The sequence below is a fragment of the Pristiophorus japonicus genome, chromosome 2 (genome assembly GCF_044704955.1).
Source record: "Pristiophorus japonicus isolate sPriJap1 chromosome 2, sPriJap1.hap1, whole genome shotgun sequence".
Taxonomy (NCBI): domain Eukaryota; kingdom Metazoa; phylum Chordata; class Chondrichthyes; family Pristiophoridae; genus Pristiophorus; species Pristiophorus japonicus.
Window position 1 is genome coordinate 52,362,993 of NC_091978.1, and position 144,179 is coordinate 52,507,171.

At 46.9% G+C, this 144,179-nt stretch overlaps 2 pseudogenes; one reads left to right on the forward strand and one right to left on the reverse strand.

Moving 5' to 3' along the window:
• Positions 1-25,264: 25,264 nt before the first annotated feature.
• LOC139237927 (zinc finger protein 229-like) lies at positions 25,265-45,507 on the reverse strand (annotated as a pseudogene).
• Positions 45,508-45,621: 114 nt separating this feature from the next.
• LOC139238375 (zinc finger protein 850-like) lies at positions 45,622-91,610 on the forward strand (annotated as a pseudogene).
• Positions 91,611-144,179: the final 52,569 nt, after the last annotated feature.

Sequence of the window (144,179 nt, forward strand, 5' to 3'; positions counted from 1 at the left end):
TCGATAGATTTTTGGATATTAAGAGAATCAAGGGATATGGGGATATGGTGTTGAGGTAGAAGATCAGCCATGATCTTATTGAATGGTGGAGCAGGCTCGAGGGGCCGAATGGCCTACTCTTATTCCTAGTTCTTATCACCCAGAGTGGTGAGAATGTGGAACAGGGGGTGAAGCAAATAGTATAGATGCATTTAAGGGGATGCTAGACAAGCATATGAGGGAGAAGGGAATAGAGGGTTATGCTGATATATTTAGATGAGGAAAGACAGGAGGAAGCTCGAGTGGAGCATAAACACCGGCATGGACTGGTTTAGCCGAATGAACTATTTCTTTGCCCGATATCCCATATAATCTTATGTAATATACAGCACCAGATACTGCCGCGGTTATTACTGCACTAGACAATAAATCTGTTTATATTGCACTAGGCCCTGTCTGTGTTAATATTACTCTAGATCCCGTCTCTGTTTATATTACAAAAGGCCCTGCCTCTATTTGACACGATTCCCTTTCTCATTTTATATTACAACAAAACCCGTCTCCACTAATACTGCACTTGACCTGGTTTCTGTTTATATTATACTTGTCCCTATCTCAGTTATTACTGCATTAGACCGTGCGTCTGTAAGATAGAGAGACAGATGATAAATATTGATAATCATAAAGATATGTATTTGTGCGTGTGTGTGAGAGATTGCAATCATTTTTTTTTACTTATAAGCACGTTTATTCTTGTTAATAGCTATCAACAGTTGCAGGCAATGTCTAATTGATCTGGTATTGTGTCGGTAATATTTGTGTTGAAAGGATGGGGTGAATCTTGTGACAATCTCCCAGAGATGGACTGGGATTGAGGGACAGGACTGAAGGTGAGCAATAGTGCATTGCACTTTGCACTACTTATTGGCACACTCTGTGCTGTTAAAGGTTACTAATTCACACTTGTGTTGTCCTGGGCCAATTGCTCACAGTTCTTTAATGTTAAGGATTGTTTTTCCTGCAGTATTTTCTGTTCAGCTGTCAAGTGACCCAGTCAGACAGAGCCTGGAACCGTGACCTCACAGCACTGCCAGATGGGCGGCCGCAGGGTCCTAATGTCTACCTGGTTCACTAACTCTCATCTGGTTAAGAGGAACAACTAAAAAGAACACATACAAAGTGTTTGCTATATATATGTGTATAAATATATATATTACACACATATATAATATATATATAATATATGTGTGTGTGTGTGTACAAAGTACATCATTCTTAATGTTTGCAAATGCATTCCACAAAAATAAATGATTAACTTCATCAGTTATTTTCACCATTGTATTTCCTTTTATTCAAAATGTAATTGCAGAGTGTTTAATATCTTTAGCATTTATTGATAACCCATTGTCTTGCCTGCTCTTGTTTACAAAGCAACATCACACTGACCATTCCATTACCAAGGTGAGCATGTCTGTCCACAGTATTCAGTGGGAAAGGGGATTAAATCACACCGAGGATAATGAGCAGCTACCCACCAGTCTCTGAGCTTTATTGCCATGTAATCACCTCAGCATCACATAAAATCTCCTGATATACACCTCGAGTGTATGATGATTTGTGCCAGTGGTGGTAAAAATGAAACTGTACCTGTACCTGGCATGAGGTTAATAAATTTGTCATTCTCTGATATATTATTTCCCTCACTTGGAAAAGAATGAAACACTTGCTACTCACCAGAGAATTTGATACTATTTTGGTTTCTTTTGACTGTTATCTCACTGTTTCCTCCCCAACCTCTTGCAACATTTTTTGGAATAGTCTAGTGCAGTAATAATCGAGGCAGGGCCGAGGGTAAAATTAGACAAAACCAGTCTGTGTGTAATAATAATAGAACAATATTTTGCGCAATGATAACTAAAAGAAGTCATTATGTCACATTAATGGAAGCAGGATCCACTTTCACAACACCAGAAACATGCTCCTATTGAATACTGGCAGAGACAACATCTAGAGTAATAATAATAGAGATGTGCACTAGATTTGAAAGAACAGGGGCAGGTTATTTTCTAATAATACCAGAGGCCGGGTCTGGTGTAACAATTACAGAGACAGAGTCTCATACAGTAAGAATGGACACTGTGTCCAGAGTAATAACAAATGCATGGCCCACTGTGAGAGTCACAAACACTGTGCTGGATCCATTAACAACAGAGGCAGATTCTAGTCTTATACTGAACATGATGCTGGACCTAGTGTGTCTCATTTAAGTGTGTGTGTCAGGGCCTATTATAATTGCAAATGCTTTGCCTAATGTCTAATAACAGAGTCAAGGACCACTGCAGCATGAATGGGGTGGGGTTAGTGTAATAATATTTTGTGTAATGAGAACAAAGACTGGATCTTGTCAGCCTTGGTTCAGTAGTAGCACTCTCACCCCTGAGTCAGAAGATCATGGGTTCAATTCCCACTCCAGAGACTCGAGCACATAATCTAGGCCAATACTGTGGTGCAGTACTGGGGAAGCGCTGCACGAGTGCTGCATTTCTGATGAGGTGTTAAACCGAGGCCCCATCTGCCCTTTCAGGTGGATATAAAAGATCTCATGGCCACTATTGGAAGGAGAGCTGAGTAGTTCACCTGAGCCAATATTTGTCCCGAACCCAATTTCACTAAAAACATCTTGTCATTATCACATTGCTGTTTGTGGGATCTTGCTGTGTGAAAAATATCTGTTGTTTTTTCTACTTACAACAGTGACTAGACTTCAATAATTACTTCACTGGCTGTAAAGGAGCTGAGTCAGTGAAAGGTGTTGTACAAACGCAGGTCTTTCTGTTTGTAAAACAGTTATAGATGCGTGGTTGGCTTGTATATTCTGGAACATAGAAGGTTCATGAGGTGATTTGATTGAGATTTTTAGGATGTTGAAAGGAAGTGATAGGGGAGGGGACATAACCTTAAAATCAGAGCCAGGACATTCAGGAGAGAAGTTAGGAAACACTTATTCACACCAAGGGTGGTGAAAGTGTGGAACTCTCGCCCACAAAAAGCAGTAGATGCAAGCACAATTAATAATTTTAAATCTGAGATAGATAGATTTTTGCGACCTAAAGGTATTAAGGGATATGGAGCCAAGGAGGGTAGATGGAGTTATGATACAGATCAGCCATTATCTCATTGATTGGCTGAACAGGCTTGAGGGTCAGAATGTACTCCTCCTGTTCTTATGTTCCTGTGCAATAGATGTGTGATTGGTGTAAAACTAACCAGGAGGGTGTGCAGTGTTACAAGAGCAGAAATGGGATCTGGTTTAAGAATAACAGAGGGAGGTGATAACAACAGAAGTGAGATCTAGTGTAAAAATAAAGGGGTAGAAGAGGACTGAAAGCTAAAGGTTGCCGTGAGCCCTGTTGAGGCCTTAAGTAGGGCCCCAGGCCCTTTACCAGATTACAGGTCATTGATCCTGGGGCAGGATTACTGCCAGAGTGTGACAATGAAAATAACTCCCAGGATTTTTAGTGTAACTGCAACAAAGGGAGGTTCTTGTGTTAAAATAATCGGTTCAGTGCCTTCTCCAACAGGGACAGAAGCTCTACCGGGAGAAAATGCCTGTTTATTTTGCCCACTGTTTTCATACTAAAGCAAAGACGTTATTGCTGAAGCTTTATAAATCATAGGTGAGGCCCCAGCTGGAATTGTCCATTCAATTTTGTGGTCTATGCTTCTATTTATGAAGCCCAGAAAGACCGAATCATATAATCATACAAAATTATGACACAGGAGGTCATTTGGCCTGTCGCATCCGTGCCAGTCAAAAAAGAGTTACCCAGCCAAATCCCACCTTCCAGCACTAGGTCCGTAGCCCTCAAGGTCATGGCTCTTTAAATGTACATCCAAGTACTTTTTAAATGTGATGAAGGTTTCTGCCTCTACCACCCTTTCAGGCAATGAGTTCCAGACCCCCAACACCCTTTGAGTGAAAATGTTTTTCCTCAGTCCTTCCCCCCCCCCAATCCTTCTTTCAACCACTTTAAATCTAAGCTCCTATTTATTGACCCCTTTGCAAAGGGAAATAGGTCCTTCCTATCCAATCTATCTAGGCCCTCATAATTTTATACACCTCAATTAAATCTCCCCTCGGCCTCCTCTGTTCCAAAGAAAACAGACCCAGCCTGTCCAATCCTGGTAACATCCTCGAAGTTTCCTCTGCACCCTCTCTCATATCCTTCCTGTAATGTGGTGACCAGAACTGCACACAGTACTTCAGCTGCGGCCGAACTAGTGTTTTATACAGTTCAAGCGTAACTTTCCTGCTCTTATATTCTATGCCTCGGCTAATAAAGACAAGCATTCCGTATGCATTTTTTACTACCTTATCGACCTGTTCTACTACCTTTAAGGATCTGTGGATATACACTCCAAGGTCCCTCTGTTCCTCCACATCTCTCAGTATCCTTTCATTTATTGTATATTCCCTTACCTTGTTGCACCTCCCCGAATTCATTACCTCACACTTCTCCGGATTGAATTCCATTTTCCACTTTTCTGCCCAACTGACCAATCCATCGCTAACTTCCTGCAGTCTAAAGCTTTTTTTCTCAGTGTCAACCACAGGGCCAATTTTTGAATCACCTGCAAACTTCGTTATCATGCCCCCTGCATTTAAGTCTAAATCATTAATATATTGTAAAAAAGCAAGGCACCGAGCACTGAGCCCTGTGAAACCCCAATGGAAACGTCCTTCCAGTCACAATTTGCCACCGTCCCTTGGATCCCATGGGCTTTTACTTTTTTGATCAGCCTACCATGTGGGACGTGGTCAAAAGCCTTGCTAAAATCCATACAGACTACATCAAATCTCTTTGTTACCTCTTCATAAAATTCAATCAAGTTAGTCAGACATGACCTTCCCTTAACAAACCCGTGCTGACTGTTCCTGATTAATCTGTGTCTTTCTAAATGAAGGTTTATACTGTCCCTCAGAATTGATTCCAATAATTTGCCCACCACTGAGGTTAAACTAACTGGCCTAACCTAACTTGGTTTATCCCTTCCTCCCTTTTTAAACAATGGTACAACGTTAGCAGTTCTCCAATCCTCTGACACCACTTCTGTAGCCAGGACTGAGAAAGAGAGAAATAAAGAGAGAAAGAGACTTAAAAAGAGGGAGACATGAGTTGGTGAGAGATAAAAGCTGAGAAATAGAATCACAGAATGATACTAAACAGAAAGAGGCCATTTATCCCATCATGCCTGTGTCTGTTCTTTGAAAGAGCTCTCCAATTAGTCCCACTCCCCTGCTCTTTCCCCATAGCTCTAATATTTTCCCTTCATGTATCTATCCAATTGCGTTTTACAAGTTATTATTGAATCTGCTTCCACCACACTTTCAGGCAGTGCAATCCAGATCACAACAATGCACTGCATTAATAAAAGAAGTCCCCATATAAAATGAAAGGGAGCAAACTCCCAGCTCCTGGCTCCAGAGAGCAGAGGGAGCTCAGTGACTGATCCACAGACACCACCCGTCCTGTCCGGGAATGGAGACTCTAATCACAAACAGGCTCATTTGCAAATGTCACCGCCATGTGTGGCTCTGCACTGCCTCTGTGGCCAGATATAGGCTGCCTTGTCAGATGTTTCCACCAGACTGTGACCCCAGGATTTATTTTCTGCTCAGAAGTTTGACGTGTGGTTTGGAGACGGCAGCAAAGAAAGAGGAAGTTGTTTTGCCTGAGAATGAAATAGCAGGCGTCAGTTTGATGCTATCACCATGAACAGGCATCCTGTCTGTGAGGGCGGCCTCTCCCTGACAGCACCAAGAACCACACACCGATTGCCCCTCGTCTCAACATTACACTCATCTCCATTCTCATTTTAAAGATTAAAACACATGAACGTATTTGGATTTTAACACCATCACAAAACAGGGAGTTGGACTTGGGGTTTATCACTGGGGGAAACGAGGGGGAGTTAAAATGGAACTTTCCCCAAAGAGAGTTATTAGAAAATAGAAGCTGTTAGGTGACGTTTGAGAGAGAGAGAAAGAATAGAGTGAGATTTAATGAATTAGGGCCTAGTGTAATACAAACAGAGACATGGTTTAGTGTAATATAAACAGAGAAAGGGTCTAGCATAATATAAACAGAGAAAGGATCTAGCATAATATAAACAGAGAAAGGGTCTAGTGTAATATAAACAGAGACAGGGTCAAGTGCAGTAATAACATATACAGGGTTTAGTGTAATATAAACAGAAGCATGCTGTAGCGGAGACAGGTTCTTGCGTATTAGAAACAGAGAGAGAAGCTTTAGTGTAATGTAAACCAAGACAGGGTCTCAGGAAATGTAACTGAGTCAAGGCCTTGCATAATATAAACTGAGACAGGGTCTAGTGCAGTAATAACTATAACAGGGCTAAGTATAATATAAACAGAGACGGGGTCTAATGTAATATAAACAGAGGCATGTTGCAGTGCAGTAATAACTGAGACAGGGTCTCGTGTATTATAAATGGAGAGAGAAGCTTTAGTGTAATGTAAACCAAGACAGGGTCTCAGGAAATGTAACTGAGTCAATGCCTTGCGTAATGTAAATAGAGGCAGGGTCGAGTGCAGTAATCATGAAGACAAGGTCGAGTGCGATATGAACAGGAACAGGTTATAGTATAATAGAAATATAGAAACATAGCAAATAGGTGCAGGAGTAGGCCATTTGGCCCTTCGAGCCTGCACGCCATTCAATATGATCATGGTTGATCATGCACTTCAGTACCCCATTCCTGCTTTCTCTCCATACCCCTTGATCCCTTTAGCCGTAAAGGCCACATCTAACTCCCTATTGAACATATTTACTGAACTGGCCTCAACAACTTTCTGTGGTAGAGAATTCCACGTGCTCACAACTCTGAGTGAAGAAGTTTCTCCTCATCTCGGTCCTAAATGGCTTACCACTTATCCTTAGACTGTGACCCCTGGTTCTGGATTCCCCAACATCGGGAACATTCTTCCTGCATCTAACCTGTCCAATTCCGTCAGAATTTTATATGTTTCTATGAGATCCCCTCTCATTCTTCTAAATTCCATTGAATATAAGCCTAGTCGATTCAGTCTTTCTTCATATGTCAGTCCTGCCATCCCGGAATCAGTCTGGTGAACCCTCGCTGCACTCCCTCAATAGCAAGAATGTCCTTCCTCAGATTAGGAGACCAAAACTGTACACAATATTCAAGGTGAGGCCTCACCAAGGCCCTGTACAACTGTAGTAAGACCTCCCTGCTCCTATACTCAAATCCTCTCGCTATGAAGGCCAACGTGTCATTTGCCTTCTTCACCGTCTGCTGTACCTGTATGCCAACTTTCAATGACTGATGTACCATGACACCCAGGTCTCGTTGCACCTCCCCTTTTCCTAATCTGTCACCATTCAGATAATAATCTGCCTTCCTGTTTTTACCACCAAAGTGGATAACCTCACATTTATCTACATTATACCGCATCTGCCATGTATTTGCCCACTCACCTAATCCAATTCCTTCGTCTAAATCATTAATGTATATTGTAAATAGCCGGGGTCCCAGCACTGAACCTTGCGGTATCCCACTAGTCACTGCCTGCCATTCTGAAAAGGACCCATTTATTCGTACTCTCTGCTTCCTATCTGCCAACCAGTTCTCTATCCACATCAGTACATTATCCCCAATACTATGTACTTTAATTTTGCACACTAATCTCTTATGTGGGACCTTGTCAAAAGCCTTTTGAAAGTCTAAATACACCACATCCACTGGCTCCCCCATGTTCACTCTACTAATTCAGTCTATTTTTTCTGAATATTGAATACCCCTGGATGTTGAGTTCCCAGCCTTGGTCACCCTTGAGCCATGTCTCTGTAATCCCTATTACATCATATCCGTTAACAGCTATCTGCGCAGTTAATTCATCCACCTTATTATGAATGCTCCTCGCATTGAGACACAGAGCATTCAGGCTCGTTTTTTTTTAAACACTCTTTGTCCTTTTAGAATTATGTTGTAATGTGGCCCTTTTTGATTTTTGCCTTTGATTTTTCTGTCCTCCACTTTTACTTTTCTCCTCTATACCTTTTGCTTCTGACCCCATTTTACTTTCCTGTCTCCCTGCATAGGTTCCCATCCCCCTGCCCTATTAGTTTAAATCCTCCCCAACAGCACTAGCAAACACTCCCCCCTCGGACATCGGTTCCCATTCTGCCCAGGTGCAGACCGTCCGGTTTGTACTGGTCCCACCTCCCCCAGAACCAGTTCCAATGTCCCAGGAATTTGAATCCCTCCCTCAAGCCACGTATTCATCCTAACTACCTTGCTATTTCTACTCTGACTAGCACGTGGCACTGATAGCAATCCTGAGATTACTACTTTTGAGGTCCTACTTTTTAATTTAACTCCTAGCTCCCTAAATTCAGCTTGTAGGACCTCATCCCGCTTTTTACCTATATCGTTGGTACCTATATGCACCATGACAACTGGCTGTTTACCCTCCCCCTCCAGAATGCCCTGCAGCCACTCAAAGACATCCTTGACCCTTGCACCAGGGAGGCAACATACTATCCTGGAGTCTCGTATGCAGCTCCAGAAATGCCTATCTATTCCCCTTACAATAGAATCCCCTACCACTAAAGCTCTCCCACTCTTTTTCCTGCCCTACTGCACAGCAAAGCCAATCATGGTGCCATGAACTTGGCTGCTGCTGCCCTCCCCTGATTGGCCATCTCCCCCAACAGTACCCAAGGTGGTATATCTGTTTTGGAGGGAGATGACCGCAGGGGACCCTGCACTACCTTCCTTCCACTGCTCTTCTTGATGGTCACCCATTCCCTATCTGCCTGTGTAATCTTTACCTGCGGTGTGACCAACTCACTATTTCAAATATTTCAGACATGGCCCAGGCAGTAATAACTGATATAGCATCGAGTGTAGCATAAACTGAGACATGGTCTAGCGTAATATAAACAGAGACATGGTCTAGTGTAATCTAAGCAGATACAAGGTCCAGTGTAGTAATAATTGCAGCAGTATCTGGTGCTGTATAAACAGAGACAGGTCCTAGTGTAATATGAACAGAGACATGATGTAGTTATAGAATCACAGAATCGAAGAATGTTACAGCACAGAACGTGTACATTGAGCCCACTGGTGCCTATGCCGGCACGCATTTGAAAAATCTAACCAATTAGTCCCATGCTCTTTCCCAATTAGTCCCATTCCCCCTGCTCTTTCCCAATATCCCAATTAGTCCTACTTCCCCTGCTCTTTCCCAATAAGTCCTATTTCCCCTGCTCTTTCCCAATATCCCAATTAGTCCCACTCCCCCTGCTCTTTCCCAATATCCCAATTAGTCCTACTTCCCCTGCTCTTTCCCAATATCCCAATTAGTCCCACTCCCCCTGCTCTTTCCCAATTAGTCCTACTTCCCCTGTTCTTTCCCAGTATCCCTGCATTTTTTTCTATGTCAAGTATTTACCCAATTCCCTTTTAGAAATTCCACCTGGAATATTGTGTTCAGTTTTGGTCTCCTAATCTGAGGAAGGACGTTCTTGCTATTGAGGGATTGCAGCGAAGATTCACCAGACTGATTCCTGGGATGGCAGGACTGATATATGAGGAGAAACTGGATCGACTGGGCCTGTATTCACTGGAGTTTAGAAGGATGAGAGGGGATCTCATCGAAACATATAAAATTCTGACGGGATTGGACAGGCTAGATGCAGGAAGAATGTTCCCGATGTTAGGGAAGTCCAGAACCAGGGGACACAGTCTCAGGATAAGGGGTAAGCCATTTAGGACTGAGATGAGGAGAAACTTCTTCACTCAGAGAGTTGTTAACCTGTGAAATTCTCTACCGCAGAGAGTTGTTGATGTCAGTTCATTGGATATATTCAAGAGGGAGTTAGATATGGCCCTTACGGCTAAAGGGATCAAGGGGTATGGAGAGAAAGCAGGAACGGGGTACTGAGTGAATGATCAGCCATTATCTTATTGAATGGTGGTGCAGGTTCGAAGGGCTGAATGGCCTACTCCTGCACCTATTTTCTATGTTTCTTATACCTGGCACCTCTCGATACTGCTCCTGATATGTGCACCTCTTGAACCACTGCATCAACATTGGGAACAAATGACTGGGCTGAGACCCGTCTTGGATAAAAACATGAGGACCACTGTGGCTGTAGTGTGCACCATCTACAGCAACAAGTCACCAAGGCTTCTTCGACTGCAACTTCCAAACCCACAACCTCAATCTCATTTGGAAAGCAGTGACAAGATCGGTCCAAGTCAGCATCAATTTATGAAAGGGAAATCATGCTTGACAAATCTTCTGGAATTTTTTGAGGATGTAACTAGTAGAGTGGACAAGGGAGAACCAGTGAATGTGGTGTATTTGGACTTTCAAAAGGCTTTTGACAAGGTCCCACACAAGAGATTGGTGTGCAAAATCAAAACACATGGTATTGGGGGTAATATATTGACGTGGATAGAGAACTGGTTGGCAGACAGGAAGCAGAGAGTCGGGATAAACGGGTCCTTTTCAGAATGGCAGGCAATGACTAGTGGAGTGCCGCAGGGCTCAGTGCTGGGAACCCAGCTCTTTACAATATACATCAATGATTTGGATGAAGGAATTGAGTGTAATATCTCCAAGTTTGCAGATGACACTAAACTGGGTGGTGGTGTGAGCTGTGAGGGGGACGCTAAGAGGCTGTAGGGTGAATTAGACAGGTTAGGTGAGTGGGCAAATGCATGGCAGATGCAGTATAATGTGGATAAACGTGAGGTTATCCACTTAGGGGGCAAAAACACGAAGACAGAATATTATCTGAATGGTGGCAGATTAGGAAAAAGAGAGGTGCAACGAGACCTGGGAGTCATGGTTCATCAGTCATTGAAAGTTGGCATACAGGTACAGCAGGCGGTAAATGGTATGTTGGCCTTCATAGCTAGGGGATTTGAGTATAGGAGCAGGGAGGTCTTACTGCAGTTGTACAGGGTCTTGGTGAGGCCTCACCTGGAATATTGTGTTCAGTTTTGGTCTCCTAATCTGAGGAAGGACGTTCTTGCTATTGAGGGAGTGCAGCGAAAGTTCACCAGACTGATTCCCGGGATGGCTGGACTGACATATGAGGAGAGATTGGATCAACTGGGCCTTTATTCACTGGAGTTTAGAAGGACGAGAGAGGATCTCATAGAAACATTCAAGATTCTGATGGGACGGGACAGGTTAGATGCGGGTAGATTGTTCCCAATGTTGGGGAAGTCCAGAACCAGGGGATACAGTCTTAGGATAAGGGGTAGGCCATTTAGGTCTGAGATGAGGAGAAACTTCTTCACTCAGAGAGTTATTAAGCTGTGGAATTCCCTGCCGCAGAGAGTTGTTGATGTCAATTCATTGGATATATTCAAGAAAGAGTTAGATATGGCCCTTACGGCTAAGGGGATCAAGGGGTATGGAGAGAAAGCAGGAAAGGGGTACTGAGGGAATGATCAGCTATGATCTTATTGAATGGTGGTGCAGGCTCGAAAGGCCGAATGGTCCACTCCTGCACCTTTTTTCTATGTTTCTATGTCGAAGGACAAGGACAGCAGGTGCATGGGAACACCAGCACCTCCAAGTTCCCCTCCAAGTCACGCAGCATCCTGACCTCAGCACTATGGGAGCACCTTTCAACAAGAGCAGGCATCGACGACGAGATCCAACACCGCCACCAGTGCGCCAGTGCAGCCTTCGGTCGCCTGAGGAAAAGAGTGTTTGAAGACCAGGCCCTCAAAACTGCCACCAAGCTCATAGTCTACAGGACTGTAGTAATACCTGCCCTCCTGTATGGCTCAGAGACATGGACCATGTACAGTAGACACCTAAAGTTGCTGGAGAAATATCACCAAAGATGTCTCCGCAAGAGCCTACAAATCCACAGGCACACCAACATCAGCGTCCTCACTCAGGCTAACATTCCCAGCAATGAAGCACTGACCACACTCGATTAGCTCCGCTGGGCAGGCCACATAGTCCGTATGCCAGACACGAGACTCCCAAAGCAAGTGCTCTACTCGGAGCTCCTTCATGGCAAACGAGCCAAAGGTGGGCAGCGGAAACGCTACAAGGACACCCTCAAAGCCTCCCTGATAAAGTGCGACATCCCCACTGACACCTGGGAGTCCCTGGTCCAAGACCGCCCTAAGTGGAGGAAGTGCTTCCGAGAGGGTGCTGAACACCTCGAGTCTCAACGCTGAGAGCATGCAGAAATCAAGCGCAGGCAGCGGAAAGAGCGTGCGGCAATCCAGTCCCACCCACCCCTTCCTTCAATGACTATCTGTCCCACCTGCGACAGAGTCTGTGGCTCTCGTATTGGACTGTTCAGCCATCAAAGAACTCACTTCAGGAGTGGAAGCAAGTCTTCCTCGATTCCGAGGGACTGCCTATGATGATGACTATGACGGGGAGCACCTTCACCACATAGACTACAGCACGGTTCAAGAAACCTTCGAAAGGGACAATTAAGGATGGGCAGTAAATGCTGGCTGGTTCACCCACATCTCGAGAATAAATAAAAAATGAAAACTGACAGTGAGAAATGTCATGTATGTAACCTTCATGCAACCACACTGTACACTGTATATATGTCCTGGGAAATTCACACCTTGACCACAGGGGGTGAACTTGTGGGAGACACTCAGGTGTTTAAAGACAGGTCCCACGCAGGGTCATCACTTCTTGGTCCTGGGAATAAAGAAAGGTCACGCAGTGACCATGTCTGCAGGACATGCCTCGTGTGATTCAGTAGCGAGGTGCAGGGACACCACAAGAAATGAGCTGCAGAACTGCCGACACCGTCAGCTTTAAGGAAAAGTTTCCCTTTGGAGATTGGATTGCCCATTGAGTTTGATTAAACTGATGTTAAAGTAACAATACTGCTTTGCTCCGTGATTCTCAGAATATTTCCCATAGTTTGAAATTGAATGTCAGACTTGGACATTTTGTAGATCCATCTTTTAAACAGTGGGAACTCCATTCTAAGATGGATTCCACTCCGTTCATAACAAGTCCTCAATCAGATCGTCTTATCATTGAGATATCAAGGACTGGGCACCCGGTATTTAAAAGAAAGCTGATTTATTTGACCTTTAACAGAATATAAAAACTAGAGCCCAGTTATAGAGTTACTACTATTGTCAGAAACAAATCTCAACTGCTAGAATAAACATGGTTCAGTGCCAGATGTGATTAGCAGAAGAATCCAAGCCCTGCAGTCAATTGTGAACTTGTTGGTGTTTCAAGAGGCCAGATGACAAAGTGAATCCCTTCCCACACATGGATCAAGGGAACAGCCTCTCCTTCATTTGAACTTGCTTGTTGTGTGCCAGCAGGTTGGATGACACAGCAAGAGAATGGCCTCTCCGCGTGTGAACTCGCTCGTGTTTCTGAAGGTCGGATGACCCAAGAAATCCCTTCACACACACGGTGCAGGTGAACGTCCTCTCTGCAGTGTGAATTTGCTGGTGTTTCCGAAGGGTGGATGAATCTGTGAATCCCTTCCCACACATGGAGCAGATGAACGGCTTCTCCCCCGTGTGATTGCTTCGATGAGCTACCAAATGAGACGGTAAATTGAATCCCTTTCCACAGTCCCCACATTTCCATGGTTTCTCTATAGTGCGTGTGTCCTTGTGTCCCTCCAGGTTGGACGATCAGTTGAAGGCTTACCCACACACAGAACACGTGTACGGTTTCTCCCCCCTGTGAATAGTGCAATGTTTTTTCAGGCTATGTAACTGGTTAAAGCTCTTTCCACAGTCAGTGCACTGGAACACTATCACTCGTAAGAACATAAGAAATAGGAACAGGAGTAGGCCATACGGCCCCTCGAGCCTGCTCCGCCATGCAATAAGATCATGGCTGATCTGATCATGGACTCAGCTCCACTTCCCTGCCCACTCCCCATAACCCCTTATCCCTTTATCGTTTAAGAACTCGGGTGTGTGTGTCTCAGTGCTTTTCTAGTCACAATGATGTTTGAAATCTTTTCCCACAGACAAACATTTCTCCTTCCACATTCAAAGGCCGATGACATTCAGGTCCTGATGAATCGAGTGACTCTGTCAGATCTTGATGTGCTGTTAGTTTTGAGTTTCCTGTCTGTAAATCCTCTCCTTCTAATACCCTGTAATAGGAGTTTATAAAAATCATCACTGTAAGTACAGGATAGAAATTCAGAACAGACAGTTTGAGTTTCTATATAACATTCCTTCATATACCCAAGATCATTTAACCTAACACCCAGTCTGTTAATCACTTTCAGCTACTGGACTTGGCTTGTGCCCCACAGCATCTCTCCCATCGTTGATGTGTGAATAGAGCATCACGTCTGAAAACCTGGTTTTAAATTTAAATTCACTCAGCAAATGTATTTAACAGAAGATGAACATGTAAACAGATTCACAGGAAAAAGATCCCAAATGTAAGACTCCATCAAATCCTTTGTTAAAACCTTTCAAATCTTGCCCGGTTCCTTCCTTATTACAGAATTCCCCCTCCCTGTGAGAGTCGATACTGCTAATTGGAAATTTCTAATTGATTTTTTTCGCTTTCAGAGTTTCAAGCTGATCAGTTCCTTCTCTCAGAGAATGTCCAGAGACTATTTGATTTAAACGCAGCTCTCCCCTTATTTATGTCCAGGATTAGAGTTACCGGGAATCTGAATACATGATCACACCAATTTATTCGGATCTGTCGGTGAATTATTCCTCTCTCCAGTCTGTAACCAATGAAACTTGTAACACTGAGGCTGAAATTCCACTTCCCTGCACCGGGTTCTAACCCTGGGACTGTACATAGGGATTCTAACCCTGAGACTGTACATGCGGATTCTAACCCTGGGACTGTACATAGGGATTCTAACCCTGAGACTATACATGGGGATTCTAACCCTGAGACTGTACATGCGGATTCTAACCCTGGGACTGTACATGCGGATTCTAACCCTGGGACTGTACATGCGGATTCTAACCCTGGGACTATACATGCGGATTCTAACCCTGGGACTATACATGGGGATTCTAACCCTGGGACTGTACATGGGGATTCTAACCCTGGGACTGTACATGGGGATGCCAACCCTGGGACTGTACATGCGGATTCTAACCCTGGGACTGTACATGCGGATTCTAACCCTGGGACTATACATGGGGATTCTAACCCTGAGACTGTACATGGGGATGCCAACCCTGGGACTGTACATGCGGATTCTAACCCTGGGACTGTACATGCGGATTCTAACCCTGGGACTGTACATGCGGATTCTAACCCTGGGACTATACATGCGGATTCTAACCCTGGGACTATACATGGGGATTCCAACCCTGGGACTATACATGGGGGCCCAGCTCTAGGGCTCTTCTGTTATAATTATGTGGGCACTTACCAACTCCGTCAGGAGAGATGGAGAGAAATACAATGTGTGTAGAATGAGAATAAAATAAATGAGATAATGATGTCCCTCCCAGATACTCGGACATGGCTGGGAACAGACACTGAAGCCCCGCCCACTGGATGTTCCTGGACCAAGATGATGACCGCGCATGCACGCTGTTACGCGATGAATCAGTGGGCTGCACACTGAACCTTCCCGCCTTCCTGCTCAAAGATGGCAGTTAATCTGGGCCTGTTACTCAGAGAAAAAAACGTTGCTGGGGATTGCAGCCTACACCAATTGTTTATGAAGCCTCCCCGCCCACTTACTGTTTGATTGCTCCCCTGCACCTTGCTGATTCTCACCGGTGTAGAGTCTGGCTCCAGCCTGTGCTCTTCTCAGCATCTGTGCGTCTCCAGTGCATGCTCCAAACACAGCCTGGCACTGCACCTGCGCGATGTGCTCTTATAGTTTGGATGCGGCACAACCCAGCCATTGATCGAACTTATCATTGAATCACAGAAAATGAGGACACAAAAGGCCCATCGTGTCTGTGCCGGTGGACAAAGAGTTACCCAGCCCAATCCCACCTTCCAGCACTAGGTCCGTAGCCTTGTACATTCTGGCTCTTTAAGTGCACATCCAAGTACCTTTTAAATGTGATGAGGGTTTCTGCCTCTACCACCTTTTCAGGCAGTGAGTTCCAGACTCCCACCACTGTCTGGGGGAAGAAATGTTGCTTCATCTTCCCTCTAATCCTTCTACCAAGTACTTTAAATCTATGACCCCTGGTTATTGACCCCTCTGCTAAGGGAAACTGATGCTTCCTATCCACTTTATCTAGGTCCCTCATAATTTTATACACCTCAATTAAATCTCCCCTCAGCCTCCTCTGTTCCAAGGAAAACAACCCCAGCCTATCCAATCTTTCCTCATAGTTAAAGTTTTCCAGTCCTGGCAACATCCTCGTAAACCTCCTCTGCACCCTTTCTAGTGAATAGAACATAATTTTCAGATTGAGACCTGAACCATGTTCATTCTAGCAGTTACAGTTCATTTCTGCTGATCTTAATAACCCATATACCTAGGCTGGAGATTAATATTCTGTATGAATATTGAATAAATCATAAGAACATAAAAATTAGCAGAAGGTGGTCATACAGCGCCTCGAGCCTGCTCCGTCATTCAATAAGATCATGGCTGATCTTAGATCTCAACTCCACTTAGAATCATATAGAATGGCTGCAGCACAGAAGAGCATTTGGCCCTTCGAGCCGGTGCCAGCTCTCTGCAAGAGCCCCTCAGCTAGTCCCACTCTGCCGCCCTTTCTCCCTAGCCCTGCAAAAAAAAATATTATTTCAGGTACTTATCCAACTCCCTTTTGAAAACAGTGATTGAGTCTGCTTCCACCACCCTTTCAGACAGTGCATTCCAGATCCTAACCAGTCGCTGTGTAAAAAAGTTTTTTTTATGCTGTCTTTGGTTCGCTTGCCAATCATTTTAAATCTGTGTCCTCTAGTTCTCGACCCTTCTGCCGATATTTTTTTTCCTGCACTGCTCACTAACAATTCTTCAATCTGATTGGTTAAGGTGACACACAGATGCTTGCCCTGTTCACACAGGTCCCAGATCTCCTGTAGAGGATGCTGCACCAAAATGGCTTTCTAAATCACAGCACGTTCCAGTGCAGAACCCCACAGAAAGTGTGTGGGCAAGCGCAAGTGCTGACTGCAAAATCTGGCCCATTGTCAAATATTTTTCAAAACAAGGAAGCAAATCACAGTGGAATATATGCAAGCAAATATTTTGCTGCCGATTTAGTGCCCTATTTATGCGTTTATGAAACTTTTTTAGCCTCCTTTATGCAACAGTTTAGCTATAATCCATTTGAAAAAACAACAACTAGTATTTATATAGCGCCTTTAACAGAATGAAATGTCCCAAGGCACTTCACAGGAATATTGAGGTAAAAAATGACACTGAGCCGCTAAAGTAGAAATTAGCGCAGGTGACCAAAAGCTTGGTCAAATAAGTATGTTTTAAGGAGCGTCTTGAAGGAGGAAAGAGAGGTAGAGCGGTTTAGGCAGGAAGTTCCAGGGCTTGGGGCCTAGGCAACAGAGGGCACAACCACCAATGGTTGAGCGATTATAATTAGGGATGCTCAAGAGGGCAAAATTAGAGCACAACAGATATCTCGGGGTTTGGGGGGGGGGGTTGTGGGGCTGGAGGAGATTACAGAGATGGGGGTGGGGGTGGGGAGGGAAACTGAGGCCATCGAGGAATTTGTAAATAAGGATGAGAATATTGAAATAGAGGCATTGCTTAACTGGAAACCAATGTTGGTCAACGAGCACAGGGGTGATGGGTGAGCGGGACATGATGCGAGTTAGGACATGGGCAGTCGAGCTTTAGATCACTTCTAGATTACGTAGGGTAGAATGTTGGAGGCCAGTCAGGAGTGCATTGGAATAGTCAAGTCTAGAGGTAACAAAGGCATGATGAAGACTTCAGAAGCGGATGAACTGTTTCAAGGACAGAGACGGGCGATGTTACGGAGGTGGAAATAGGCGGTCTTAGTTATGCTGCGGGTAACTTCAGGGCTACTGACCGAGGGCCGTGCGGCTCTTTGTCGGCCAGCGCGGACACTATGGGCAAAATGGCCTCCTCCTGCGCTGTAAATTTCTATGTTTCTATGTGGTCAAAAGCTCATTTGAGGGTCAAATATGACACCAAGGTTGCGAACAGTTTGGTTCAGCCTCAGATAGGAGTTGGAGAGGGATGGAGTCAGTGGCTTGGGAACGGAGTTTGTGATGAGGTCTGAAAACAATGGCTTCGATCCTTCCACAATATTCAATTGGAGAAAATTTCTGCTCATCCAGAGTTGGATGTCAGACAAGTAGTCAGACAATTTAGAGACGGTGGAGGGATCGAGAGAAGTGGTACAGAGGTAGAGCTGGGTGTCATCAGTGTACATGTGGAAACTGACACTGTGTTTTCGGATGATGTTGCCAAGGGCCAACATGTAGATGAGAAATAAGAGGGGTCCAAGGACAGATCCTTGGGGGACACCAGAGGTAATGATGCGGGGGTGGGAAGAGAAGCCATTGCAGGTGATTCTCGGGCTATGATTAGATAGATAAGAATGGAACCAGGTGAGTGCAGTTCCACCCAGCTGGTCGACGGAGGAGAGATGTTGGAGAAGGATAGAGTGGTCAACCATGTCAAAGGCTGCAGACAAGTTAAGAAGGACAAGGAGGGATAGGTTGCCTTTGTCACAGTCACGAAGGATGTCATTGTACTGAATGTACTGAATGGCTCGGATCCGAAGCGGCAGCCAAAGTGTGCACGTGAATGGACACAGGAAAAGCTCAGGTTACATCAGCTTGATTAAATGTAGTGGTTAATGGGATACAATAGTTGGGAGACCAGGGTCAAAGTCAGAGCTCCCATTGAAGGACAAAGCCGACATGGGTAGGATGGAGCTGGCACAGAGCATCGACGAACCGCTGTCCGAAGCAGGCGAGTGAAATCCAGAAGCTATTTGAAGTGTGGAGAGTTCGAGGATGTGTTGTAGGAAGGTGAGTTGGTAGCAGTGCAGAAAGATGATGGTGACGTTGATGCAAATTTGTAGATCGCGGTAGACCGTCGTAAACCCACAGCCAGCGACCACACGACCAGCAATGCTGTGAGCACGAAGCCAGCAGGGCTGAAAAGCCAGTAGAACCAGTTCAGCAGAGACACAGCCGCTGTTAAAAGGAAAAATAAACTTTAGCAGCAGAGGCGGAGAAGCAGCAGGTAGCCTTACGGTATAATCCAGTGTAGTGCAGAAACGTAGCGGTGTAATTCAAAGCAGAAACGTAGTCGAGCGATGTCCACCAAAGGAGACCAGGAACCAATATGACAAAGAATTCAGAGCAAAGACTTGAAGCGACAGAGCCACAGCTGATGAGTCAAACAGTGCAGTCGGCAGAGCAATGAAATCCTGTGCGCCAGTGAAGGAAATCACGTTTCTTCAGAGATCCAGCAGATGAAAGCTCTGAGACATAACACTGCACGCTGAGGGATGGACTCCACCAGCTTTGAACTTGGGAGCTTGGAGCTTGAAACTTGTAGGTTGAACTTATAGTTTGGGCTGAAATGCCTTCACTATCAGAGGCAGGATAACACAAGGAGTGGGGAAAGGAGAGTTGGGGAAGAACATAAGAAATAGGAGCAGGAGTAGGCCATATGGCCCCTCGAGTCTGCTCCGCCATTTAATACGATCATGGCTGATCCGATCATGGACTCAGGTCCACTTCCCTGCCCGCTCTCCATAACCCCTTTATTCCTTTATCATTTAAGAAACTGTCTATTTCTGTCTTCAATTTATTCAATGTCCCACTTCCACAGCTCTCTGAGGCAGCGAATTCCACAGATTTACAACCGAGAAGAAATTCCTCCTCATCTCAGTTTTAAATGGGCGGCCACTTATTCTAAGATTATGCCCTCTAGTTCTAGTCTCCCCTATCAGTGGAAACATTCTCTCTGCATCCACCTTGACAAGCCCCCTCATAATCTTATACGTTTCAATAAGATCACCTCTCATTCTTATGAATTCCAATGAGTAGAGGCCCAACCTATTCAACCTCTCCTCATGTCAACCCCCTCATCTCCATAATCAACCTAGTGAACCTTCACTGAACTGCCTCCAAAGCAAGTATATCCTTTTGTAAACATGGAAACCAAAACTGCACGCAGTATTCCAGGTGTGGCCTCACCAATACCCTGTTTAACAGAGTGGCAGCTAACATAATATCAATCCAAAGGTCTTGTATAGGCATATTAACTGTAAGAGAGTTGTCAGGAGCGGTGAGGCCGATTAGGAATCAAAATCGAGATCTATTGATGGAGGCAGAAAGCCTGGTTGAGGTACAAAATGAGTATTTTACATCGGTGATAAATAACAGGACTTTGCCCAAACTATGGTCAATGAGAAGGTTGCTGGAGTACTGAATCATAGAATCATTGAATGGTTACAGAAGGGGGCCATTCGGCCAGTCGAGCCCGTGCCAGCTCTCTGCAAGAGCACTTCGGCTAGTCCCACTCCCCTGCCCTTTGTTTTCCTTTATTTAATTCCTTTTTGAAAGCCACAATTGAATCTGCCTCCACCACCCCTTCAGGCAGTGCATTCCAGATCCTAACCACTCACTGCGTAAAAATGTTTTTCCTCATGTTACCTTTGGTTCTTTCGCCAATCACCTTAAATCTGTGTCCTCTGGTTCTCGACCCGTCTGCCAATGGGAACAGTTTCTCTCTAGCTGCTCTGTCTAGACCCCTCATGATTTTGAACACCTCTATCAAATCTCCTCTCAACCTTCTCTGCTCTAAAGAGACCAACCCCTGCTTCTGCAGTCTATCCACATAACTGAAATCCCTCATCCCTGGAATCATTCTTGTAAATCTTTTCGGCACACTCTCTAAGGCCTTCACATCCGTCGTAAAGTGGGGAGCCCAGAATTGGACACAATACTCCAGTTGAGGCCGAACCAGTGTTTGATAAAAGTTCATCAGAACTTCCTTGCTTTTGTACTCTACACTTCTATTTATGAAGCCCACTATCCCGTTTACTTTTTTAACTGCTTTCTGAACCTGTCTTGCCACCTTCAACGATTTGTGCACATATAGCCCCAGGTTTCTCTGTTCATGCACCCCCTTTATAATTGTACCCTTTAGTTTATATTGTCTTGCCTCATTCTTCCTGTTGTGTAGGCATGCCTGTTCACTGTGTGATGTCTGTAACACTGTCATGCAACATTGAATGTACCCTTGTACTGTACACACCTTACCAGTAAACTAGAGGGTGCTGTTGCTGGAGATCCAGGGGTTGCCTGCACACGGCAGGTAACCCAGTATAAAAAGGAACACACAGCTTGTTGTCAGCATTCAGGAGCTGCTAATAAAGGACTGCAGGTCTGCACAGTTAAAGCACCATACCCTGCCTCGTGGAATCATTACCAAACGTACCTACATACGCCACAACTGGCAACGGGAATACGGGATCACAAACTACACGCTCAACATGTCTAACCTCAGAAACTTTCAGCATTTTACAGAGGGGGGAAGATTGGGAGGCTTTTGTGGAAAGATTGGAATACTTCTTTATAGCCAATGATCTGGACGGGGACACACCAGCCACACTACCGAACAAACACAGGGCCATCCTGCTTAGCAGTTGAGGGCCCACCATCTGCGGTCTAGTCAGGGATTTACTAGCCCCGGAGAAGACAACCGCCAAGAGTTATGAGGAACTTGTAATAATCATACAGAAACAACTAAAACCGAAAGAAAGCATCCTCACAGCCAAGCACCAGTTCTACACTTACCGGCGACCTGAGGGCCAAGAAATTGCCAAGTATGCTGCACACTTAAGAAGACTAGCTGCACCGTGTGAGTTTGCGACCACCTTAATGAAGCACTAAGAGACATATTTGTCATTGGAATCGGCCACGAAGGTCTCCTACACAAATTGCTCTCAGCTGACATCACGGTCACCCTGCAATTCAAGTGAGCCAGGCCTACATGGTTTCGGCCAGCGACTCCAGGCGAATACTGACCCAGGACTCTAAACTGGCGAGAGCAGTGCACCGTATGGACACTTCTAAAGGCAGAAATGCTGCCCCAAGTCCCGCAACCCCGAGTCCGCCACATGGGGCAAACCAGATGGCCCCGTGCTGGCGCTGTGGAGGAAACCACAGGGCCCACCAGTGCTGCTACAAAGACTATGCATGCAAAGAAAAGGCTCTGCAGCCTTTTCTGCAGAGAATGTGCAGAAAAGGCTGTACTCACTGTGTCTCTGATGAGTTGGCTAATCACCGGGACTCCGACAAAGATGAAGATGAAGCTGCTCAAACCCTGGGAGAAGAGTATGGAATCTTTACCTGCTCCAACGGAAGTTCTCCGTGGATAATGGAAGTGGACATCGACGGAGTCCCAGTCTCCATGGAGATCGACACAGGGGCGAGCCAGTCTGTGATGAGCCAAAAGACCTTTGAAAAAATTTGGAGGAATCCTGCCACTCGACCAAAACTGTCTCCTGTCCAGGCAAAGCTGCTCACCTATACCAAAGGTAAAATCCAAATCGTTGGCAGTGTAGATGTCCAGGTCTCCCAGGGCGGCGTGTTGCACAAACTACCCCTGTGGATTGTAGCCGGCGATGGTCCCACGCTGCTGGGCAGGAATTGGATGAGCCGGGTCCACATCAGGTGAAGTGGTGCTGTGGAAGAAAAGAGCACCACAGCCTGCCTGCAGCAAGGCCACAGAATGACTGCAGCACCACAAGCATGTGGAAGAAAAGAGCACCACAGCCTGCCTGCAACAAGACCACAAGAATGTGGGAGAAAAGACCACCACAAAATGACTGCAGCAGACCTGCATTCAAAATGCGAGTCAACATGGAGGAGCATCATGTGACATCGAGCGGCCAATCGGATTTGAAAGCTCCCTTAAAGGAGACCAGTAACCAAAAAAATTTAAAGGGGAAGTTCCAACTATTTGAGTAACATAGAAACATAGAAAATAGGTGGAGTAGGCCATTTGGCCCTTCGAGCCTGCACCGCCATTCAATGAGTTCATGGCTGAACATGCAACTTCAGGTACCCCATTCCTGCTTGCTCGCCATACCCCTTGATCCCCCTAGTAGTAAGGACTACATCTAACTCCTTTTTGAATATATTTAGTGAATTGGCCTCAACAACTTTCTGTGGTAGAGAATTCCACAGGTTCACCACTCTCTGGTTGAAGAAGTTTCTCCTCATCTCCGTCCTAAATGGCTTACCCTTTATCTTTAGACTGTGACCCGTGGTTCTGGACTTCCCCAACATGGGGTACATTCTTCCTGCATCTAACCTGTCTAAACCCGTCAGAATTTTAAACGTTTCTATGAGATCCCCTCTCAGTCTTCTGAACTCCAGAGAATACAAGCCCAGTTGATCCAGTCTTTCTTGATATGTCAGTCCCGCCATCCCGGGAATCAGTCTGGTGAACCTTCGCTGCACTCCCTCAATAGCAAGAATGTCCTTCCTCAAGTTAGGAGGCCAAAACTGTACACAATACTCCAGGTGTGGCCTCACCAAGGCCCTGTACAACTGTAGTAACACCTCCCTGCCCCTGTACTCAAATCCCCTCGCTATGAAGGCCAACATGCCATTTGCCTTCTTAACCGCCTGCTGTACCTGCATGCCAACCTTCAATGACTGATGTACCATGACACCCAGGTCTCGTTACACCTCCCCTTTTCCTAATCTGTCACCATTCAGATAATAGTCTGTCTCTGTTTTTACAAAGTGGATAACCTCACATTTATCCACATTATACTTCATCTGCCATGCATTTGCCCACTCACCTAATGTATCCAAGTCACTCAGCAGCCTCATAGCATCCTCCTCGCAGCTCACACTGCCACCCAACTTAGTGTCATCCGCAAATTTGGAGATACTACATTTAATCCCGTCGTCTAAATCATTAATGTACAGTGTAAACAGCTGGGGCTCCAGCACAGAACCTTGCGGTACCCCACTAGTCACTGCCTGCCATTCTGAAAAGTCCCCATTTACTCCTACTCTTTGCTTCCTGTCTGACAAACAGTTCTCAATCCATGTCAGCACACTACCCCCAATCCCATGTGCTTTAACTTTGCACATTAATCTCTTGTGTGGGACCTTGTCGAAAGCCTTCTGAAAGTCCAAATACACCACATCAACTGGTTCTCCCTTGTCCACTCTACTGGAAACATCCTCAAAAAATTCCAGAAGATTTGTCAAGCATGATTTTCCTTTCACAAATCCATGCTGACTTGGACCTATCATGTCACCTCTTTCCAAATGCGCTGCTATGACATCCTTAATAATTGATTCCATCCATTCTGCTACCTGGCCCTTCACTCCACACGGCCTGACCTTGGTCATCTTGTAGATATAGCAAGCTGGTTACAAAACAGAGAGTAGGGGTTTAGAGTAGCTATTCATACTGGCAAAAAATGGGAATTGGTGTTCCACAGGGATGGGTGCTGGGACCACTGTTGTTCACCATTTAGATAAACGATTTGGACTCAGGAATAGGGAGTACAATTTTAAAAATTGTAGATTATATCAAATTGCGACAAAATGCAAGAAGACATTAATAAATTTGCAAAATCAGTAATTGACAAATGAATTTCACTATAGATCAGTGTGAAGTAGTGCATTTTGGTAGGAAGAATGAGGAGGTCTACTCTGAAAATAAGAGTCTAAATGGGATAGAGGGGCAAAGGGATCTGGCGGTACAGATACACAAATCACTAAAAGTAGCGACATGGGTTAATACGGCCATGAAAAAAGCAAACAAAGCACTGGGGTTCATTTATAAAGGAGCCTTCCGTTCCATGGCTAGAAGCTCAGAACCATGGAAGAGAGCGGCTGGGGACACATTTCTTACAGGCCTCAAGATTAACCCGCACGGTGACTTTGCTGTCAGTGAAGAGAGACGAGAAAGACCAAAGTGCCGTTTGCCCCTCTCAGTGTGGCCTGAAGGACTGTGTCCAGGCTATAGTTCTGTTCCCGCCGTACGATCCTCCCCCAGATTGTCCTTTCTGAGCTCCAGCCAGGTGATGCTAAACACTCAGGTGGGAAAGACTAAAATCTACAACAATGTGTTTAAAACAAAGCTGATTTATTTAACATATATCCAGAATATTAAAACAAAAGCAAAATACTGCGGATGCTGGAATCTGGAATAAAAACAGAAAATGTTGGACATCTCAGCAGGTCAGGCAGCATCTGTGGAGAGAAAGCATAGTTAACAAAGGTCATCGACCCGAAACATTAACGCTGCTTTCTCTCCACAGATGCTGCCTGACCTGCTGAGATTTCCAGCATTTTCTCTTTTTATTCCATAATATTAAACTCCAGACCCATTTTAGTGGTTATTATCAGCAGAAACAAACCCCAACTGTCAGAATGAACATGGTTCAGTCCTGGATCCATCCCCTTCAATCACATGTGAACTCGCTGGTGTGTCAGCAGGTGGGATGAACGAGTGAATCCCTTCCCACACACGGAGCAGGTGAATGGCCTCTCCCCAGTGTGAACTCGCTGGTGTGTCAGAAGGTCGGATGACTGAGTGAATCCCTTCCCACACACAGAGCAGGTGAATGGCCTCTCCCCAGTGTGAACTCGCTGGTGTGTCAGCAGATTGGATGACTGAGTGAATCTCTTTCCACATTCAGAGCATGTGAACGGCCTCTCCCCGGTGTGAACTCGCTGGTGTCTGTGCAGCGTGGATGACCGAGTGAAACGCTCCCCACACTCTGAGCAGGTGAACGGCCTCTCCCCAGTGTGAACGCGCTGGTGTATCAGAAGGTCGGATGACAGAACGAATCTCTTCCCACACTCATAGCATGTGAACGGCCTCTCCCCAATGTGAACTCGCTGGTGGCTGAGCAGCGTGGTTGACCGAGTGAAGCCCTCCCCACACTCGGAGCAGGTGAATGGCCTCTCCCCAGTGTGAACTCGCTGGTGTATCCGAAGATCGAATGACTGAGCGAATCCCTTTCCACATTCAGAGCAGATGAACGGCCTCTCCCCAGTGTGAGTGCGCTGGTGTACAGTGAGTTCAGATGTTCGCCTGAACCCTTTCCCGCAGTGAGAGCACCTGAATGGTCTCTCGTCAGTGTGAACACGTTGATGGCTTGTCAGTTCCCCAGAACTTTTAAAGCACTTCCCACAGTCCGGGCATTTAAAAGGTCTCTCGTCAGTGTGAACTCGCTGGTGATTCAGCAGGGTGGATGACTGAGTGAATCCCTTCCCACACACGGAGCAAATGAACGGCCTCTCCCCAGTGTGAACTCGCTGGTGTCTCAGCAGATGCCTTTTGCTTTTAAATCTCTTCTCACAGTCAGAACATTTAAAAGGTCGCTCATCAGTGTGAACATGCTGGTGTCTCAGTAAGTGTGAGGACTGAGTGAATCCCTCCCCACACACAGGACAGGTGTACAGACTCTCTCCAGTGTGAACGTGCTGGTGTCTCAGTAGATGGGATGAATTAGTGAAACCCTTCCCACACTCAGAACAGATGAACGGCCTCTCCCGAGCGTGAGTGCGCTTGTGTCTCTCCAGGTTGGATGATTGGCTGAAGCCTTGTCCACACACAAAACATCTGTAAACGGTTTCTACCCGCTGTAAACGGTGCTTTCTGCTTTCATGTTCAAAGGCCGATGATATTCAGGTCCGTGAATCGAGTGACTCTCTGATCTTATTTTGATGTTTGATTTGAGCTTCCCGTCTGCAAATCCTCCCCTTCTAATACCCTGTAAAATGAATTTAAAACAGGAAAAAAGGACTATGAGAGAGAACCCATATAAAAGGGTTATTACAAGAGGATTTGAGTCATCCATCATCATCATAGGCAGTACCTCAAAATCGAAAAAGACTTGAGAGCATAAGAGTAAAGACGTCTTACTGCAATTATATCGGGCCCTGGTGAGTTCACACTTGGAGTATTGTGTACAGTTTTGGTCTTCTTACCCAAGGAAGGATATACTTGTCACAGAGGGAGTGCAACGAAGGTTCACCAGACTGATTCCTGGGATGGGTGATTGTCCTATGAGGAGAGATTGAGTAGACTAGGCCTGTATTCTCTAGAGTTTAGAAGAATGAGAGGTGATCTCATTGAAACATACAACATTCTTACAGGACCTGACAGGATAGATGCAGGGAAGAGTCTAGAACTAGGGATCCGAGTCTCAGAATAAGGGGTCAGCCATTTAGGACTGAGGTGAGGAGAAATTTCTTCATTCAGAGAGTAGTGAATCTTTGGAATTCTTTACCCCAGAGGGCTGTAGATGCTTAGTCTTAGAGTATATTCAAGACAGAGATCGATAGATTTTTGGATATTAAGGGAATCCAGGGATATGGGATAGTACAGGAAAGTGGAGGTGAGGTAAAAGATCAGCCATGATCTTAGTGAAGAGCGGAGCAGGCTCGAGGGGCTGAATGGCCGACTCCTTTTTCTTATCCTAGAATCATAGAAATTTATGACATGGAAAGAGGCCATTTCGGCCAATTGTGTCGTGTTTAAATGGGATGGAGGGATCTTTGTAGGTGGCAGGACAAATTAATTGTTAAAATAGCATGCGGGATCATTGGCTTTACCAACAGAAACACAGAGTACAAGAGCAAGGATGTTATGCTAAACTTTTATAAATCACTAGTTAGAGTATTGTGTCCAATTCTGGGCACACACTTTAGAAAAGACCTCAAGACCTTTGAGGGGGAGCAGAGGAGATTTACTAGAATGGTGCCAGTGATGTGGGGTTTCAGCTATCTGGAGAGACTGGAGAAGCTGGGATTATTCTTCTTTGTGCTGTGAAGGTTAAAGGGAGATTTAATATTGGTTTTCAAAGTGATGAATGGTTTTCGCAGTGTCAATAGGATAGCAGATGTTTCCACTGGCAGGAGGGTTGGTAACCAGAGGCTTACCAACCAGAGGGGGCAAAATTAAAACAATTGGGCAACTAGCCAGGGGGGGGAGGTGAGGTGAGATTTTTTAAATCAGTGACTTGTTATGATCTGGAATGCATTGCCTGAAAGGCTGGTGGAAACAGATTCAATAGTAACTTTGTAAAGGGAATTGGATAAATACTTCCAAAGGAAGTCTATGGGGAGAGAGCAGGGAGTTGGACTAATTTAATGGATGGATCAAATGGCCTCCTTCTGTGCTGTATGATTCTATGAAACAGTGACGGTCAGCGAGTGTCTGTATAAGGTGAAAGACAGAGTGGTCAGGGAGAGCCCATCACGAAAACAGGGAGATGTTATAGATAGACAGGGAGGGCCAGAGTGCTGGAAAGAACGGGAGAGCGCACCCATCAGAGTCAGCATCTTCAGTGGAGGGAGGGGAACCAGTGAGTGCAGAACTGAACCCAGCCAGAGACAGCACCTTAAGGGGAGGAGAGGGAGGGGAACCAGTGAGTGCAGAACTGAACCCAGCCAGAGTCAGCACCTTCAGGGGAGGGGAGGGAGGGGAACCAGTGAGTGCAGAACTGAACCCAGCCAGAGACAGCACCTTCAGGGTAGGATAGGGAGAGGAGCCAGTGAATGTCGAACTGAACCCAACCAGAATCTGGGCTGAAAACTGGGAGAGGAGCAAAATCTGTTGGGAGATGTGTGATGGATTTTGATTTCAGTACAGGGAGGAAGGAGTGTATGTGGGACAGGGAGGAGGGAGAGTATGTGGGATGGGGATTACAACTTTCAGAGAACTATAGGATATAACAGTCCATAACAAGTACTGTTCAGAAGTCTGTTCTGAATTTCTATCCTGTACACAGTGATGATGTTTTGTAAACTCCTTTTACTGGGTGTTAGAAGCATACGTGTTAATGACGGGGAACACAAAGCAAACATCATCAAGATCTGTCAGCATTACTCGATTCATCAGGACCTGAATATCATTGGCTTTTGAATATGAAAGGAGAAATGTTTGCCTGTTCTGTCTGTGGGAAAAGATTTCAAACATCAGTGTGACTGGAAAAGCACTAAGACACACACACCTGAGTGAGAGTGTTCCAGTGCACTGACTATGGAAAGAGCTTTAACAAGTTACATAGCCTGAAAAAAAAGATCGCATCATTCACAGCGGGGAGAAACCGTACACGTGTTGAGTGTGTGGACGAGGCTTCAATTGATCATCCAACCTGGAGTTTTTCTTGATATATATTAATGACTTGGATGTGGGTGTACAGGGCACAATTTCAAAATTTGCAGATGATACAAAACTTCGAAGTATAGTGAACAGTGAGGAAGATAGTGAAAGACGTCAAGATGACATAGCAACATAGAAACATAGAAAATAGTTGCAGGAATAGGCCCTTCGAACCTGCACCACCATTCAATAAGATATGGCTGATCATTCCCTCAGTACCCCTTTCCTGCTTTCTCTCCATACCCCTTGATCCCTTTAGCCGTAAGGGACATATCTAACTCTCTCTTGAATATATCCAATGAACTGGCATCAACAACTCTCTGCGACAGGGAATTCCTCAGGTTAACAACTCTCTGAGTGAAGAAGTTTCTCCTCATCTCAGTCCTAAATGGCTTACCCCTTATCCTAAGACTGTGTACCCTGGTTGTGGACTTCCCCAACATCGGGAACATTCTACCCCGCATCTAACCTGTCCCGTCCTGTCAGAATCTTTTATGTTTCTGTGAGGTCCCCTCTTATCCTTCTAAACTCCAATGTATAAAGGCCCAGTTGATCCAGTCTCTCCTCATATGTCAGTCCAGCCATTCCAGGAATTAGTCTGGTGAACATTCGCTGCACTCTCTCAATAGTAAGAACGTCCTTCCTCAGATTAGGAGACTAAAACTGAACACAATATTCCAGGTGAGGCCTCACCAAGGCCCTGTACAACTGCAGTAAGACCTCCCTGCTCCTATATTCAAATCCCCTAGCTATGAAGGCCAACATACCATTTGCCTTCTTCACCACCTGCTGTACCTGTATGCCAACTTTCAATGACTGATGAACCATGACACCCAGGTCTCGTTGCACCTCCCCTTTTCCTAATCTGCCGCCATTCAGATAATATTCTGTCTTCACGTTTTTGACCCCAAATTGGATAACCTCACATTTATCCACATTATACTGCATCTGCCTTGCATTTGCCCACTCACCTAACCTGTCCAAGTCACCCTGCAGCCTCTTAGCGACCCCCCTCATAGCTCATACCACCATCCAGTTTAGTGTCATCTGCAAACTTGGAGATATTACACTCAATTCCTTCATCTAAATCATTGATGTATATAGTAAAGAGCTGGGGTCCCAGCACTGAGCCCTGCGGCACTCCACTAGTGACTGCCTGCCTTTCTGAAAAGGACCCATTTATCCCGACTCTCTGCTTCCTGTCTGCCAACCAGTTCCCTATCCACGTCAGTATATTACCCCCAATATCATGCATTTTGATTTTGCACACCAATCTCTTGTGTGGGACCTTGTCAAAAGCCTTTTGAAAGTCCACTGGTTCTCCCTTGTCCACTCTACTAGTTACATCCTCAAAAAATTCAAGATTTGTCAAGCATGATTTCCCTTTCACAAATTCATGCTGACTTGGACCGATCCTATCACTGCTTTCCAAATGCGCTGCTATTCAATCCTTAATAATTGATTCCAACATTTTCCCCACTACTGATGTCAGGCTAACCGGTTTATAATTACCTGCTTTCTCTCTCCCTCCCTTTTTAAAAAGTGGTGTTACATTATATAGAAACATAGAAGCACAGAAAATAGGTGCAGGAGTAGGCCATTCGGCCCTTTGAGCCTACACCGCCATTCAATGAGTTCATGGCTGAACATGCAACTTCAGTACCCCATTCCTGCTTTCTCGCCATGCCCCTTGATCCCCCGAGTAGTAAGGACTACATCTAACTTATTTTTGAATATATGAGATCCCCTCTCATTCTTCTGAACTCCAGTGAATACAAGCCCAGTTGATCCAGTCTTTCTTGATAGGTCAGTCCCACCATCCCGGGAATCAGTCTGGTGAACCTTCGCTGCACTCCCTCAATAGCAAGAATGTCCTTCCTCAAGTTAGGAGACCAAAACTGTACACAATACTCCAGGTGTGGCCTCACCAAGGCCCTGTACAACTGTAGTAACACCTCCCTGCTCCCTCTGGCTATCCTCCAGTCCATAGGAACTGATCCCGAGTCGATAGACTGTTGCAAAATGATCACCAATGCATCCACTATTTCTAGGGCCACTTCCTTAAGTACTCTGGGATGCAGACTATCGGACCCCGAGGATTGGCCTTCAATCCCATCAATTTCCCCAACACAATTTCCCACCTAATAAGGATATCCTTCAGTTTCGCCTTCTCACTAGACCCTTGGTCCCCCAGTACTTCCGGAAGGTTATTTGTGTCTTCCTTCGTGAAGACAGAACCAAAGTATTTGTTCAACTGGTCTGTCATTTCTTTATTCCCCATTATAAATTCACCTGAATCTGACTGCAAGGGGTCTGCATTTGTCTTCACTAATCTTTTTCTCTTCACATATCTACAGAAGCTTTTGCAGTCAGTTTTTATGTTCCCGGCAAGCTTCTTCTCGTACTCTATTTTCCCCCTCTTAATTAAACCCTTTGTCCTCCTCTGCTGAATCCTAAATTTCTCCCAGTCCTCAGGTTTTCTGCTTTTTCTGGCCAATTTATATGCCTCTTCCTTGGATTTAACACTATCCTTAATTTCCCTTGTTAGCCACGGTTGAGCCACCTTCCCCGTTTTATTTTTACTCCAGATAGGGATGTACAATTGCTGAAGTTCATCCATGTGATCTTTAAATATTTGCCATTGCCTATCCACCGTCAACTCTTTGAGTATCATTTGCTAGTCTATTCTAGCCAATTCACGCCTCAAACCACCGAAGTTACCTTTCCTTAAGTTCAGGACCCTAGTTTCTGAATTAACTGTGTCACTCTCCATCTTAATAAAGAATTCTACCATATTATGGTCACTCTTCCCCAAGGGGCCTCGCACAACATGATTGCTAATTAGTCCTTTCTCATTACACATCACCCAGTCTAGGATGGCCAGCTCCCTAGTTGGTTCCTCGACATATTGGTCCAGAAAACCATCCCTAATATACTCCAGGAAATCTTCCTCCACCGCATCGCTACCAGTTTGGTTAGCCCAATCAATAAGTAGATTAAAGTCACCCATGATAACTACTGTACTTTTATTGCATGTATCCCTAATTTCTTGTTTGATGCTGTCCCCAACCTTACTACTACTGCTTGGTGGTCTGTACACAACTCCCACCAGCGTTTTCTGCCCCTTGGTATTCTGTAGCTCCACCCATACCGATTCCACATCATCAAAGCTAATATCCTTTCTTACTATTGCATTCATTTCCTCTTTAACCAGCAATGCCACCTGCCTCCTTTTCCTTTCTGTCTATCCTTCCTAAATGTTGAATACCCCTGGCTGTTGAGTTTCCAGCCTTGGTCACTCTGGAGCCATGTCTCCGTGATGCCAATTACATCATACCCGTTAACTGCTATCTGCGCAGTTAATTCGTCCACCTTATTGCGAAAACTCCTCCCATTGAGGCAGAGCCTTCAGGCTTGTCTTTTTAAACACACTTTGCCCCTTTAGAATTTTGCTGTAATGTGGCCCTTTTTGCTTTTTGCCTTAGGTTTCTCTGCCCTCCACTTTTACTTGTCTTCTTTCTATCTTTTGCTTCTGCCCCCATTCTACTTCCCTCTGTCTCTCTGCATAGGTTCCCATCCCCCTGCCATATTAGTTTAACTCCCCAACAGCACTGGCAAATACTTCCCCTAGGACATTGGTTCCAGTCCTGCCCAGGTGCAGACCGTCCGGCTTGTACTGGTCCCACCTCCCCCAGAACCGGTTCCAATGTCCCAGGAATTTGAATCCCTCCCTTCTGCACCACTCCTCAAGCCACGTATTCATCTGAGCTATCCTGCGATTCCTACTCTGACTAGCACGTGGCACTGGGAGCAATCTAGAGATTACTACATTTGAGGTGCTACTTTTTCATTTCGCTCATAGCTCCCTAAATGCGTCTTGTAGGACCTCATCCAATTTTTTTACCTATATCATTGGTACCTATATGCACCATAACAACTGGCTGTTCACCCTCCCTTTTCAGATTGTCCTGCACCCGCTCCGAGACATCCTTGACCCTTGCACCAGGGAGGCAACATACCATCCTGGAGTCTCGGTTGCGGCCACAGAAATGCCTATCTATTCCCCTTACAATTGAATCCCCTATCACTATAGCTCTCCCACTCTTTTTCCTGTCCACCTGTGCAGCAGAGCCACCCACGGTGACATGAACTTGGCTGCTGCTGCCCTCCCCTGATGAGTTATCCCCCCCAACAGTACACAAAGCGGTGTATCTGTTTTGCAGGGGGATGACTGCAGGGGACACCTGCATTACCTTCCTTGCACTGCTCTTCCTGTTGGTCACCCATTCCCTATCTGGCTGTGTACCCTTTACCTGCGGTAAGACCAACTCACTAAATGTGCTATTCACGTCATTCTCAGCATCGTGGATGCTCCAGAGTAAATCCACCCACAGCTCCAGTGCCGAAATGCGGTCCGTCAGGAACTGCAGGCAGAGGCACTTCCCGCACGCGTAGTCATCAGGGACACTGGAAGCGTCCCTGACTTCCCACATAGTACAGGAGGAGCATAACAAGTGTCCGAGCTCTCCTGCCATGACTTAACCCTTAGATAAACTTAATTTGGCAACAACAATGCTAAAGGTTACTTACTGATAAAGAAAAAGAAAAACTGGACAGGCTGGTGGATGGACGGACACGAGGCAGATGAAATTTAAAGCAGAAAAGTGAGAAGTGATACATTTTGATAAAAAGAATTTAGGAGAGGAAATTTCAATTAAAGGGTACAATCATAGGGCCCAAGTTTCCACATGATTTGCGCCTGATTTTTAGGAGCAACTGGTGGAGAACGGACTATCTTCGAAATCGCAATTCTCCACATTTTTTTTTCTGCAGTTCTAGTCAGGTAGAACAGTTCCACTTTGGAACAGAATTTTTTCTTCAAAAGGGGGCGTGTCCGGCCACTGACGTCTGATTTGAAAGTTTCCACAGTGAAAACGTACTCCAAACTAACTTAGAATGGAGCAAGTGAGGATTTTTGTAGAACTGAAAAAACCTGTTCTACACATTAAAAAATCAGGCGCAGGTTACAAATTAGGCGTCCAGAACGAGGTGGGGGGGAGGGGGAAGGGAAGTCATTAAATTCTACAATAAATCCTTATTTATACTTATACAAATATTATACAAATAAATCCAACCTGAATAAAAATTTATAAGCAAAAAGATTAAATAAACCATGTTCCTACCTGTGTGAAAGTGCTTCAGGCAGGGAGAATGCTGCAGCAAGCCTCACAAAACGAGGCAGCCGTTCCCAAACGCGGGGGGGTGGAAGGAAGCCGTTCCAGACGGCCGGCCGACCGAACGCGGGGGGGAAAGGAGGGGACCGACCGACCGCGGGGGGGGGGAAGGAAGCCGTTCCAGACGGCCGGCCGGCGGGCGGGGGGGAAGGGAGGGGACCGACCGACCGACCGAACGCGGGGGGGGGGGGGGGGGGGAAAGAGAGGAAGCCGTTCCAGACGGCGGGAGGGAGGGAACCAACCGACCGAATGCAGGGGAGGAAGCTGTTCCAGACGGCGGGGAGGGACCGAACGCAGGGCAGGTTGGGGGGGGGGGGAGAGCCATTCCGAGCTGGGGGGGGGGGGGGGGGGAGTGCGGGCCCGACCGACCGAACGCAGCGGGGAAGGAAGCCGTTCCAGACGGCGGGAGGGAGGGAGGGAAGGAGACAGAAGGCTGCAGGAAGCCTCAAATTGAGGAGCCATTTCCCGACGGCAAAAGGAGGAGGTCGTCGGGAAACGGCTGCCTCAACTTTGAGGCTTCCTGCAGCCTTCTCAGTGCTGATGGCAATGTGCTTTTATTAAAAAATGTTCAAAAACTAAACAGCTACAAAGAACTACAAAAATGGCCGAGTGCCAATGTTTCCTTCACACTGCGTGTGCGCGAACGCTCCAACGCGCACACACAGCGTTGCCGGCAGGAAAAAAACTAATTTAAATAGTACCCGCCCCCTCCCACTTACAAAATCGGCGCGAGTGTAGGCTCCGCCCCCCTGGGCGCCGCTCCAAACAGACAAGGAGCTGCAGGGCGCTCCAGAATCGCGAGTTTTTTTTCCGGCGCCGTTTTAGGCGCGAAAAACGGGCGCCCAGCTCGGAGGGGCGCCCGTTTTTTATCGTGTGGAAACTTGTGCCCTATATGTCCACGAAGTACTGGGTGAGCAAAAATTTTGCCAATTAAATATTGGGAAGACTGAAGCTATTGTCTTTGGTCCCTGTCACAAACTCCATTCCCTAGCCACCGACTTCATCCTGCTACCTAGAATCTGTCCGAGGGTGAACCAGACTGTTCGCAAACTTGGTGTCATATTTGACCCTGTAATGAGCTTCCGACCACATATCAACTAAAACTGCCCAGTTCCACCCCCGTAACATTTCCTTTCCCTTCTCTGCCCCGGCCTCACTCATCTGCTGCAGAAACCCTCATCCATGCCTTTGTTACCTCTAGACTTGATATTCCAACGCACTCCTGACTGGGCTCCCTCATTCAACACTACGTAAACTTGAGGTTATCCAAAACTCGGCAGCCCGTGTCCTAACTTGCACCAAATCCCATTCAGCCATCACCCTTGTGCTCGCTGACCTACATTGGCTCTCTATTATGCAATTTCAAAATTCTCATCCTGGTTTACAAATCCTTCCACGGTCTCGCCCATCCCCATCTCCATCTCCTTCAGCCTCACAAGCTCACCGCCGGCCCCAGATATCTGTGCTCCTCAAATTTTGCCCTCTAGAGGATCCCCTTAAATATAATTGCTTAACCATTGGTGGTCCTGCCTTCCGTTGCCTCGGTCCTAAATTCTGGAGCTCCCTCCCTCCGCCGATGAGAGGATTTGAGGGGAAATTTCTTCACCCAGAGGGTGGTGGGGTCTGGAACTCACTGCCTGAAAGGGTGGCAGAGGCAGAAACATTCACCACATTTAAAAAGTACTTGGATCTGCACTTGAAGTGCCGTAACCTGCAGGGCGACAGACGAAGGGCTGGAAAGTGGGATTTGGCTGGATAGCTCTTTGTCGGCCGGCATGGACACCATGGACTAAAATGGCCTCGTTTTATGCTGTAAATTTCTGTGATTCTATGATTCAAATCTCTCCGTCTCGGTGTTAAATTATTCTCTTACAACGCTCCCGTGATCTTATTGAATGGTGGACCAGGCTCGAGAAGCCGTATGCCTACTCCTATTTCTTATGTTCTTATGTGAAGCACCTTTGAACATTTTACTACATTAAAGGCGCTATATAAATACAAGTTGCTGTTGTGAGGTGATGAAGAACCGGTTGCCCAGGTTGCTCCATCTCCCGGGCACTGGGACTCTGAAGCCCCGCCCACTCATTGTTCATGGCCAAGATGGCAACGCATGCGCCATGACCCCACCCTGTGCAAGATGGCGGCCAGTGATCCTGCTCAAGTTTTTACTCTAGCCTCGAAAAATCCCTGTCCCACGTCCCTACAGATGACAAACTGATCCTCCTTGGCAAGGATACAGCCCTCTGGGGAGGTGCGATCGGCAGAGAGGGGTTCGGGAAAACCAATTCCAGGGGTACCCTGCTCCTGACAAAATGCTTAGAGCACGACCTTGTCATCACCAACACCTTGTTCCGCCAGAGGGACAAGTACAAGACATTGTGGCAACACCTTCGCTCCAAACACTGACAACTGCTGGACGGACCACCGCCTAATTCGTTCCATCATCAACATCAACATAGTCCCAAAGCAGAGGGGACAGCAGAAGCAGGCCGCAAAAAAGTCAATACCGGGGCACTCAAAGACCCAGCTAAGAGAGCTAACTTGGCATCCCTTGGTGACCCCGAGACGCAGAATGCCCACAGCGCTTGCTCTGCCCTACAGACCTCCATAACCTCCAATGCCTACGAAAAGACGTTCGGTCACTCAACCAGGAAACACCAGGACTGGTTTGATGAGAATGGCCAGGAGATCAGAGAGCTAATAAATCGTAAGCGCAGGGCACTTCTGAGCCTGAAACAACAACCCAACTCGGGAGCAGCAAAACAGCATTACAGACAGCTTAAGGCCGAGGTCCAACAAAAAACCCGCGACCTAAAGAATAGATGGTGGGTGGAGAAAGTACAGGAGATTGAGCATCTGGCCGACAGCTATGATGTGCGAGGATTCTTTACTGCAGTCAAGGCCACCTACGGCCCAAACACCCATCCCACTGCTGGCCAGAATGGGGAGACGCTCATCAAGGACACCGAGGCAGTTAGGACCCGCTGGAAGGAGCACTTCGAAGATCTCCTTAACTTGAGTGTCCTCAGCAAAACACCAACTCTGCACAAGTTAGAAAAGGCCATCCACCAGCTTAAGAACAAGATAACGGGAGCGGACGGTGTCATGTATTTAACTGTCATTGTAACCCATGTATAAACTGACCTAAGTTGTACACCGTGAGAACATTGACCACTAGGTGGTGAACTTGTGGGAGACACTCCTAATCTGGACTTTCAGGTATAAAAGGGGAAGCTCCACCCACCTTCTTCACTTCAGTGCTGGTGAATAAAGGTTACTGGTCACAGAGTGACCTCCTCTCAAGTATGGGCCTCGTGTGCATTTATACTGTATGGTAAGGACATATTATTGGCGACGAGAAACTGGGATTTAAACCACGCGAGCATGGCCACTAGCAGCACAGACGAGAGGTACTGTGTTGGTGATGATTGGGACGATTTTATTGAGAGACTACAGCAAAGTTTCGTCACTAAGGAATGGCTGGGACAGGATTCGGCCGACAAACGCAGGGCTCATCTCCTGACGGTTTGTGAATCCAGGACGTACTCCCTGATGAAGGACCTTCTAGCGCCAGAGAAGCCGGCGGACAAGACTTTTGAAGAGCTCAGTGAGTTGATCGGGGAGCACTTTAAACCAGCGAGCAGCATGCGCATGGCGAGACACCAGTTTTACACGCACCGGTGGCGAGAAGGGCAAAGCATTCCAGACTTTGTGGCAGGCCACTGGCGACTGGCAAGCCTATGTAAGTTCCCAGATGCATGCAGAGCGGAGATGCTGAGAGACTTTTTTTATTGAGGGCATCGGGCACGCTGGGGTTTTCAGGAGACTGATTGAGACCAAAGACTTGACCCTGGAAACGGTGGCTTTGATGGCCCAGACATTTATCTCAGGGGAGGAAGAGACCAGAATGATGTTTGACAAAAATCTTGGTTTAAATGCAGCAAATGGACAGGGAGTCAACATTGTTAACGCGGCACACAGTTCTCCAGGCAGACAGGGGCAATCGGACATGCCCGAGCATGTAGTCGAACCCAAAGGGGGAATTAAACAGAGACAATGGCTAGCTGAACAGCGATTCATGCCATCGCAAGGGACAATGCAGCCAGTAATGGGGCCATCAACAATGGTGCGCTTAAGGACAGTTACAGAGACAGTCAGAGACGATCGACTGGTAATGAACCTTTTGTTTCCAACAACGGCTCATGTTGGAGGTGTGGAGGCAAACACAGCCCCAGAGTTTGCAGGTATCAGCAATATACCTGCAGAAACTGCAATGTCAACGGTCACTTGGCGCGTATGTGCAGGAAACCTGCAGCCAGGTTGATGTACAAGGAGGACGGGCCCGATGTAAGCCCTACGAGGCCAAATGATACTGGGGGAAATCGCTGGAAGCTGAAGTTCAGCGAGTTCATATGGAGCACATATACAGTTCCTTTCCCAGGACGCCACCGATAATGATGAAAGTGCTCCTCAATGGCATCCCAGTATCAAATGGAGCTAGACACAGGGGCCAGCCAGTCCCTGATGAGTATCAAACAGTTCAACAAGTTGTGGGCGTCCAAGGCCAGGAGGCCAAAATTATTGCCAATTGACGCACAGCTACAGACATATACAAAGGAGATCATTCCAGTGCTAGGCAGCGCCACGGTAGTCGTGACCCACAAAGATTTGGAGAACAGGTTGCCACTCTGGATTGTCCCGGGTGACGGTCCCGCACTGTTGGGGAGGAGTTGGCTGGCTGTCATGAACTGGAAATGGGGCGATGTCAATGCAATTTCTTCTGTGGAGCGAATATCATGCTCACAGGTCCTGGACAAATTTGACTCACTATTTCAGCCCGGCATTGGCACTTTCATGGGGACCAAGTAGTGATTCACATAAACCCGGACGCCAGGCCTGTACATCACAAGGCCAGAGCGGTGCCGTACGTGATGCGGGAAAAGATAGAAGGCGAATTGGACCACCTGCTGAGGGAAGGCATCATCTCGCCAGTCGAATTCAGTGACTGGGCGAGCCCGATTGTGCCGGTGCTCAAGGCGGATGGGTCAGTCAGGATGTGTGGTGATTACAAGGCCACCATCAATCAGGTGTCACTCCAAGACCAGTATCCGCTACCGAGAGCCGAGGACCTCTTTGCGGCGCTATCTGCTGGCAAACTTTTTTCAAAATTGGACCCGACCTCAGCTTACATAACCCAGGAGCTGGCGAATAAGTCGAAGAAGCTGACCACCATCACAGCACACAAGGGGTTGTTTGAGTACAACAGATGTCCGTTCGGGATTCACTCGGTCGAAATATGGAAAGCCTCCTCAAGTTGATTCCAAGGACACTGGTTTTTCAGGACGACATCCTCATCACGGTTGTGATACTGAATAACACCTCCGCAACCTGGAGGAGGTGCTACGCAGACTTGACCGGGTAGGTCTGAGACTGAAAAAGGCGAAGTGCGTCTTCCTAGCTCCAGAGGTAGAATTCCTGGGGATGGAGGTAGCAGCAGACGGGATCAGACCTACTGCGTCCAAAACAGAAGTGAGCCAGAGAGCACCCAGACCCCGTAACACGACGGAGCTGCGTTCGTTCCTGGGGGTCCTGAACTATTTTGGTAACTTTCTTCCCAAATTGAGCACGCTGTTAGAGCCGCTACACGTGCTCCTACGCAAAGGTCGCGAATGGGTCTGGGGGGACAGCCTGGAAAGGGCTTTTGATGGAGCATAACAAATTTCGTGCTCTAACAATCTGTTAACGCCATGTAAGAAACTAATTTTAACGTGCGACGCGTCGTCCTATGGGGTCGGGTGTGTGTTGCAGCATATTAATGCCAAGGGTCAGTTACAGCTGGTAGCTTATGCCTCCAGAAGTCTGTCCCAGGCAGAACAGGGCTACGGGGTGGTAGAAAAGGAAGCGCTTGCATGTGTATATGCTGTAAAAAGAAATGCATCAGTACCTGTTTGGCAGGAAATTTGAGCTGGAGACAGATCACAAACCCCTAACATCCCTTTTGGCCGACAAGGCGGCCATAAATGCAAATGCATCGGCCCGCATACAGAGGTGGGCACTCACGTTAGCCGCCTATGACGATACTATTTGGCAGAGACCGGGCACTGAAAACTGCGCCGATGCACTCAGCAGGTTCCCACTAGCCACCACCGGAGGGGGCAACCGAGCATGCTACTGAGATGGTCATGGCTGTTGAAGCTTTCGAAAGCGAAGACTCACCAGTGACAGCCCGTCAGATTAAAGTCTGGACAAATAGAGACCCGCTACTGTCTTTAGTCAAGGAATGTGTCCTGAATGGGGACTGGGCAGCCACGTACGGGGCATGCCCTTAGGAATTGAAACCATTTCACAGGCGCAAGGATGAACTCTCGATTCAGGCCGATTGCCTACTATGGGGAAACCGAGTAGTCATGCCTCAGATGGGCAGAGAGATGTTCATCAGAGAACTCCACAATGAGCACCCGGGCATTGTCATAATGAAGGCAATTGCCAAGTCACACGTTTGGTGGCCAGGGATAGATGCAGACCTGGAACTTGGTGTTCGCAGGTGCAACACGTGTGCCCAGCTGGGCAATGCGCCCAGGGAAGCCCCCCTGAGCCTCTGGTCCTGGCCTGCCAAGTCATGGTCACGCATCCATGTGGGCTACGCAGGTCTTTTCATGGGAAAAATGTTTTTGGTTGTAGTAGACGCCTACTCCAAATGATCGAGTGTGACATTCTCAATTCAAGCACATCCTCTGCCACGGTAGAAAGTCTACGGGAAATGTTCGCCGCCCACGGTCTACCGGACGTCTTGGTCAGCGACAATGGCCCATGCTTCACAAGCATTGAATTCCAGGACTTCATGGCAGGAAATGGTATCAACCATGTCAGAATGGCACCGTTCAAGCCGGCCTAAAACGGACAGGCGGAACGAGCAGTGCAGATAATCAAAGAGGGGATGCTCAGAATCCAAGGGGGTTCCCTACAAAGCCGCTTATCACACCTCCTGTTGGCCAATAGATCCCGACCACACTCACTCACAGGGGTCCCACCCGCAGAGCTGCTAATGAAAAGGACGCTCAAAACCAGGTTATCCCTTATACATCCCACCATTAAAGAAATTGTTGAGAGCAGGCGCCAGTCACAATGTGACTACCATGATGGGAATGCGAGGGCGTGACGTATTGATATCAATGACCCTGTCTTTGTCCTCAACTATGCTGCAGGGCTTAAATGGCTCGCAGGCACTGTGATTGCTAAAGAGGGGTATAGGATTCTGGTAGTCAAACTTACCAATGGACAAATCTGCCACGAACACGTGGATCAAACAAAAAGGAGGTTCAGCAACCCCATAGAAGAAGCAGAGGAAGAACACGATGTAGAGTTCACTCCTCCACAGGTGACCGAACACCGGGACCAAGCGGATGAGAGCCCAGTCACTGTGGGCAGTCCGGACAGGCCTGAGGCACCGCAAACAGCAGACACTCAGGCCAGCGCCCAACAACCGGAGCCCCAACTCAGGCGCTCTACAACCACCACAGAGACTTAACCTGTGATCCCAATAAGACTTTGGCAGGGGGGAGGTGATAGTTAAATACATGACAATCATTGTAACCCATGTATAAACTGACCTAAGTTGTACACCATGAGAACATTGACCACTGGGTGGTGAACTTGTGGGAGACACTCCTAACCTGGACTTTCAGGTATAAAAGGGGAAGCTCCAACCACCTTCATCACTTCAGTGCTGGTGAATAAAGGTTACTGGTCACAGAGTGACATTCTCTCAAATATGGGCCTCATGTGCATTTATACTGTATGGTAAGGACATATTAAGACGGAATCCCCGCTGAGGCACTAAAGTATGGCGGAGAGGCACTGCTGGCACGAATACATGACCTCATCTCTCTCATCTGGAAGGAGGAGAGCATGCCGGGATATCTCAGAGATGCAGTAATCATGGCCATCTTTAAAAAAGGGGACAAGTCCAACTGCGGCAACTACAGAGGGATCTCCCTGTTATCAACCACTGGGAAAGTCATCGCTAGAATCCTCCTCAACTGTCTTCTCCCTGTGGCTGAGGAGCTCCTCCCGGAGACACAGTGCGGATTTCATCCTCTTCGGGGTACAACGGACATGACTTTTACAGTGCGACAGCTGCAAGAAAAATGAAGGGAACAGCAGCATAGAATCATAGAAAATAGGTGCAGGAGTAGGCCATCGGCCCTTCGAGTCTGCATCGTCATTCAATAAGATCATGGCTGATCATTCCCTCAGTACCCCTTTCCTGCTTTCTCTCCATACCCCTTGATCCCTTTAGCCGTAAGGGCCATATCTAACTCCCTCTTGAATATATCCAATGAACTGGCATCAACAACTCTCTGCGGCAGGGAATTCCACAGGTTAACAACTCTGAGTGAAGAAGTTTCTCCTCATCTCAGTCCTAAATGGCCTACCCCTTATCCTAAGACTATGTCCCCTGGTTCTGGACTTCCCCAACATCGGGAACATTCTTCCCGCATCTAACCTGTCCAGTCTCGTCAGAATCTTATACGTTTCTATGAGATCCCCTCTCATCCTTCTAAACTCCAGTGAATAAAGGCCCAGTTGATTCAGTTTCTCCTCATATGTCAGTCCAGCCATCCCTGGAATCAGTCTGGTGAACCTTCACTGCACTTCCTCAATAGGAAGAACGTCCTTCCTCAGGTTAGGAGACCAAAACTGAACATAATATTCCAGGTGAGGCCTCACTAAGGCCCTGTACAACTGCAGTAAAACCTCCTTGCTCCAAAACTCAAATCCCCTAGGTATAAAGACCAACATACCATTTGCCTTCTTCACCACCTGCTGTACCTGCATGCCCACTTTCAGTGACTGATGAACCATGACACCCAGGTCTCGTTGGACCTCCCCTTTTCCTAATCTGCCGCCATTCAGATAATATTCTGCCTTCGTGTTTTTGCCCCAAAATGGATAACCTCACATTTATCCACATTATACTGCATCTGCCATGCATTTGCCCACTCATCTAACCTGTCCAAGTCACCCTGCAGCCTCTTAGCGTCCTCCTCACAGCTCACACCGCCACCCAGTTTAGTGTCATCCGCAATATTGGAGATATTACACCCAATTCCATCATCTAAATCATTGATGTATATTGTAAAGAACTGGGGTCCAAGCACCGAGCCCTGCGGCACTCCACTAGTCACTGCCTGCTATTCTGAAAAGGACCCATTTATCCCGATTCTCTGCTTCCTGTCTGCCAACCAGTTCTCTATCCACGTCAGTACATTACCCCCAATACCATGTGCTTTGATTTTGCACAAGCATCTCTTGTGCGGGACCTTGTCAAAAGCCTTTTGAAAGTCCAAATACACCACATCCACTGGTTCTCCCTTGTCCACTCTACTAGTTACATCCTCAAAAAATTCCAGAAGATTTGTCAAGCATGATTTCCCTTTCATAAATCCATGCTGACTTGGACCGATCCTGTCACTGCTTTCCAAATGCGCTGCTATTTCATCCTTAATGATTGATTCCAACATTTTCCCCATTACTGATGTCAGGCTAACCGGTCTATAATTACCCGTTTTCTCTCTCCCTCCTTTTTTAAGCAACCCTTGTACATGGCCTTCTTCGACCTTACAAAGTCCTTTGACACTGTCAATCGTGAGGGGCTATGGAGCATCCTCCTCCATTTCGGCTACCCCCAAAAGTTCATCACTATCCTCCGCCTGCTTCACGCCAACATGCAAGCTATGATCCTGACCAATGGATCAATTACAGACCCAATCCATGCCCGGACAGGGGTCAAGCAGGGCTGCTTCATCGTGCCAACCCTCTTCTCAATTTTCCTCGCTGCAATGCTCCACCTCACATTCAACAAGCTCCCCGCTAGAGTGGAACTAAACTGCAGAACCAGTGGGAACCTGTACAACCTTCGTTGTCTCCAGGCCAAATCCAAGACCATCCCATCCTCTGTCATCGAGCTATAGTACACAGACGATGCATGCGTCTGTGCACATACAGAGACTGACCTCCAAGTCATAGTCAACATCATCACTGAGGCATATGAAAGCATAAGCCTTACACTAAACATCCATAAGACAAAGGTCCTCCACCAGCCTGTCCCCACCACACAACACTGCCCCCCAGTCATCAAGATCCACGGCGCGGTCCTGGACGTGGACCACTTTTCATACCTCGGGAGCCTATTATTGGCAAAGACAGACATCGACGATGAGATTCAACACCGCCTGCAGTGCGCCAGCACAGCCTTTAGCCGTCTGAGGAAAAGCGTGTTCAAAGATCAGGACCTCAAATCTGCCACCAACTCATGGTGTACACAGCTGTAGTGATACCCGCCCTCCTGTATGGCTCAGAGACGTGGACCATATACTGCAGACACCACAAATCGCTGGAGAAATACCACCAACGATGTCTCCGGAAGATCCTGCAAATCCCCTGGGAGGTCAAACGCACCAACGTTGGTGTCCTTGACCAGGCCAACATCCCCAGCATTGACGCACTGACCACACTTGATCAGCTCCGCTGGGCGGGGCCACATTGTTCGCATGCCTGACGCAAGACTCCGACACAGCACACCCCAGGTGGGCAGAGGAAATGTTTCAAGGACACCCTCAAAGCCTCCTTAATAAAGTGCAACATCCCCACCGACACCTGGGAGTCCCTGGCCAAAGTCCGTCCTAAGTGGAGGAAGTGCATCCGGGAGGGCGCTGAGCACCTCGATTCCTGTCGCCGAGAGCATGCAGAAAACAAGCGCAGGCAGCAGAAGGAGCGTGCGGCAAACCTGTCCCACCCACCCTTTCCTTCAAAAACTGTCTGCCCCACCTGTGACAAAGACTGTAATTCCTGTATTGGACTGTTCAGTCACCTGAGAACTCACTTTTAGAGTGGAAGCAAGACTTCCTCGATTCCGAGGGACTGCCCCTGTTGATCATCATCATCATAGGGGCCTGTCGCCGCGAGGCAAACACGGCGACTGGGGCCTTTACAAAGGTGTTTAAAAGATTCCCAGCCCCAACAATCTCCTACCATCTCTCCGACACGTCTGTTCGACTGACGTCCATCTCCACGGCCCGCGCATGCTCAGACAGTGAGGAAGGTCGGGGGGGGGGCTCAGCCCCGCACACTGGGTGCCGCCAAGCTCCGCCCCTACACACGCCTCCGGCCCCGCCCCGCTCTTCCTAGAGGTCGGGAGCTGCCGTCAATCACTCGGACAGTGTGAGCTGACCATGCGCGGACGGCGGGGCGACTGTGGGTGAGGGAGCGGGTTAATAAACCCCGGGGACGCGGGCTTCACACACACCAAGTGCGGGCCCAGGTCCAGGAGAAAACACTCCGCATTATCCGCTTTACACACACCCGGTGTGGGCCTCAGGCCCCGAACAGCAACCTCCGGGTCCGGCGTTTGTCCCGAGCGGGGCTTTCTCCCGGTGACAGGCCCAGGGTAACGGCCGCCATCTTGAGCGGCTCCGGGTGCAGCAGGGCGCAAGCGCGGCCCCCTTGGGCCGGCACCAGGAGGAGAGAATGTTGTGAATTTCTATCCTGGACTCACAGTGATGGCTTTTGTAAACTCCTGTTACAGGCTGTGAGAGGGGCAGCATTTACAGACCGCAAACTCAAACCAAACATCACATCAAGATCTGACACGGTCAGTCCATTCATCAGGACCTGAATATCATCGGCCTTTGTGGAAGGATGAATGTTTGTCTGTTCTGTCTTTGGGAAAATATTTCAAATATCAGTGTCCGCTCCAAGATACACACCTGAGTGAGAGTGTTCCAGTGCACTGACTGTGGAAAGAGCTTTAACCAATTACAGCCTGAAAAAACATCGCACCATTCACATCAGTGAGAAACCGTACACGTTTTCTGTGTGTGGACAAGGCTTCAACTGATCGTCCAACCTGGAGAGACCCAAGGACACCCACTCCATGGAGAATCCATGGAAATGTGGGGACTGTGGGAAGGGTTTCAATTACCTGTCTGTGCTGGAAACTCATTGACTCAGTCACACTGGGGAGAGGCCATTCAGTTGCTCTCATTGTCTGAAGACTTTCAACGACTCATCGAACCTGCTGAAATACCAGCAAATTTATGCTAGTGAGAGGCTGTTCCCCTTCTCAGTGTGTGGGAAGAGATTTTGTCAATCCAACCACTCGCTGGCACACCAGCGAGTTCACACTGACGAGAGATTATTTAGGAACTCTTACTGTGCAAAGACATTTATCCATTCATCCAACCTATTGAAACGCCAGGGAGAGGTCATTCACCTGCTCCGTATGTGGGAAGGGATTCACTCGTTCATCTAACCTGCTGACCCACAAGTGAGTTCACACTGGGAATAGACCATTCTCCTGCTTTGTGTGGGATGAGATTCATTCAGTCATTCAAACTCAGGACACACCAGCTTGTTCACATTGATGATAGACCTTTTAAATGTTCTGACTGAGAAGTGCTTTAAAAGCACAAAGGATCTGCTGACACACCAGCAAATTCACACGGGAGCTGTTGACCTGCCCCAAATGTGCAAAGGGATTCACTAATGTATTCAACCTGCTGAGGCACCAGCGAGTTCACAAGTGAGTACAGGGCTTGGATTCTGCTGTTATTGTTGCTGTTAATCATATCCAGGACTGAACCATGTTCATTCTGGTTGTTGAGGTTTGGTAAAGCTGCTGTTAGTAAATGAGCTTTGTAGAGGCGGGAGTCGGCGAGCGGCAGCGGCCTATAAAGGCTCAGCAGTCGGGCAGTCCGGGGAGCGTCGAGAGAGGCCCAGCTTGTACAGCTCCAGCTGGGAGAGAAAGCAAAAAAGAAGCTGAAAGAAATCAAAAACTGACGTCACAGCCAAGGGGGTAAGTGATTGGCTGGTGATTGGTGAGTAGCTTTTCTTTTTTATATCAGTCAGTAATTTTTAACATTGTTGTTGTCAATTTAAGGGTATCTAAGGGTTAAGTCATGGCAGGAGAGCTCGGTCACGTGATATGTTCCTCCTGTACCATGTGGGAACTCAGGGACGACACCAGTGTCCCTGACGACTACATCTGCGGGAAGTGTATCCGCCTCCAGCTCCTGACGGACCGCGATAACGATACATTAACGATTTAGATGAAGGAATTGAGTGTAATATCTCCAAGTTTGCGGATGACACTAAACTGGGTGGTGGTGTGAGCTGTGAGGAGGATGCTAAGAGGCTGCAGGGTGACTTGGACAGGTTAGGTGAGTGGACAAATACATGGCAGATGCAGTATAATGTGATAAATGTGAGTTTATCCATTTTGGGGGCAAAAACACGAAGGCAGAATATTATCTGAATGGCGGCAGATTAGGAAAAGGGGAGGTGCAACAAGACCTGGGTGTCATGGTTCATTAGTCACTGAAAGTGGGCATGCAGCTACAGCAGGCGGTGAGGAAGGCAAATGGTATGTTGGCCTTCATAGCTAGGGGATTTGAGTATAGGAGCAGGGAGGTCTTACTGCAGTTGTACAGGGCCTTAGTGAGGCCTCACATAAGAACATAAGAATTAGGAACAGGAGTAGGCCATTTAGCCCCTCGATCCTGCTCATGGCTGATCTGGTCGTGGACTCAGCTCCATTTACCCGCCCTCTCCCTGTAACCCTTAATTCCCTTATTGCTTAAAAATCTATCTATCTTTGACTTGAAAACATTCAATGAGCCAGCCTCAACTGCTTCCTTGGGCAGAGAATTCCACAGATTCACAACCCTCTGGGAGAAGAAATTCTTTCTCAACTCGGTTTTAAATTGGCTCCTCGTATTTTGAGGCTGTGCCCCCTAGTTCTAGTCTCTCCCACCAATGGAAACAACCTCTCTGCCTCTATCTTGTCTATCCCTTTCATGATTTTAAATGTTTCTAGAAGATCATCCCTCATCCTTCTGAACTCCAAGGAGTAAAGACCCAGTCTACTCAATCTATCATCATAAGTTAACCCCCTCATTTCTCGAATCAGTCTAGTGAATCGTCTCTGTACCCCTTCCAAAGCTAGTATATCCTTCCTTAAGTAACGTGACCAAAACTGCACGCAGTACTCCAGGTGCGGCCTTACCAATACCTTATACAGTTGCAGCAACACCTCCCTGCTTTTGTACTCCATCCCTTTCGCAATGAAGGCCAACATTCCATTTGCCTTCCTGATTACCTGCTGCACCTGCAAACTAACCTTTTTTGGGATTCATGTACAAGGAGCCATCTTGCTGGGCCCGCATTTTCAGCCGGAGATCTTGGGGGTCGAGGAGCCCGTGCCAGGCCGCTTGCTGCACGTAACGGTTCGCCTGGGGGACGTGCCGCTCCATCTCGTGAACGTGTACGCCCCTCAGCCCGGCCCGCAGCAAACGCGCTTCTTTGAAGAGGTGTCCGCTCTTCTTGGCTCCGTCGACGTCGGCGACTGCATTGTCCTCGGGGGGGGGGGGGGATTTTAACTGCACCCTCGAGGCGAGGGACCCTCCGGTGCCCCGCAGTGCATGACGGCGATGGAGAAGTTGAGGGACCTGGTCGGGTCCTTCGACTTGGTGGACGTCTGGCGAAATCTCCACCCCGACTCCAGCGCCTTTACTTGGGTGAGGCCTGGAGTTGGATGGTCTAGAGTCGACCGCCTTTACGTGTCTCGGGCGTACGTTTCCTGCGTCCCGGCGGCCTCCATGCGGCCGGTGCCGTGTTCGGACCACCACCTGGTGTGGGCGGAGCTCGCTTCGCTCCGCGCGAGGACGGGGTCCGCGTACTGGCACTTTAACAACCGGCTGCTGGAGGACGTGCGGTTCCAGGACTCGTTCCGTCGATTCTGGTGCGACTGGAGAAGGAAGCAGGGGGGCTTCCCCTCCTTGAGGCTATGGTGGGACGTGGGCAAGGCTCACGTCCGCGTCTTCTGTCAAGAGTACGCGAGGGGGTCGACCAAGAGGCGGGCGGCCAGAGTCGGGCGCCTAGAAAAAGAGGTGCTCGACCTGGAAGCCCGTCTCGGTCAAGTCGTCCAGGACCCGGCCCTGCGGACGGTGTACGAAGCGAAGAAGGCCGCGCTGAAGGACCTGCAGCTCGTCGGGTCCCGAGGCGAGTTCGTGAGGTCGCGGATCCGGTTCCTGCGGGATCTGGACCGCGGCTCCCCCTTTTTCTACTCGCTGGAAAAAAGGCAGAGTGTCTGTAAGCAGCTCTTGACGCTGCTGGCCGACGACGGCTCTCTCGTCTCGGATCCGGAGGGCGTCAACAACAGGGCCCGTGAATATTACGGGGCTCTGTTCTCTCCGGATCCGTCCAGCGAGGAAGCGCGTAGAGTTTTGTGGGAGGACCTGCCGCAGGTCAGCCCGGAGGGCGCCGAAAATCTGGAAGCTCCGCTAAGCCTGGCGGAGCTGACCGGTGCCCTCGACCGGCTCTCGAGGGGAAAATCCCCGGGGCTGGACGGGCTGACCGTGGAGTTCCACAGGGCGTTCTGGGACGTCCTGGGGGGCGACTACGCGCGGGTCCTGGGGGAAAGTCTGGCGACCGGGGAGATGCCCCTCTCTTGGCGCAGGGCAGTCATCGTCCTGCTGCCTAAGAAGGGCGATCTCCGCCTCCTTAAGAACTGGCGCCCGGACTCCCTCCTCAGCACGGACTACAAAATCTTCGCCAGGGCGATGTCTGCTCGCCTTGGTGCCGTGCTGGACCACATGATCCAGTCCTACACGGTTCCGGGCCGGACAATGCACGATAACATCCATCTGGTCCGGGACCTCATCCATTGTTCCCAGGAGGCTGGTCTGTCGGTCGCCTTCCTATCCCTTGACCAAGAGAAGGCGTTCGACAGGGTGGATCACGACTATCTGCTCGGAACTCTGCGCGCTTTCGGGTTGGGGACGCATTTCGTCGCCCGGATCCGACTTTTGTACGCCGCCGCGGAGTGTCTGATTAAGGTTAACGGGTCCTTGACGGCGCCCCTTCGCTTTAGGAGAGGGGTGCGCCAGGGATGCCCCATGTCCGGCCAGTTATACGCTGTTTGCGTGGAGCCTTTCCTGCGCCTCTTGCGGACGAGGTTGACGGGACTGGCTCTGCAAGGGCCGGGTGTGGAGGTCGTCCTCTCGGCTTACGCCGATGACGTGCTCCTCGCGGTAGAGGATCCCGCTGACCTGCGGAGGATGCGTGAGTGCCAGGAGATTTACTCGGCCGCGTCCTCCGCCAGGATCAACTGGGAGAAATGTTCTGGACTCCTGGTGGGTCAGTGGCGGGTGGACTCCCTGCCGGAGGAGCTCAGGCCTTTTGCCTGGAGCACGACCCATCTCCTCTATCTGGGAGTCTACCTTAGCCCCGACGAGGGAGCCTGGCCGGCGAACTGGCAGGAGCTGGAGGCCAAGGTCGCCGCTCGCCTAGTGCGCTGGACAGGACTGCTCCGAGTGCTGTCCTACAGGGGTCGAGCGCTAGTCATAAACCAGCTGGTGGCCGCAATGTTGTGGTACCGGCTGGTCACTTTGACCCCTCCCCCTGCGTTTGTCGCCAAGATACAGAAGAAGCTGGTGGACTTCTTCTGGAACAACAGGAAGCACTGGGTCTCTGCTGCGGTCTTGAGTCTCCCGCTTGAGGAGGGCGGTCAGTCGTTGGTGTGCGTCAGCGCCCAGCTCGCGACTTTCCGTCTTCAGACCCTGCAGAGATACCTTTACATCGAGCCCCCTCCTAGGTGGTGTGCTCTGGCGAGGTATTTCTTCCGCCAGCAGCGCGACCTCAATTATGACATGCAGCTCCTGTTTGTGAACTTGGGGGGTGCCAGGACCGCCCTCCGGGAGCTGCCTGTCTTTTACAGGGAACTCATCAGGGTCTGGAACAAAGTCTCCACCAAGCGCAGCTCTCCGCCGGCTGGAGTGGCGGCCGTCCTGCAGGAGCCGCTGCTCGGGAATCCGTACCTCCACGACCGAGGTTTTATATGGCGGTCGGAAGAGAGGGCTGTGGCTGGTGAGGTGACCATATTCAGGGACCTGCTCGATGGCGGAGGAGCGGGCTGGATGGCGCCAGACACGCTGGCGCGGCGCCTAAACTCTGCCAACGTCCGCCACGCGGCCGATGCCATCGAGTCGCTAAAAACAGCTCTGGGCCCTGACTCCGTTAAGTGCATCGAGGAGGCTCAAGCACGTGGGGAGATCCCATCCGAACTGACCCCCGTCCGGACGGAATTCCTCATCGGCGCCAAACCCCGGAACCTCCCTCGGGGGCCGGCGCCTCACAACTTGAGCCGCCTCGGGGAAATCCCCTCTGTGCCTTTCAGTTCCGCGCGGAGGGGTTTCCTGTACGGGCTGCTCCTGCACACCCTCAACTTTGCCATCCTCGCCGGCCGTCCGGACACGCCATGGCGTACCATCTTGCCGTCCGGAGGAGGCGGGGGTCCCCGATGGAGGGCACTCTACGCAGGGGTCCTCCCACTATTCATCGGGGACTTGGCCTGGAGGCTGGTGCACGGAGCAGTGCCGTGCAACAAATTTTTAAGCCGGTTCACGGACTCCCAGGCCGCCTGCAATTTCTGCGGTCTGGAGGAGTCCGTGTTCCATGTTTTTATTGAGTGCACGAGGTTGCAGCCCCTGTTTTATTATTTGAAGGGGCTGCTCCTGAAATTCTGGCTGCACTTCAGTCCCACTCTCCTGATCTTTGGGCACCCTATGCGGAGGGGAGCGGGTAGGTCCGAAGGCCTCCTCGTAGGACTGCTCCTGGGCACGGCCAAGGGTGCCATCAGCCGGTCCAGGCAGCGGGCGGTCGAGGGGGGTCGTTCAACCTGACTGCCTGCCTCTCTTTCGCTCTTACATCCGGTCCAGGGTGTCCTTGGAGATGGAGCACGCGGTGTCCACCGGTACGCTCGCGGCCTTCCGCGAGAGGTGGGCACCGGAGGGACTGGAGTGCATCATCACGCCCGGCAACCAAATTTTAATTTGATTTTACGTTTTAAAGTTTAATTTGTTTTAATTGCCGGTGCTTTTAGTGTCCCCCTCCCCTTTTATAGAGGGCACTGGAAAAAATTTGATTTTAGCGCCCCAAAAAAAAACCAAAAAAAAAGGGAAAAAAAAGGGGCCTTGAAAATGTCTGCTGTGTCACCCAGGCGGGTGGCACTGTTTAATGTTTATGGTTATTTTCAGGTAAACTCAAAAGAGTTTCATGTACAAGGACCCCCAGGTCCCTCTGCACCACAGCATGTTGTAATTCCTCCCCATTCAAATAATATTCCCTTTTACTGTTTTTTTTTCCTAAGGTGGATGACCTCACACTTTCCGACATTGTATTCCATCTGCCAAACCTTAGCCCATTCGCTTAACCTATCCAAATCTCCTTGCAGCCTCTCTGAGTCCTCTACACAACCCGCTTTCCCACTAATCTTTGTGTCATCTGCAAATTTTGTTGCACTACACTCTGTCCCCTCCTCTAGGTCATCTATGTATATTGTAAACAGTTGTGGTCCCAACACTGATCCCTGTGGCACACCACTAACCACTGATTTCCAACCGGAAAAGGACCCATTTATCCCGACTCTCTGCTTTCTGTTCGCCAGCCAATTCTCTATCCATGCTAATACATTTCCTCTGACTCCGCGTACCTTTATCTTCTGCAGTAACCTTTTGTGTGGCACCTTATCGAATGCCTTTTGGAAATCTAAATACACCACATCCATCGGTACACCTCTATCCACCATGCTCGTTATATCCTCAAAGAATTCCAGTAAGTTAGTTAAACATGATTTCCCTTTCATGAATCCATGCTGCGTCTGCTTGATTGCAGTATTCCTATCCAGATGTCCCGCTATTTCTTCCTTAATGATAGTTTCAAGCATTTTCCCCACTACAGATGTTAAACTAACCGGCCTATAGTTACCTGCCTTTTGCCTGCCCCTTTTTTTAAACAGAGGCGTTACATTAGCTGCTCTCCAATCCGCTGGTACCTCCCCAGAGTCCAGAGAATTTTGGTAGATTATAACAAATGCATCTGCTATAACTTCTGCCATCTCTTTTAATACCCTGGGATGCATTTCATCAGGACCAGGGGACTTGTCTACCTTCAATCCCATTAGTCTGTCCAGCACTACCTCCCTAGTGATAGTGATCATCTCAAGGTCCTCCCTTCCCACATTCCTGTGACCAGCAATTTTTGGCATGGTTTTTGTGTCTTCCACTGTGAAGACGGAAGCAAAATAATTGTTTAAGGTCTCAGCCATTTCCACATTTCCCATTATTAAATCCCCCTTTTCATCTTCTAAGGGACCAACATTTACTTTAGTCACTCTTTTCCGTTTTATATATCTGTAAAAGCTTTTACTATCTGTTTTTATGTTTTGCGCAAGTTTACCTTCGTAATCTATCTTCCCTTTATTGCTTTTTTAGTCATTCTTTGCTGTTGCTTAAAATCTTCCCAATCCTCTAGTTTCCCACTAACCTTGGCCACCTTATACGCATTGGTCTTTGATTTGATACTTTCCTTTATTTCCTTGGTTATCCACGGCTGGTTATCTCTTCTCTTGCCGCCCTTCTTTTTCACTGGAATATATTTTTGTTGCGCATTATGAAAGAGATATTCATAATGGAATATTGTGTTCAGTTTTAGTCTACTAATCTGAAGAAGGACGTTCTTGCTATTGAGGGAGTGCAGCGAAGGTTCACCAGACTGATTCCAGGGATGGCCGGACTGTCATATGAGAAGAGACTGGATCAACTGGGCCTTTATTCACTGGAGTTTAGAAGGATGAGAGGGGATCCCTTAGAAACGTATAAGATTCTGACGGGACTGGACAGGTTAGATGCGGGAAGAATGTTCCCGATGTTGGGGAAGTCCAGAACCAGGGGACATAGTCTTCGGATGAGGGGTAGGCCATTTAGGACTGAGATGAAGAGAAACTTCTTCACTCAGAGAGTTGTTAACCTATGAAATTCCCTGCCGCAGAGAGTTGTTGATGCCAGTTCATTGGATATATTCAAGAGGGAGTTAGATATGGCACTTACGGCTAAAGAGATCAAGGGGTATGGAGAGAAAGCAGGAAAGGGGTACTGAGGGAATGATCAGCCATGTTCTCATTGAATGGCGGTGCAGGCTCGAAGGGCCGAATGGCCGACTCCTGCACCTATTTTTCTATATTTCTATGGAGCTGAGGGAGGATTCACTCTGGAGCATCCACGATGCTGAGAATGACGTGAGTAGCACGTGTAGCGAGTTGGTCTTATCGCAGGTGAAGGGTCCACAGCCAGATAGGGAATGGAAGACCAGCAGGAAGAGCAGTGCAAGGAAGGTAGTGCAGGGGTCCCCTGCGATCATCCCCCTGCAAAACAGATACACCGTTTTGAGTACTGTTGAGGGGGATGACTCATCAGGGGAGGGCAGCAGCAGCCAAGTTCATGGCACCGTGGCTGGCTCTGTTGCATAGGAGGGCAGGAAAAAGAGTGGGAGAGCGATAGTGACAGGGGATTCAATTGTGAGGGGAATAGATAGGCGTTTCTGCAGCCGCAACCGAGACTCCAGGATGGTATGTTGCCTCCCTGGTGCAAGGGTCAAGGATATCTCGGAGCGGGTGCAGGACATTCTAAAAAGGGAGGGAGAACAGCCAGTTGTCGTGGTGCACATTGTTACCAACGACATAGGTAAAAAAAAGGGATGAGGTCCTACAAAACGAATTTAAGGAGCTAGGAGCTAAATTAAAAAGTAGGACCTCAAAAGTAGTAATCTCGGGATTGCTACCAGTGCCACGTGCTAGTCAGAGTAGGAATCGCAGGATAGCGCAGATGAATACGTGACTTGAGCAGTGGTGCAGCAGGGAGGGATCCAAATTCCTGGGGCATTGGAACCGATTCTGGGGGAGGTGGGACCAGTACAAACCGGACGGTCTGCACCTGGGCAGGACCGGAACCAATGTCCTAGGGGGAGTGTTTGCTAGTGCTGTTGGGGAGGAGTTAAACTAATATGGCAGGGGGATGGGAACCAATGCAGGGAGACAGAGGGAAACAAAAAGGAGACAAAAGCAAAAGACAGAAAGGAGATGAGGAAAAGTGGAGGGTAGAGAAACCCAAGGCAAAGAACAAAAAGGGCCACTGTACAGCAAAATTCTAAAAGGATGAAGGGTGTTAAAAAAACAAGCCTGAAGGCTTTGTGTCTTAATGCAAGGAGTATCCGTAGTAAGGTGGATGAATTAACTGTGCAAATAGATGTTAACAAATATGATGTGATCGGGATTACGGAGACGTGGCTCCAGGGTGATCAGGGCTGGGAACTCAACATCCAGGGGTATTCAACATTCAGGAAGGATAGAATAAAGGGAAAAGGAGGTGGGGTAGCATTGCTGGTTAAAGAGGAGATTAATGCAATAGTTAGGAAGGACATTAGCTTGGATGATGTGGAATCTATATGGGTAGAGCTGCAGAACACCAAAGGGCAAAAAACGATAGTGGGAGTTGTGTACAGACCTCCAAACAGTAGTAGTGATGTTGGGGAGGGCATCAAACAGGAAATTAGGGGTGCATGCAATAAAGGTGCAGCAGTTATAATGGGTGACTTTAATATGCACATAGATTGGGCTAGCCAAACTGGAAGCAATACGGTACAGGAGGATTTCCTGGAGTGCATAAGGGATGGTTTTCTAGACCAATATGTCGAGGAACCAACTAGGGGGGAGGCCATCTTAGACTGAGTGTTGTGTAATGAGAGAGGATTAATTAGCAATCTCGTTGTGCGAGGCCCCTTGGGGAAGAGTGACCATAATATGGTGGAATTCTGCATTAGGATGGAGAATGAAACAGTTAATTCAGAGACCATGGTCCAGAACTTAAAGAAGGGTAACTTTGAAGGTATGAGGCGTGAATTGGCTAGGATAGATTGGCGAATGATACTTACGGGGTTGACTGTGGATGGGCAATGGCAGACATTTAGAGACCGCATGGATGAACTACAACAATTGTACATTCCTGTCTGGCGTAAAAATAAAAAAGGGAAGGTGGGTCAACCGTGGCTATCAAGGGAAATCAGGGATAGTATTAAAGCCAAGGAAGTGGCATACAAATTGGCCAGAAATAGCAGCGAACCCGGGGACTGGGAGAAATTTAGAACTCAGCAGAGGAGGACAAAGGGTTTGATTAAGGCAGGGAAAATGGAGTACGAGAAGAAGCTTGCAGGGAACATTAAGACGGATTGCAAAAGTTTCTATAGATATGTAAAGAGAAAAAGGTTAGTAAAGACAAACGTAGGTCCCCTGCAGTCAGAATCAGGGGAAGTCATAACGGGGAACAAAGAAATGGCAGACCAATTGAACAAGTACTTTGGTTCGGTATTCACTAAGGAGGACACAAACAACCTTCCGGATATAAAAGGGGTCAGAGGGTCCAGTAAGGAGGAGGAACTGAGGGAAATCCTTATTAGTCGGGAAATTGTGTTGGGGAAATTGATGGGATTGAAGGCCGATAAATCCCCAGGGCCTGATGGACTGCATCCCAGAGTACTTAAGGAGGTGGCCTTGGAAATAGCGGATGCATTGACAGTCATTTTCCAACATTCCATAGACTCTGGATCAGTTCCTATGGAGTGGAGGGTAGTCAGTGTAACCCCACTTTTTAAAAAAGGAGGGAGAGAGAAAACAGGGAATTTAGACTGATCAGCCTAACATCGGTAGTGGGTAAAATGATGGAATCAATTATTAAGGATGTCATAGCAGCGCATTTGGAAAGAAGTGACATGATAGGTCCAAGTCAGCATGGATTTGTGAAAGGGAAATCATGCTTGACAAATCTTCTGGAATTTTTTGAGGATGTTTCCAGTAGACTGGACAAGAGAGAACCAGTTGATGTGGTGTTGGACTTTCAGAAGGCTTTCGACAAGGTCCCACACAAGAGATTAATGTGCAACGTTAAAGCACATGGGATTAGGGGTAGTGTGCTGACGTGGATTGAGAACTGGTTGGCAGACAGGAAGCAAAGAGTAGGAATAAATGGGGACTTTTCAGAATGGCAGGCAGTGACTAGTGGGGTACCGCAAGGTTCTGTGCTGGGGCCCCAGCTGTTTAAATTGTACATTAATGATTTAGACGAGGGGATTAAATGTAGTATCTCAAAATTTGCGGATGACACTAAGTTGGGTGGCAGTGTGAGCTGCAAGGAGGATGCTATGAGGCTGCAGAGTGACTTGGATAGGTTAGGTGAGTGGGCAAATGCATGGCAGATGAAGTATAATGTGGATAAATGTGAGGTTGTCCACGTTGGTGGTAAAAACAGAGTCAGACTATTATCTGAATGGTGACAGATTAGGAAAAGGGGAGGTGCAACGAGACCTGGATGTCATGGTACATCAGTCATTGCAGGCACAGCAGGCAGTTAAGAAAGCAAATGGCATATTGGCCTTCATAGCGAGGGGATTTGAGTACAGGGGCAGGGAGGTGTTACTACAGTTGTATAGGACCTTGGTGAGGCCACACCTGAAGTATTGTATACAGTTTTGATCTCCTAACTTGAGGAAGGACATTCTTGCTATTGAGGGAGTGCAGCGAAGGTTCACCAGACTGATTCCCGGGATGGCGGGACTGACATATCAAGAAAGACTGGATCAATTGGGCTTGTATTCACTGGAGTTCAGAAGAATGAGAGGGGATCTCATAGAAACGTTTAAAATTCTGACGGGTTCAGACAGGTTAGATGCAGGAAGAATGTTCCCAATGTTGGGTGAAATCCAGAGCCAGGGGTCACAGTCTAAGGATAAGGGGTAAGCCATTTAGGACCAAGATGAGGAGAAACTTCTTCACCCAGAGAGTGGTGAACCTGTGGAATTTTCTACCACAGAAAGTTGTTGAGGCCAATTCACTAAATATATTCAAAAAGGAGTTCGATGTAGTCCTTACTACTCGGGGGATCAAAGGGTATGGCGAGAAAGCAGGAATGGGGTACTGAAGTTGCATGTTCAGCCATGAACTCATTGAATGGCGGTGCAGGCTCGAAGGGCCGAATGGCCTACTCCACCTATTTTCTATGTTTCTATGTTTCTACCAGTTACAACCTCGCAAAACACTAGCAGATTTGGCAAATATGATTTCCCTCTCATAAATCCATGTTGACTCTGCCCAATCCTATTATTACTTCCTAAGTGCCCTGTTCGCATGTCCCAGATAAAGTGTGACATCCTGGGAGTCCCCGGCCCAAGACCACCCTAAATAGAGGAATTGCACCTCGAGTCTCAACGGCGCGAGCATGCAGAAATCAAAGAGCATGCAGAAAACCAGTCCCACCCATCCCTTCCCTCAATGACTATCTGTCCCACCTGTGACAGAGTCTGTGGCTCTCGTATTGGACTGTTCAGCCACCAAAGAACTCACTTCAGGAGTGGAAGCAAGTCTTCCTCGCTTCCGAGGGACTGTCTATAATGAATAATCAATTCTAGCATTTTCCCTACTCCTGATGTCAGGCTAACTGGTCTGTAGTTCCCATATTTTCTCTCTTCAATAGTGGGGTTCCATTTGCTACTGATGTCAGGACTACCCCTACATTAGATGCAGACTAAATTTCTCTCTACCCTGTCCCAAACACTCCTAGGGCAAGTGTATCACATTTCCTACATTGCAATAGTAACTACACATTGAAAGTACTTCATTGGTTCTAAAGCGCTTTGAGAGGACCTGAATGTGGTAAAGTCACTGTAAAAATGCAAGCTCCTGCCGCCTTCACAGCATGGATTAGATACAGAATCAGCATGGATTAGATACAGAGTAAAGCTTCCTCTATGCGGTCCCATTTTAAAAACTCCCAGGGCAGGTACAGCATAGGTTGGATACAAAGTAAAGCTCCCTCTACACTGTCCTACAACCATTTGCAGGACAGGTGCAGCATAGGTTATATACTGAGTAAAGCTCCCTCTAGAACATCCCATCAAACACTCACCGGTCAGCTACAGCACGGGTTAGGTACAGAGTAAATCTCTCTCTACCCTGTCCCATGAAACACTCCCAGGGCAAGTATAGCACAGGTTAGATACAGATTAAATCTCCCTCCTGTGTCCCATCAAACAACCATGGGACAAGAACAGCTTGGTTTAGATCCAGAGTAAAGCTCCCATCAACTATTTCCAGGGCAGATATTGCATGGGTTAGATGCAGAGTAAAACTCCCTCTACCCTGTCCTACAACCATTCCCCGGGCAGGTGCAGCATGGGTTAGATACAGAGTAGTACTCCCTCTAGAACATCCCATCAAACACTCCCAGGGCAGGTATAGCACAAGATAGATACAGTGTAATTCTCTCCCTCTTCACTGTCCCATCAAACACTTCCAGTGCAGGTACAGCACGGGTTACATACAGAATAAAGCTCCCTCTACGCTGTCCTGTCAAATACTCCCAGGTGAAGTACAACACGCATTAGATACAGAGTAATACTTCCTCCACCCTGTCCCATGAAACACTCCCGGGGCACGTAAAGCATGGCTTAGATACAGAGTAAAACACCCCTCGACTGTCCCAACAAACACTCCGCGGGCAGGTACAGCATAATTTAGATACAGGGTAAATCTCTCTCAACATCCCAGAGCAGATATAGCACAGGTTAGATAGAGTAAAGCTTCCTCTACAGTGTCCCATCAAACACTCCCAGGACAATGTAGATAGAGTGTTACCTTCATATCTAACTATTCGTACATGCACTGGGAGTATTTGCTGTTAGTGTAGAGAGAGCGTCACTTTGTATGTATACTGTGCTGTACCTGACCCAGTAATCCCAGATGCTGAAAAGCGGGCTCTGACTCATAAAATGTCCCATTATCCGGCACCGACTTCCATCACCTCCATGAGCACAAAGAATCACCTAGAGAAAGTACACAAACCCATCAGCTTCTTCCCTGGGCAAAGATACCGAGGGACAGGGAGTGTCCGGGACAATGACATTTCATACTCAATAAGGTATAAATTGATCCTGTACTCTCCGCATTAATCCTGGGCTCCACACGGGTCAAATCCTACTCCTGTTTCCCTTCCTGCAACAGCACTGAGCTAAACCCAGCCCATAATGAGCAGGGCTCAGGGAGGTTGGTTGCTTGGCACTGCAGTGATGTCATAATGTCATAAAAGGAGAAGGTACTTCTGAGGGAGTATCCGGATTTCGGAGCTAAATTAAAAGGCAGGACCTCAAGGGCGGTGTTCTCAGGATTATGACCCGGGCCACATGCTAACTGGCCTGGGGAGAAACAAACAGGAAGGTGAACACGTGGCTGAAGAAGCTGCGTCAGCAGGACAGGTTCCATTTCATGGAACACTGGCACCAGTACTGGGACAAGAGGGACAACATAACAACAGGAGTAGGCCATCTAGCCCCTCGAGCCTGCTCCGCCATTCAACAAGATCATGGCTGATCTGGCCGTGGACTCAGCTCCACTTACCCGCCTGCTCCCCATAACCCTTAATTCCCTTCTTGGTTAAAAATCTATCTATCTGTGACTTGAATACATTCAATGAGCTAGCCTCAACTGCTTCCCTGGGCAGAGAATTCCACAGATTCACAACCCTCTGGGAGAAGAAATTCCTTCTCAACTCGGTTTTAAATTGGCTCCCCCCCTATTTTGAGGCTAGGCCCCCTAGTTCTAGTCTCCCTGACCAGTGGAAACAACTTCTCTGCCTCTATCTTGTCTATCCCTTTCATTATTTTAAATGTTTCTATAAGATCACCCCTCATCCTTCTGAACTCCAACGAGTAAAGACCCAGTCTACTCAATTTATCATCATAAGGTAATCCCCCTTATCTCCGGAATCAGCCTAGTGAATCGTCTCTGTACCCCCTCCAAAGCTAGTATATCCTTCCTTAAGTGAGGTGACCAAAACTGCACACAGTACTCCAGGTGCGGCCTCACCAATACCCTATACAGTTGCAGCAGGACCTCCCTGCTTTTGGACTCCATCCCTCTCACAATGAAGGCCAACATTCCATTCGCCTTCCTGATTACCTGCTGCACCTGCAAACTAACCTTTTGGGATGCCGGTACGCTCGCGGCCTTCCGCGACAGGTGGGCACCGGAGGGACTGGAGTGCATCATCACGCCCGGCAACCAAATTTTAATTTGATTTTACGTTTTAAAGTTTAATTTGTTTTAAATGCCGGTGCTTTTAGTGTCCCCTTCCCTTTTATAGGGGGCACAGGAAAATTGTGATTTTAGTGCCCAAAAAAAAAGAAAAACACAAAAAAAAAAGGGAAAAAAAGGGCCTTGTAAATGTCTGGTGTGTCACCCAGGTCGGGTGGCACGGTTTAATGTTTTATGTTTTGTAGGTAGACTCTAAAAGAGTTTCATGCACAAGGACCCCCAGGTCCCTCTGCACCGCAGCATGTTGTAATTTCTCCCCATTCAAATAATAATCCCTTTTACTGTTTTTTTTTCTAAGGTGGATGACCTCACATTTTCCAACATTGTATTCCATCTGCCAAACCTTAGAACATTCGCTTAACCTATCTAAATCTCTTTGCAGCCTCTCTGTGTCCTCTACACAACCCGCTTTCCCACTAATCTTTGTGTCATCTGCAAATTTTGTTACACTACACTCCGTCCCCTCTTACAGGTCATCTATGTATATTGTAAACAGTTGTGGTCCCAGCACCAATCCCTGTGGCACACCACTAACCACCGATTTCCAACCCGAAAAGGACCCATTTATCCTGACTCTCTGCTTTCTGTTAGCCAGCCAATTCTCGATCCATGCTAATACATTTCCTCTGACTCCGCGTACCTTTATCTTCTGCAGTAACCTTTTGTGTGGCACCTTATCAAATGCCTTTTGAAAATCGAAATACACCACATCCATCGGTACACCTCTATCCACCATACTCGTTATATCCTCTAGGAATTCCAGTAAATTAGTTAAACATGATTTCCCCTTCATGAATCCATGTTGCGTCTGCTTGATTGCACTATTCCTATCCAGATGTCCCGCTATTTCTTCCTTAATGATAGCTTCAAGCATTTTCCCCACTACAGATGTTAAATTAACCGGCCTATAGTTACCTGCCTTTTGTCTGCCCCCTTTTTTAAACAGAGGCGTTACATTAGCTGCTTTCCAATCCGCTGGTACCTTCCCAGAGTCCAGAGAATTTTGGTAGATTATAACAAATGCATCTGCTATAACTTCCGCCATCTCGTTTAATACCCTGGGATGCATTTCATCAGGACCAGGGGACTTGTCTACCTTGAGTCCCATTAGCCTGTCCAGCACTTCCCCCCCCCCCTAGTGATAGTGATTGTCTCAAGGTCCTCCCTTCCCACATTCCCGTGACCAGCAATTTTTGGCATGGTTTTTGTGTCTTCCACTGTGAAGACGGAAGCAAAATAATTGTTTAAGGTCTCAGCCATTTCCACATTTCCCATTATTAAATCCCCCTTCTCATCTTCTAAGGGACCAACATTTACTTTAGTCACTTTCTTCCGTTTTATATATCGGTAAAAGCTTTTATATCTTTTTATGTTTTGCGCAAGTTTACTTTCGTAATCTATCTTTCCTTTCTTTATTGCTTTCTTCGTCATTCTTTGCTGTATCGTTGGGACAGGCTGGGAGCAAGGTCCTGGGGGATAGGATAAATAGGGTGGTAAAAAGACTTTACATGATTAGAAATTATAGTTTAAAAATAAAAAAAGGGATGAGAGCCGAGTTCACTTACAAACTGTGATATAGATACTCCAGGTGAAGGGAATATTAAAATAACTAAAGCAGCTGCAGTATGGTTGACAAATAAGAAATGTGTTAAGTTAAACGGTGAGAGAAAGACAGTATCAGGGCAGAGGGACAGGTTTAGGGTTTCTTGCCCAAATAAGAGTTGTATATACTAACGACGGAGTACAAGAAATAAATTGTGTGAATTAGAGGTTCAAATACAGCTTAGAGGGTATGACATGGTGGCCATTACTGAGACATGGCTGCAAGCTGGTCACGATTGAGAGTTACATATTCCAGATTATAAGGTCTTTAGAAAGGATAGGGAAACTGGAAGAAGAGGAGGTGTATCTTTATTGATTAAAGGTACTATTGCAACATGAGGAAGAGAGGATATAGGTCAGGGGAAAGCACTCAGCGGAAACTCTATGGTTAGAATTGAGAAATAAGAGGGATTCGAGTGGTGGGAGAGAACACAAGGTATCTCTTTATGCAGAGGGTGTCCTTCTTTCACCTGATTCAGGTTCACGGGCTGAAAATGAACCCAGGGAAGGGAACAAGCATCGGGACAATGGGAAGAAGCCACAACCAGCCTAAAAGTGGGACTAATCTCCCCAAAAGGTCAGTCCGGACAGTTAGAAACTCCTCCTGGTGACTGTGTGCCTGCAGGACTCGGCTTCACTCCAGTGTTTAAAAACACAGAGCACTGGCCTCACACCCAGGGGACAATGTGTGGGAATTCCAGGGGCTGTGGGGACACGCCCGGAAATACCCCGAAGTAGTGGAAGCCCGCACATGCTCATCTCAAAACCCCGGGAAAGGTCAAATTTAAAACCAAGTTTACAGGCATGATGTTCTAATCACACACCAAAGGTGAGAGAGATGCTGTGGGGCACACGCTAAGTCCAGTAGTTGAAAGTTATTAACAGACTGGGTTTTGTGTTTAGTGATCCCTGGCGTGTTACCGATATCTTCCCTGGATACCAAGGCTAGGAGAGGCACTCTGGAGGCAGCGACGAGTGGAGTGCCGCAGGGCTCAGTGTTGGGATGCCAGCTATTTACAATATACATTTATGATTTAGATGAAGGAATTTAGTGTAATATCTCCAAGTTTGCAGATGACACTAAGCTGGGTGGCGGTGTGAGCTGTGAGGAGGATGCTAAGAGGCTGCAGGGTGACTTGGACAGGTTAGGTGAGTGGGCAAATGCATGGCAGATGCAGTATAATGTGGATAAATGTGAGGTTATCCACTTTGGGGGCAAAAACACGAAGGCAGAATATTATCTGAATGGCGTTAGATTAGGAAAAGGGGAGGTGCAACGAGACCTGGGTGTCATGGTACATCAGTCAATGAAAGTTGGCATGCAGGTACAGCAAGCGGTGAGGAAGGCAAATGGTATGTTGGCCTTCATAGCTCGGGGATTTGAGTATAAGAGCAGGGAGATCTTACTGCAGTTGTACAGGGCCTTGGTGAGGCCTCACCTGGAATATTGTGTTCAGTTTTGGTCGTCTAATCTGAGGAAGGACATTGTTGCTATTGAGGGAGTGCAGCGAAGGTTCACCAGACTGATTCCAGGTATGGCAGGGCTGACATATGAGGAGAGACTGGATCGACTGGGTCTATATTCACGAGTTTAGAAGGATGAGAGGGGATCTCATAGAAACATATAAAATTCTGACGGGGCTGGACAGGTTAGATGCAGGAAGAATGTTACCGATGTTGGGGAAGTCCAGAACCAGAGGACACAGTCTAAGAATAATGGGTAAGCCATTTAGAACTGAGATGAGGAGAAACTTCTTCACTGAGAGTTGTTAACCTGTGGAATTCCCTACCGTAGAGAGTTGTTGATGCCAGTTCATTGGATATATTCAAGAGGGAGTTAGATATGGCTTTTACGGCTAAAGGGGTCAAGGGGTATGGAGAGAAAGCAGGAAAGGGGTACTGAGGTGAATGATCAGCCATGATCTTATTGAATGGTGGTGCAGGCTTGAAGGGCCAAACGGCCTACTCCTGCACCTATTTTCTATGTTTCTGGAAGACATGGGGAGCTGGGACTTGTCCATGAGAATAACCGAAGGTATGAGAACTGAAATAATCCAGAGTGAGAAAGGAGTAAAGGCCCAAAAACGGAACAGTCACTTAGAGGACATTAATTAGTCTCCTCTCATCTCGTGTTTGAAGGAAAGCTGATTTATTTGACATTTGCACAGAATATTAAACTAGTCCAGCTATAAAAGTTAGCATCAGCAGAAACAAACCCCAATTGCCAGAATGAACATGGGTCAGTCCTGGATGTGATTAACAGCAGTATCCAACCCCTGCAGTCACATGTGAACTCGCTGATGTGTCAGCTTGGGATGATCGAGTAAATCTCTTCCCACACAGACAACAGGTGAACAGCCTCTCCCCAGTGTGAAATCACTGGTATACAATGAGATTATATGAACATAAGAAATAGGAGCAGGAGTAGGCCATTTGGCCACTCTAGCCTGCTCCGCCATTCAGTAAGATCATGGCTGATCTGATCTTGGCCTCAACTACACTTCCCCATAACCTTTGACTCCCTTATCATTCAAAAAGCTTAAATATATTCAATGAGGGTTGATGACTTCCTGAAGCTCTTCCGACAGTGAGAGCAATTGAATGATCTTTTATCGGAGTGAATAAGCTGGTGTTTACTAAGCTCATCCGAGCATTTAAAAGTTGTCTCCCCAGTGTGAACTCGCTGGTGTTTCCGCAGCGTTGATAACTGAATGAATCTCTTCCCATACACTGAGCAGATAATCAGCCTCACCTCAGTGTGTTGGTGTGCCAGCAGATCATTTCTGCTTTTAAAGCTCTTCTCAAAGTCAGAGCATTTAAAAAGTCTCATCAGTGTGAATTTGTTTGTGTTCAGTGAGATGGAATGACCGAGTGAATCCCTTCCCACACACAGAGCAGTTGAACGGCCTCGCCCCAGTGTGAGTGCGTTGATGAATTTCCAGCTTAGACGGGTAATTGAATCCCTTCCCACAGTCCTCACATTCCCACGGTTTCTCCATGGTGCATGTGTCCTTGTGCCTCTCCAAGTTGGACGATCAGTTGAAGCCTCGTCCACACACAGAACACGTGTACGGTTTCTCCCCGCTATGCATTGACAGTCATTTTCCAATATTCCATTGACTCTGGATCAGTTCCTATCGAGTGGAGGGTAGCCAATGTAACCCCACTTTTTAAAAAAGGAGGGAGAGAGAAAGCAGGGAATTATAGACCGGTCAGCCTGACCTCAGTAGTGGGTAAAATGATGGAATCAATTATTAAGGATGTCATAGCAGTGCATTTGGAAAATGGTGACATGATAGGTCCAAGTCAGCATGGATTTGTGAAAGGGAGATCATGCTTGACAAATCTTCTGGAATTTTTTGAGGATGTTTCCAATAAAGTGGACAAAGGAGTACCAGTTGATGTGGTATATTTGGACTTTCAGAAGGCTTTCGACAAGGTCCCACACAAGAGATTAATGTGCAAAGTTAAAGCACATGGGATTGGGGGTAGTGTGCTGACGTGGATTGAGAACTGGTTGTCAGACAGGAAGCAAAGAGTAGGAGTAAATGGGTACTTTTCGGAATGGCAGGCAGTGACTAGTGGGGTACCGCAGGGTTCTGTGCTGGGGCCCCAGCTGGTTTACATTGTACATTAATGATTTAGACGAGGGGATTAAATGTAGTATCTCCAAATTTGCGGATGACACTAAGTTGGGTGGCAGTGTGAGCTGCGAGGAGGATGCTATGAGGCTGCAGAGTGACTTGGATAGGTTAGGTGAGTGGGCAAATGCGTGGCAGATGAAGTATAATGTGGATAAATGTGAGGTTATCCACTTTGGTGGTAAAAACAGAGAGACAGACTATTATCTGAATGGTGACAGATTAGGAAAAGGGAAGGTGCAACGAGACCTGGGTGTCATGGTACATCAGTCATTGAAGGTTGGCATGCAGGTATAGCAGGCGGTTAAGAAAGCAAATGGCATGTTGGCCTTCATAGCGAGGGGATTTGAGTACAGGGGCAGGGAGGTGTTGCTACAGTTGTACAGCGCCTTGGTGAGACCACACCTGGAGTATTGTGTACAGTTTTGGTCTCCTAACTTGAGGAAGGACATTCTTGCTATTGAGGGAGTGCAGCGAAGATTCACCAGACTGATTCCCGGGATGGTGGGACTGACCTATCAAGAAAGACTGGATCAACTGGGCTTGTATTCACTGGAGTTCAGAAGAGTGAGAGGGGACCTCATAGAAACGTTTAAAATTCTGACGGGTTTGGACAGGTTGGATGCAGGAAGAATGTTCCCAATGTTGGGGAAGTCCAGAACCAGGGGTCACAGTCTAAGGATAAGGGGTAAGCCATTTAGGACCGAGATAAGGAGAAACTTCTTCACCCAGAGAGTGGTGAACCTGTGGAATTCTCTACCACAGAAAGTAGTTGAGGCCAATTCACTAAATATATTCAAAAGGGAGTTAGATGAAGTCCTTACTACTCGGGGGATCAAGGGGTATGGCGTGAAAGCGGGAAGGGGGTACTGAAGTTTCATGTTCAGCCATGAACTCATTGAATGGCGGTGCAGGCTAGAAGGGCTGAATGGCCTGCTCCTGCACCTATTTTCTATGTTTCTATGAATGGTGCAATGTATTTTCAGGTTGTGTAACTGGTTAAAGCTCTTTCCACAGTCAGTGCACTGGAACACTCTCACTCGGGTGTGTGTGTCTCGGTGCTTTTCTAGTCACACTGATGTTTGAAATCTTTTCCCATGGGCAGAACAAGCCAACATTTCTTCTCCCACAGTTGAAGGCCGATGTTATTACCTGTCAAAGCAATTTACAAAAGTCATCACTGTAACTTAGGGATTTAAATTCAGAACAGATAATTCTAGTTTCTATGGCCTCAATTTCCACATGATTTGCTCCTGATTTTTAGGAGCAACTGGTGTAGAACGGAGTATCTTAGAAATCGGAATTCTCGACATTTAGTTTGCTCCAGTTCTAGTCAGTTAGAACAGTTTCACTTTGGAACAGAATTTTTTTTTCAAAAGGGGGCGTGTCCGGCCACTTACGCCTGTTTTCAAAGTTTCGTCAGTGAAAACTTACTCCAAACTAACTTAGAATGGAGTAAGTGAAGATTTTTGTACGCTCGAAAAAACCTTGTCTACACTTTAGAAAATCAGGCGTAGGTTACAAATTAGGCATAGGGAATGAGGTGGGGGAGGGGGGAGGGGGGGGGGAAGGGAAGTCATTAAATTCTACAATCAATCCTTAGTTATACTTATACAAATATTATACAAATAAATCCAACCTGAATAAAAATTTAAAAGCAAAGAAAAGATTAAATAAACCATGTTCCTACCTGTGTGAAATAGCATCAGCCTTCGAGCTGCTGTGCTTCAGGCAGGCCTTTCATGTTGGAGACAGGCAGGGGTGTGGCACCAGTGTCTCGACGGCAGCGGCAGCAAGCTTCGAGCTGAGCTGCAGTGCTTGAGGCAGGCCTTCATTCTCTTGTGGCTGGCCGCAAAGAAGCAACACCGGACGGACCCGAGGCCATTCGACCATGGGATAACAGCGGCGTCAGTGGCTGCCGGTAGCCGAAGAATCAACACCTGACACACGCAGCTCTTTAAGGTGCTTGAGGCCATTCGGCCACGCTTTAGGGGCGGCGTCAGTGGCTCGACGGCAGCCGAAGATACAGCAGCAGCCTTCGAGCTGTGAGGGGGACTGAGGCCATTTGGACAGGGAGAGGCAGCCACATCGACAGTTTTATATTTAAATTTGCAGAATGGGTGCTGCATTGTCCACACCACATATTATGCAATGGTTTGCCATCAATTCACTGCATAGGAGAGAATTGATTAGAGCTCACCACACCAGGAACGTTGTAGCCCGTAGGTTGATGGGCAGGAGACCTTACCCACGTCGACAATATCGAACCAGGCGCTCGTACCTGGACATGAGCGAGGCTGATTGTGTGAAAAGGCTGCATTTTCGCAGAGAAGTTGTCACTGAGATCTGTGATCTGGTGAGAGCAGATTTGCAGCCCAGAAGCAGGACAACTGCCTTGTCTGTTGAAGTGAAGGTAACAGCTGCACTTTCTTTCTATGCCTCAGGATCGTTTCAGGCTACAACTGGAGATGTGTGTGCCATCTCTCAACGTGCAATACGTGCCTGCGTTTACCAGGTCACGGCTGCACTTTATGCGCGAAGGAATGACTTCATCAATTTCCCAATGACCGCACAAGCGATCCATGAGAGGGCTGTGGGCTTCTTCAGGATTGCCGGCTTCCCAAAGGTACAGGGCTGCATTGATTGTACCCACATAGCCTTGCGAGCACCTGTGGAGGAATCTGAGCAGTACCGAAATAGGAAAGGTTTCCACTCTATCAATGTGCAGCTCGTGTGTGACGACAAGCAGCGCATCATGTCAGTCGATGCGAGATACCCTGGCAGCACTCATGATGCATTCATCCTACACGACAGCGTTATATCTGACATGTTTGAGCAGCAGCCAGAAGGGCAGAGCTGGCTACTGGGAGACAAAGGGTACGGCCTGACCACCTGGTTCATGATACCCATACGCGTGACACAGACAGAAGCTGACCGTCAATACAACATGGCGCACACTGCGATGCGTAGCATCATTGAGAGGACCATTGGCATATTGAAACAGCGATTCCGATGCCTGGACCATTCCAGAGGACACTTGCAATACTCTCCTCAGATTGTCACTTCACTGTTGTGTGCTGCATGCTTTATAACTTAGCCATCATGAGGCAGCAGGAGCTGGTAGTGGAACCTGAAGACCAACGTGAGGGTCCAGTGCATGATGATAGTATTACGGAAGACCAGGATGTGGATGATAATGACAATCAGGAAAGCATGCAAGTGCCTGATGCCGAAGCACGAGGTCGGAGGAGGGCCGTCCATCGTGCCCCTTTAACGATTGCTCGAGCCTTGCGCCAGCAGCTCTTCCGTGAACGCTTCAACTACTGATGCCTGAGGGCTCTGCGACCACTTTTGCATATGGACATGTTTATTCTTTGCAGTTGTTCCTACGTTGTGTTGTGTTAATGGAACATGAAACAGTTTTAATGAAAAAATATTTTAGTGAAAAGTTAACGTCACTCTAATAAAATATTTGTTGTATCAAACTATACTTTTTAATATGACTCTTGAAGATCACTTAAAAACTTTAAGATCACTTATAAACTTGTAAAGTTACAAAACACTTTCTATGTGAAAGATGTTACACTCTGAAGAACACTTAAACTTCAGGATCATTTTTTAGATGCAAAATTAAATAAGATACAAAAAAATGTGAGAGCATTTATACTATAAGATCACTTAAAAACCATAAGATCCCTTATAAGTTGTAAAGTTACAAAACTTACAAAACAATTTCAATTTGAAAAATGCTACTACAGCTACATCAAGAACAAGAACAAAAGCAGCAAAGAAAGGCTGCAACCATGTCTCATCCATATCTCAGTGAATGTTCACTTCCTCATGGGGGTGTCATTTGATTGGCTGGGCTGTGTGTCCTTATTGCAGCAGCTACCTCAACCAGGCCCACCCTGACTGCTTGTGCCGACACTTGCATGCCCTCCCTGACGGCCTGTGCCGTCGATTGCATTCCCTCCCTAAGTTCCCGTGTCATTACTGCTATTTCTCCCGTCAGGACCGTCAACTCTTCACCTACTGCACTGACGCCACCGATGAGTGATCGGGTAAGCTCATTGGTCTCCATACCCAATGCCACAACCTGAGTCACATCTGTTGCACGCTGCATCTCAGGAGAGCGTGTCTCCAATCTCCTTCTCCTCTGCCTGGGTCTGCCTTGTGGCACCACTACACTGGGAGGCGCGGGCACGGACGGTGGGATGCTCGGTGTTGCAAGCGGCACCACTACACAGGGAGGCGTGGGCTGGGACTGGGACTGTGGGACGCTCTGTGTTCCAGATGGCAGAACTGGAGGGAGAGGCTCAGGCTGGAACGGTAGGACACTCGGTGTTCCAGACGACAGCACTCGAGTGCGAGCCGTGGGCTGGGATGTTGGACGAATGGGTGTAAACTGCTCCATGATAGCAGCATGCAACACTGGGACCCGAAGCGTCGGAATCAAAACCATAGTAGGTGGAACCAGAACCTATGCGAGAGAGAGGCGCAGGCTCGAACGGTAGTGCACTGACTGTAGAAAGCTGCATTATACCAGCAGCACCACTGGGACCCGCAACATCGGAAACGAAACCATGGAAGGTGGAACCAAGACCTATGCTAGGGGTTGAAACTCTGATGCCCCTTGATGGGGGCTCATAAACATTAAATTGGAAGCTCTCCCCTGCAGACACTTCAGTCATCGCTGCCATCATCCAGTCTGGATCGTCCGCAGCTGGTTGTACTGGTTCTTGTTCTGTACCTTCAGGATCCTCAGGGTTGGCAGCAGCAGCATCGTCATCATCATCATCATCATCATCATCATGTTCTGCAAAATACATCAGAACAGTCAAATGCTTAACAGCAAGGGAAGGGGGCTGGATGGGTGGCATGAATACTCTCACACATAGCAGGCCAGGCAGCAGGTCGATTTAAAGGGCCATGATGCATTTTCAGGACTTGCCCTCTTCCTCGCGTGCGGGCCCAGCTTGTGCTGTACCGATTGCTTTTCTCCATGTACGACTCATCATAGCAGCTACCCTTTGTTCCAAGGGTGTCAGTGGATGCAGATTGGGCACGCCTCCTCCTGTCCGAGTTGCGCCTCTTTTGTTGTGGGCCAATTTCTTCTGCAAAGAGTAAAATATAACTTTTTACAGAGTGTGTCAGTCTGCAAGGTGGGACATACAGATAGCCAGGTTACACTTACGATTAAATTAAAAATGGGAAATATTACTTACACTAACTACTTGACCAAGGTCGTGCCATTTCTTTTTACACTGACTTCCAGATCTCAGGGTATGCACTACGACGCAGTAATCTTCTGCAACTTGGTTCCAGCGTTTCTTCATTTCTTTTGGTGGCACTTTTATGCGACCTCTGTTGCTGGTATCTAGCTCCTGCCATCTCTGCTCAATTACGTTGACTAATATCTCCACTTCCTCATGCAAGAAATTCTTTGTTCTTGGTGGACGTTGATCCATTGCAAAGTTGAATTGGCACTCTTATTTCTCCAAACACACAGTCCTTAATTTGCATGCACCAATGCATCACCGGTTCTGCAAGTTTAGCAGTGAAAAGCTGAACTCACTGATTTCAGCAGGTGATTTATTCAGCAGTGCTGCTAAAAGCACTCCCTCACACACAGAAATATCAAAAAAAAATTAAATTACAAGCCTTTGCAGGGGTCCAAGAAACAAATCTTCACTTTTTCTGCAGTCCTTTTAAAAATGGCCGAGTGCCAATGTTTGTGTGAGACTGCTCATGTGCGCACGCTCCAACGCGCACGCGCAGGGTTGCCGGCACCACGAAGGCTAATTTAAATTGTACCCGCCCCCTGCTACTTAGAAAATCGGCGCGAGTGTTAGGCTCCGCCCCCTGCTGCGAAGAGCGCGCCGCGCCAAGCAGACATCAAGCTCCAAGGAGCTCGAGAATATCGGACTTTTTTTTAGGTGCAGTTTTCGGCGCGAAAAACAGGCGCCCAGTTCGGAGGTGCGCCGCTTTCGCCGCGGGACGAAACTTGGGGCCTATGGAACATTCTTTCCCCTCTTGTCACATAGAATGACTTGGATTGTAAAGGACAGAAACAGGCCATTCCACCCAAATGGTCCATGCCGGTTTATGCTCCACATGAGCCTCCTCCCATCTGTCATCTCATTCTATCAGCAAATCCTCCTATTCATTTCTTCTATCTAGCTTATCCTCCTATTCCCGCTGTGAATGGTGCGATGCTTTTTCAGGCTGTGTAACTGGTTAAAGCTCTTTCCACAGTCAGTGCACTGGAACACTCTCACTCGGGTGTGTGTGTCTCGGTGCTTTTCCAGTCACACTGATGTTTGAAATCTTTTCCTACAGATAGAACGGACAAACATTTCTCCTTCCACATTCAAAGGCTAATGATATTCAGGTCCTGATGAATCAAGTGACTCTGTCAGATCTTGACGGGATGTTTGGTTTGAGTTTCCCATCTGGAAATCCTTTCCTTTTAACACCCTGTAAAAGGAGTTTACAAAAGTCATCCTGTAAGTACAGGATAGAAATTCATAACAGACAATTCTAGTTTCTATGGAACATTATTTCCTCTCTTGTTCCCTCAAAGCTGTACATCCCTATCCCACATACTCTACTGAAATACAAATCCATCACACCATCTCAAACATTTCATTCCTCTGCTCCCAGTTTTCTCCCTCCCTCTGCTCTGATGGGGTTCAGTTCTTCACCCCCTGTGTGCAGAGTGAGAATAAAATCAATGAGTTAAAGATTTTCTCTCCTGGTCACTGGGACCCTGAAGCCCCATCCACTCTTTGTTCCTGCCCCAAGATGGCCATGCATGCGCCCTGCTACACGTGGAACCATTCCGTCTTTCCTCCACCAAGATGGCGGCGCGTAACCTGGGCCTTTCACTGAGAAAAAGCCTCACAGCCGACGTCCGCTGGATCTCATTCGGGTCCTGAGGCCATTCTCCAGCTTTATAAACCGTGCGGCCTACCTGCATTTTATTAATCTCCCAACCCCGCTCCCACTGACCTGCAGCTCCGACCGAGCAGATCCTCTTCCGCGCCTGCACGCTGGGCTCCTGACATCCTCCCCAGAAAACTTTAAAGCAGAATCTGGTTTGTCTCCCAGCAATTCCAGTTCTGAGAAAGGGTCATCGACCTGAAACGTTAACTCTGTTTCTCTCTCCACAAATGCTGCCTGACCCACTGAGATTTCCAGCATTTTCTGTTTTTATTTCAGATTCCAGCATCTGCAGTATTTTGCTTTTGTATTAATGCCGAAGCTGCCTGGTCACATTGCACTTGGTATGCTGCGTATAGTTCTGGTCACCGTGATATAATGGGAGCCATCTTGGTCTTACTGGCAATCCAGAAGAAAGCAACAAGCTCTGATCCATGGTGTTAGAGGGAAGAGTTACAATGTACACAAGAGTGTAATCAGTCAAATACTGACACAAGCCAAAGAAAGAGACATTAGGACAGGTGACCAAAAGCTTGGTCAAAGATCTTGGGGCCTAGTCAACAAGGTACAGCCATGAATGGGGATTGCACAAGAGGTAGGAGTTGGCAGGGGTCCCAGAGGGTTGTAAGGCTAGAGGATGAGAATTTTAAAGGCTGAAGCCACTAAAATAGAAAGCAGTCTTCCCACAGAATGTGACTCACTACTAACAGGAAGAATGTTACTTTAACTACTAAAGGTGCAGAAAGGTGTGACATTATGTTAGTTTGTGGCTTAGCTGGTAACACCCTCGCCTGAGTCAGAAGGGTTGTTGGTTAAGTCCCACTCCAGAGACTTCAGCACTACACTGTCAGAGGTGTCGTCTTTCAGATGAGACGTTAAACTGAGGTCCTGTCTACTCTCTCGGGTGGACATTAAAGATCTGCTTCGTAGAAGAGCAGGAAAGTTATACCCCGTGTCCTGGCCAAAATACATCCAACAATCAACATCACTAAAAAAGATTATCTGGACAGTATCACATTGCTGTTTGTGGGAGCTTGCTGTGCGCAAATTGGCTGCCTCATTTCCTACATTACAACAAAAAGTAATAGCTGTAAAACGTTTTGGGAAGTCCAGGTGGTCGTGAAAGGCGCTCCATAAATGCAAATCTTTTGTTCTCTAAATATCACAAACAGATGCATAATGAGGAGAAATCAATGCCTGTACTTTTAACTAACAGCGACATGGAAAGAGAGAAATTAATGACCTTTAAACACCTAGTTCACTTGGCACTGGACTGTCTGAAACTCAGAATAGGAGCTCCAGGGAAACACAATACTTACAATGGCGGATGCCCTTACCCAGATTGCTCCGTGCGGTGGAATACTCCCTATCTGCATGCGCAGCCGTGGGAAGGGCTGGTCCCCGGAGACCGCCTCCCTGCGTGGAGCATGCACGGTGCGCCCGCCCCCCCCCCCCACCCCGCCGAGCGCGTCCTCAGCAACACCAAGTGCGGGTCTCAGGCCCCGAGTCAGAGCCGCCAGACATGCAGCCAGGGCCCTGGCACCAGGAAACCCAGGGGGCAGCGCCTCCCCCCACACAAGGAAAACAACAGCTTGCATTTATACAGCAGGCCCAGCAATTCTGGGCCGCTCTGTATCGGGATGGGCGCTGGATACAGAAGTCGGTCCCTGGCCTCCTGTGTAGGTTTGCTTGTTGCATCAGTTTGAGCTGCAGTGGGGATGGAGGAGAAGCTGCTAGGTTCTGCTGAGCCCAGTCAACCAACAATTTCCCATGTGGGACTGTCCAGGGAGGTGGATTCTGGGGAAGATTAGTTTGTTAAACAGACACTGTGTGCACAATGTAAAAAAGTTTGTTTCAGGAACAAGTGTGTTGCACCAACGGCAATTTCGCTAGTCATGTGACTAGTAGTTGCCTGCGATGGTTCCTGAGTTAAATATAAAATTACACACTGGACAATGACAGTACCGTTAATGTCCGTTTAATGTAGAAAAGGTACAAGACTCACTACTTTATAATTCCCCGATACAGAAGAAGTACAAGATATACTCTATAGTTCCTGTCGAAATCTCGACTCCTAATTTAACTTAAAAAAAAAATGAAACTCTGACATAAACAGCTCGGTAGATGTTCCTTTAATAGATTTACTTGCTGCAAGGAAAAGTCTCAGAGTCAAAGGCTCAGCGAAGACTTCTATAGTGATACAAAAACACATTATCTTTATACAGAAGAACAAACAAAGAAATGATAGTTCCATCACGTGTATCAGTTCTGCCCTTGTGGTCAGAAAATACAGATAAGGAGTTCTTCAATCACTTAATTAACATTACATCCTTGTTTTAATTCTCTACATATCTATACAGCCTTTATCTAATACTTCTAAGGTTTAGCACAGCGACAGTTATTAGCGGGGAGTATAATTCTAACAGGACATATCCTGACATTCTTTCTGTTAGGGAGGGTAAATTCAAGGTTCCCTCACTTACACAGATGGCTCCTGCTTTACTAAATTAGTTGGCTATCAGTCAAGGTTGGTATGTTTATGCAGAAACAGGCTGTCTGCTGCAGGGGCTTCTGGGAGAACTGAGACTCCATTTTGTTTTATTACAAAAGGGTACATTTTAATTTCCACAGTTCCCCAATACAGAAGAAGTACAAGAGTCACTACTATACTCTATTTAACTTTGCAGAAAGATATTCCAAAGGGGTGTTCCTTTCCACTCAAAATACTAACTCTTTTTAATTCTACAGAAAGGCATTCCAAAGGGGTGTTCCTTTCCATTCAAAATACTAACTCTGTTTAACTCTGCAGAAAAGGTGTTCCTTTCCGCTCAAAATACTCTCATAGTTACCCAATACGGGTGATCAATCTGGTCCTGACACTGTTCCTTCAAGGGTCTCTCCCCTGGTCCCTCCTTCTGTCGAGTGTTGGTCCTAGGTTTTCGCTCCGGACTGTCCGAGCTTGTCTATCTTTATACCTTTTTTCCCCTCAGTTAACCATGTGTATTGCTATTAATTGCCTGCTTGTTTTTACAAGAAATTCAGAGACACTCTGCTGTTATCGCAACCTGTCTCTTGCCTCCAAGAGTTATTACCAACTCGGAGTCTTCCTAACTGTGTGTAAACCTTAATTGATCAAGATAAGTCTCATCTTATCACCCCCTGCTGTTACCACAGCTGGTCCTGTTACGGTAACCCCCTCCTGTCCGTTGGCCTTCAGTCTGTTATTCCTACACCTGACCTTTTGTTAGGTCATTAACAATTGCCGGAACTTTGTTAATTGGCATTCAGTATTTACACACTATCTCTTACCCAGGGTGACTCCTTTGAATTTGGCTTCATTATCCTGCTGCTTTCCCTGCAGTTTTACAACCGTACCTCATCCCTTATCCCATTCACCCTGAGGTTAATGCCTGCTTGTTTTTTGTGCAAGAGAGTTTATTAATTCAGACCTGGAGTCTAAAAAAACTAACTTCTTAATCCTTTCTGATATTTCCACAAGTATTTCTGTGGAGACTTTTAATCCATTTTACATATACAATTTTTCTTAACTTCATTTTTGGAATGTGGGCATCGCGAGCGAGGCCAGCATTTATTGCCACTTCCCAGTTGCCCGTTGAGAAGGTGCTGGTGAGCTGCTGCCTCGAACTGCTGCAGTCCATCTGGTGAAGGTCCTCCCCCAATGCTGTTGGGTAGAGAGTTCCAGGAGACTGTGACTTGGAGGGGAACTTGGGGGAGATGGTGTTCCCTTCCCTTCAGGTCGTGGGTTTGTGAGGTTCTGTCAAAGTTCTAGTCAAGTTGCAGATGTCTAAGGTCCCTCTCCTTTGCTCCCTCTCCCTCCCTCCTCTCTCCTCCCATAGAGGCCAGAGTATTGTGTAGGCGGCTTCCCTTCCCTGAAGGACATTAGTGACCAGTTGGGTTTTTACAATAATCCAGCAGCTTTCATGGTAATTCGTTCTGTTGCCGGCCCCACAAATGACCTGCTCATAGTCCCTTTTCCTGTTTTAAATTCATTTTACAGGGTATTAGAAAGGGAGGATTTGCAGATGGCAAGCTCAAACCAAACATCACATCAAGATCTGACAGTCACTCGATTCACGGACCTGAATATCATCGTTCGCTGAACATGGAAGCAAAAAGCACCATTCACATCGGGGAGAAACCGTACACGTGTTCTGTGTGTGGACGAGGCTTCAGCCAATCATCCAACCTGGAAAGACACAAACATGGTCACACCCGGGAGAGGCTGTTCATCTGTTCTGAGTGTGGGAAGGGATTCACTAATTCATCTCACCTGCTGACACACCAGCGAGTTCACACTGGGGAGAGGCCGTTCACCTGCTGCGTGTGTGGGGAGGGATTCACTCAGTCATCCCACCTACTGAGACACCAACATGTTCACACTGATGATAGACCTTTTAAATGTTCTGACTGTGAGAAGAGCTTTAAAAGCAAAAGGCATCTGCTGAGACACCGGCGAGTTCACACTGGGGAGAGACCATTCACTTGCTCCGAGTGTGGCAAGAGATTCACTCAGTCATCCACCCTGCTGAATCACCAGCGAGTTCACAGTGACGAGAGACCTTTTAAATGCCCAGACTGTGCGAAGTGCTATAAAAGTTCCGGGGAACTGACAAGCCATCAACGTGTTCACACTGACGAGAGGCCGTTCAGGTGCTCTCACTGCGGGACTGGGTTCAGGCGATCATCTGAACTCACTGTACACCAGCGCACTCACACTGGGGAGAGGCCGTTCACATGCTCCATGTGTGGGAAGGGATTCACTCAGTCATTTGATCTTCGGATACACCAGCGGGTTCACACTGGGGAGAGGCCGTTCAACTGCTCTGAGTGTGGGGAGGGATTCACTCAGTCATCCACCCTGTTCAGACACCAGCGAGTTCACACTGGGGAGTGGCCGTTCATCTGCTCTGAGTGTGGGGAGGGATTCGCTCAGTCATCCATGCTGCTCAGACACCAGAGAGTTCACACTGGGGAGAGGCCGTTCACATGCTCTGAGTGTGGGAAGGGATTCACTCAGTCATCCACGCTGCTCAGACACCAGCGAGTTCACATTGGGGAGAGGCCATTCACATGCTCTGGGTGTGGGAAGAGATTCACTCAGTCATCCGACCTTCTAATACACCAGCGAGTTCACACTGGGGAGAGGCCATTCACCTGCTCAGTGTGTGGGAAGGGATTTACTCGTTTATCCTACCTGCTGAAACACCAGCAAGTTCACAAGTGATTGGAGGGGCTGGATTCTGCTGTTATTACTGCTGTTAATCACATCTAGTACTGAACCATGTTCACTCTGACGGGGTTTGTTTCTACTGATGTTAAACTCCAGCCCAGTTCTAGGAGTATTAATATTCTGGATATATGTGAAATAAATCAGCTTTGTTTTAAACACATTGCTGTGTTTAGCATCACCTGGCTGGAGCTCCGAAAGGACAATCTGCGGGGAGGATCGTACGGTGGGAACAGAACTTCAGCCTGGACACAGTCCTTCAGGGCCACACTGAGAGGGGCAAATGGCACTTTGCTGTCAGTGAAGAGAAACGAGAAAGACCAAAGTTGCTGTGTGGGTTAATCTTTTGAGGCGTGCAAGAAAAATGGCCCAACTGCTCTCTTCATGGTTCAGAGCTCTTAGGCACGGAACAGAAGGCTCCTTTTGAAATAAACCCCAGTGCTTTGCTTTTTTAAGTGGCCTGCGTCACTACTTTTAGTGATTTGTGTATCTGTACCTCTAGATCGCATCGCTCCTCTTTCCCATGTAGACTCTCATTTTCAAAGTCTTGTGTGGCCTCCTTATTCTTCCTAACAAGATACAATGCCTCACTGATCTATGGTGAAATTCACTTGCCAATCACATGCCCATTCTGCAAATTTCTTAATTTTGTTGCAATTTGGTGTCATCTACAAATTTCAAAATTATACTTCTGATTCCCGAGTCAAAATTGTTTATGAAAATGGTGAACAACAGTGGTCCCAGCACCGATCCCTGTGGAACACCACTCCCACCTTTTGCCAGTCTGAGTAGCTACTCCTAACCCCTACTCTCTACTTTCTGTTTTGTAACCAGCTTGCTATAAGAAACATAAGAAATAGGAGCAGAAGGAATAGGAGCCATAAACTCATTGAATGGCGGTGCAGGCTAGAAGGGCCGAATGGCCTACTCCTGCACCTATTTTCTATGTTTCTATGCTATCCAAGGAGGTGCAGACCTCAGTTAGGGAACTGAGTAAAAAGCATAGAATAATAATCATGGGGGATTTTAACTACCTTGTTATTAATTGGACAGAAAGTTAGGTAAAAGAAATAAGGGAAAGCAGTTCCTACAATGTTTACAGGACTCCTTTCTAATCCAATATGTAAAAAGCCCAACACGAGAGGATTCGCTTTTGGATCTAGTAATGGGGAATGAACCGGAGCAGATAAGAGAAGTAAAAGTAGGGGAATATCTAGGCAATAGTGACCATAATATAATATGCTTTAAGATAATTATAGAGAAAGACATGAGTATGAAGAAAACCAAGTTAATACATTGGCGAAAAGCTGATTTTGAGGGGCTGAGAATATAACTTGGGAAGATAAAATGGGCAACAATATTGGCAAACAACGATGTAGAACAACAATGGGAAACATTTAAAATGGTGTTCAACAGAGTACAGGAAAAATATATTCTGCTAAAAGGAAAGAACAGACTACTAAACACTAATGAGACTCAATGAATGAATAAAGACATACAGGAACAATTGAGGGTAAGGAAAGAGGCATACATTAAGTACATAGACAATACATAAGTACATAGATGATAAGGGAGACTATGAAAAGATTAGGAGAGAAGTCAAAAAAACAATTAGGAAGGCAAAGAGGAACTATGAAATTAAATTATCAAGGAACATAAACCAAAATAGTAAAATCTTTTACAGGCACATCAATAAAAAAAGTAAGATTGGATGGGAAATAGGACCATTAAAGGATAGATGGGATAATGCCACAGGTAATGATAGAGAGATGGCAGAAATATTAAATAATTATTTCGCTTTGGTATTTACCAGGAGGATCGAACAGGTGGACATGACATTGGATGATGAGATAAGTGTATTTAAAATAAAAAATTGTTATATTAAATAAACTAATCACATTCAAAGAGGATAAAACCCCTAGTCCGGATGGATTGCATCCATGCAATGGACGGAAGAGATAGCAGAGGCATTACTACACATTTAATAATTTGTTAGAAAAAGGTGTAGTGCCAGAGGACTGGTGGATAGCTAACATAATACCTATATTTAAGAAGAGGGATAGAACATGTCCAGGGCATTATAAACCAGTCAGCTTAACATTGGTGGTAGGAAAAAATAAAGGAATTCATACCAAAGGACAGAATAGAAGAACATCTAGAAACAAAAAGTATAATAATGGAGTTTGAAAGGGAAAGTCTTGCTTGACCAACTTTGTTGAATTTTTTGAAGTAACAGAAAGAGTGGACAATGGTAATGCTGTAATTTACCTAGATCTTCAAAAGGCCTTCAATAAGGTACCTCATAATAGACTAATGAATAAGTTTAGAGAATGCAGAATCAGAGGACAAGTAGCAGAATGGATCGCTAGCTGGCTTCAAGACAGAAAGCAGAGAGTGGGAGTAAAGAGTAGCTATTCACAGTGGCAGAAGGTGGGTAGTGGTGTTCCACAAGGATCAGTGCTGGGACCACTGCTTTTCACAATTTACATAAACAATTTAGACTTTAGAATCAAAAGCACAATTTCTAAATTTACGGATGACACCAAATTGGGGGGGGGGATGGTAGTCAATACTGAGGAGGACTGCAACAAATTACAGGAGAACATTAATAAACTTGCAGAATGGACAAATAATTGGCAAATGAAGTTCAACACATAAATGTGAGGTAGTACATTTTGGTAGGAAGAATAGGGAGGTCGCTTATTCCTTAAAGGGTGTGCGTCTAGACCGGGTAGAGGAACAAAAGGGTTTCGCAGTACAAATACACCAATTACTAAAAGTTGCGCCACAGGTTAGCAAGGTCATAAAAAAGAAAAACAAGCACTCGGGTTTATTTCTAGTGGGATAGAATTGAAAAGTAAGGAAGTTATGTATCGAACCTTGGTTCGACCACACTGCGTGCAGTTCTGGTCGCTATATTATAAAAAGGATATAGAGGCACTGGATAGGTTGCAGAGAAGATTTACAAGGATGATACCAGAAATGCAAGGGTATACCTATCAGGAAAGGATGAACAAGCTGGGTCTCTTTTCTCTTGAAAAAAGAAGGCTGAGGGATGACCTAACAGAGGGTTTTGATAGAGTCGATACAGAGAGAATGTTTCCACTTATGGGGAAGAGCATTACTACAGGCCATCAATATCAGATAGTCAACAAGAAATCCAATAGAGAATTTAGAAGAAACTTCTTTACCCAAAGAGTGGTGAGAATGTGGAACTCGCTACCACAGGGAGTGGTTGAAGCAAATTGTATCAATGCATTTAAGGGGAGGCTAGACAAGCATATGAGTAAGAAGGGAGTAGAGGATTATGTTGACAAATTTAGACGAGGAAAGATGGGAGGAGGCTCAAAGGAAGCATAAACACCGGCATGGACTGGTTGGGCCAAATGGCCTGTTTCTGTGATGTATACCCTACATATGTAATAACTATATGTAAGATCTAGAAGATCACCAAATTCAGGCCATGTGGAGTGAAGGACCAGGCAGCAGAATGGAGGGAAAGATCATCATCATAGGCGGACGCTCGAAACGAGGATGACTTGCTTCCACGTCAAAAAAGGATAAGTTCACAGGTGTTCCAATGAAGGACCTAAAATTCCAGGTCCTGGACTACATCCTGAAGGGTGGAAGATGTCTGTTTGTGGATTTTTTTTAACATGTGGTGGCCTTTGCACACCAGTCACCACACAGGCTTGACAGAGCTGGGTCTTGGTCCAGTGGCAAGGGTTACCCAAGACCGTACATACTGCACACACAGTGCACCAGTGGTGGAGGGATGGATATTGAGTCCTGTGGCAGGGGCGCTGATGAAGTGGATTTCTCTGTCCCGTGTCTTTCGAGGCATTGCTGGTGACGTTTTTCACCTCTTTCCAGCTTTTTAAAAAAAAAATCGTATTGCCTGTTTATTAAAGCCATTAATAGCCTGTCAGGTAGGTCACACAATAAAAGAGGGCTTGTAGGTTTCTGTCAGAATAACAGGCCCGAACTCGAGTTAGAAAACATTTAGCAATTAATCCACACTGGGCGGGGCCTGAGGTGCAAGTTAGTAACGTTAGATTGGTGGCCAGCATACTTCACACCAGGGCTGAGAACCCAGGTACTTGGGTTTCTCTGTAATTTATTGACGAATTTTGTTCATTGCCCAGTCTCAATTGGACTGGCGGGTCAACTTGCCATCCGGCGGGGTCCCTAAAGGACGGCTTGCTACACAGGGGTCCTTCCGTCCAGCCGTGGGGATCTGGGGTGGAGAGTGTTGCACGGAGCAGTCGTGTGCAATCGTTTTTAAGCACCTTTCCAGACTCCAAGGCCAGGAGTGATGATTGCAGCCCAGAGGAGTCCACAGGCCATGTATATATGCAGCCCCTGTACTGTTACCAGAAGGGTCTTCTCAACTTTTTCTTATACTTTAGCCCCACGTTCCTAATCTTTGGCTGCCCGGTGAGGGGCGGGGGTGGATAAGTTTTAAGAACATAAGAAATAGGAGTAGGAGTAATCCATTTGTCCCTCAAGCCTGCTTATCCATTCAGTAAGATCATGACTGATCTGATCTTGGCCTCAACTCCGCTTTCCTGCCCACTCCCCATAACCCTTGACTCCCCTATCATTCAAAATCTGTCTATCTCCACCTTAAATATAATCAATGATCGAGCCCCTCAACAAGTCTCTAGGGTAGAGAATTCCAAAGATTCACGAACCTCTGAGAGAAGAAATTATTCCTCATCTCCGTTTTAAATGGGCGACCCCTTATTCTGAAACTATGCCCCCATTCTAGATTCCCCCACGAGGGGAAACATCCTCTCTGCATCTACCCTGTCCAGCCTCCTCTGAATCTTACACGTTTCAATAAGATCACCTCTCATTCATCTCAACTCCAATGAGTATAGGCCCAACCTGGTCAACCTTTCTACATAAGACACCCCTTCATCTCAGGAATCAACCTCGTGAACCTTCTCTGAACTGCTTCCAATGCAAGTATATCCCTCCTTAAATAAGGAGACCAAAACTGTACGCAGTACTCTAGATGTGGTCTCACCAATGCCTTGTACAGTTGTAGCAAGACTTCTGCTTTTATACTCTATCCCCCTTGGGGACCTCATGGAAACGTTTAAAATTCTGACGGGGTTAGACAGGTTAGATGCAGGAAGAATGTTCCCAATGTTGGGGAAGTCCAGAACCAGGGGACACAGTCTAAGGATAAGGGGTAAGCCATTTAGGACCGAGATGAGGAGGAACTTCTTCACCCAGAGAGTGGTGAACCTGTGGAATTCTCTACCACAGAAAGTTGTTGAGGCCAATTCACTAAATATATTCAAAAAGGAGTTAGATGAAGTCCTTACTACTAGGGGGATCAAGGGGTATGGCGAGAAAGCAGGAATGGGGTACTGAAGTTGTATGTTCAGCCATGAACTCATTGAATGGCGGTGCAGGCTAGAAGGGCCGAATGGCCTACTCCTGCACCTATTTTCTATGTTTGCAATAAAGGCCAACATTCCACTTGCCTTCCTGATTACTTGCTGTACCTGCATACTAACTTTTTATGTTTCATGAACAAGGACCCCCATATCCCTCTGAACTACAGAATTTTGTAATCTCTCTCCATTTAAATAATAATGTTTTTTTATTCTTCCTACCAAAATGGATAACCTCACATTTTCCCACATTATACTCCATCTGCCAAATTTTTGCCCAGATTCTTTGTGTCCTCCTCACAATTTGTTTTCCCACCTATCTTTGTATGTTGGAGGATCTTCTCCTCGACCTGCTCTTTGGGCCTGGCTGAAACAGCAATTTGTAGGTCCAGGATGGGCAGTGCCCATGAGGGAGGTCGCTCTGGCTGCCTGCCTCTCTTCCGCAGTGTTATCCGTGCCCGAGTGGCCCTGGAGAGGGAGCAGGCGGTGTCCACCGGTACGCTTGATACATTCTGTGACTGGTGGGTACCTGAGGTTAAAGAGGCGATAATCGAACCTCACATTCACATAATGATTTTTTGAAGATGCATTTGACTTGCTTATTTAATTTTGAAAGACTTCAGAATTTTGCTGTGTGATGACGGTTTAGTTTAAAGGTGGAGTGATATTTCTTTCTAAATATTCTATTCTAGCCCTCCACCACCAGTTTAAAACACTCTGCGCTACTGACTAAGAAGGTCCCAAGTTCAATCCTTGATCTGTGCTGTTAGTTGATCTCTGACAAAGCAGAGTTCAGAGCTATAATTGTCCTCAGTACCAAGAGTAAAAATCAGCCATTGCCCCTGCTTTTGATGGCGATCCATTGTCCTCAAATGGGAAGTGTGTGGATGTAAATTGAGGACAGGTTTGGACTCGGCTGTGATGCCGACCACAGTGGAAATCCTGCTGACTCTCACTGAGTCAGCTGATGGTGAGGCACTGGAGGTTAACTAATGTCCGTGAATTTGCAACCAGCCAAATTTAGCACCTTCTGGAGAACATCCCAATGGTCTAATGGATTTTGATTTTAGACAGTAAGGATGGAGGGAGAGTGTGTAGAATGGCGAATTTACACCTTAGGAGGGATAGGAGAATAAAGAATGCTCCATAGAAACTAGATTTGTCTGTTCAGAATTTCTATCCTGCACTTAAAGTAGCGACTTTTGTAAAGACCATTTTCAGGGTATTAGAAGGGGAGAATCTGCAGATGGGAAACTCAAAGCAAAATCTGACAGAGTCACTCGATTCATCAGTTCCTGAATATCATTGGTCTTTCGATATAGAAGGGAATAGTACCAATCACAGCGGGGAGAAACAGGACACATGTTCTGTGTGTGGAAGCACCTTCAACTAATCGTCTAGCCTATGAGACTCATGCACCAACCTGAATCAACAGTGTGAATGTGGGAACGGATTCAGTTTCCAGTCTGAGGTGGAAACTCATGGATACAGTCACAACGGGCAGAGGCCGTTCATAGAATCAGAGAAATGTACAGCACCAGAAGGAAGCCATTTCGGCCCATTGTGTCTGCGCTGGCTGACAAGGAGCTATTCAGCTAATCCCACTTTCGAGCACTAGGTCCGTAGCCATGTAGATTACGGCACTTCAAGCGCTCCTCCAAGTACTTTTTAAATGTGGTGTGGGTTTCTGCCTCTACCATCCTTTCAGGCAGTGAGTTCCAGACCCCCACCACCCTCTGGGTGAAACAAATTCCACTCAAATCCCCTCTAAACCTCCTACCAATTATTTTAAATCTATTCTCCCTAGTTGTTGACCCCTCTGCTAAGGGAAATAGGTCCTTTCTATCTACATTATCTAGGCCCCTCATAATTTTGTACACCTCAATAAGGTCTCCCCTCAGCCTCCTCGGTTCCAAAAAAGAACAAACCCAGCCTATCTAATCTTGCCTCAAAGCTAAAATTCCCCAGCCCAGGCAATATCATCGTAAATCTTCTCTGTATCCTCTCTAGTGCAATCACATCTTTCCTGTAATGCGGTGACCAGAACTGCATGCAGTGCTCTATAACTGTGGCCTAATTTGTGTTTTATACAGTTGAAGCATAACCTCCCTGCTCATGTATTCTATATCTCAGCTAATAAAGGCAAGTATTCCGTATGCCTTCTTAACCAGCTTACCTACCTAGCCTGCTACCTTCAGGGATCTGTGGACAAGCACTCCAAGGTCCCTGTGTTCCTCTATACTTCTCAGTGTCCTACCATTTACACTTCTCAGTACCATTTAATGCATATTCCCTTGCCTTGTTAGCATTCCCCAAATGCATTCCATTACACTTCTCAGGATTGAATTCCATTTGCCACTGATCTTGCCCACCTGACCAGTTCATTGATATCTTGCTGCAGTCTACCTGCTTTCCTGCTCACTATCAACCACACAACCAATTTTTGTATCATCTACAAACTTCTTAATCATACCCCCTACATTCAAGTCTAAACCCACTGGAAACAGCCTTCCAGTCACAAAAACACCCATCAACCATTACCCTTTACTTTCTGCCTCTGAGCCAATTTTGATCCAACAAATGACATCCTTTGTGACTGCGACAAAGGCAAACTATCCCTTCTCATCCTTCTTGACTTGTCTGCAGCCTTTGACATGATTGGCCACTCTATCCTTCTCCAACGCCTCTCCACTATCGTCCAGCTGAGTGGGACAGCACTTGTCTGGTTCCATTCTTATCTATCTAATCATTGCCAGAGAATCACCTGCAGCGGCTTCCCGTCCTGCCCACCCATCGTCACCTATGGTGACCCCCAAGGATCTATACTTGGCACACTCCTATTTCTCATCTACATGTTGCCCTTGACGACATCATCCGGAAATACAGTTTCCACATGTACGCTGAAGACACTAAGCTCTACCTCACTACCACTTTTCTCAACCCCTCTGCGATCTCTAAATTGTCAAACTGCTTGTCCGATATCCAGTTCTAGATGAGCAGAAATTTTCTCCAATTGAATATTGGGAAGACAGAAATCTTTGTTTTGGTCCCCGCCACAAACTCCGTTCCATAGATACTGACTCCATCCCTCTCCCCAATTCCTGTCCGAGGCTAAACGAGACTGTTCGCAACTTTGGTGTCATATTTGACCCTGAAATGAGCTTTCGTCCACATATCCGCAGCATAACTAAGACGGCCTATTTCCACCTCCGTAACATCGGCCATCTCCGCACTTGCCTCAGCTCAACTGGTGCTGAACCCTCATCCATGCCTTTGTTGCCTCTAGACTTGACTATTCTAATGCATTCCTGGTCTCCCACATTCTACCCTACATAAACTAGAGGTGATCAAAAACTCGGCTGCCCATGTTTTAACTTGCACCAAGTCCCACTCGCCCATCACCCCTGTGCTCGCTGACCTACATTAGCTTCCGGTTAAGCAATGCCTCTTAAAAATGTTCATCCTTATTTTCAAATTCCTCCATGGCCTCACCCCTCTCTATCTCTGTAATCTCCTCCAGCCCCACAACTCCCTGAGATGTCTGTACTCCTCTAATTCTGCCCTCCTGAATATTCCTGATTGTAATCGCTCAACCATTGGTGGCCGTGCCTTCTGTTGCCTAGATCCCACGCTCTGGAATTTCCTGCCTAAACCTCTCCATCTCTCTATCTTTCTTTCCTTCTTCAATAAGAAATAGGAGCAGGAGTAGACCATACGGCCCCTCGAGCCTGCTCCACCATTTTATATGATCTTGGCTGATCCGATCATGGACTCAGGTCCACTTCCCTGCCCGCTCCCCATAACCCCTTATTCCCTTATTGGTTAAGAAACTGTCTAGCTCTGTCTTAAATTTTTTCAATGTCCCAGCTTTCACAGCTCCCTGAGGCAGAGAATTCTACAGATTTACAACCCTCTGAGAAAATAAGTTTCTCTTCATCTCAGTTTTAAATGGGCAGCCCCTTATTCTAAGATTATGCCCCCTAGTTCTAGTCTCCCCCATCAGTGGAAACATCCTCTCTGCATCCACCTTGTCAAGCCCCCTCAATATGTTATACGTTGCGATAAGATCACCTCTCAATATTCTGAATTCCAATGAGTTGAGGCCCAACCTACTCAACCTTTCCTCATAGGTCAACCCACTCATCTCCGGAATCAACCTAGTGAACCTTCTTTGAACTGCCTCCAAAGCAAGTATATCCTTTCGTAAAAATGGAAACCAAAACTGCACGCAGTATTCCAGGTGTGGCCTCACCAATACCCTGTATAACTGTAGCAAGACTTCCCTGCTTTTATACTCCATCCCCTTTGCAATAAAGGCCAAGATTCCATTGGCCTTCCTGATCACTTGCTGTACCTGCATACTAACCTTTTGTGTTTCATGCACAAGTACCCTCAGGTCCCGCTGTCCTATAGCACTTTGCAATCTTTCTCCATTTAAATAATAATTTGCTCTTTGATTTTTTTCTGCCAAAGTGCATGAACTCACACTTTCCAACATTATAGTCCACCTGCCAAATTTTTGCCCACTCACTTAACTTGTCTGTGACCTTTTGCATATTTTTTGTGTCCTCCTCACACATTGCTTTTCCTCCCATCTTTGTATCATCAGCAAACTTGGCTACGATACACTCTTCAAGATGCTCCTTAAAACATACCTCTCACCTGCGCTAATTTCTACTTATGCGGCTAGATGTCACATTTTTATCACATAACACTCCTGTGAAGCGCCGTAGGACGTTTCACTATGTTAAAGGCACTATATAAATACAAGTTGTGTTTGTTGTTGTTGTTGCAGGCGTTTGGATTGTGTTAATCACATCCAGGACTGAACCATGGCAGAGTTCCCGTGCACTTGGGTTTCTGTGTGAATTATTTATTCATTTTCTGTCCATCGGATCACAAAAAAATCATTCTCTATGCACTAATTAGGGCTTTCAATCCCGGGGGAGGTGCCCTATTCGCACTGGAGGGCCTTGCGCGCAGGCGCAGTGCGGGGGGTAGTTGGAGTATGCGCAGTGGGACTTTGATCAGCACTGTCTGAGGGCTGGGAGCGTGTGGAAGCCGGAGGTCAAGTTTTGTGTCGATGACGAATGAGCAGGGCGCAGCGGAGAAATGCACCCTGCAGGTAGGCTTCATAAGCATGTGGTGTAGGCCGTAAACCGAGGCTAAGCACGTACAGATCCTGCGTTTGCAGCTCCGGGCTTTTTCGCCGGTAACAGGCCCAGGCTGACGGCCGCTATCATTGTAAAGGAAAGTTACGGTTTTGTGCGCCGCCAGTGTGATTTATCGAGCGCTGGAGCGCACGCGTGGCCAACTTTGAAAAGGAAGAAAGAGTAGGCGAGGCCTTCGGGTCCCAATGAGTGCAGGACTGAACCCAGCCAGTCAGCACCTTCAGCGGAGGAGAACCAGTGAGTGTACAACTCAACCTAGCCAGAGTCAGCACCTTCACAGCCTAAACAAAACAGCGGGGTGAAACCGTACACGTGTTCTGTGTATGGACAAGGCTTCCTCTGATCGTCCAACCTGGAGACACAAGGACACTCACACCATGGAGAAACCGTGGAAATGTGGGGACTGTGGAAAGGGGTTCATTTCCCAGTCTGAGTTGGAAATTCATCGGCGCACTCACACCGGGGTAAGGCCGTTCACCTGTTTTGAGTGTGCGACGGGATTCACAAATTCATCCGACCTGCTGACACACCAGCGTGTTCATGCCAGGGAGAGGCCATTTAATTGCTCTTACTGTGGGATGAGGTTCTCCAATTCATCCAGCCTCACTGAACATCAGCGAGTTCACACTGGGGAGAGACCACTGTTTACCTGCTCTGAGTGTGGGAAGGGATTCACTCAGTCATCCGACCTTCTGACACACCAGCGAGTTCATACTGGGGAGAAACCGTTCACCTGCTCTGAGTGTGGGAAGGGATTCACTCTGTCATCCAGCCTGCTGAGGCACCAGCACATTCACGCTGGGGAGCGGCCATTCACCTGCTCAGAGTGTGGAAAGGCATTCGCTCAGTTATCCGACTTGGTGACACACCAGCGAGTTCACACTGGGGAGAGGCCGTTCACCTGCTCCGAGTGTGGGAAGGGATTCACTCAGTCATCCAGCCTGCTGAAACACCAGCATGTTCACACTAAGGAGAGGCCATTCACTTGTTCTGAGTGTGGGAAGGGATTCACTCAGTCATCCGACCTTCTGACACACCAGCGAGTTCATACTGGGGAGAGACCATTCACCTGCTCTGAGTGTGGGAAGGGATTCACTCTGTCATCCACCCTGCTGAGGCACCAGCACATTCACATTGGGGAGCGGCTGTTCACCTGCTCAGAGTGTGGAAAGGCATTCGCTCAGTTATCCGACTTGGTGATACACCAACGAATTCACACTGGGGAGAGGCCGTTCACCTGCTCTGAGTGTGGGAAGGGATTCACTCAGTCATCCAGCCTGCTGAAACACCAGCACGTTCACACTAAGGAGAGGCCGTTCACCTGCTCTGTATGTGCGAAGGGATTTACTCGTTCAGCCCTCCTGCTGATACACCAGCTAGTTCACACTGGGGAGAGACCGTTCACCTGCTCTGAGTGTGGGAAGGGATTCACTCTGTCTTCCACCCTGCTAAGGCACCAGCATATTCACACTGGGGAGCGGCTGTTCACCTGCTCAGAGTGTGGAAAGGCATTCGCTCAGTTATCCGACTTGGTGACACACCAGCGAATTCACACTGGGGAGGGGCCGTTCACCTGCTCTGAGTGTGGGAAGGGATTCACTCAGTCATCCAGCCTGCTGAAACACCAGCATGTTCACACTAAGGAGAGGCCGTTCACCTGCACCGTGTGTGGGAAGGGATTCACTCGTTCAGCCCTCCTGCTGATACACCAGCTAGTTCACACTGGGGAGGGACCGGTCACCACCTCTGAGTGTGAGAAGGAATTCACTCAGTCATCCAGCCTGCTAACACACCAGCGAGTTCACACTGGAGAGGGGCCATTCACCTGCTCCATCTGTGGGAAGGGATTCACTCGTTCAGCCCTCCTACGGAAACACCAACGAAGTCACACCGGGAAGAGGCCGTTCACCTGCTCTGAGTGTGGGAAGGGATTCACTCAGTCATCCGACCTTCTGGCACACCAGCGAGTTCATACTGGGGAGAGACCGTTCACCTGCTCTGAGTGTGGGAAGGGTTTCACTCAGTCATCCACCCTGCTGACTCACCAGCGAATCCACAATAGGGAGAGGCCATTCATCTGCTCAGAGTGTGGGAAAGGATTCAGTCAGTCATCCCAGCTGCTAACACATTGGCAAGTTCACATGTGACTGTCGGGGTTGGAGTCTGCTGTTATTGCTGATGTTAATCACATCCTGGACTGAATCGTATTCATTCTGTTAGTTGGAGTTTGTTACTGCGGATGTTAATAACTCCTATAACTGGGCTGGAGTTTAATATTTTGATATTTCAATTAAAACAGAATGTTGATAGTTGATTTCGCCAAGATAAGTGAAGACTAATTGATGTCCTGTTACTGACTGCTCCATTTCTGGACCTTCTTTCCAACTCAAGATTGTTTCAGTTCCCATAAATTCGGTTATTCTCGTGGACAACTCCCAGCTCTCCATACCTTTCAGAGTGCCTTTCCTAGCTTTGGTATCCAGGGAGGGTCTTGGTGACATGCCTGGGGTCACTAAACACAAAACCCAGTCTGTTAATCACTTTCAGCGACTGGCATTAGCATGTGCCCCACAGCATCTCTCTCACCTTCAATGTGTGAATGGAGCATTACACCTGAAAACCTGGTTTCATTTTAAATTTGAATCCACTGAGTTGCGGTGAAGGGATGTTGGGGAGTTGGAGTGAGGTGGGTTGGAGAGTAGAGATGAAAGAAGAGTTTGGGTGAGGTGGGTTGGGGAGTAGGAGTTGGGTTGAAAGAGGAGTTGGGGTGTGGATTGGAGAGTCAGGGTGAAAGGCGGGGGGTGGCAGAGTAGGGGTGAGAGAGATGTTGGGGAAAGTGGGCTTTGGAGAGTAGAGTGAAGGAGGGATTGGGGTAAGAGCGTTGGAGAATAGGGATGAAAGAGGAGTGGGGGTTGGAGAGTTGGGGTGAAGGAGGGGGTTGGAAATGCAGCAGCCAATGTGTGCACAGCAAGATCCCACAAACAGCAATGTAATGATGACAAGATAATCCGTTTTCAGTGATGTTAGTTGGGGGATACACCATGCCCAGGACACCGGGGAGAACTCCGCCTGTTCTTTCTCAGAATCGTGGCTGTGGGATCTTTTACGTCCAACTTAGAGGCTAGACGGGGCGTCGGTTTAATGCCTCATCTGAAAGACGGCACCTCTGACAGTGCAGCGCTCCCTCTGTGCTGGCACCTAGAGTCTCAGCCTAGATTATGTGCTCTGGTCTCTGGATTGAGAATTGGACCTCCTGACTCAGGGCGAGAGTGTTACCACTGAGCCATGGCTGACATGGTCTGATCCCTGTTCCCATTACACTAGACCGTGCCTGTGTTATTACACTAACCCCATCCATTCGTACTACAGTGGGCCTTTACTGTTATTAGACATTCGGCAAAGCATTTGCTACAATAATAAAAACAAGAACTTACATTAATATAATGCCTTTAATGCAGTGAAACGTCTCACAGTGCAAGACAAGATCGCTATCAATAAAAAATAAATTTTTGACACTGATCTACTGAAAACGATATCAGGATAGATTACCAAAAGGTTGATCAAAGAGAGAGTTTTTGAGAAGAATCTGGAAAGAGGACAGGTCGAGAAGTGGAGGTTTAGGGGGGAATTTCAGAGCTTAGAGCTTCGGCAGCTGAAGGCACGGTGGAGCGATTCAAATCAGGGATGCTCGAGAACAGATTTGGAGGAGCGCAGGAATCTCAGAGGGTTGTGGGGCTGGAGGAGATTAGAGATAAGGAGGGGCGAGGCCATGGAGAGTTTTGAAACCAAGGATGAGAATTTTTAAATCAAGGCGTTGCTTAATCACGAGCCAATGTTGGTCAGTGAGCACAGGGGTGATGGGTGAATGAGATTATAGCAATAGGCCCTGACTTGCACACACTATTAGATAAGACCCAATCTTTGTTTGAGTGCACTAGATACTGCCTGTGTGATCATCACACTAGATCCAGCATTGTGTTCAGTATAACACTAGAGTCTGCCTCTGTTATTATTGGATTCAGCACTGTCTTTGTTACTCTCACAATGAGACATGCATTTGCTGTTATTACTCTGGACTCTATCTCCAACTTGTTGTACGTGACCCTGTCTCTGTAATTGTTACACTAGATCCGGCCTCTGTTATGATTGGAAAATAACCTGCCCCTATTATTCCTGTTCTAGTGCACACCTGTATTATTGTAACTCGAGAGCTTGTCTCTGTTGTATTCACTATAGTATGTTTCTGGTTTTGTTATAGCAGACCTGGCTTCTGTTAGTGTGGCACTATCACCTTTCAGTTATTATTGCAAAACGGTTTAAATTATTAAAGACTTGTTTCTGGTGTAAAACTAGGCCCTGTCTTAGTTATTACTGCACGAGACACTGTCTCTGTTTATATTACCCTAGACTCTGTCTCTGTTTATATTATCCTAGACCCTGTCTCTGTTTATATTACATTGGACCCTGTCTCTGTTTGTATTACACTAGACCCTGCCTCTGTTTATATTACACTTGACCCTGCCTCTGTTTATATTACACCAGGCTCGGCCTCTGTTTACATTTCACTAGACTCTGTCTCAGTTATTACTTCACTAGACCCTGCCTCTGTTTATATTAACCTCGACCCTGCCTTAGTTATTACTGTGCTGGACAATGCCCACAAATATTGAAAGTGGTTGGGGAGGAAACAGTGACAGTAACAATGTAAATTTCGCAGGAGATTTGCGAGTGTTTCATTCCTTTCCAAACGGAGGACATAAGTCAGAGAATTACAGATTTATTAACCTCACGTCAGAGGTAGGTACACTTTCATTTTTACCATCATTTGCACACATCATCACACACTGGAGGTAAAGATCAGGAGTTTCTGTGTGATGGGGAGGTGATTACTGGACAATAAAGCGCAGAGCTGCTCATTAGCCTCGGTGTGATTTAATCCCCTTTCCAACTGAATACTGGGGAGTTTCATTTTTATTTGGGGAAGCGCAGGGCCAGACACTGAACTTACTGCATCTCTCGGGCCTGGGCCGCACTCAATGTGTGTGCAGCCCGCGTCCACCCGGGGTTTATTAACCCGCTTACTCCGCACATCTCACCCGCTACCATAGACACCGCTGCCTCACTGCGCACGCTCAGTTCACACTGTCCTGGTGATAGACGGCATCTCTAGACCAATAGTAAGAGTAGGGGCGGGACTGGAGGACCGAGCGGGCGGTTAGTCCGCCAACCAATCGGAACGTGAGAGGGGCGGGGCTGAGCCCAGTGTTGCCGGCAATGAAAGAACAGACTGACAGGCCTGGGAGGCGCACCAAGATGTTCCCACGGGACCGCAGCAGTTTCTCATCCCCAGGGCACGGGCTCTCAATAAGCTGCTAACTGCCCCTCTGAAAAGTAGAGGCTGCGGGATTCTTGTCACACCTGTCAATCAGATCATCCTGCTGAAGGAAAATTCCAGAACAAACCGCCTCAAACTGAAGCGAATGGGATGAAATGAGTGGGCTCGTCCTGACTGACGGGAACTCGGACCAATAGGAAGAGCCCGGGCAGAGGGGGACGGACTAAGCTGGCGGCGTGTACTCCAACCAATGATAACTCAGCAAGAGGGCGTGACCTGGTGCGCTGGGGCTGATTGTGACAGGTGAGAGCAACTGAGTGAGCACAGAAAGAATGGGCCTTACACTAAATATCCGTAAGACAAATGTCCTCCACAAACCTGAGCCCGCCACACAGCACTGCCCTCCAGTCATCAAGATCCACGGCACGGCCCTGGACAACTTTCCATAGCTCGGGAGCCTGTTATCAGCAAGGACAGATATCGACAACGAGGTTCAACACTGCTTCCAGTGCGCTAGCGCAGCCTTCGACCACCTGAAGAAGAGAGTGTTCGAAGATCAGGCCCTCAAATCTGGCACCAAGTTTATGGTCTACAGGGCTGTAGTGATACGCTCTTCTCCTCAGAGGGGTGTAAATCTGTGGAATTCGGTGCCTCAGTTGGCTGGAACATTGAATAAATTTGAGGCAGAAATAGACAGTTTCTTAAACGATAAGGGGTTATGGGGTGTGGGCGGGAAAGTGGAGCTGAGTCTATGATCAGATCAGCCATGATCTTATTGAATGGCGGAGCAGGCTCAAGGGGCCGTATGGCCTATTCCTGTTCCTATTTCTTATGATGCCCGCCCTCCTGTATGGCTCAGAGACGTGGATCATATACAGTAGACTCCTCAAATCACTGGAGCAATGTCTCCGCAAGATCCTGCAAATTCCCTGGGAGGACAGACGCATCAACATTAGTGTCCTCGATCAGGCCAACATTCACAGCATCGAAGCACTGACCACACTCGACCAGCTCCGTTGGACGGGCCACATTGTTCGCATGCCTGACACAAGACTCCCAAAGCAAGCGCTCGACTCGGAACTCCTACATGGCAAGTGAGCCCCAGGTAGGCAGAGGGAACGTTTCAAGGACACCCTCAAAGCCTCCTTGCTAAAATGCAACATCCCCACTGACATCTGGGAATCCCTGGCCAAAGACCGCTATAAGTGGAGGAAGAGTATCCAGGAGGGAGCTGAGCACCTCAAGTCTCGTCACCGAGAGCATGCAGAAAGCAAGCGCAGACAGCGGAAGGAGCATGCGGCAAACCAGACTCCCCACCCACCCTTGCCTTATTAGTCGGGAAATTGTATTAGGGAAATTGATGGGATTGAAGGCCGATAAACCCCCAGGGCCTGATAGTCTGCATCCCAGAGAACTTAAGGAAGTGGCCCTAGAAATAGTGGATGCATTGGTGATCATTTTCCAACAGTCTATCGATTCTGGATCCGTTCCTATGGACTAGAGGGTAGCTAATGTAACACCACTTTTTAAAAAAGGAGGCAGAGAGAAAACGTGTAATTATAGACCGGTCAGCCTGACCTCAGTAGTGGGGAAAATGTTGGAATCAATTATTAAAGATGAAATAGCAGCGCATTTGGAAAGCAGTGACAGGATCGGTTCAAGTCAGCATGGATTTATGAAAGGGAAATCATGCTTGATAAATCTTCTAGAATTTTTTGATGATGTAACTAGTAGAGTGGACAAGGGAGAACCAGTGGATGTGTATTTGGACTTTCAAAAGGCTTTTGACAAGGTCCCACACAAGAGATTGGTGTGCAAAATTAAAACACATGGTATTGGGGGTAATGTACTGACGTGGATAGAGAACTGGTTGGCAGACAGGAAGCAGAGAGTCGGGATAAACGGGTCGTTTTCAGAATGGCAGGCAGTGACCAATGGGGTGCCGCAGGGCTCAGTGCTGGGACCCCAGCTATTTACAATATACATCAATGATTTAGATGAAGGAATTGAGTGCAATATCTCCAAGTTTGCAGATGATACTAAGCTGGGTGGCGGTGTGAGCTATGAGGAGGATGCCAAGAGGCTGCAGAGTGACTTGGACAGGTTAGCTGAGTGGGCAAATGCAGTATAATGTGGATAAATGTGAGGTTATCCACTTTGGTGCCAAAAACACGAAGGCAGAATATTATCTGAATGGCGGCAGATTAGGAAAAGGGGAGGTGCAACGAGACCTGGGTGTCATGGTACATCAGTCATTGGCATGCAGGTACAGCAGGCGGTGAAGAAGGCAAATGGTATGTTGGCCTTCATAGCTAGGGGATTTGAGTATAGGAGCAAGGAGGTCTTACTGCAGTTATACAGGGCCTTGGTGAGGCCTCACCTGGAATATTGTGTTCAGTTTTGGTCTCCTAATCTGAGGAAGGACATTCTTGCTATTGAGGTAGTGCAGCGAAAGTTCACCAGACTGATTCCCGGGATGGCAGGACTGACATATGAGGAGAGACTGGATCGACTGGGCCTGTATTCACTGGAGTTTAGAAGGATGAAAGGGGATCTCATAGAATCATATAAAATTTTGACGGGACTGGACAGGTTAGATGCGGGAAGAATGTTCCCGATGTTGGGGAAGTCCAGAACCAGGGGACACAGTCTAAGGATAAGGGGTAAACCATTTAGGACTGATATGAGGAGAAACGTCTTCACTCAGAGAGTTGTTAACCTGTGGAATTCTCTACCGCAGAGAGTTGTTGATGCCAGTTCATTGGATATATTCAAGAGGGAGTTAGATATGGCCCTTACGGTTAAGGGGATCAAGGGGTATGGAGAGAAAGCAGGAAAGGGGTACTGAGGGAATGATCAGCCATGATCTTATTGAATGGTGGTGCAGGCTCGAAGGGCCAAATGGCCTACTCCTGCACCCATTTTCTATGTTTCAACGACTGTCTGTCCCACCTGTGACAGAGACTATAATTCCCATATTGGACTGTTCAGTCACCTAAGAACTCACTTTTAGAGTTTAAAGCAAGTCTTTCTCGATTTCAAGGGACTGCCTCTGATGATGGGGCTGGAATCTAGGAGGGGCCACAGTGAGTGGCCTCTCAAAGGGTCAGAGTGCAGCAGCTTCACCACACAAGCTTATTTAAATACAAATTTCCTGCAGTGTCAGAGACAGCCTCGGTCACTCTGCAAAAACTATTCAATAATGGCCTGGAATTTGCGGTCAGCGGCAAAGCAAAGACTTTCGCCCCCGGCCCCGAAGTAAGCTTCGCACAAAGATATGACGATCTTTGTGTCGAGAAGTTCGTTTTTTCCGACGTGTAATTGAAATCCACAGAGTACAGTGGGAATCCCCGAGCGCGAGCTGCTGTGACATCAACAGACTGTCTAAACAGCCAATCAAAACGCAGAATTCTCACAGACCGCGAACCGTAAACTCTTCAAATTCTAACTATTTAAAAAAATGTTCGAACAAAACAAATATTGGGGCTCCCACATAGTGAATTTGGCAAACCTGAAATAAAGATGAACAAACTTGTAAAACAAGTTACATAACATTTTTATTCAAATGGGTAAATTTGACACTGCACAATTTTTTTCTTTCTTAACACTGACTGATTTGACGTTATTGAACTCACCAGGTGCCATGTCAATCGATTCAACAGCAACACTGCAGTTGGGTGTATAAAATAATTTTTCAGGCCCATAACCTATGTTGAGCAGTCAGCATGCTTTTAAAACCCCAGTTACACCTAATGGGGTCATCTTGGACCTGGCCTTACGCTTAACATCTGTAAGACAAAGGTCCTTCACCAGCCTGTCATCGCCACACAGCACTGCCCTCCAATCATCAAGATCCACGGCGCGGTCCTGGACAATGTGGACCATTTCCCATATCTCGGGAGCGTCTTATCAACAAAGGCAGACATTGATGTGGAGATTCAGCATCATCTCCAGTGCGCCAGCGCAGCCTTTGGCTGCCTGCGGAAAAGAGTGTTTGAAGACCAGGCCCTCAAATCTACCACCAAACTCATGGTCTACAGGGCTGTAGTAATACCCGCCCTCCTGTATAGGTCTGAGGCATAGATGATGTACAGAAGGCACCTCAAGTCGCTGGAGATATATCACCAACGATGTCTCCGCAAGATCCTGCAAATCCCCTGGGAGGACAGATACACCAACACCAGTGTCTTCGACTAGGCTAACATCCCCAGTATTGAAGCACTGACCACACTCGATCAGCTTCGCTGGGTAGGCCACATAGTACGCATGCCAGATACGAGACTCCCTAAGCAAATGCTTTATGCGGAGCTCCTTCATGGTAAACGAGCCAAAGGAGGACAGCGGAAACGTTATAAGGACATCCTCAAAACCTCCCTGGTAAAGTGTGACATCACCACTGACACCTGGGAGACCCTGGCCGCAGACCACTCGAGGTGGAGAAAGTCCATCTTGGAGGGCGTTGAGCTCTTTGAGTCTCGACGCAAGGAACATGAAGAGGCCAAGCGCAGGCAGCGGAAGGACCGCGCGGCAAACCAGCCCTACCGACCCCTTCCCCTGACGAATGTCTGTCCCACCTGTAACAGGGTCTGTGGCTCTCGTATCGGACTGTTCAGCCATCAAAGAACTCACTTTGGGAGTGGAAGCAAGTCCACCTCGATTCCGAGGGACTGCCCATGATGATGATGATGACACCTAATCCCTTTGCGTCTAATTTTTAGTGGGGAATTTAACAGTGGTATTTCTGTGGAAGAGCTGGAGTGTCTCAGTTTTCCTGAGTTGACAGATTTCACTGATTGCCAACTCTGTGGGGAGGGGTCATATCACAGCCTGTGGAGGAGCAGTGAATGACAGACCACAACTTCAGGATTTCTGCATTATGCTGCGCATGCGCTAAATCCTGAATTACCGTCAGTTTCAAAGGTGGGATGACAGCAAAATGACAACCAATACCACTAAATAATAGATGATCTGGTTATTATCACATTGCTGTTTGTGGGGGCTTGCTATGAGCACAAATTGTCTGTCATTTCCCACATTACAACAGTGCCTACACTTCTAAAGTAGTTAATTGCCTGTAAAGAGCTTTAGGACATCCTGTGACCATGAAAGGTGCTCTTTTTCTTTCTTAACGCTGATTAATTTGACGTTATCGCGCTCACTAGGTGGCATGTCAGTAGATTCAATAAACTCACAAAGACACTTCAGTTTGGTGTATAACTTTATTAGTCCAAAGTCCATCACCAAGACTGGCTGACCACTAATCACCAATCCCATCTGGAACAATCTAGCCCAACGATGTAGTTCCACACTAGATACTACCCACCATTCAGATTCCCAAGTCTCGGGATTGCAACAGTCATCACACAATACTATCCTTCTCCTTTATACACACTATTAATTTGGTCTTCGCCCATTTACTTATTCCAATCTGGCACCCTGTGATTCTTTGTCGAGGGTGAACCCACAAGCTGGAACAGTATGTTGATGGACTACGTCACATCTACAAACCCATGTTGTCCCTTTCAGAATATAACACTGCGTATCTGGTGCTATCCAAATTCCTTCCTTATCAATCAGATATCTTGGATATTCCTCATACTGTTTATGGATCGGACCTAACTCATAGTCTTCCACCATTGCAACCAATTCTACCCTATACACCTTCCAAGGTTTCGTTTTATTTCCATTTTCCCATAACAAAGGCAAGACCAATCCCTCTGGTCTAATATCTTCATTTCTTCCCCCTCCCCTAGGGGCCAAAAACCCTATTCACTGCATCACATCATAATCTATGTCTTGGTTCCTTTAAACCATTTTCTCAGTTCTTCATGAATAAACCAAGGGATTTGATTATTCTCTATGTTGTCCAGTCCCTTCTGTACGACATTCAGCACAAATATCACACAGAGGCTACACACAATATCTTTAGTAAGGTCTTGATTCTGGTTAGCCTCACTGTTTGCCAATAATCCTTCTAATTGCCTCTTTATTACCTCATCGTGTTCCCATTTATTTTCTATATCTATTCTGTTTACTCCTGCTGACCATGCCATGGCTCCTATTCCTAACTATCCTGTCAGCTCTCGCTTTCCAATTTAAACTGATTCTCCTTATGTTCCCCATTTTCCTCATTCCTTGGTTTCTATTCTTTACTAACACATCCTTTATTCTTAACCGATAAGGGATTAAGGGGTTATGGGGAACGGGCATAGAAATGGACCTGAGTCCATGATCGGATCAGCCATGATCGTATTAAATGGCGGAGCAGGCTCGGGGGGCCATATGGCCTGCTCCTGCTCCTATTTCTTATGTTCTTAATTCTCTTACCATTTTGTCTATTAATTGTGAATATCTCCCTTCACATAATCTAGTTGACAGATTCAAGCTCATGTTTAACACTTTCGATTTCAATTAACAATTTCAAAACGCACATCGTTATATAATAAATTTTCTGATTCAATTACTTCTAGACTATTAACATTTGTGTTCTTTTGCTGGATTGGACAGGTAGAGATCATTTTGTGAGGTGGGATGACTTTTTTTTAGTCCCACATATGATGATCACTATCAGCGTTTGTACATTGCAAACCAATAGTTAACATTATTTATCAACATAAGATATTTCTTACTTTAAAATAATTGCTATCATTACCTTTAAAGTTTGTATTGTCCTTAATTTCTTCTTTTATGGCTCGGTGTCAAACTTATCTGTTTTGTCTTGTAACACTGTTGTGAAGCACCTAGGGACATTTTACTATGTTAAAGGCGCCATATAAATAAAAGTTATTATTATTGAAGCCTTTTACAATGTTCTTGAATTACAGTGTCCCCAATGCTGTGAACTTTTATTTTGTGCAGTAACCTTTTATGTGACAGCTTATCGAATGCCTTCTGGAAATCCAAATACACCACATCCACTAGTTCCTCCTTATCCACCCTACTTGTTACATCCTCAAAGAACTCCAGCAAATTTGTCAAACATGATTTCCCTTTCATAAAACCTGCTGGCTCTGCTTGATTGAATTATGCTTTTCCAAATGTCCTGCTACTGCTTCCTTAATAATGGACTCCAGCATTTTCCCCACGACCGATGTTAGGCTAACTGGTCTATAGTTCCCTGCTTTCTATCTGCCTCCTTTTTTAAATATTGGCGTTACATTTGCGGTTTTTCAATCCGCTGGGATCTCCCCAGAATGCAGGGAATTTTGGTAGATTACAACCAATGCATCCACTATCTCTGCAGCCACTTCCTTTAATACCCTAGGATGCAAGCCATCAGGTCCAGGGCACTTGTCCGCCTTTAGTCCCATTATTATACTGAGTACTACTTCTTTAGTGATAGTGATTGTACTACGTTCCTCCCTCCCTATAGCCCCTTGATTATCCACTATTGGGATGTTTTTCGTGACTTCTACCATGAAGACCGATACAAAATATTTGTTCAACGTCTCTACCATTTCCCTGTTCCTCATTATTAATTCTCCAGTCTTGTCCTTTAGGGGACCAACATTTACTCAAGCCACTCTTTTCCATTTTATGTACCTGTGGAAACTCTTACTATCTGTTTTTATATTTTGTGCTAGTTTACTTTCATAATCAATCTTCCTCTCTTTATTTTTTAGTCGTTCTTTGCTGGCTTTTAAAAGTTTCCCAATCCTCTGACCTCCCATTAGTCTTGGCCATATTGTATGCTCTTATTTTCAATTTGATACCATCCCTTATTTCCTTAGTTAGCCATGGATGGTTATCCCTTCTCTTACAGTCTTTCCTTCTCATTGATATATATTTTTGTTGCGAGTTATGAAATATCTCCTTAAATATCTCCTTAAATCTGCCACTGCTCATCAACCGTCCCACACTTTAATCTATTTTTCCAGTCCACTTGAGCCAACTCAGCCTTTGTAACTTTGTAGTCTCCTTTATTTAAGCTTAGGACTCTGGTTTGAGATCCAACTTTCTTACCCTCGAACTGAATTTGAAATTCATCCATGTTATGGTCACTCATGTATTAAATATACATAGATGACCTGGAGGAGGGGACAGAGTGTAGTGTAACAAAATTTGCAGATGACACAAAGATTAGTGGGGAAGCGGGTTGTGTAGAGGACACAGAGGCTGCAAAGAGATTTAGATAGGTTAAGCGAATGGGCTAAGGTTTGGCAGATGGAATACAATGTCAGAAAGTGTGAGGTCATCCACCTTGGGAAAAAAAACAGTAAAAGGGAATATTATTTGAATGGGGAGAAATTCTCACTCTCCTGAGCCACATTAGGCATTTCATGTTGTGCTGTTGTCGGTAACTGAGCATGTCCGAGAATCGTTTGTTTACAAACACACAGGTTACCCAAAATCATGCCACACGTGACATCTGATCCAAGCCATTCTCATGCTTTCAGGTAATCTTATCAAAAGTTCATGGGGTGTCTGGAGATCTTTGCTCATCTCCCTCTGAATGGTCCCGATGTCTCGGGTCAGGCTATCAAATTCAGTTTCTCATTGTTCAGTATAGGCAATGACACAAACATCTCGAAGAGAAAGCTCATCAATTTACTACTCTTCCCTGACTTTCACAACAATTTACATTAATACCAGATTGCACCCAGATGATTTATGCCAATTCACCCATTTTGTGGTGTAATTTTCCTATTTTCTTCTTATATCCTCACTCACTTCCTCTCATTAAATTTTATAGTACAAGGTATTCACCATTGCATTCACGAGCCCCGGAGGAATTTTACTATCTAATACAATATCATAAATATTATTATCCATCTCCTTAAACCCCTCTCCCCTGTCTCCACCACACTCACCTCCAACAACAAGTATGAGGAGCTCATGGACTTCTTTATCTCAAAGATTGAGACCATCCAATCAGCTGCCTTTGCGGTGTTCCCTTTCTTCCCCTAGTCCACGGGGCCAAACTTCATCTGAGGCTCCCACCTGCCAAAGCTCTAAACTCACATCTTTCTCTAGTTTCTCTTTGATCTCCCCTCTTGACCTCTCCAAGCTCATCTTGTCCATGAGACCCACTTCCTGCTCCCTTGACCGTATTCCCACCAAACTGCTGACCACACAACTTCCTCCTTTGGCTCCCATGTTAGCTGACATTGGTAACGGTTCTCCCGCCTCAGGTACTATTCCCCTCTCCTTCAAATCTGCTGTCATCAACCCCCTCCTCAAAAAAACAACCCTTGAGCCCACTGTGCTTGCTAGCTACCGCCCCATCTCCACCCTCCCTTTCCTATGCAAACTCCTTGAATGTGTTGTCGCCTCCCAAGTCCAAGACCATCTTTCCCGGAACTCAATATTTGAATCTTTTCAATCTGGTTTCCTTTGTGACTGTGACAAAGGTAAACTATCCCTCCTCGTCTCCTCAACCTGTGTGCAGCCTTTGACACAGTTGACCACTCCATTCTCCTCTAACACCTCTCCACCATCGTCCAGCTAGGTGGGACTGCACTCGCCTAGTTTCCATTCTTGTTTATCTAATCGTAGCCAGAAAATCTCCTGCAATGGCTTCTCTTCCCACTCCCGCATCATTACCTCTGGTGTCCCCCAAGGATCTATCCTTGGCCCCCTCCTATTTCTCATCTATATGCTGACCCTTGGCGATATCTTCCGAAAACACAGAGTCAGTTTCCACATGTACGCAGACGACACCCAGTTCGACCTCTCCATCACTTCTCTCTGCAAATGGATATAGACAGGCTAAGTGAGTGGACAAAAATTTGGCAGATGGAGTATAATGTGGGAAAATGTGAGGTTATCCACTTTGGTAGAAAAAAGAGAAAAGCAAATTATAATTTAAATGGAGAAAAATTGCAAAGTGCTGCAGTACAGAGGGACCTGGGGGTCCTTGTGCATGAACCACAAACAGTTAGTATGCAGGTATAGCAAGTAATCAGGAAGGCAAATGGAATGTTGGCCTTGATTGAAAGGGGGATAGAAACATAGAAAATAGGTGCAGGAGTAGGCCATTCGGCCCTTCAAGCCTGCACCACCATTCAATAAGATCATGGCTGATCATTCACCTCAATACCCCTTTTCCCCCTTTCCTGCTTTCTCTCCATACACCTTGATCCCTTTAGCCGTAAGGGCCATATCTAACTCCCTCTTGAATATATCTAACGAACTGGCATCAACAACTCTCTGCGGTAGAGAATTCCACAGGTTAACAACTCGCTGAGTGAAGAAGTTTCTCCTCATCTCAGTTCTAAATGGCTTACCCCTTATCCTTAGACTGTGTTCCCTGGTTCTGGACTCCCCCAACATCGGGAACATTCTTCCTGCATCTAACCTGTCCAGTCCTGTCAGAATCTTTTATGTTTCTATGAGATCCCCTCTCATTCTTCTAAACTCCAGTGAATACAGGCCCAGTCGATCCAGTCTCTCTTCATATGTCAGTCCTGCCATCCCGGGAATCAGTCTGGTGAACCTTCGCTGCACTCCCTCTGTTGTGTGGGCATGCCTGTTCACTGTGTGATGTCTGTAACACTGTCATGCAACATTGAATGTACCCTTGTAATGTAACACCTTACTGGTACACTAGAGGGTGCTGTTGCTGGAGACCCAGGGGTTGCCTGCACACGGCAGGTAACCCAGTATAAAAAGGAACACACAGCTTATTGTCATCACTCAGGAGCTGCTAATAAAGGACTGCAGATCTGCACAGTTTAAGTACCATACCCTGCCTCGTGGAGTCATTACTAAAGGTGCCTACATACACCACAACTGGTGACGGGAATACGGGATCATGAACTACACGCTCAACATGTCTAACCTCAGCAACTTTCAGCAATTTACAGAGGGGGAAGATTGGGATGCTTTTGTGGAAAGATTGGAACACTTCTTTATAGCCAACGACCTGGACGGGGACACACCGGCCACACTACCGAACAAACACAGGGCCATCCTGCTTAGCAGCTGTGGGCCCACCATCTGCGGTCTCGTCAGGGACTTACTAGCCCCGGAGAAGACAACCACCAAGAGCTATGAGGAACTTGTAACAAACATACAGGAACAACTAAAACCAAAAGAAAGCATCCTCACAGCCAAGCACCAGTTCTACACCTGAGGGCCAAGAAATTGCCAAGTATGCTGCACGCTTAAGAAGACTAGCTGCACCGTGTGAGTTTGGCGACCACCTTAATGAAGCACTAAGGGACATATTTGTCATTGGAATCGGCCATGAAGACTTCCTACACAAATTGCTCTCGGCTGACATCACTGTCACCCTGCAGAAAGCAATTCAAGTGAGCCAGGCCTACATGGTTTCGGCCAGCGACTCCAGGCGAATACTGACCCAGGACTCTAAACCGGCGAGCGCAGTGCACCGCGTGGACATTTCTAAAGGCAGAAATGCTGCCCCGAGTCCCGCAACCCTGAGTCCGCCACATGGGGCAAACCGGATGGCCCCGTGCTGGCGCTGTGGAGGAAACCACAGGGCCCACCAGTGTCACTACAAAGACTATCCATGCAAAGGCTGCAAAGAAAAAGGGCACCTTTAGAGACTGTCCAGAAAAGGCTGTACTCACTGTGTCTCTGATGAGTTGGCTAATCACCGGGGCTCCGACACAGATGAAGATGAAGCTGCTCAAACCCTGGGAGAAGAGTATGGAATCTTTACCTGCTCCACCGGAAGTTCTCCGTGGATGATGGAAGTGGACATTGACGGGGTCCCAGTCTCCATGGAGATCGACACAGGGGCGAGCCAGTCTGTAATGAGCCAAAAGACCTTTGAAAAAATTTGGAGGAATCCTGCCACTCGACCAAAATTGTCTCCTGTCCAGGCAAAGCTGCTCACCTATACCAAAGGTAAAATCCAAATCGTTGGCAGTGTAGACGTCCAGGTCTCCTAGGGCGGTGTGTTGCACAAACTCCCCCTGTGGATTGTAGCCGGCAATGGTCCCACGCTGCTGGGCAGGAATTGGATGAACCGGGTCCACATCAGGCGAAGTGGTGCTGTGGAAGAAAAGAGCACCACAGCCTGCCTGCAGCAAGACCACAAAATGGCTGCAGCACCACAGGCATCTGGAAGAAAAGAGCACCACAAAATGGCTGCAGCATGTCAACATGGAGGAGCATCATGTGACATCGAGCGGCCAATCGGATTTGAAGGCTCCCTTAAAGGAGACCGGTAACCAAAAAAATTTAAAGGGGAAGTTCCAACTATTTGAGTACACGGACTTTAAAGCTAAAGATGCAATTAATGGGTGCAAGTATGAAAATGTATGCAATGTAACCATGAATTGTGATGCTGGTTTAACTAATGTGACTAATGAGATGAATGCAGGTGTCAGTAAGGTTAAGAACAAGTTTATTATGCTAAACAATAATGATAGAGATTGTGAAATGCCTAATGTAACCATGTCTGTTGAAACCAGGACACCCAAAAGTGATGCAAGTGCTAGAATGTATAATGCAGGCTTGACTATGTGTGATCAGGGCCAAGGTGTCATGTAGGACACTGCCAAAGGACATTGGGTCCGACAGGGACCATGCTAATGCCAATGGAATCCCCCTGTGGGAGACCCCCAGGTCCAGCAGGCTACCTGACCATGTAGCCTGGACCTTTGGAACGAATGTGATGCCCCTTGCAGGACACACACACAGGCAGTGGGAGCAGACCCATTACAGGGACAGTGGTCAATGGGCAGCCCAGCCACCACCAATGGCAACCTGCACCAGACCAGCCCTACAGCTCCTGGCCACCAGGGCCAACACCAGAAGCATGAGGCCAATACCCTCCAGCTTCCCTGGCAAACCCTGGGATGACCTGACCCTCATCCCCATTGGTGGACAAGGAGCCCACCCAGTCTTGTGGTCCTGCCCACCACCCCACAACTACCCACATCACAGTGTATACACACCACCCACTGCTGCCGTGGCTACCTCCCCGAGGGATCCCACAACAGTGACACCCACTTGGTTTGTGTGTGAGGGAGGGGAAACGTACGAGGCCAGCCTCAAGCACAGGGGTCACACCTGGCAACCACACAACCCTCACCACAACCTCCCATAGCCCACCACTGATCACCTCCCCTGGTCATGACAACTAGGATATGAAAAATGCTCAGGGGGGACTATTGTTGTGTAGGCACGCCTGTTCACTGTGTGATGTCTGTAACACTGTCATGCAACATTGAATGTACCTTTATACTGTACACACCTCACCAGTACACTAGAGCGTGCTGTTGCTGGAGACCCAGGGGTTGCCTGCACACGGCAGGTAACCCAGTATAAAAAGGAACACACAGCTTATTGTCATCACTCAGGAGCTGCTAATAAAGGACTGCAGGTCTGCACAGTTTAAGTACCATACCCTGCCTCGTGGAGTCATTACTAAAGGTGCCTACATACACCACACTCTCAATAGCAAGAATGTCCTTCCTCAGATTAGGAGACCAAAACTGAACACAATATACCAGGTGAGGCTTCACCAAGGCCCTGTGCAGCTTCAGTGAGACCTCCCTGCTCCTATACTCAAATCCCCTAGCTATGAAGGCCAACATGCCATTTGCCTTCTTCACCGCCTGCTGCACCTGCATGCCAACCTTCAATGACTGATGTACCATGACACCCAGGTCTCATTGCACCTCCCCTTTTCCTAATCTGCCGCCATTCAGATAATATTTTGCCTTCATGTTTTTGCCACCAAAGTGGATAACCTCACATTTATCCACATTATACTGCATCTGCCATTCATTTGCCCACTCACCTAACCTGTCCAAGTCATACTGCAGCCTCTTAGCATCCTCCTCACAGCTCACACCGCCACCCAGCTTAGTGTCATCTGAAAACTTGGAGATATTACTCTCAATTCCTTCATCTAAATCATTGATGTATATTGTAAATAGCTGAGGTATAATAGATAGAGTATAAAAGCAGAGAAGTCCTGCTACATCTGTATAGGGTATTGGTGAGGCCACACCTGGAGTACTGCATGCAGTTTTGGCGTCCGTATTTAAGAAAGGATATACTTTCATTGGAGGCTGTTCAGAAAAGGTTCACTCGATTGATTCTGGAGATGAGGGATTGACTTATGAAGATAGGTTGAGTAGGTTGGATCTATACTCATTGGAGTTCAGAAGAATGAGAGGTGATCTTATTGAAACATATAAGATAATAAGAGGGCTGGACAAGTTGGATGCAGAGAGTATATTTCCACTCATAGGGGAAACTAAAACTAGGAGAGATAATCTCAGAATGAGGAGATGCCCATTTTAAACTGAGATGAGGAGGAATTTCTTCTCTCAGAGGGTTGTAAATTGGTGGAATTCTCTGCCCCAGAGAGCTGTGGAGGCTGGATCATTGAATATATTTAAGGCGGAGCTAGACAGACTTTTGAGCGATAAGCAAATAAAAGGTTATGGGGAGCGGGCAGGGATGTGAAACTGAGTCGATGATCAGATTAGCCATGATCTTATTAAATGGCGGAGCAGGCTCAAGGGATCAAATGGCCTCATCCTGCTCCTATTTCTTGTGTTCTTGTGACCCCTCCATGGTCTCTAAATTGTCAGACTGCTTGTCCGACATCCAGTACTGGATGAGCAGAAATTTTCTCCAGTTAAATATTGGGAAAATTGAAGCTATTGTTTTTGGTTCTTGCCACAAACTGCGTTCCCTAACCACTGACTCCATCCCTCTATCTAGCATCTATCTGAGGCTAAACCAGACTGTTCACAACCTAGGCATCATATTTGGCCCTGAAATGAGTTTCCGGCCACATATCCGCGGCATAACTAAAACCGTCTTTTTACACCTCCATAACATTAACCGAGGTGGCCTCCGCCCTTGCCTCAGCTCTTCTGCTGCTGAAACCCTCATCCATGCCTTTGTTATCTCGAGACTTGACTTCTCCAATGCACTCCTGGCTGGCCTCCCACATTCTACACTACGTAAACTTGAGTCATCCAAAATGAGGCAGCCCATGTCCTACCTCGCACCAGGTCACGATCACCCATCGCCCCTGTGTTCACTGACCTACATTGGCTCCCGGTTAAACAATGCCTCGATTTCAAAATTCTCATCCATGTTTACAAATTCCTCCATGGCCTTGTCCCTCCCTATTTCTGTAATCTGTTTTAGCTTCACAACCCCAGTGGATGTCTGCGCTCCTCAAATCCTGCCCTCTTGAGCATCCCTGATTATAACTGCTCAACCATCGGTGGCCATGCCTTCAACTGCTTGGGCCCTAAGTTCTGGAACTCCCTCCCTAAACCTCTCTGCCTCCCTTTCCTCCTTTAAGACGCTCCTTAAAACCTCTCTCTTTAACCAAGCTTTTGGTCATCTGTTGTAATTTCTTCTTGTGTGGCTCAGTGTCAAATGTATCCATTTTGTCTTACAACACTGCGGCGAAGTGCCCGACGTTTTACTATGTGAAAGGTGCTATATATAAATATATAATATATATATATTTTTAAAAGTCGTTGTTTTATCTAAACCAAATTGTACTTCCCCGTGATTGTTTGATAGGACAGGGTAGAGGGAGAAGTGACACTATTTAATCCGTACTGTAGCTGACCCATGACTCTTTGATGGTACAGTGTAGGGGGAACTTCACACTGTATCTAATCTGTGCTGTACCTGCCCTGGGAGTGTTTGAGGGGACAGGGTAGAGGGAGCTTTATTCTGTATCTAATCTGTGCTGTACCTGACCTGGGAGTGTTTGAGGGGACAGGGTAGAGGGAGCTTTACTCTGTATCTAATCCGTGATGTACCTGCCCTGCGAGTGTTTGATGGGTCAGTGTAGAGGGTTCTTTGCTCTGTCTCTAATCCATGCTGTACCTGCCCTGGGGGTGTTTAATGGGACAGTGTAGAGAGAGATATGCTCTGCATCTAACCCGTGCACCATCTGCCCTGGAAGTGTTTAACAAGACAATGTTGAGGCAGCTTTACACTGTATCTTACCCATGCTGCAGCTGCCCTGGAAGTGTTGGATGGGCCAGTGCTGCGGGAGCTTTGCTCTGTATCTAACCCATACTGTACCTAACCCATGCTGTACCTAACCCATGCTGTACCTGTCTTGGGGGTGTTTGATGGGACAGTGAAGAGGAAGATTTGCTCTGTATCTAACCTGTGCTTTATACGGAACTGGGAGTGTTTCAGGAGACAGTGTAGAGAGAGAGTTACTCTGTATCTAACCTGTGCTATACCTACCCTGGGAGTGTTTGAGGGGACAGTGTAGTGAGAGCTTTACTCTGTATCTAACCCGTGCAATATCTGCCTTGGAAGTATTTGATGGGACTGTGTGGAGGGAGCTTTGCTCTGTATCTAACCCGTGCTGTACCTCCACTGGGAGTGTTTGATGGAACGGTGTAGAGGAAGCTTTATTCTGTATCAAACCTGTGCTATTACATGGCCTGGGAGTGTTGGAGGAGACAGGGTAGAGGGAGTGTTACTCTGTATTTAACCCTTTATCTCCCTCAGCATATGTGACTTCTCATCCTCGGTGATTTTAACCACCATCTCAATTCATCATGCTCTCTCTCCTCTGAGTTCACTACCCTCCTGTCCTCCCTTAATCGCTCCCTCCAAGCAAATTCCTCAACCCATATTCACGGCCACCCCCTTGACCTTGCCATCTCTCATGGACTCGCTATTCCAACTGTGTCAATTAAAGATAAGGCTATTGTGGTGTCCCTGCACCATACTACAAACTCACACAAGGCATGTACTGCAGACACAGTCACTACGTGACCTTAACCTTTATTCCCAGGACCAAGGAGTGCTGACCCTGGGTGGGACCGCCCCTTTTATACCTGGAAACCCAGGTGAGGAGTGTCTCCCACAAGTTCACCCCCTGTGGTCAGGGTGTGCATTTCTAGGGAATAAGTACAGTGTACAGGAGTTGCATGAAGGTTACAGTTACTTGAAGATTACCATTGCATGATGGTTACATGCATGACATCACCTCCCCCCTTATGTCTTTTTGTGTCAAAGGTTAAGTCTTTCAGGTGGTTGACGCTCTCTCGTGGAGCGCCGCAGTTGTGGCTCTGGTGGCTGAGCCTCGGCACGCGTCTTTGTCACCTGAGGTGATTCCGGCCTGTCCGGGCTGGCCGCAGGGACTGTGCATGCTGTGGATTGTCCTCGTTGCTTGTCCATTGGCAGTGGTGTGGGTGACATCTCATGCTCTTCTTCAGATTCCTCCGTGTCTATGCTGAACCTTTTCTTTACTTGGTCCAAGTGTTTGCAGCATATCTGCCCATTGTTTAGTCTGACCACTATGACCCTATTGCCTTCTTTGCCAATTACGGTGCCCTCAAACCACTTGGGTCCCAAAGCATGGTTAAGAATAAATACCGAGTCATCCATTTCTATACACCTCCCCCTTGAGTTTCGATCATGCAACTCGGTTTGGGACTGGCGCTTGCCCTCAGCAATGTCTGCCAGGGCTGGGTGAATGAGGGACAGCCACGTTTTAAGCGTGCGTTTCATGAGGAGTTCCGCTGGCGGGACTCCCGTGAGCGAGTGCAGGTGGGACCTGTAGGCCAGCAGGAGGCGCGATAGGCGGTACTGAAGGGAGGGTCCTTGGATTCGTACCATGCCCTGTTTTCTGACTTGGACCGCACGTTCCGCCTGGCCATTGGAAGCCGGCTTGAACGGCGCTGTCCGGACGTGTTTGATACCATTGCCCGACATAACCTCCTGGAATTCATGGCTGGTGAAACACGGGCCATTGTCGCTGACCAGGATGTCCGGCAAGCCATGGGTTGCGAAAACCGTACGCAGACTCTCCACGGTGATGGATGTCGTGCACGAGTTTAATATGATGCACTCGATCCATTTCGAGTATGCATCGACAACGATCAGGAACATTTTCCCCATGAACGGGCCCGCATAGTCTACGTGAATGCGTGACCATGGCCTAGTGGGCCAGGGCCACGAGCTGAGTGGAGCCTCCCTGGGGTCATTGCCCAGCTGGGCACACGTCGTGCACCTGCGAACCCAGTGTTCCAGGTCTGAGTCAATCCCTGGCCACCATACATGTGACCGGGCAATGGCCTTCATTAACATGATGCCAGGGTGCGCGCTGTGGAGTTCCCTGATGAACGCTTCCCTGCCTTTCTGGGGCATGGCTATCCAGCTGCCCCAAAGCAGGCAGTCAGCTTGGATGGAGAGCTCATCCATCCGTCTCTGAACCGGTCTGACCTCCTCGAGGCACGCCCTGTGTGCGGGCGCCCAATCCCCAGTCAGGGCACATTTCTTTATCATGGATAGGAGGGGGTCTCTGTTGATCCAGAGTTTGATCTGGCGGGCTGTGATGGGGGAGCCTGCGGTGTCAAAAGCCTCAACGGCCATGACATCTCAACGCTTTGCTCCGCTGCCCCTTCGGTGGTGGCCAGTGGGCGCCTGCTGAGTGCGTCAGCGCAATTTTCGGTGCCTGGCCAGTGCCATATGGTGTAGTCATACGCAGCCAGCGTGAGAGCCCATCGCTGTATGCGAGCTGATGCATTGGCATTGACAGTCTTGCTGTTGGATAACAGGGATGTTAACGGCTTGTGGTCCGTCTCTAGCTCGAACCATCTACTGAAAAGGTACTGGTGCATCTTTTTGACACCGTAAACACAAGCGAGTGCTTCCTTTTCGATCATGCCATATCCACGCTCTGCCTGGGAGAGTGACCTGGAGGCATAAGCCACCGGTTGGAGTCGGCCGTCGTCATTACCCTGCTGCAACACACACCCAACCCCGTAGGACGATGCATTGCAAGTTAAAACCAGTTTTTTTACAGGGGTCACACAAAGTCAACAGTCAAGTTGTTAGAAACCCCATTATTGAAAGCCCATTCTTGACAGTCCCCCCAAAGCCATTCACAACCTTTACGCAGGAGCATGTGTAACGGCTCCAACAATGTGCTTAAGTTCGGTAGAAAGTTCCCGAAATAGTTCAAAAGTCCCAGGAATGATCGCAACTTCGACGTGTTGCCGGGCCTAGGCGCCCGGCGGATCACCTCTGTTTTTGATTCAGTGAGCCGGATCCCGTCAGCAGCAACCCTCCTGCCCAAAAACTCGACCTCTGGGGTCAAAAACACACACTTGGCCTTTTTCAGCCGCAAACCTACCCGGTCCAGTCGGTGTAGCACCTCCTCGAGGTTGTGGAGGTGTTCCTCGGTGTCTCGACCCATTATAAGGATGTCGTCTTGGAATACGATTGTTCCAGGAATGGACTTGAGCAAGCTTTCCATGTTCCCCTGAAAGATAACTGCCGCCGAACGAATGCCAAACGGACACCTGTTGTAGATAAATAATCCCTTGTGCGTCGTGATGATTTGGATTCTTCAGCCAGTTCCTGAGTCATGTAGGCCGAAGTGAGGTCCAGCTTCGTGAACAGCTTGCCACCTGCCAGCATGGCAAAAAGGTCCTCCGCTCTCGGGAGCGGGTATTGGTCTTGCAGCAACACTCGGTTGATGGTGGCTTTGTAGTCGCCAAAAATCCTGACTGAGCCATCTGCTTTAAGGACAGGAACGATGGGACTTGCCCAGTCGCTGAATTCAATGGCCGAAATTATGCCCTCTCTGAGCAGCCTGTCCAATTCACTTTCAATTTTCTCACGCATCACATACGCCACCGTTCTGGCTTTGTGGTGCACTGGTCTGGTGTCCAGAGTGATGCGTATCACTAATTTAGTGCCCTTGAACGTTCTGACACCGGGTTGAAACAGTTACCCAAATTTTTGGAAGACCTGTGAGCATGAACTTCGCTCCACAGATGAAATGGCGTGCACATCCCCCCATTTCCAATTGATCTCGGTTACCCAACTCCTCCCCAGGAGCACGGGGCCATTTCCCGGGATGATCCAGAGTGGCAGCCGGTTCTGTGATCCATTATGTGTTACCACCAAGTTTGCACCGCCTAGCACTGGGTGATCTCTTTGGTGTATGTCCGTAACTGCGTGTCAATGCGTTCTAGTTTGGGCCTGCTAGCTCTGTGTGGCCATAGTCTCTTAAATTGTTGGGCGCTCATAAGTGACTGGCTAGTTCCCGTATCCAGCTCCATGCGCACCGGGATGCCATTCATAAAACTTTCATCATCATGGGTGGCGTTTTAGTGTATGAGCTGTGGACGTCAGCCACATGAACCCGCTGAACTTCAGCATCCATGGCTTTTCCTCAGGCATCATCCTGCATTGCAGACCCCTCGTCTGGTTCCTCTGTCTCGCAGATTAGCCTCGCCACAGCCTTTTTGCACATCCTGGCCAAGTGTCCACTGACGTTACAAATCCTACAGGTATATTGCTGGAACCTGCAGCTTTTCGCAGTATGTCTACCCCCGCATCTCCAGCATGAGCTGAGATTGTTGTTAACAAAGGGACTGTTACCAGGCATTCCTCTCTGATTGCCCATTTGTTTCTAAGCACTCTGATGGTGGGTGTTAATGCTCCCATCGCGGGACGCATTGTTCCTCGTGATGGCGTGAATTGCTGATCCCCTTTCCATTGTCCCTGTTGCGGGCCCACCCTAGAGTCTGTTGCTGCCTGGGCGGTTTCGAAATGCCCTTGCCTGCCTGCGGGGTCCCTAGCCACGTTCACAATGTTAACTCCCTGGTCCAGCACCACGTTGGGACCAGGGCTGCGCGCGTAAATTAGTTTGGTCTCCTCTTCTCCTGCCATGAAGGTCTGAGCTATCAACACCGCCCCTTCTAAAGTCAAGTCCTTGGCAGCTATCTTTGAACATTTCCTTGTATAGCTCTCTACCCATAGCCCCCTTCCCCAATCCAAATCTACTTCCTTTTGCATCTACCTCTGGACAAAACTCTCTCCAAACTCTCTTACAACTGCACTTATCAACTCCAAACTGTTCAACCTTTGGCCCAGCTTTCACAATGACATTTTTGCAGCCACCGATCTACTCAACCACACCCTCACCTTTGAGGCCCTAGTCCCTATGAAAACCATTACTTTCTCCCACCCTGGCCATTCCCCCTGGTACAGCCCTTATCTTCGCTCCCTCAAGTCCAAGGGGAGCATACTTGAACGGATGTGGCGGACGACTGGTTTAGCTATTCACTACCAGATCTGGCTCGAACACACAAAGCATTATCAAGTCCTACTCTTGTCTACTATTCCAGGATCATTCTGGAATGCAAAGATAACCCCCGGTTACTATTCTTAAACCCCTCTCCCCTGTCTCCACCACACTCACCTCCAACAACAAGTGTGAGGAGCTCACGGACTTCTTTGTCTTAAAGATTGAGACGATCCGATCAGCTGCCTCTGCGAGTTCCCTTCTTTCCCCTAGCCCACCAGGCCAAACTTCCTCTGAGGCTTCCATCTGCCCAAGCCCAAAACGCGCATCTTGCTCTAGTTTCTCTTTGATCTCCCCTCTTGACCTCTCCACGCTCATCTTGTCCATGAGACCCACTTCCTGCTCCCTTGATCCTATTCCCACTAAACTGCTGACCATCCAACTTCCTTTTCTGGTTCCCATGTTAACTGACCTTGTTAATGGTTCTCTCTCCTCAGGCACTGGGCCCCTCTCCCTCAAATCTGATGTCATCACCCCTCTCCTCAAAAGAACAACCCACAACCCTCCCTTTCCTCTCCAAAGACCTTGAACATGTTGTCACCTCCCAAATCTGTGCCCATCTTTCCCGCAATTCCATGTTTGAATCACTCCAATCCCATTTCTGCGCCTGTCACAGTACCGAAACAGCTCTCATCAAAGTCACAAATTACATCCTCTGTGACCACGACAAAGGCAACCTATCCCTCCTCGTCCTTCTTAACTTGTCTGCCTTTGACATAGTTGACCACCCTGTTCTTCTCCAACGCCTCTCCTCCGTCGACCAGCTGGGTGGGACTGCACTCACCTGGTTCCATTCTTATCTATCTAATCATAGCCAGAGAATCACCTGCAATGGCTTCTCTTCCCGCCCCCGCATCGTTATTTCTGGTATCCCCCAAGGATCTATCCTTGGACCCCTCCTATTTCTCATCTACATGTTGCCCCTTGGCGATATTACCCAAAAACAGTGTCAGTTTCCACATGTACACTGATGACACCCAGCTCTACCTCACCACCACTTCTCTCGATGCCTCCACCATCTCTTAAATTGTCTGACTACTTGTCCGACATCCAGTACTGGATGAGCAGAAATTTTCTCCAGTTAAATATTGGGAGGACCGAAGCCATTGTCTTTGGTCCCTAACCACTGACTCCATCCCTCTCCCTTGCACCTATCTGAGGCTAAACCAGACTGTTCGCAACCTAGGCGTCATATTTGGCCCCGAAATAAGTTTCCGGCCACATATCCACGGCATAACTAAAACCGTCTATTTCCAACACCTTAACATCGCCCGTCTCCGCCCCTGCCTCAGCACTTCTGCTGCTGAAACCCTCATCCATGCCTTTCTTACCTCTAGACTTGACTATTCCAATGCACTCCTAGTTGGCCTGCCACATTCTACACTACGTAAACTACGTCATCCAAAACTCGGGAGCCCGTGTCCTAACTCGCACCAAGTCACGATCAGCCATCAACCTTGTGCTCGCTGATCTACATCGGCTCCCAGTTAAACAACGCCTCGATTTCATAAATTATCATCCTTGTTTACAAATCTCTCTATGCCTTGGGCCTTCCTATCTCTAATCTATTTCAGCCTCACAACCCCAGAGGATGTCTGCGCTCCTCAAATTCTGCCCTCTTGAGCATCCCTCATTATAACTGCTCAACCATCGGTGGCCGTGTCTTCAGCTGCTTGGGCCCTAAGCTCTTGAAGTCCCTCCCTAAACTTCTCTGCCTCTCTTTCCTCCTTTAAGACACTCCTTAAAACCTAACTCTTTACCTAAGTTTTTGGTCATCTGCCATAATTTCTTCTTATGTGGGTCGGTGTCAAATTTATTAGTTTTGTCTTGTAACACTGCTGTGATGTGCCTTGGGACATTTTACTACGTTAAAGACATTATATAAATAAAAGTTGTTGTTATTTTATCTAAATCAAATTGTACTTGTCCCGTGATTGTTTGATTTGACAGGGTAGAGGGAGAAATTACTTTTGCTGGAATTCTTTGAGGATGTAACGAACAAGGTTGATAAAGGGGAACCAGTGGATGTGGTGTATTTGGACACATAAAAGGTTACTGCACAAGATAAAAGTTCACGGGGTTGGGGGTAATATATTAGCATGGATAGAGGAATGGCTAACAAACAGAAAACAGAGAGTTGGTATAAATGGGTCATTCTCAGGGTTGGCAATCAGTAACTAGTGGGGTGCCTCAGGGATCAGTGCTGAGACCCCAATTATTTACAATCTATATTAACGACTTGGAAGAAGGGACTGAGTGTAACGTAGCCAAGTTTGCTGACGATACAAAGATGAGAGGAAAATCAATGTGTGAGGAGGACACAAAAAATCTGCAAAAGGACATAGACAGGCTAAGTGAGTAGGCAAAAATTTGGCAGATGGAGTATAATGTTGGAAAGTGTGAGGTCATGCACTTTGGCAGAAACAAATCAAAGAGCAAGTTATTATTTAAATGGAGAAAGATTGAAAAGTGGTACAGTACATGTGGGACCTGGGGGTATTTGTGCATAAAACACAAAAGTATAAGGTACAGCAAGTGATCAGGAAAGCCAATGGAATCTTGGCCGATATTGCAAAGGCCACACCTGGAATACTGCGTGCAGTTTTGGTTTCCATATTTACGAAAGGGTATACTTGCTTTGGAGGCAGTTCAGAGAAGGTTCACTAGGTTGATTCCGGAGTGAGGGGGTTGACTTATGAGGAAAGGTTGAGTAGGTTGGGCCTCTACTCATTGGAATTCAGAAGAATGAGAGGTGATCGTATCGAGACATATAAGGTTATGAGGGGGCTTGACAAGGTGGCTGCAGAGAGGATGTTTCCACTGATAGGGGAGACTAGAACTGGAGGGCATAATCTTAGAATAAGGGGCTGCCCATTTAAAACTGAGATGAGGAGAAACTTCTTCTCTCAGAGGGTTGTAAATCTGTGAAATTCGCTGCCTCAGAGAACTGTGGAAGTTGGGACATTGAATAAATTTAAGACAGAAATAGACAGTTTCTTAAACGATATGGGAATAAGGGGTTATGGGGAGCGGGCAGGGAAATGGACCTGACTCCATGATCGGAACCGCCATGATCGTATTAAATGGCGGAGCAGGCTCGAGGGGCCAAATGGCCTACTCCTGCTCCTATTTCTTATGTTCTTTTGTATTTAATCCGTCTGTAGCTGACCCATGACTCTTTGATGGGACAGTGTAGCAGGAGCTTCACTCTGTATCTAACCTGTGCTGTACCTGAACTGGGAGTGTTTGATGGAACAGGGTAGAGTGAGCTCTATTCTGTATCTAACCCATGATATATCTGCCCGGAGAGTGTTTGATGGGCCAGGGTTGTGGAAATTTACTTTAAAGTTACATTTTCTGTTAAATGTACCCTTTTGTAGTAAAACAAAATGGAATCCCAATTCTCCCAGTAGTCCCTACAGCAAACAGCATGTCTCTGTATAAACATGTTAACCGTGATTGATAGCCAATTAATTTAGAAGCTTGGGAGCCATGTTTGTGAGCAAGGGAACCTTGAACAGATCCTCCCTAACAGAAAGAGCGTCCCTTTTGTTTTTAGTCCTATACGCCCAAGTGGTAACTGTCGCAATGATGAATCTTAGAAGTTCCAGATAAAGGCTGTATAGATAAGTAGGAAAGTGAAACCAGGATGAAAGGTTAATCAAGTGATTGAAGAACTCCTGATACACGTGATGGAACCATTACTTCTTTGTCTGTTTTCTGTATAAAGCTGATGTGTTTTTGAACCTTTGAAGAAGTCTTCGCAGAGCCTTTGATTCTGTGAGACTTTTCCTTGTATGCAATTAAATCTATTAAAGGAACATCTACCGGGCCTGTTTATGTCTGAGTTTCACTTGTTTTCAGTTAAGTTGAGAGTCGAGATTTCGACAGGGTAGAGAGACAGTTAAGCTATATCGAACCGTTACTATAGCTGCCCTGGGAGTGTTTGGTGAGACAGTGCAGAGGGAGCTTTATGCTGTATCTAACTCATGTTGTACCTCCCCTGGAAATATTTTATGGGACACTGTTGAGGGAGCTTTACTCTTTATCTAACCCGTGCCATAATTTCCCTGGGAGTGTTTGACGAGACAGATTAGAGGGAGATTTACGCTGTATCAAACCTGTGCTGTACCTCCCCTGGGAGTGTTTGATGGGACAGTGCAGAGGGAGCTTTACTCCATATCTAACCCATGCTGTACCTGCCCTGGGAATGTTAGATGGGAAGGTGTGGAGGGAGATTTGCTCTGTATCTAACCTGTGCTGCACCTGCCCTGGGAGTGTTTGATGGGACAGTGTAGAGGGAGCATTTCACTGTATCTAACTCGTGCGCTACATGCCCTGGGAGTATTTAATGGGACAGTGCAGGGGGAGTTTTACTCTGTATCTAATCCATGCTATAGCTGCCCTGGGATTGTTTGGGGGGATATTGTAATGAGAGCTTTACTCTGTATCTAACCTGTGCAATATCTGCCCATGGGAGTGTTTGATGAGATAGTATGGAGGGAGATTTGCTCTGTAACTAACCTGCATTATACCTGTCCTCAGAGTGTTTGAGGCGACAGTGTAGAAGGAGCTTTACGCTTTATCTAACCCGTGCTATACCTGCGCTGGGAGTGTTTGATGGGACAGGGTAGAGGGAGATTTACTCTGTATCTAACCTGAGCTATACATGCCCTGGGAATGTTTGATGGGACAGTCTATAAGAAATAGGAGCAAGAGTAGACAATTTGACTGCTCGAGCCTGCTCCGCCATTTAATAAGATCATGGCTGATATGATCATGGACTCAGTTCCACTTCCCTGCCCGCTCCCCATAACCCTTTATTCCCTTAATCTCAAAAATCTGTCTATTTCCACCTTAAATATATTCAATGACCCAGTCTCCACAGCTCTCTGGGGCAGAGAATTCCATAGATATACAACCTTTAGAGAAGAAATTCCTCCTCATCTCAGTTTTAAATGAGCAGCCTCTTATTCTGAGACTATGTCCCCTAGTTTTAGTTTCCCTTATGAGTGGAAATATCCTCTCTGCATCCACCTTGTCGAGCCCCCTCATTATCTTATCTGTTTCGATAAAATCTCCTCTCATTCTTCTGAACTCCAATGAGTATAGGCCCAACCTATGGGACAGTGTCAGGGGAGCTTTACTCTGTATCTAACCTGTGCTATACCTGCCCTGGGAGTGTGTGATGGGACAGTGTAGAGGGAGCTTTACTCTGTATCTAACGCGTGCTATACATGCCCTGGGAGTGTTTGAGGGGACAGTGTAGAGGGAGCTTTACACTGTATCTAACCTGTATTATACCTGTCCTGGGAGTGTTTGATGGGACAGTGTAGAGGGAGCTTTACTCTGTATCTAATCCGTGCTGTATATGCCCCGGGGATGTTTGAGCAGACAGAGTAGAGGGAGATTTAGTCTGTATCTAACCCATGCAATACCTGCCCTGGGAGAGTTTGATGGGACAGTGTAGAGGGAGCTTTACTCTGTATCTAATCCGTGCTGTATATGCCCCGGGGATGTTTGAGCAGACAGAGTAGAGGGAGATTTAGTCTGTATCTAACCCGTGCAATACCTGCCCTGGGAGAGTTTGATGGGACAGTGTAGAGGGAAGCTTTACGCTGTATCTAATCCGTGCTGCACCTGCCCTGTGAGTGTTTGATGACACAGTGTAAATGCCGCCACTGCACCCTATGAAACCCAGGGAAAGAGATCCTACGGGAAGGAGAAAGGAGGACAGTAGGAGTATGTATGGTTCGTATGTGATAGGCCCATACAGTGGAGTCTGGTCTCCAGTCATCTTGGACCCCCTTGCCACTGGACCAAGACCTTGCTCTGCTAAGCCCATGTGGTAGCTGGTGTGCAACGGCCACCCCACTTTAAAAGAACTGACGCACAGGCATCTTCCACCCTTCAAAATGAAGTTCGGGACCTGGAACGTCAGGACCGTCATGGACAGCCCCAACAGTGACAGACCGGAACGTCGCACTGCTATTGTTGCCCGGGAACTCAGACGCTTCAACGTCGTCATCGCCGTCCTCAGTGAGACCTGGCGGGCAGGGGAAGGCCAGCTCAAAAAACAAGGTGATGGTTACACCTTCTTCTGGAAAGGCAAAACAGAAGAACGCCGCCTCTATGGAGTTGCCTTCGCCATCAAGAACGAGCTGGTCGGCCGCCTGGGAGACTTTCTCTGCGGGATAAGCAAACGTCTTGTGACTCTTGGCTCACCCTATCCCAGAATCAGTGCGCCACAGTTATCAGTGTGTACGCCCCAACATTTGATGCAACAGATTCGGCCAAAGAGGAATTCTACTCCAGTCTCGAACAATCCCTGTCCTAAGTCCCTACGGATGACAAACTGATCCTCCTCGGCGACTTCAACACCAGAGTCGGTAAGAACACACACCTCTGGGGAGGCGTGATCAGCAGAGAGGGAAAACCAACTCCAGCGGTACCCCGCTCCTGACAAAATGCCTAGAACACGACCTTGTCATCACCAACACCTTGTTCAGTCAGAGGAACAAGTACAAGGCATCATGGCAACACTCTCGCTCCAAGCACTGGCATCTGCGCGACTAAGTCATTGTCCAAGCGAGGGACTGCGAGGACGTGCGCATCATCCGCGCCGTGGCAGGAGCCGATGACTGCTGGACAGACCACTGCCTAATCCACTCCGCCATCAACATTAGTATAATCCCAAAGCGGCGATGACAACAGAAACAATGTCGCAGAAAAATCAACGGCGGGGCACTCACAGACCCAGTTAAGAAAGCCCTATAAACCAGCGCCTCACTGCCAACCTGGCGACCCTCGTTGACCCCAAGACGCAGAGTGCCCACAGTGCCTGGTCTGCCCGCAAGGCCACCATAACCAGCGCCTGCGAAGAGACGCTTGGTCACTCAACTAGGAAACACTGGTTTGATGAGAAAAACCAGGAGATCCAGGGGCTAATAAACCGCAGGCGCAGTGCATTTCTGAACTTAAAGCAGCAACCCAATTCGGGAGCAGCAAAGCAGCTCTACAGATGGCTGAAGGCCGAGGTCCAACAAAAACCCGAGACCTAAAGAATAGATGGTGGGTGGAGAAAGCACTCGAGATTCAGCTGCTGACCGACAGCCATGATGTGTGAGAAATCTTCACCGCAGTTAAGTCCACCTACAGCCCAAGCACCCAAGGCCCCACCCCACTGCTGGCCAAGAATGGGGAGACACTCATTAAGGACACCAAGGCAGTCAGGGCCCGCTGGAAGGAGCACTTCGAAGATCTCCTTAACTGAGACTCTGCCTTAGACACGAGTGTCCTCAACTCCATCCTGCAGAACAAGGCATCAGGAGCAGATGGAATCTCCACCGAGGCACTAAAGTATGGCGGAGAAGCACTATTGGCACAAATGCATGACCTCATTGCTTTTATCTGGAAGTAAGTGAGCATGCCGGCAGATCTCAAGAGATGCCATAATTGTGACTCTGTATCTAACCCATGCTGCACGGCGCTGCGAGTGTTTGAGGGGCAGGCGAGAGGGAGTTTTACTCTGCATCTCACCGGTGCTATACCTTCCCTGGGATTGTTTGAGAGGATAATGAAGTGAGAGCTTTACTTTGTATCAAATCCGTGCAATATCTGTCCTGGAAGTGTGTGATGGGACAGTGTGGAAGGAGCTTTGCTCTGTATCTAATCTGTGCTTTACCTGCCCTGAGAGTGATTGAGGGGACAGTGTGGAGGGAGATTTACTCTGTATCTAACCCATGCTATACCTGCCCTCGGAATGTTTGACGGGACAGTGCAGAGGGAACTTTATGCTTTATCTAACCTGTGCTTGTACCTCCCCTGGCAATGTTTAATGGGACAGTGCAGAGGGAGCTTTACTCTGTATTTGACCTGTGCTATAGCTTCCCTGGGAGTGTTTGACGGGACAGGGTAGAGGGAGATTTACTCTGCATGTAACTTGTGTTATACCTACCCTGGGAGTGTTGGATGGGACAATGTGGAGGAAGCTTTACTCTGTATCTAACTCATGTTATACATGCCCTGGGGGTGTTTGAGGGGACAGTGTAAAGGGAGCTTAGTACTGTGTAATGAGACAGGATTAATAAATGATCTCCCAGTAAAGGATTCTCTTGGAAAGAGTGATCATAGCAAGGTTGAATTTCAAATTCAGTTGGATGGTGAGAAAATTGGATCTCAAACCAGTGTCCAAAGCTTAAATAAAGGAAACTACAAAGGTATGAAGGCAGAGTTGGCTAAAATGGACTGGGAAAATAGATTAAAGTGTAAGATGGTTGATGAGCAGTGGCGGACATTTACGGAGAAATTTTATAACTCTCAACAAAAATATATTCTAGTGAGAAGGAAAGACTTTAAGAGAAGGGACAACCATCCATGACTAATTAAGGAAAGAAAGGATGGTATCAAATTGAAAATAATGGCATACAAAGTGGCCAAGATTAGTGGGAGGCCAGAGAATTGGGAAACTTTTACAAAACAGCAAAGAACGACTAAAAAAATAAGAAAGAGAGGGAAGATAGATTATGAAGTAAACTAGCAAAAAATATAAAAACAGATAGCAAGAGCTTCTACAAGTATATAAAAAGGAAGAGAGTGGCTGAAGTACAGGTTGGCCTCTTAGAGGATGAGACTGGGGAATTAATAATGGGGAACAGGGAAATGGTAGAAACTTTGAACAAATATTTTGTATCGGTCTTCACGGTAGAAGACACAAAAACATCCCAATAATGGACAATCAAGAGGCTATAGGGAGAGAGGAACTTAAAACAATCGCTATCACTAAAGAAGAAGTACTCGGTAAAATAATGGGACATGAGTTGGACAAGTCCCCTGGCTTGCATCCTAGGGTCTTAGAAGAAGTGGCTGCAAAGATAGTGGATGCATTGGTTGGAATCTACCAAAATTCCCTGGATTCTAAGGAGGTCCCAGCAGATTGGAAAAGTGTAAATGTAGAAAAATAGAAGCATAGAAAATAAGTGCAGAAGTAGGCCATTCGGCCCTTCGAGCCTGCACCACCATTCAATATGATCATGGCTGATCATGCAACTTCAGTACCCCATTCCTGCTTTCTCTCCATACCCCTTGATCCCTTTAGCCGTAAGGACCACATCTAACTCCCTTTTGAATATATCTAACGAACTGGCCTCAACAACGTTCTGTGGTAGAGAGTTCCATATGCTCACAACTTTCTGAGTGAAAAAGTTTCTCCTCATCTCGGTCCTAAATGGCTTACCCATATCCTTAGACTGTGACCCCTGGTTCTGGACTTTCCCAACATCGGGAACATTCTTCCTGCATCTAACCTGTCCAATTCCGTCAGAATGTTATATGTTTCTATGAGATCCCCTCTCATTCTTCTAAATTCCATTGAATATAAGCCGAGTCGATCCAGTCTTTCTTCATATGTCAGTCCTGCCATCCTGGGAATCAGTCTGGTGAATTTCGCTGCACTCCCTCAATAGCAAGAATGTCCTTCCTCAGATTAGGAGACCAAAACAGTACACAATATTCAAGGTGTGACCTCACCAAGGCCCTGTACAACTTTAGTAAACCCTCCCTGCTCCTATACTCAAATCCTTTCACTATGAAGGCCAACATGCCATTTGCCGCCTTCACTGCCTGCTGTACCTGTTTGCCAACTTTCAATGACTGATGTACCATGACACCTATGTCTCGTTGCACCTCCCCTTTTACTAATCTGTCACCATTCAGACAATAATCTGCCTTCCTGTTTTTACCACCAAAATGGATAACCTCACATTTATTCACATTATACAGCATCTGCCATGTATTTGCCCACTCACCTAACCTGTCCAAGTGACCCCGCAGCCTCTTAGCATCCTCCTCACAGCTCACACTGCCACCCAGCTTAGTGTCATCTGCAAACTTGGAGATATTACATTCAATTCCTTCGTCTAAATCATTAATGTATATTGTAAATAGCTGGGGTCCCAGCACTGAACCTTGCGGTACCCCACTAGTCACTGCCTGCCATTCTGAAAAGGACCCATTTATTCCCACTCTTTGCTTCCTATCTGCCAACCAGTTCTCTATCCACGTCAGTACATTACCCCCAATACCAGGTGCTTTAATTTTGCACACTAATCGCTTGTGTGGGACCTTGTCAAAGGCCTTTTGAAAGTCTAAATACACTACATACACTGGCTCCCCCTTGTCCACTCTACTAGTTACATCCTCAAAAAATTCTAGCAGATTTGTCAAGCATAATTTCCCTTTCATAAATCCATGCTGACTTGGACTGATCCTGTCACTGCTTTCAAATGCGCTGCTATTATATCTTTAATAATTGATTCCAACATTTTCCCCACCATCGATGTCAGGCTGACCAGTCTATAATTCCCTGTTTTCTCCCTCCCTCCTTTTTTAAGAAGTGGGGTTACATTAGCTACCCTCCAGTCCATAGGAACTGATCCAGAGTCTATAGAATGTTGGAAAATGACCACCAATGCATCCACTATTTCTAGGGCCACTTCCCTAAGTACTCTGGGATGCAGACTATCAGGCCCTGGGGATTTATCGGCCTTCAATCCCATCAATTTTCCTAACACAATTTGCTGACTTAGTGAAGACAGAACCAAAGTATTTGTTCAAATGGTCTGCCATTTCTTTGTTCCCCATTATAAATTTGCCTGATTCTTACTGTAAGGGACCCACATTTGTCTTCACTAATCCTTTTCTCTTCACGTACCTGTAGAAGCTTTTGCAGTCAGTTTTTATATTCCCTGCAAGCTTACTCTCATATTCTATTTTCCCCCTCCTAATTAAACCCTTTGTCCTCTTCTGCTGAATTCTAAATTTCTACCAGTCCTCAGGTTTGCTGCTTTTTTGGCCATTTTATATGCCCCTTCCTTGGATTTAACACTATGCCTAATTTTCCTTGTAAGCCATGGTTGAGCCACCTGCCCCATTTTATTTTTATGCCAGACAGAGATGTACAATTGTTGAAGTTCATCCATGTGATCTTTAAATGTCTGCCATTGCCTATCCACCGTCAACCCTTTAAGTATCATTCGCCAGTCTATCCTAGCCAATTCACGTCTCATACCGTCGAAGTTACCTTTCTTTAAGTTCAGGACTTTAGTCTCTGAATTAACTGTGTCACTCTCCATCATATTATAGTCACTCTTCCCCAAGGGGCCTCGCACAACTAGATTGCTAATTAATCCTCTCTCATTACACAACACCCAGTCTAGGATGGCCAGCTCTCTCGTTGGTTCCTCGACATATTGGTCTAGAAAACTATCCTTTATACACTTCAGGAAATCCTCCTTCACCATATTGCTACCAGTTTGTTTAGCCCAATCTATATGTAGATTAAAGTCATTTATGATAACTGCTGTACCTTTATTGCGGGACATCTGGATAGGAATAATGCAATCAAGCAGACACAGCATGGATTCATGAAAGGGAAATCATGTTTAACTAACTTACTGGAATTCTTTGAGGATATAACGAGCATGGTGGATCGAGGTGTACCGATGGATGTGGTGTATTTAGATTTTCAAAAGGCATTCGATAAGGCGCCACACAAAAGGTTACTGCAGAAGATAAAGGTACGCGGAGTCAGAGGAAATGTATTAGCATGGATAGAGAATTGGCTGGCGAACAGAAAGCAGAGAGTCGGGATAAATGGGTCCTTTTCCGGTTGGAAATCAGTGGTTAGTGGTGTGCCACAGGGATCAGTGCTGGGACCACAACTGTTTACAATATACATAGATGACCTAGAAGAGGGGACAGAGTGTAGTGCAACAAAATTTGCAGATGACACTAAGATTCGTGGGAAAGCGGGTTGTGTAGAGGACTCAGAGAGGCTGCAAGGAGATTTGGATAGGTTAAGCGAATGGGCTAAGGTTTGGCAGATGAAATACAATGTCAGAAAGTGTGAGGTCATCCACCTTGGGGAAAAGAAACAGTAAAAGGGAATATTATTTGAATGGGGAGAAATTACAACATGCTGTGGTGCAGAGGGACCTGGGGGTCCTTGTGCATGAATCCCAAAAGGTTTGTTTGCAGGTGCAGCAGGTAATCAGGAAGGCAAATGATCTTATTGAATGGCGAAGCAGGCTCGAGGGGCTAGATGGCCTACTCCTGTTCCTAATTCTTATGTTCTTATGCATCCTTAATTTCCTGTTTAATGCCATCCCCAACCTCATTATGACTGTTTGGTGGTCTGTACACAACTCCCATTCGTGTTTTCTGCCCTTTGGTGTTCCGCAGCTCTACCCATACAGATTCTACCTCATCAACGCTAATATCCTTCCTTACTATTGCGTTAATCTCCTCTTTAACCAGCAACTCTACCCCACCTCTTTTTCCTTTCAGTCTATCTTTCCTGAATATTGAATACCCTTGGATGTTGAGTTCCCAGCCTTGGTCACCCTGGAGCCATGTCTGCGTAATCCCAATTACATCATATCTGTGAACAGCTATCTGTGCAGTTAATTCATCCAACTTATTACGAATGCTCCTCGCATTGAGACACAGAGCCTTCAGGCTTGTTTTTTTAACACTCTTTGTCCTTTTAGAATTATGTTGTAGTGTGGCCCTTTTTGATTTTTGCTTTGATTTTTCTGCCCTCCACTTCTACTTTTCTCCTTTATACCTTTTCTTCTGACCCCATTTTACTTCCTTCTGTCTCCCTGCATAGGTTCCCATCCCCCTGCCCTATTAGTTTAAATCCTCCCAACAGCACTAGCAAACACTCCCCCGCAGACATTGGTTCCAGGCCTGCCCAGATGCAGACCGTTCGGTTTGTACTGGTCCCACCTCCCTCAGAACCGGTTCCAATGCCCCAGGAATTTGAATCCCTCCCTCTTGCACCATTCCTCAAGCCACGTATTCATCCGAACTATCCTGCCCCTATTTAAAAAAGGAGGCAGACAGAAAGCAGGAAACTATAAACCAGTTAGCCTAACATCTGTCATTGGGAAAATGCTGGAGTCCATTATGAAGTAAGCAATAGCAGGACATTTGCAAAAGCAAAATACAGTCAAGCAGAGTCAGCATGCTTTTATGAAAGGGAAATCATGTTTGACAAATTTGCTGGAGTTCTTTGAAGATGTAATGAGCACGGTGGATAAGGGGGAGCCAGTGGATGTGGTGTATTGTATTTCCAGAAGGCATTTGATAAGGTGCCACATAAAAAGTTACTGCACAAAATAAAAGCTTGGAGGTAATATTAGCATGGATAGAGGATTGGCTAACTAACAGAAAACAGAGAGTCTCAATAAATGGGTCATTTTCAGGTTGGCAAACGGTAACTAGTGGAGTGCCTCAAGGATCGGTGCTGTGGTCTCAACTGTTTACAATTTATATTAATGACTTGGATGAAGGGTGCAATGTAGCCAAGTTTGCTGATGATACAAAGATAGGTGGGAAAGCAAGGTGTGAGGAGGACACAACAAATCTTCAAAGGGATATAGACAGGCTAAGTAATGGGGCAAACATTTGGCAGATGGAGTATAATGTCGGAAAGTGTGAGGTTATCCACTGGAAGCAAAAATAAAAAAGCAAATTATTTAAAAGAAGATAAATTACAAAAGGCTGCAGTACATAGTGACCTGGGGGTCCTTGTGCATGAAACACAAAATGTTAGTATGCAGGTACAGCAAGTAATTAGGAAGGAAAATGGAATGTTGGCCTTTATTGCAAGGGGGATAGAGTATAAAAGCAGAGAAATACTGCTGCAACTGTAGAGGGTATTGGTGAGGCCACACCTAGAGTACCCATTACAGTTTTGGTCTCCGTATTTAAGGAAGGTTAAACTTGCATTTGAGGCAGTTCGGAGAAGGTTCACTCGGTCAATTCATAAGATGAAGGGGTTGAGTTATGAGGAAAGGATAGTATGCAGGTACAGTAAGTGATCAGGAAGGCCAATGGAATCTTGGTCTTTATTGCAAAGGGGATGGAGTATAAAAGCAGGGAAGTCTTGCTACAGTTATACAGGGTATTGGTGAGGCCACACCTAGAATACTGCGTGCAGTTTTGGTTTCCATATTTACGAAAGGATATACTTGCTTTGGAGGCAGTTCAGAGAAGGTTCACTCGGTTGATTCCAGAGATGGGGTTGACCTTTGAGGAAAGGTTGAGTAGGTTGGGCCTCTACTCATTGGAATTCAGAAGGATGGGAGGTGATCTTATCGAAACGAATGAGATTATGAGGGGGCTTGACAGGGTGGATGCAGAGAGGATGTTTCCACTGATGGGGGAGACTAGAACTAGGGGGCATAATCTTAGAATAAGGGGCCGCCCATTTAAAACTGAGACGAGGAGAAATTTCTTCTCTCAGAGGGTTGTGAATCTGTGGAATTCTCTGCCCCAGAGAGCTGTGCAAGCTGGGTCATTGAACATATTTAAGGTGGAGATAGACAGATTTTTGAACGATAAAGGAGTGAAGGGTTATGGGGAGTGGGTAGGGAAGTGGAGCTGAGCCCAAGACCAGATCAGCCATGATCTTATTAAATGGCGGAATAGGCTCGAGGGGCCAAATGGCCTACTCCTGCTCCTATTTCTTATGTTCTTATGAGCTTACGCTGTTACTAACCCGTGATATGCCTGCACTGCGAGTGTTGATGGCACAGTGTAAAAGGAGCTTTCCTCTGTATCTAACCTCTGCTGTATCTGTCTTGGGAGTGTTTGATGGGACAGTGTCGAGGGAGCTTTATGCTGTATCTAACACTTGTTATACCTGCTCAGGGAGTGCTGGATGGGAAAGGTAGTGGGAGCTTTATTCTGTATCTAACCTGTGCTTTATCTGTCTTGGGAGTGTTTGAGAGGCAGTATAGAGGGAGCTTTACTCTGTATCTAACGCGTGCAATACCAACCCTGAAAGTGTTTGATGGGACAGTGTTGCAGGAGCTTTACTCTATCATATTTATCTGTGTTGAATTTCATTTGCCAATTACATGCCCATTCTTCAAGTTTATTAGTATCATCTTGTAATTTGTTGCAATCCTCCTCAGTATAGAGTATCACCCCCAATTTGGTATCATTCACAGATTTAGAAATTGTGTTTTTGATTCCAAAGTCTAAATCGTTAATATAAATCGTGAACAACAGTGGTCCCAGCACTGATCCTTAACATAAGAAATAGGAGCACCCTTTATTCCCTTATCGCTCAAAAATCTGTCTATCTCTGCCTTAAATATATTCAATGATCCAGCCTCCACAGCTCTCTGGGGCAGAGAATTCCATTGATTTACAATCCTCAGAGAGAAGAAATTCCTGCTCATCTCAGTTTTAAATGGGGGCCTCTTATTCTGAGCCTATGTCCCTTAGTTTTAGTTTCCCCTATGAGTGGAAATATCCTCTCTGCCTCCACCTTGTCGAGCCTCTTCATTATCTTATATGTTTCAATAAGATCACATCTCATTCTTCTGAACTCCAATGAGTATAGGCCCAACCTACTCAACCTATCTTCATAGGTCAGCCCCCCTCATCTCTGGAATCAATCTAGTGAACCTTTTCTGAACAGCCTCCAATACAAGTATATCCTTCCTTAAATACGGAGACTAAAACTGTATGCAAGACCCTGTACGTTTGGAGCAAGACTTCTCTGCTTTTATACTCTATCCCCCTTGAAATAAACGGCAACATTCCATTTGCCTTCCTGATTACTTGCTGTACCTGCATACTATTTGTGTTTCATGCACAAGGACCCCCAGGTCCCTCTGAACTGCAGCACTTTGCAATTTTTCTCCATTTAAATTATAATTTGCTTTTCTATTTTTCCCACATTATACTCCATCTGCCAAATTTTTGCCCACTCACTTAGCCTGTCTATATCCCTTTGCAGATTTCTTGTGTCCTCCTCACAATTTGGCTTCCCACCCATCTTTGCATCATCAGCGAACTTGGCTACATTACACTCGGTCCCTTCATGCAAGTCATTAATATAGATTGTAATTAGTTGAGGCCCCAGCACCGATCCCTGCAGCACCCGACCAGTTACTGTTTGCCAACCGGAAAATGACCCATTTATCCCAACTCTCTGTTTTCTGTTAGTTAGCCAATCCTGTATCCATGCTAATATATTACCCCCAACCCCGTGAACTTTTATCTTGTGCAGTAACCTTTTATGTGGCACCTTATCGAATGCCTTCTAGAATCCAAATACACCACATCCACTGGTTTCCCCGAATCCACCCTGCTCATTACATCCTCAAAGAACTCCAGCAAATTGTCAAACATGATTTCCCTTTAATAAAACTATGCTGACTCTACTTGATTGAATTATGTTTTTCCAAATGTTCTGCTACTGCTTCATTAATAATGGACTCGAGCATTTTCCCAACGACAGATGTTAGGCTAACTGGTCTATAGTTTCCTGCTTTCTGTCTGCCTCCTTTTTTAAATAGGGGCGTTACATTTGCAATATCCAATCCGCTGGGACAGCCCCAGAATCCAGGGAATTTTTGGTAGATTACAACCAATGCATCCACTATCTCTGCAGCTACTTCTTTTAAGACCCTAGGAAATAAGTCATCAGGTCCATGGGATTTGTCCGCCTTTAGTCCCATTATTTTACTGAGTACTACTTCTTTAGTGATAGTGATTGTATTAAGTTCCTCCCTCCCTGTAGCCCCTTGATTATCCACTATTGGGATGTTTTTAATGTCTTCTATCGTGAAGACCAATACAAAATATTTGTTCAACGTCTCTGCCATTTCCCTGTTCTCCATCAGTAATTCCCCAGTCTTATCCTCTCGTGGACCAACATTTACTTTAACCACTCTTTTTCTTTTTATGTGCCTGTAGAAACTCTTACTATCTGTTTTTATATTTTGTGCTAGTTTACTTTCATAGGGGAGGAGGAGGGGGGAGGAGGAGGAGGAGGGGAGAGGAGGAGGAGGAGGAGGGGGGTAGGGGGGAGGGGGGAGGAAGTGGTGGGGTGGGAGGAGGAGAGAAGAGGCAAGGAGAAGGGGTGGAGGAGGAGAGGAGGGGCGAGGAGAAGGGGGGAGGAGGAGAGGGGGTGGGGAGAGGGGGAGAGGGAGGAGGAGGAGAGGGGGAGGGGGGAGGAGGAGAGGGGGGGAGAGGGGGAGAAGAGGGAGGGAAGGAGAGAGGAGGGAGGGAGGGAAGGAGAGAGGAGGGAGGGAAGGAGAGAGGAGAGAGGGAGGGAAGGAGAGAGGAGGGAGGGAAGGAGAGAGAAGGGAGGGAGGGAAGGAGAGAGGAGGGAGGGAGGGAAGGAGAGAGGAGGGAGGGAGGGAAGGAGAGAGGAGGGAGGGATGGAAGGAGAGAGGAGGGAGGGAGGGAGAGAGGAGGGAGGGAGGGAAGGAGAGAGGAGGGAGGGAGGGAAGGTGAGAGGAAGGAGGGAGGGAAGGAGAGAGGAGGGAGGGAGGGAGGGAAGGAGAGAAGAGGGAGGGAGGGAAGGAGAGAGGGGGGGGAGGGAAGGGAGAGAAGGAGGCTGAACGGCTGGGCCCAAGACTTCGGGCTGGATTTACAGGTAGGTGCCGTCGGGTCTCGGTGGGGGGGGTCGCGGAGGTCCGGTGGTGGGGGGGGTCCTGGGGGGGGGGGGAAAGTCGCGGAGATCCGGGGCGGGGTGGGGGGGGAAGGTCGGGTCACCGGGGGGTGGGGGGCGGGGGAAGCAGAGGTCGAGTCACGGAGGTCCGGGGCAGGGTGGGAGGAGAACGGGGGTCCAGTCGGGTGGGAGGAGCCTTATCCACACAGCCCCAGTGAGGCCATTCGGCCAGGGCTAGGGGCTGCGTGCTTCGGGCCCCTCCCACAGTTTTGGGCGTCTGGAGCTACTGCACATGCGCGCCCACTGTAGCGCGCATGTGCAGAGGTCCCGGCACTGTTTTCAGCGCAGGTACCTGGCTCCGCCCCCTACAGCTCATGCTGTGCCGCGCCCAGCTCCAGAGGGCCTGCAGGCAGCCGGAGAATAAGTAAGTTTTTTTGATGCACACTTTCTGGCGCGAAAAATGGGCGTCCAGGTCCGGGCTGCGCCATTTTAGGCGCTGCCCAAAACTTGGGCCCATAATCTCTCTTGTGGAACACCACTTTCCATCTTCTGAATAGTTACTCTTTACCCCAACTCTCTGCTTCCCGTCTTGAAATTAGCTAGTTATCATATTCTGTTAGAATCATAGAATGGTTACAATGCTGAAAAACTCTATTAGGCCCGTCGAACTCTCAACTAGTCCCACTTTCCCTGTAGCCCTGCAATTTTTTTTCCTTCAGATACTCATCCAACTCCCTTTTGAAAGATAAGATTGAGTCTGCCTCCACCACCCTTTCAGGCAGTGCATTCCAGAACCCAACCACTCGCTGCGCAAAAAAGTATTTTCTTATGTTGCCTGTGATTCTTTTGCCAGTCACCTTAAATCTGTGTCCTCTGGTGCTCGACTCTTCTGCCAATGGGAATAGTTTCTCTCTATCTACTCAGTCGGGACCCCTCATGATTTGGAACACCTCTATCAAAGCTCCTCTCAATCTTCTCTGCTCTAAGTAGAACAATCCCAGCTTCTGGTATGTTGGCCTTCATTGCAAGAAGATTTGAGTACAGGAGCAAGGATGTCTTACTACAGTGATACAGGGCCTTGGTGAGACTGCACCTGGAGTATTGTGTGCAGTTTTGGTCTCCTTACCTAAGAAAGGATATACTTGCCATAGAGGGAGTGCAGCGAACGTTAACCAGACTGATTCCTGGGATGGCAGGACTGTCATGTGAGGAGCAATTGGGTCGACTAGGCCTGTATTCATTAAAGTTTAGAAGAATGAGAGGGGATCTCATTGAAACATATAAAATTCTGATTGGGTTGGATAGACTGGATGCTGGGAGGATGTTTCCCCTGGCTGGGAAGTCTAGTACAACGGGTCACAGTCTCAGGATACGAGGTAGGAAATTTAGGACTGAGATGAGGGTAAATGATTTCATTCAGAAGGTGGTGAACCTGTGGAATTCTCTACCACAGAAGGCTGTGGAGGCCAAGTCACTGAATATATTTAAGAGGGAGATAGATAGATTTCTAGAAACAAAAGACATCAAAGGGTATGGGGAAAAAGTGGGAATATGATGTTGAGATAGAGGATCGGCCATGATCATATTGAATGGCGGTGCAGACTCAAAGGGCCGAATGGCCTACTACTGCTTCTATGTTCTATGTTTCTATGTTTCTCCAGTCTATCCATATAACTGAAGTCCCTCATTCCTGGAATCATTCTCGTAAATCTTTTTTGCACCTTCTTTCAGGCCTTCACATCCTTCCTAAAGTGTGGTTCCCAGAATTGGACACAATACTCATGTTGAGGCCGAACCAGTATTTTATACAGGTTCATCATAATTTCCACATTTTTATATTCTATACCTCAATTTATGAAGTCCAGGATCCCGTAAGCCTTTTTAACTGCTTTCTCAACCTGTTCTGCCATCTTCAATGATTTATGCACACAGAGAATTTTAGCTATGAGGAAAGATTGGATAGGCTGGGGTTGTTTTCTTGGGAACAGAGGAAGCTGAGGGAAGACCTCATTGAGGCGTATAACATTATGAGGGGCCTAGAAGTGGTAGAGGAAGGACCTATTTCCTCTAGCAGAGGGGTCAACAACCAGGGGGCTGTCTGAGGAAAAGAGTGTTTGAAGACCAGGCCCTCAAATCTACCACATAGCTCATGGTCTACAGGGCTATAGTAATACCCGCCCCCACTGTATGGATCTGAGGCATGGATGATATACAGAAGGCATCTCAAGTCGCTGGAGATATATCACCAACGATGTCTCCGCAAGATCCTGCAAATCCCCTGGGAGGACAGGCGCACCAACATCAGTGTCCTCGTCCAAGCTAACATCCCCAGTATTGAAGCATTGACCACACTCCATCAGCTTCGCTGGGCAGGCCACATAGTTCGCGTGCCAGTTACGAGACTCCCTAAGCAAATGCTTTATGCGGAGCTCCTTCATGGTAAATGTTGTGTATGGAGAAAGAGTCAGACCGAACACTGTGAGCTCAAAGTAAAGTGTGACCTTGATCTTTTATTGCAGGTGTCCAGAGTGCCTCGCCAACCTGTGAAGCCTTCTTAAATACCTGTGCTCCCAAGGGATTATGGGATCCCTTGGGACTCCTGGGAATGAGCCCTCTGGTGGCTGTACAGAGTAATACAAGTCTACATATGTAACAACATTCCCCCCCAAAGGCAATAGTGTAACTATTTACAATGTGAGTAGATCTGGGGCCCTTCTTGTCCTGGTTGATCGTCTCGGTGTGAAGGCTGGTGTTGTTGAATCATGTGTTGGGCCCTCGCTGGGCTGCTGTACAGCTGGCCTTGCTGGGCTGCCTGGTGTGTTGGGCCCTGCTGGCCTGCTGTGGATGATGGGTTCTGCTTCGTGGTCAACCATGGTGCCGGTTGCCACTGGTGTGTGTGTTGGGGGATCAAAAAAGGTAGGGTCTAAGGTGGGTTGCTCAGGGTAGTCCGTGAATCTGAGTTTGATTTAGTCCAAGTGTTTCCGGTGAATGAGTCCATTTGAAAGTTGGACCCGAAACACCCTGCTCCCCTCTTTGGCTAGGACAGTGCCGGGAAGCCACTTGGGACCTTGTCCATAATTTAATAGAAATACAGGATCATTGACTTCAATCTCGCATGACATATTTGTGCTATCATGGTATGCACTTCGTTGAAGCTGCCTGCTCTCTACCTGTTCATGTAGATCAGGGTGATCTAACGAGAGCCTTGTCTTAATTGCTCTTTTCATGAGCTGTTCAGCAGGTGGGATCCCAGTGAGTGAGTGGGGTCTCGTGCGGTAGCTAAGCAGAGCTCGGGATAGGCGAGTCTGCAGTGAGCCGCAATCCTCCTTCCCAGGAAATCCACTTCAGGCACCAGGAAAATGCACTTCGAGCATTTTAACCTGAGCCCCACAGGGTTGAGTCGACTAAGAACCTCCTCCAGGATCCGCAGGTGCTCGACTGTGTTCTGACCTGTGACCAAGGTGTCGTCCTGGAAGACCATGGTGTGCGGGACCAACTTCAGTAAACTTTCCATGTTTCTCTGGAATATCGCTGCCGCTGATCGGATTCCAAATGGGCATCTGTTATAAACAAAAAGACCTTTGTGCGTGTTGATGCAGGTGATGGCCTTCGTTGATTCCTCCAGTTCCTGCGTCATGTAGGCTGAAGTCAGATCCAGCTTCGTGAACATCTTTCCTCCCGCCAGCGTTGTAAAGAGGTCGTCGGCTTTTGGTAGTGGGTACTGGTCCTGCAGGGAGAAACGATTAATAGTTACTTTGTAACTGCCACAAATTCTGACAGTGCTGTCTCCCTTGAGGACTGGGACAATAGGACTGGCCTACACACTGAACTCGATCAGTGAAATGATGACCTCGCGTTGCAGCCGGTCTAGCTCGATCTCTACCCTTTCTCTCATCATATATGGTACTGCTCTCACCTTGTGATGGATGGATTGCGTCCCCTGAATTAGGTGGATCTGCACTTTTGCTCCTTGGAATTTCCCGGTGCCTGGTTTGAACAGCGAAGGAAATTTGTTTAAGATCTGGGCACACGAAGTGTCGTCAGCAGGCGATAGCACTCGGACGTCGTCCCAGTTCCAGCCTATCTTTCCCAGCCAGCTCCTGCCGAGCAGCATGGGCCTATCGCCCGGTACCACCCAAAGTGGTAGCTTGTGCACCGCTCCATCGTAGGAGACATTTACGGTAGCACTGCCGATTACAGGAATCAGTGCTTTCGTGTAAGTTCTTCATCTCGTGCGAACTGGAGTTAAGACTGACCTTGAGGCCTTGTTGCACCACAACCTTTTGAAAGTCTTTTTGCCCATGATGGACTGGCTCGCACCCATGTCCAGCTCCATTGACACCGGGCGTCCATTTAGTTCAATATTCAGCATTATCGAGGGACAATTCATGGTGAATGTGTGCATCTCATGTACCTCTGCCTCCTCTATCTGAGGCTCTGGTTCATAGTGATCCTCCGTGGATCTGTCCTCCTCTGCAACGTGGTGGTTTGCAGGTTTAACAGGCTTAGCAGCTCGACTGCACACTCGTTGGAGGTGTCCTATTGTTCCACAGCTCTTGCAAATGTATCCTTTGAATCGGCATGAATGGAAACGATGATCACCCCCACAGCGCCAACAAGGTGTTACTGGCCTTACATTTATCACCCTTGATGGTGGACTCTGAGACATCTGTGGACTACTACAGACTGCAGGAAGATATCAATCTACTGGTCAGGTGGGCAGAACAGTGGCAAATGGAATTCAATCCAGATAAGTGTGAGGTAATGCATTTGGGGAGGTCTAACAAAGCAAGGGAATCATCATCATCATCATCATCATAGGCAGTCCCTTGAAATGAGAATGACTTGCTTCCACGCCAAAAAAGGATGAGTTCACAGGTGTTTCAATGAAGGATCTAATATTCCAGGTCCCGAACTACATCCTTAAGAGTGGAAGATGCCTGTGCGTGGATTTTTTAATGTATGGTTGAGAATGTGAATAGAGGGATTGTGAATGTGTCAAATGTTAAAGAGACTCATGGGAAGATCGATGAAAGAAATGTCAAGCTACAATAGTGCAATACTTGCAGTGTCGACATAAAAAGAGGTTACTCAGAGTTATGGTCAAACACGAGTTACACGAAAAGCAAAGTCAGGCATGAGTCAGACGAAAGACTGCTATAACAAGCCATAAAATAGGAAAGAATCCGTAGCGAAACTATAAACAAGCTAACATTAGCGCCCGCCCTGATTAGGGGACTTGTCGGCCTGCCATTGGACGTACTCGGGGGGAGGTAGAAAGGGATTGGATGGACCAAGTGCTAATCAAATGTGTTATGTTCTGAAAATGTATAACTGTTGAACTTTTGCATTGTATAGGGGCTTGTCCAGAGGAAGGTAAACAGGCTCTGATTGAGAGTGTTCCTTTGTCTTGACAAGTCCCGGCCAGAGAATCTTCAATAAAGGTCTTTTACAGAAAAGGCAGCAAGGTGTTCGTGTGTCAGTGTATTCGCTGAAACAGATTGAGGGAAAAAGAATCCGTATGAACATGGTGGCCGTTGCACACCAGCCATCACACAGGCTTGACAGAGCTAAGTCTTGGTCCAGTGGAGGTCTGCTCTGCTGCATCTATGTGTGCACACATATCGCAGTGTGGGCTGGCTCGTGCTGCCCCTGGCCCCGAACTCATGCCTCTCCTGGGTCCCAATCACATCCCTCCACAGTCTCTCACCGCTCCTGCTGTATCTGCCCAGGGAATACACATTAAATGGTATGACACTGAAAAGTGTAGCGGGACAAAGGGACTTTGGAGTGTAGGTCCACAGATCCCTGAAGGTAGCAGACCAGGTAGATAAGGTGGTTAAGAAGGCATATGCAATACTTGCATTTATTAGTCAAGGCATGGAATATAAGAGCAAGGAGGTTATGTTTGAACTGTATAAACACTGGTTAGGCCGCAGGTGGAATACTGTGTGCAGTTCTGGTCACCACATTACAGGAAACATAGAAACATAGAAACATAGAAAATAGGTGTAGGAGTAGGCCATTCTGCCCCTTGAGCCTGCACCGCCATTCAATAAGATCATGGCTGATCATTCCCTCAGTACCCCTTTCCTGCTTTCTCTCCATACCCCTTGATCCCCTTAGCTGTAAGGGCCATATCTAACTCCCTCTTGAATATATCGAATGAACTGGCATGAACAACTCTGTGGCAGGGAATTCCATAGGTTAACAACTCTCTGAGTGAAGAAGTTTCTCCTCATCTCAGTCCTAAATGGCCTACCCCTTATCCTTAGACTATGTCCCCTGGTTCTGGACTTCCCCAACATCGGGAACATTCTTCCTGCATCTAACCTGTCCAGTCCCGTCAGAATCTTATACGTTTCTATGAGATCCCCTCTCATCCTTCTAAACTCCAGTGTACAAAGGCCCAGTTGATCCAGTCTCTCCTCATATGACAGTCCAGCCATCCCTGGAATCAGTCTGGTGAACCTTCGCTGCACTCCCTCAATAGCAAGAACGTCCTTCCTCAGATTAGGAGACCAAAACTGAACATAATATTCCAGGTGAGGCCTCACTAAGGCCCTGTACAACTGCAGCAAGACCTCCCTGCTCCTATACTCAAATCCCCTCATGAGCCAGGTGGCCAGGCCGTACCCTTTGTCGCCCAGTAGCCAGCTCTGCCCTTCTGGCTGCTGCTCAAACATGTCTGATATAACGCTGTCGCGTAGGATGAACGCATCATGGGTGCTGCCAGGGTATCTCGCATCGACTGACATGATGCGCTGCTTGTCGTCACACACGAGATGCACATTAATGGAGTGGAAACCTTTTCTATTCCTGTACTGCTAGGAATCCTCCTGCACTGGAAAGGGTGCAGAGGAGATATACAAGAATGTTGCCTGGATTGGAGAATTTTGGATATGAGGAAAGATTGGAGATGCTGGGTCTGTTTTCTTTGGAACAGAGGAGGCTAACGAGAGACCTGATTGAGGCGTATAAAGTTATGAGGGGCCTGAATAGAGTGGATAGGTAGGACCTGTTTCCCTTGGCAGAGGGATCAACAACAACGGGGATTAGATTTAAAGTAATTGGGGAGAGGTTTAGAGGAGATATGAGGGGAAATTTCTTCACCCAGACAGTGATGGGGGTCTGGAACTCACTGGCTGAAAGGGTGGTCGAGGCAGAAAACCTCACCACATTTAAAAAAATACTTGGATGTGCACTTGAAGTGCCGTAACCTACAGGGCTACGGACCTAGAGCTGGAAGGTGGGATTAGACTGGATAGCTCTTGATCGGCCAGTGCGGACACGATGGGCCAAAATGGCCTCCTTCCGTGCTGTAAATTTCTATGATTCTATGTGGCACCTTATCCAAGGCCTTTTGGAAATCTAGATAAATTACATCTACTCCATGCGGATCGGACGGGAAAGTGGAGTTCAGTTAGAAGTTCAGTGATGATTATATTGATGGCGGAGCAGGCTCCAGGGGCTGTATGACCTACTCCTGCTCCTATTTCTCATGCTCTCAATCACAGGAACACTGAAACAATGTCGCTTTAAACACAGAGGTATGAAGGCAGAGTTGGTGAAAGTGGACTGGGAAAATATATTAAAGGGCAAGACTGTAGAAACCTTTAAGGAGATATTTCATAACTCTCAGCAAAGATTTATTCCAGTGAGAAGTAAAGATTATAAGAGAAGGATGAACCATCCCTGGCTAACTAAGGAAGTAAAGGATGGTATCAAATTGAAAACAAAGGCATACAATGTTGCGAAGGACAGTAGAAGATCAGAGGATTGAGAAATTTTTAGAAACCAGCAAAGGACGACTAAAAAAATGATAAAGCCAGAGAAGATAGCATATGAGAGTAAACTAGCAAGAAATATAAAAACAGAAAGTAAGAGCTTCTACAGGAATATAAAAAGGAAATGAGTAGCTAAAGAAAGCATTGGTCCCTTAGAAGTTGAGACTGGAGAATTAATAATGGGGAACAGGGAAATGGCAGAGACTTTGAACAAATATTTTGTATTGGTCTTCATGGTAAAGGACACTAAAATCATCCCAATAATTACTAATCAAGTAGTGGCAGGACATTTAGAAAATCATAATGCAGTCAAGCAGAGTCACCACGGTTTTATGAAAGGGAAATTATGTTTGACACATTTTCTGGAGTTCTTTGAGGATGTAATGAGAAGAGTGGATAAAGGAGAACCAATTGGTGTCGTATATTTGGATTTCCAGAAGGCATTCGATAAGAAGCCACACAAAAGGTTACTGCACAAGATAAGAGCTCACGGGTTTGAGGGTAATATATTAGCGTCAATAGAGGATTGGCTAACTAACAGAAAACAGAGTCGGGATAAATGGGTAATTTTCATGTTGGCAAACTTTAACTCATGGGGTGCCACAGGGATCAGTGCTGGGGCCTCAACTTTTACAATTTATATTAATGACTTGGATGAAGGGACCAAGTGTAACGTAGCCAGATTTTCTGATAAGAACATAAGAACTAGGAGCAGGAGTAGGCCATATGGCCCCTCGAGCCTGCTTTGCCATTCAATAAGATCATGGCTGATCTGATCATGGATTCAGCTTCACTGCCCCGCCCGCTCCTCATAACACCTTATTTATTCAATGTCCCAGCTTCCACAGCTCTCTGAGGCAGCGAATTCCACAGATTTCTCCTCATCTCTGTTTTAAATGGGCGGTCTCTTATTCTAAGATCATGCCCTCTAGTTCTAGTCTCCCCCATCAGTGGAAACATCCTCTCTGCATCCATCTTGTCAAGCCCCTCATAATCTTATATGTTTCGATAAGATCACCTCTCATTCTTCTGAATTCCAATGAGTAGAGGCCCAACCTACTCAATCTTTCCTCATAAGTCAAACCCCTCATCCCCAGAATCAACCTAGTGAACCTTCTCTGAACTGTCTCCAAAGCAGGTATATCCTTTCGTAAATATGGAAACCAAAACTGCACGCAGTATTCCAGGTGTGGCCTCACCAATATCTTGTATAGCTGTAGTAAGACTTCCCTGCTTTTATACTCCATCCTCTTCGCAATAAAGGCCAAGGTACCATTGGCCTTCCTGATCACTTGCTGTACCTGCAAACTATCCTTTTGTGTTTCATGCACAAGTACCCCCAGGTCCCGCTGTACTGCAGCACTTTGCAATCTTTCTCCATTTAAATAATAACTTGTTCTTTGATCTTTTCTGCCAAAGTGCATGACCAACAGCCAAGAGGGTAAGTGATTGGCTGGTTGATTAGTGAGCAGTTTTCTTTTTCTTTATCTTTATTCTTTTTCTTATCAGTAAGAAACCTTGTCATTGTTGCCAAATTAAGTAATTTAAGGGTTAAGTCATGGCAGGAGAGCCCAGACCCATGTCATGCTCCTTCTGTGCTATGTGGAAAATCAGGGACGCTTCCAGTGTCCTGACTACTATGTGTGTGGGAAGTGTATCCAGCTGCAGCTCCTGACAGACCGTATTGCAGCACTGGAGCTGCGCATGGATTCACTCTGGAGAATCCGCAATGCTGAGGATGTAATGAGTAGCCAGTTTAGTGAGTTGGTCACACCGCAAGTAAAGGTTACAAAGGCAGATAGGGAATGGGTGACCAGCAGGAAGAGCAGTGGAAGGAAGGTAGTGCAGGGGTCCCCTGTGGTCATCTCCCTCCAAAACAGATATACCACTTTGGGTACTGTTGGGGGAGATGGCTCATCAGGGGAGAGCAGCAGCAGCCAAGTCCATGGCACCATGGGTGGCTCTGCTTCGCAGGAGGGCAGGAAAAATAGTGGGAGAGCTATAGTGATAAGGGATTCTATTGAAAGGGGAATAGATAGGCGTTTCTGCGGCTGCAAACGAGACTCCAGGATGGTATGTTGCCTCCCTGGTGCAAGGGTCAAGGATGTCTCAGAGCGGCTGCAGGGCATTCTGGAGGGGGAGGGTGAACAGCCAGTTGTCGTGGTGCATATAGTTACCAACGATATAGGTAAAAAGCGGGATGAGGTCCTACAAGCTGAAATTAGGGAGCAGGGAGTTAAATTAAAAAGTAGGACCTCAAAGTAGTAATCTCAGGATTGCTACCAGTGCCACGTGCTAGTCAGAGTAGAAATAGCAGGATAGTTAAGATGAATACGTAGCTTGAAGAATGGTGCAAGAGGGAGGGATTCAAATTCCTGGGACATTGGAACCGGTTCTGGGGGAGGTGGGACCAGTACAAACCGGACGGTCTGCACCTGGGCAGGACCGGAACCAATATCCTAGGGGGGGGGAGTGTTTGCTAGAGCTGTTGGGGAGGATTTAAACTAATAGGGCAGGGTGATGGGAAACTATGCAGGGAGACAGAGGGAAATAAAATGGGGTCAGAAGCAAAAGGTATAAAGGAGAAAAGTAAAAGTGGAGGGCAGAGAAATCAAAGGCAAAAATCAAAAAGGGCCACATTATAACATAATTCTAAAAGGACAAGGAGTGTTACAAAAACAAGCCTGAAGGCTCTGTGTCTCAATGCGAGGAGCATTTGTAATAAGTTGGATGAATTAACTGCGCAGATAGCTGTTCACGGATATGATGTAATTGGGATTACGGAGACGTAGCTCCAGGGTGACCAAGGCTGGGAACTCAACATCCAGGGGTATTCAATATTCAGGAAAGATAGACTGAAAGGAAAATGAGGTGGGGTAGCGTTTCTGGTTAAAAAGGAGATTAATGCAATAGTAAGGAAGGACATTAGCATGGATCAGGTGGAATCTGTATGGGTAGAGCTGCGGAACACCAAAGAGCAGAAAACGCTAGTGGGAGTTGTATATAGACCACGAAACAGTCATAGTGAGGTTGGGGATGGCATCAAACAGGAAATTAGGGATCCGTGCAATAAAGGTACAGCAATTATCATGGGTGACTTTAATCTACATATAGATTGGGCTAAACAAATTGGTAGCAATACAG